This window comes from Drosophila hydei, unplaced genomic scaffold (assembly GCF_003285905.1).
Source record: "Drosophila hydei strain 15085-1641.00,03,60 unplaced genomic scaffold, DhydRS2 tig00000383-arrow-arrow-pilon, whole genome shotgun sequence".
Taxonomy (NCBI): domain Eukaryota; kingdom Metazoa; phylum Arthropoda; class Insecta; order Diptera; family Drosophilidae; genus Drosophila; species Drosophila hydei.
Genome location: NW_022045721.1, coordinates 20,963 through 125,116, shown reverse-complemented (window position 1 = coordinate 125,116; position 104,154 = coordinate 20,963). Strand labels below are relative to the sequence as shown.

The 104,154-nt window shown below is 35.3% G+C and overlaps 1 protein-coding gene across 6 annotated transcripts; it reads left to right on the top strand.

Annotated features, from left to right (window-relative positions):
* The first annotated feature begins 450 nt into the window (after positions 1-450).
* Positions 451-90,715, top strand: LOC111596455 (scoloptoxin SSD976). Of its 6 annotated transcripts, none has more exons than XM_023310683.1 (8): positions 5,716-5,752; positions 6,763-6,951; positions 26,293-26,392; positions 32,588-32,757; positions 62,049-62,259; positions 62,611-62,738; positions 88,292-88,460; positions 90,249-90,715. In XM_023310683.1, exons 3-8 carry the CDS (start codon positions 26,344-26,346, stop codon positions 90,515-90,517), a joined length of 996 nt encoding a protein of 331 aa, XP_023166451.1. In that variant the 5' UTR covers positions 5,716-5,752; positions 6,763-6,951; positions 26,293-26,343; the 3' UTR covers positions 90,518-90,715. The 6 variants fall into 6 exon arrangements, 5 of the variants coding, with proteins under 5 accessions (XP_023166454.1, XP_023166451.1, XP_023166452.1 ...); XM_023310684.1 differs by lacking the exon at positions 5,716-5,752 and adding an exon at positions 5,889-5,991 and having other exon boundaries at positions 88,292-88,472; positions 90,249-90,325; XM_023310682.2 differs by lacking the exon at positions 5,716-5,752 and adding an exon at positions 5,960-5,991.
* The last annotated feature ends 13,439 nt before the right edge of the window (positions 90,716-104,154 follow it).

Here is a 104,154-nt window from a genome sequence, read left to right as displayed (position 1 = left end):
GGATGTTTTTGTTTTGCATATGCAATGTTGGTCCGAACCTTGGTGTCGTAATGGTGTAATGGATTTTATTTGTTTTTTTTTTATACTCGATACAGTCTATTGAAAATATTGAAAAACGCCAATGGGACTGGGACTATGGTACCTCCTAACCATGACTAGAGCTGTCTGACTTGTTTACATATATGACATACATATATCAGAAATCCTTACACACTTAACTGCAGTTTTGAATGGTTTCATCCTAAAAAAGTTTCCGATGATGAGCTGTTACATTTACTTGCATAAAACCCGTATGCCCTGTTTTTTTTTTATATTTTAAGGTGTACAGGGTATACATGAATGAGGCATTGCGATCAGGTTTAGGCATCAATTTGAGTTAAGGCTGTCCACATTATATAAAAGTATATTTACGTTTACCCAAAGCTCAGTTGCTAGCTAGTTTTCGTAATGTTAACATTACCTAATAAGTTCATGGTTGTTCTTTTGCACGTTGCTCAGCAGCTAATAATCTACCGTGGAATGTTTCAAGCCGAGCAAATTGTCACACCGCCAGATTATTGTGCATCTTCCCTATGCAACATTTTTAACGGCAGCCACGTGTTGCAATTGCCAAATATTGCCTGTGAAAATAATGGCACATTTGGGGAAATCTGTGGCCCGCTCCCAAAACTGCTTTACATGAGCGCTCGACGTCGTCAGTTTTTATTAGACATGCACAATTTGGTACGCAACAGAATTGCCGGAGGAAACCTTTCTGGATATGAATCCGCTTCAAACATGCCAGTTCTAAGGTGGGATGCAGAGCTAGAGGCGATGGCTGTCTTACATGCCAAACGCTGTCAGTTAGTACATGACGATTGCCGGAATACGCCGAGGTTCAAGATTAGTGGACAAAATATTGGATATTTGTGGATTGGTCGTAAATTTAAGTCCCATTCTCGCCGGATAAAATCCTTTGTAATTAACTGGTTCCGGGAGCATAATGATGCCAATCAGAGTTTTATTGACAGCTATCACCGACACCCAAGTGGGTAAGCTAAAAATTCTTACATCCCACATTAAACTCATATATATATATATATAAACTTACTTATATTCAGAAAAAAGATTGGTCACTTCACTATGTTGGTGGGGGATCGAGTCCATCGTGTAGGTTGCGCAGCTGTAAAATTTTTGGATGCTACTGTAAACAAATTCCAGTTCCTTTTGACTTGTAACTATGATTATGACAATATATATAGCGAGTCCATTTATCAATCGGGACAAGCTGCTTCAAAATGCACCAATGGCACTAGCAAAATGTACCCGGCTTTGTGTGATTGGAAAATTGTCTGCGATAATACCAAAAGTGATGGGAACATTGAAGATGCCAACTTGATGTACAACAAGATACCTGGGCAGTAGTAGGGAAATTAGTTATATTGTATTTCATATTTTTGGGAGCTTAATAAAATATAAATAACAATAAGATGAGATTAGATTAGAGGATTATGTCCAAATCAACTTAGCCGTTTTGAAAACGTACATACCAAGAAATGTACACAAAGTTGAGAAGGTCTTAAAATGCGTATTTCCAGCTCCTAATGCTTAATGATTATAATTGTGGTCCAGGAATAGGTAAAGTATGTGAAAAGATGCTTATACTCTTGGTTTGTGCCATTCATAATTTTTAGCTTTTGGAAATTTGCGAGATAGACACACTCAGGACATAACAAAACAATGTCGTTATTGTAAAAAACATCATATTCATTCACGAAATTAAATTAGTATATTGATTTTGTGCAATGCCAGTGTTGCTGTCTGTCTATAGGTATTGAAGCATATATTGTCAAGAGTTTCCCGATACGCCTAAAAGTATAAGAGTATATTGGTTTTTTGCAATGCCCGTCTTACTGTCCGTCATCATTTCGCCACCATTGAAGATAGAGACTTAAAATATGAAATATATACTCGTGTGTCGGATAAAGTGTTAAAATAAGGAAATAGAAAATCGTATATGTCAAATCGGATAAAAATGTATCTTATACAGGTTTAGAGCTAGAACCCTAAAATTGGGCACTTTAGTTACTATTAGGATTCTCAACACATTAGCTTTACCTAAATATTGTATAAATTTGACTTGTAATTTGGAATATATACTCGTAATTACAACAATTACATTAAAACAGATATGGAGTATCTATCTACATAGACGCTTAAAAGTTCAATTATTGAGTTACTGTAAACCTTTTAATTGATGCACCAAAAAATTTAAACCTCTTTGAATGTGGGATACGGAAAATACCCTGTAGCTTCCATATATATTAGTATAGACTACTTTTAAGGATTGACCAACTATTATATGTCCACGTTTACTGGAGCGTGGCAAATCGGGAAAGACTATATCTTCTACTGTTTGAAACTTACAATGTAACGAGCAAGTGAGAGAGGAAAACACCTTAACATTTACCGAATTCAAAATCTTAGCTGTTTTATTTACTTAAAATATTTGTCTTATATACCTAACATCAGAATCCTAAAACTACTTCCAGCCACTGGAAGGATAATTTCTATCATGCACATATGATTACACAAGTGTCCCATTTTAGTTTCTGTGGGCCGTTGTCTAGGCTCATATTACATTCTTATTAGCCGCTGCGTTGGTCGCTACATCTAACGGATTTTACTTATCATAAGATGACGACTAAGTTACTGTGGACCTCGTATTCTGATATACAAGAAGCCATATCTTGCAAGGGTTTTTAATGAAAGCTTTACGTGAAAGCTTCAAATAGCCTTGACCGTGAATGAGTATTTTACACTTGGAACAAGTTTCGACCGCCAGTATGCGAATGATAGAGGGGATGCATCAGATCGAGATGTCGTTGGTTCGTTTGCTTGGCGATGACAAAGTCATAAATCATTAAAAACATGATTGAAAAGCAGTTATAAAATTATATCTCGTTCGGCTCAAGAGCTAGAGTTTCCAAATTTTGAATTTAGTTTTATGTATATTTTATACAATTGTGATGTTTGTTGGATACCGGCTTAAAATTTCCCCAAATTCTTTAAATTTAAGTTCAGTTGAAAAAAGAGCCAACCAATGAAGGAGCCTGCATTTTTATAGTCCGTTTAGTAAAATAGAAGTTATTAACCGAAACGTTTAGCTAATTTGCAAAAGCAAATGTCAATCAGCTCTAAGCGCACGCATTTTTCTTATACGTGTGGGTACATACCTTCAAATGCGTGTATTCTTTTCTATTCGAAGAATAGAAATTGCGATTAAATTGTGCTTGAATTACCACCTGCTACTTAAGTTGAGATTTGCAACTTATTGCGCAAGCAGTGCAGATGCGGTGTTGGTAGAGACGGTGCTCGTAGACTGCAAATGCACTCCGACAAGACCTATCTTATTTCTTCTTAATGTTGTCAATTGCTTCACAATAAAAACAAATTATATATATATATAGATATATATTTATTTTTCGCGATAGTGCGTGAGATGAGGAGATTTTAATTGAATAGTTGTGAATATATAACTATAGTAGCGTACAGTAACTTAATAGTAAAATGTTTGGGCTAAGGCTAAGGCTAAGGCTATTATATAACATATTTTCAAATTGCCACAACCCGAAATTATAAAATAAATTTTACATATCGATAGAGGGGGTATAAAGTAACTCAATTATCAAATTTGTAAGTTTCTAGCTCTAATGCTTGAGAAGCTTCTAATTCACCACGTCCCCTTGTGACGTAGATATATAAATCTAAAATTTCTACCACTAATATTACCAATAATATAACATCAAATATAACGGGAATATGTACAGAGCATTATATAGTCGAAATCCATTTGCAGCGCCTTGAGGATCTTTACAGTAACTCGGGTTCCATACTTAAGTATTTTAGCTCGATAACTGGAAGTTCTGTCCGAGTATTATATTATGGCAAATATCAAGTCCCTAGCATATAACAGCATATCCGATGAACTAGATTTACTACACATCCAGTACGAGAAGCCAGATATTCTTAACACTGAGAAGCGTACCTATTCAAGGGTATATATTAAAAATTTTATGTTTCTATATTCAATAGCGGTGAAATGGTTTGCGTTTATATTGACAGTAGAATGTACATTGGTTTAAACCAATATACTCTTAATAAAACATTATAAAAATACAAATATTTGAGCAAGTTTTTCTTCAGTAATTTATTTGTCAGCAACATAGCCCATACAAAAAATCGAAAAGGACCATATCATTGTGAGAGGGCCTGCGCGAATCTGTCAGGCAGGATAGTTGTCCCTTTAAGCCCTTTCTGTGCTTCTCTTTGCAGTCGTCAATCGAAACATGAGCCAAAATAAATACAATCCACATAAATGATGGCAATAGAGCCGATAAATATAATAAAAAAAAAAATAGATTAAGAACGATGATATCAACTTGGTTTATGAATTCAAATATTAAAATATGTTTATATTAATATTGTAATATTTTAAAATGTTTTCCTTTTTTACCCTTTTTGTACAAACTGAGGAATGCGTTGCCAAATACTATATATAATGATGCAACTCTGGCATAAGTACGATTGGATAACACTTATAGCCCATTTATTTGAAAAAACATTTTATTTTAGTATAGTTGTCTTATCTGCGTATTAAGCAGTCGACGTTGAAGCATGTCTGTAGAATTTTAATTCGATTCAACTTTCGTTATTGAACAATACATTTTCAGCAACTCTAGTTTTTAACAAGTAAGAAAGTTCTAGTCGGGGTGCCCGACTAGGAAATACCCTGATCCCAATCCTATTTGCGTTTATTAATATTTTCCGTATCGTTTGTATCGAGTATTCATTGTTTGCGCAACGCGCACCAACTCGACCAACACCGCCACTATAATAAGCAATAAAAAATATTTCATCTCCACCGGTCTCGACTAGCTGAATACGAGCGCCGCCTCTATCAACGCAGTCACCGCACTGCTTACTCGGGCAGTTCCAAATTTGAAGTTAAGTAGCAGCTAATAATACACCCATTTAAATGTATGTGTGCACACGCATATGAAAAATGCGTGCGAGTGGTGCTGCTGACATGTGCTTTTGCAAATTGGCCAAACGTTTTGTTTAATAACTTCTGTTCTACTTAATGTATTTGAATGAAATTTTCAGCATATGATCTACATATTCTATTGGCTTGGTAGAGATGTCAACGCCGTCACATAATGGCCCTATTTCCAACTAAACTTAAAATTTAAGAATTTGGGGAAATTTGAAGCCGGTATCCAAAATCCAACAAAAATCAAAATTGCATAAAATATACATAAAACTAAATACAATTTGGAGGCTCTAGCTCTTAATCTTGTTTTTATTCGATAATAATTAAATGTGAATAGTTATCGAATAACTTGACCTGCGCGCGCTATACACGGACCTACAAAAAACTTCAAGTCTTTAGCTCTCATAGATGCTGAGATCCACGCGTTCACACATACGGACAGTTGGACAGACGGACGTACAGACAGACGGCCAAGGCTCAATCGACTCGGCTTGTCGTCTTGATCAAGAATATATATACTTTATGAGGTCTGCCACGCCTCCTTCAGCCTGTTACATACATTTGCACAAAACCATTATACCCTGATTTCCCATTTTCAATGGGATCAGGGTATCAAAATGGCATCCACATACTTTTATCGGCGCCTGCGCGGTAACATCCCAGATGTTTGACCTGAGCAGGCAGTTGCCAAGCCGTGAAAACGGCACCGACCTGACAAAGGTGCATTTCTGTATATGACAATTTTCCATGGGCATGTAGAACACAAGGACAGTCAAGATATGTACGTATTTGCACACAAACACCTATCGTGTACTCTTGGCTACGATTTAGTTTCGCAAAGGATATCGAAAGCCGTGGGTTGTAGCACTCGTCGTGTCACACATATTGTTTTTTTTGTCGGTCTCTCTTCTCGGTGAGTGCTTTTCTGTGCATGAAAAGTGAACCGTGAACAGTGGACGGTAAACCACACATTCTTGTTAACATCCACAGTTGCCTTGTTCCATTTCTGTTATCATCGTTTTAAGTTTTACGTGAGAAGTGGCGCCTCAAATATGACGATTATGCTATTGGCATAGCTGCCCTATTGTCTGATGTTTTTTGCTTTTTGTTTGGAAGTGAACAATAAAATAAGTGAAATGTAAACAATGAGCATGAGCTACAAGCAAAAATTTAAGTGTTTAGCGTATTGTAAATTAAGCAGATGTTGCATTTCTGTAGTTGTCCCACTTATCATATTTATGTGTATGTGCGGTACGAGATACCTAAGTTTTCTTCGCAAATTCTGAATGTGACTGTAGTCTATTGCTGCTGATGATTGCTATTGCAAAAAAAAAAAAAAAAATTAACTTTCAATATATATATATATATATATATTGAAAGTTAACTTCACACATCGTTTTTCGTTTTTGCTTACAAAAAATATTCTATTACGCCCGAACCTTGCAAGAAAGTTTCCAGTCACGGCTCTTCCATTAAGAATTGGAATTTGTACTGCATATACGATGAGCACATATGTATGTACATCTATTTATATATATATATATATATATATATATATATATATATATATATATATATATATATATATATATATGTATATATATAAATATAAATATAATATATATAAATATATATATATATATATATATATATATACATATATATATATATATATACACACATATTTCCGCAATATTTTACGTAATCTTTATGACCTATGTGATGTGTAGATAACAATATACATTGAGATATAACATATAGCGGAAGTTACTAGAGACATTCTATTTGTTTAACAGCATGCGTTGCATATTAAAGTGATCCAAACACAGCAGTTAAAAGTAAAATGTAATATTCAAAAATAAATGAACACTAAAACGCCTGCAGCCCCGTGAATAATAGAAACATCAATATAATATCTGGTAAGTCCCGCAATGCAAATATATAACATTTTAGAAATATTTGGTTATTACTTATTTATGTTAATAAATCATATGATCTATTAAAGGTTCGACCTGTGCATATAATACCAGCCAAGCTACACATTTAAAAATTATTATAAAACAAAATACAATTATGTTATCTGAAAATATAAGATAGTTAGGTGAAATTATTTATATAAAGTTTTAAAGTATTTCACAAAATAAATGTACTTATATTTATAGGACAATTGATTATCCCACTCATTGAAAATAGCGTATTGCTTAAAATACGGACAAAATAAATTGTATAAAAGAAGTAAGAAAACTCTAGTCTGGTCTCAAATCAACACCTTCTTTACAACTTGCATTACAACTTTAACGACTCAGCCACTTCATGTTTGTGGCAAAAAAAAAACAAGAATAAGAGAATTATAGTCTGGGGTACAAGACTAGGTGTGATACCTTTACCAACACTGCCACTGCACCGTTTGTCCAAGGGACTGTAAATCGCAAGTAAAGTAGCAGCTGACAATTCAAACTGAATTAAATCACAATCGCAATACTTAACGGTGTGCTGTGGAGGCGGTGCTCGTTGCCCAAAAGCTCATGGTTCAATGCCAGGTGTTGGCGGTATCTTTTTTGCTTATTTTTTTATACCTTGATCCCATTGAAAATGGAATATCGGTATAATTGTTTTGTGCAAATGTATGTAACAGGCAGAAGGAGGCGTGGCAGACCCCATAGTATATATATTTGTGATCATGACGACAAGCAGAGTCGATTGCGCGCTGTACGTCTATCCGGCTGTTATGTTAAGTCTGAATATGTCGATCTCAGCATCTATTAGAGCTAGAGACTTGAAATTTTTGTAGGTCCGTGTTTATCATGCGCATATCAAGTTTGTTTCAAATATTCGATAAATTTCCCGTTTTATTGTTATCGAATAAAAACATGACCGAAATAGAGTTATTAAATTATTTCTCGTACGGCTTAAGAGCTAGAGCCTCCATATTTTGTATGTGGGCTTATGCTTATTTTCTACAATTTTGATTTTTTTTATGTTTTGGATACCGGCTCCAAATTTCCCCAAATTCTTATATTTAAAGTTTAGTTGGAAATAGGGCCATTATGTGAAGGTGTTTGCATCTCAACCAAGCCAATAGAATATGTATGTAGTCAATAGAATATGTATGCTGAAAATTTCATTAAAATCCATTAATTAATCCATTAAACACAACGTTTGGCCAATTTGCAAAAGCACATGTCAGCAGCGCCCTATACGTGTGTACACATACATTCAAAGGCGTGTATTATTTTCTATTCGAAGAATCGAAATTGCGATTGAATTGTGCTGAATTATTAGCTGCTACTTAACTTCAAATTTGCAACTCTCTCAATTTTCCTTATTGGAGACATCTGCATTGTGTGGAACGATCCAAATTGGTGAACAAACCGGTGTTTTGGATTTTGCGAATACTTCCCTGTCAATTCATTTATTTATTTGTTGATCTCTTTGATAAATGCTTGTTTAAATTTATATCGATGTTTATAAAATAAAATAAAATAAATAAATCCTTGTGCTTGGTTTAAATCGCATTTATTATAGTACTAATGAATATCACGTTTGCGGCACGGAATATCATTGAACTCATATAAGATCTTTTTAAGTTTGTCAGTTTCCATTTAATTTAAATGTTTTTATTTGTCAATTCAATATTGATGATGACAATTTTTGACTCCAGGTGTAAAATTAACATTTTGTTTTTTATAATAAGTTTTGAATAATATTATAAATCAAGTTACACATTTTTAGTTTTCGTATTTTTTTTATAATTTAACTCAATAAATATAATTAAACAGTTGACCATTAAAAAATTTCATTTATTTGAATTAAAGGTTATTAAGTTTTTCACATAAAGTATGCTTTTTTTCAGTGTGTAGAGTCTCTTGACAAACAGTATGAACTTCTAACTGTTGTCTAATTGAGTTTTGTATTCGACTAAAGTTATATTCATGATGTTTATTGATTAACTTGTATCAATAATATATTTAAGCCTTTTATTGTTCATTATGTGTTTGCGTTTTTAATTCCTTGATTAGAGGTGTTCGGATTTTCATCCGGTTATATGACTATTAATTTCATTTCGGTTGTTCCGAACACATTTGGTTAGAGTACTTATATACTGATCAGCAAGTGATTTGCAACGCCCAGAGATAAGTATTTGTTTTTTAAAAAAATTTATTAATTATTGTGATTTCACAGCAAAAACAGGCAGAAGAACGTGTGGAAGTCTTCATTAAATATATATATTCTGGATTGGGACGGTGCTATGAGTCGATTTAGATCTAACCGTCTGTGTGTCCGCCCGTCCATCTGTCCGTAAATATGAAAGATTTTAGAGCATATACGAGCTAGAGACGTGAAATTTTCTTTTTAGGTCTGCATACATAATTATTTTTAATTATAATTTTCCCAGTCTTTAAATTTAAGTTTGGTTGCATATACATATATAGATATGTGAAAGCGTGTGAATTTTCTTCTTTCCATTCGCGTAACTAACTTGAAATTTGAAATGTATTTTCTGTATAGTACTACTATACGTATCTCATTTCCCTCTCATCGATAGAATCGATCATTGTACATTGAAAATTTCATTTAGAAAGTCCATCGAGAATAAAAGCTATTCAACAATAAAGGTCCCATAGTAAAGCCTATAAGCGTTGTGTTGTTTGTAAGCCATGTATAAGAGAACCGTGGAATGAGAGTACTATCAGATCCACGCAGGGCTCAGGCTATTTCCTAGCTGACCACCCCCGACTAGAGATGTATTACTTGTTTCCATTAAACAAACTGCAGCGAGTTTTGACGATAGCAATAAACTTTAGACGATATAGACTTTTGTGGTTTGCCACGGCCACAGCTAAATTGTATGTTGTATTGTTGCAAATACAAATATAATTTTACATTAAAACATTTTATAGCCAGATACGATTTTCTACACCCCTAGTGGAGGTATACGTTATTTTTCAGAGGGTAAGTTACAGTAAGTAATATACCAAATTGTAGCTTTCAAAATGTGAAAGGTACAGTTTTGCCCGATTTGTCACGCCGCCAATGAGCGTAGAGATGTCTATTATATCTTTTTCACACGAATCTATTTTTTTTTATTTAAAGTCTCTACCACTTAAACTAATAGCGTTTCTGACACTCACCTCTGCGTTTTTCCGACTTTTCACGCCCCTAAAAGGCGTCTCGGAATAAAGTAATTTGACAAAATGTCTTCATATTTCATTGAAAGATTTTCAAATGAGAATATTAATATATATATATCTTTTTTTTTGCGTGTTGTAAAAGTCTTATATATATAAAAAATATTTTTTAAAAAAATTTATTATATTTATATTTCTATTTTTTTAAATTAGTATTCTGATTTAAATATAATTGCTTTACGCGTAAATTTAATTGTTAAAAATAGAAAGTACGGAATGAATCTGTGTGTCAGACTAAGTACCCTAAACCCCGTCCGATCTTTGTTTTTAAATATTTTCAATAGCTTATACTTAGCCATTTTTTCAAATCTCTAGCTATTATAGGTTCTGAGACCGATACGTTCATACATACGGAAAAACGGGCAGGGACTCAGGCTAATAATAAATCTAATAATCAATCTAATAATAAATTTAATTCAGCGAAAATTTTTGATCTTTGGACTTTACATTTTATTGTATCGCAAGTACATCCGTTAAAACAAGAATGGAAAATCTTCCTAAGAATATGATTACAGTGTCGTACCCATATATTCAGGAATAGCTTATGCTGGTCCTTATTATATGATATGCTCAAAGAATCGTGGACAAGAAACGTTTAAAGGATACGTAACTTTATTTGTCTGCATGGCAACAAAAAACTATACAATTAGAAGCAATAAGTTACAGGACTAGATGCCTTCTTAGGTGAATTGAGAAGATTTTTAGATTTTTTATATATTTTCGGAGACCGGAGCGTGCAAGTCAAGAGAATGTCAAAATTACTTCAACGTTTTCAAAATCAAAAAGTGTCATTTTATTGCCTGGCAAGTCCTAATTTTGGAGAAATTTTTGAAAGCATGAGTAAAATCGTGAACTATTAAAAAAAAGGGATAGAGGTGCAATTTAGGATTCGAAGAGATGACAACTGTATTATTATGTATTAAAGCGGCGTTGAACTTAAATTTTATGTTGACAACTACTACTGATACTGATACCGACTAGGAAGTGTTAACACATTTAAAAGGGAGAATTAGGAATTGGAAAGCTAGATAGATGAAAACTAATCCACATAAGAGGGAGATTTTTGGAAGCAATAGAAATCAAACAATTAAGAAAGCCCTAGTCAAGTCTCTATCTGCGTTTTTTTTCAATAACTTGTATCGAGTATTAAGAAGTGATTTGAACTAATAAAAAAATTTAATAACTTCTGTTTTATTTAATGGGGTTTATTGAAAATTTCAGTATATGATTAGTATATTCTATTGGCTTGGTAGAAATGAAAACTTCTTTACATAATAGCCCTATTTCCCACTGAACTTAAATTTAAAGAATTTGAAGAAATTTGGAGTAGGTATACAAAATACAACAAAAACTAAAATTGCATAAAATATACATACAACTAAATACAAAGCTTGAGGCTCAAGCTCTTAAGCCGTAAGAGATATATTTTATTTACTGCATTTTGCTCATGTTTTTATTCAATAACACTAAAACGGGAATCGCTATCGAAAAAATCAAAATATGCTCTACACGGACCTACAAAAAAATCATACGGACAGTCGGACGGACAGAAAGGGCTCAATCGACTCGGCTTGTCCTCCTAATCAAGAATATATATACTTTATGGGGTCTGCCACGCCTCCTTCTGCCTGTTACATACATTTGCACTTAACCATTATACCCTGATTTCCAATTTTCAATGAGATCAGGGTATAAAAAACAAAGAAAAAACGAGCGCCGCCTCTACTAACACAGTTACCATACTGCTTGTGTAAGAAGTTGCAAATTTTAACTTAAGTAGCAGCTGATAATGCAATCAAAATTCAATCGTAATTTCGATTCTCCGAAAATAAGAGAATACACGCATTTGCATGTGTGTGTGCAAATTCAGTAAGATGTTAGGATTGTATTAATAGTGATGCTTTATTTCCACGTGATCACGTCGGTCTTGGTTTGCCAAAGGTACCACCGGAAAAGAGAATGACAAATCCTTTCTTTTTGTGAAGTCGGCTGCAAGTAATTTTGTAACTTGCTTCAATTTGGCAGCACCTAGGTTTCATATGCAATTTGAGGTTGGCAACACTTAACTTTGTAATTTGCTTGAAGTTGCCAGCACCTATCTTAGTGAGTGTGCCGAATTTGACCAGCTGCAGTTAAGCATTATTAACTTGCACATGTATAGGAATAATGTGTACGCTTGGCGCTGCTTGCAACGTGCTTTTGCTAATTAGCCAAACGTTTTGCTTAATAATTTCTGTTTTATTTACTGGATATTAATTAAATGTTCAACATATGATGAACATAATTTATTGGAGTAATTGTCAGCTTAGTATAAATGCAAACTAGTTCATATATTGACCCTATATTCAACTGAACTTAAATTTAAAGAATTTGTAGAAATTTGGAGCAGGTATACAAAATATAACAAAAATAAAAATTGTAGAAAATATACATCAAGCTAAACACAAAATGAAAAGCTTTAGCTCTTAAGCCGTGCAAGATATAATATAATATCTGCATGTCGATCATGTTTTTATTCAATAACAATAACAATGGTAACAATTACAAAAGTTATTGATTATTTGAAACAAACCTGACATGCGCATGCTATAAGTTAAAATAATAGATCTCCAGTTTTATTTTTACATGTGATCAGGTTGATCCCAGATTTAAGACTACTTTATTCTTAAGTCGACTATACCCTAGCTAGCTAAAGTTTGAGTTGATGGCGGCAGCGTTGCTGATGACCCTCGCGACTTTATCTGCATTCGGCGACAGGTTGCTGAATTGCGGTAGTTTTGCGCTATTGCAGCGGTTCTTGGAATTGCAGACTGCGGAATTGAAGTATTTTTGTATTGTAGCGGTTCTTGAGCGCAGCGAGAATTGTATAAAAACTTTTTTGTTAACCCTTCCCTCTTTAAATCCGACCCGTACTTTTAAGTACGGGACGTCGTTGATCTCGCAAATGACCGTATTGGAGTGCCGATAGGCGATCCGTTTTCTTCCGGGATAACCTGCAGCGGATGGTCGATTTGGTGTTGTCGATCTGCGACCGTTGATGCCATTGTGAAGCCGAATGAGGTAAGTCCCTCTGATGAGTTCCGTAGTTCCGCGTTGCTAAAGTTGCAGTAAGCCCTAGTACCCTGAACTAGCTTTGGTAACAATTAGTACCGCTTAAATTAACAATTATTTTCTTAAGGCATACGGTAATATTAATAAAGGTTTACAATTGTTCAGGCATAGTATATTTAATAACGTTTTAATTATACCCGAAGCAATTCAATAGAAGCAATAGAGTGTTCTACATATAAATGCGTCATATGCCTAACATATGATAGTGTATACTAAATACGCATATAGTGACATTTGTCCCTACGCATAAACATAGGGCGAGCGCAAAGATAAACAAATGGAATATGATCAGCCACTTAAGTGTGGTCTGACCAGCACCGTGGGAGATGCCGCGTACGCACTTTGCCTAAGGTCTATGCCGCTTGCCTAATGCTTATGCGATATGCATATAAATATATACAAGCTATATATATGAAGAAGGAGAGCATAGTATGTCTCCCGCTTTGAGCTCTACTCAACCGCAGAACTCATTACATAATGTACTTAGACTAAGAGATGAAATACGCATGGCAGATTTGGTGTTTGTGACCACCACTCGCACCCTACCATCTCTGCATAGTATCCAATGCTGAGGGTTGTCTTCTCTCATGAGGACGATTTTTCTGACTTCCATATTTTCCCTCTCTTTTGTCCATTTTGTCTTCTAATGGAGGCTGGGCAGGTAATCCCTAATCACTTGACAAGTCTGTCCATAATCGAACATTGATTTTGGAGATCAGCTGCGTTGACGCAGCTATCAGCCGTGTGAACGTAAGGACTTCGCTGTTGTTTGGGTTGTTGCTGAAAGTGACCATTAGATGGAAAATGAGGACGACCTCTATCTCGACTAGAACAGTAGCCAGTTCGTCCTGTCGCAAGACGGCGCGATCTATTGCCTTGACCGACGGAAGTGCGGCGCCCGCGGTGGCTTAAAAACTAATTCCTAATTGCATCAATCACAAAATTAGTGGCATTCTGACACGGCCACATATACCATTAAAACTGGATAAGCACATTAGAAATGTATCTAAATAATTCAATATGCACAGCTTTCGAAGTAAAGCATAGAAATTCACACCGCTGATCTCAAATGGTCTATTTTCATGTTATCGGTCAGCAGGAAGAATGACCATTATGATAAAACTTTCGGTTTATAGCGAAAACAATGCACGCATTTTCGAACCACTTCACTACACGCATTTTGAACATTGACCATTGTTGACGAAGCAGTTCAATCAGGACGACAAGCGGAGTCGATTGAGTCCTGTTCGTCTGTATGAATCTAGTTATCGATATCCCGTTTTATTGTAGTCGATTAAAAACATGATCGAAATGCAGTTTCTAAATTTTTGCTGTTTTTATTTGCAATCTGTCTTATGTTAGACAATACACCAATTTGTTAACAATAATATTATATAAACGGATGGCTTGAGCTCCAATGAGATCAATCCATATACTTACCTACTTTATATATTTATCTATTTCTGTGGGGCAGGTCTAGGACATGAAATCTTTTATGTCGCCTGTTATTGATTGAGTCATCCAGTAGTCTTAGTTCTAGAGCATTGTCGAATGTGGCTTGCTGGTTGCGCAGCAAGTTGCTCAAAATTGGACCACCATTTTGTGAGAAGAAAGACAGATGTCTGAATAATTTTTAAAATTGTTAAAAGTCATGGGGAAAGCACATTGCGGAAGCTTTTTTTAGAGGCATGCAGGTCGCTCAGATGTTTTAATAAGGTATTAGTAGATGTTTTTCTCTCCATACCATAAGCTGAAAATAGCGTTGTCAGCGGTAGCAGCCCGAGGACGAAGTCGACGAAACGTAGAAAAACGAAAACGTAACTGTGGCTGAATGGTTGAACGCAACATGAGTAGATCATTCAGTGACAACTGAGATGACGACTTGCTAGATGTATCATGATTAAATGATTTGTCTGTCAGTTGGACTCACATGAGCCAAAAGCTAGTATTCCTTCAAAAAGGTAATATACATAGGTCCAGAGCCATAAAACGTCTCTTGGCTATATCTTATGGCAAGTCTAGGTAATTTTCACTCGAATTGAATGGCAAAGGCACTCTGAGCCGACCCAAGGTGTTGTGGACCTCTCGCATAGTTGTTGTTCTGGAGCATACAAATTCGAATTAGTGTACTTGGCTTTTCTTCCAATTCCAAAAATTTGTAAACGTACTAATCTATATACCTCTCGTTCTTCACAACATTTATTAAAGTTGTCGACAGTTTCATTCGTCTCCTCCGACCAGACACAATCCAACCTAAAGGCTGTTTATTGTAGTGTTGGACTGCAGCTAGCTCCCTTTATTGGGTCTTCTCTTAAAACAATGCTCTCATCAACAAGATATGGTCGCTTATATACCGAAATCTGACATGATTTCTGTGTCGTCCGTTCGCGATGCTATAGATGTTTGATGAATAGATGACTGACAGTTAGCAACAACTTATTTCCCTTTTTTTGTCATCTCAGTTTTAGCTGTTTGGCTAGTTTTTCAGTTATAAAGTTTATCTGAGAGCCGGAGTCTCAGAGGACCTTGGCTAACTGATATTATCCTGATTGATCCTTTATCTTCACAATAGCAGTTGACGAAAGAAGTTGATCTGAAGCAATACTAGCATGATTGATAGAGAACTGTGACGAAATGGGCCTAGGAGCTGCCGGTAATACTACTGAGGCTGTTTGAATAGATATAGATCTATGCAGCATGGGGTGATGGGGCTTAGATCAAGCACGACAATGAGTTGATTTGCAAGAAACTACTGAATGTATTCTTCGCAAAAATTAATAAGAGCAGATAGCATTTTGCGAATTTGGAATTCAAGGACTGATGTTGACTTGGCAGAGTTGCAGCCAGTGACGTTTTTTCCACTTCTTTCGGTGTTGTCGTGAATTAATTTACGCATCACATTACATTCAGAAGACGCGTCTTCAGCAGCGAAGTGTTAAGTGTTATGTGATACCGTCAGTTCAAAGCAGTTTCACGACTGTGTGGCAAGACTGTTACAATGGGAGTTTCGTGCAGTCGAGATTTTCTTACTATTTTGAGCGAGTGCCGGGGTCCTCCTTGGATATTACTAAATGAATCAGCATGGCATTAGAAATTTGTTTATGAGATCCTAGGGATAATAGGCACGCAAAGTAGCTAATATTGAATCAATTAGCGACCACAAAGATGATGCTGATGGTTCAGACATGTTGGGCAGTTCAAACAACTTGGAGATGCACACTTCAAGAGCATTCAAAGCCTTGAGGTAATTAGCATCTAATACCTAATTAGCTTTAACAATGGTTGAACTGCTCTATGTTTGATAGCGCTGGATCCTTGTCAACCAAGCTCTCAAAATAACCAATAGAATTTTTATATTCTGAGTAGTCGCCGTAATCTTGAAAACTTTATATATATCGATTTAATATTTCCAATTAACACTCAATTTCGAATTTTCAAAAATTTATTAATGCGGGCTATAGTTTGTCATGGTCTTCAATTCGCTCGGATGATGAGTCGTCCATAGATCGATCCTTTCACCATCAAATCAAATTTCAATCAGAACCCGAACTATAATCTTTGTATAATTCATGAGTGTCAACAGAATTTGCGCAACGGCAAGCCCAGGAATACTATAAAAAATCTAGGTAATGCGTGTGGGATCGCTAATGTCTATATATTATGTTTATACGCCTAGTGAGTGTTAAGCTGTTAAGGAACTAATGAAACAGACACCTGTTATCTATTTACCAAAGGCAACAACCAGACTGTTCCACAACAGTTTGAATAAGTGTGAGCGGCGAAGTGTAATGTACATGCGTGCTTGTACATTCACACTAGCTAGTCCGCGCAAAGTGAGAGTGCGAGTAACGATTATTGTTCAGCAACAACAACGTCCCAGCGCTCGTTTTTCGCAATTGAGAGCGCAAATGTCAAATACACCGACGAATATTACTAATGCACAAACACACTTATTTATATTGTCGAATGATAAAAAGTGCAAAGCGAGGGTGCAAATGACGGTGAGCGGTTAGCAGCAAGAATGTAACAGCGTTCAATCTTCGCAAGCGAGAGCGCATACGAGGAATATGCAGGCAAATATCACGACACTGTACGAGAAGCGCTGGGTACTGCTGCAAATGCGCACTGCATAGATTGCGCAAGCAATTATATCCTTCAATAAAACGACATACGTATGTATGTATTATTAAATATTGAAAAATATTTAAAAAATAAATGAATTGATTTTATATTAGTTTAAACATCACACTAACATCGGTATGAATCTACAGGGTGCCGGAATAGGGTTCTGTTCTACGCTTCTGAATTTGACGTTTTGTTGTCTATTATTCGCGTAATTCGTCCTATAGTCGTGGTTTTCTTACTTCAGGCACTAATGCAATGCTTGCGGCAAAACAGTTGTTTCTTTGGTGCCTAAAAGACGTGATAAATCGCCTCGTAGGCTTCTTACAAGCGTATCTAATGCTTTATCCCTATATGATTTTGTCATAACTACCTCAGTTGGTCTGTCGAGATTTAGACAACTGACCTTATTGCGAATCAAGGAAATCAAGGATATTTCGATAAAATTCTTCAACTGTCTGTTGTCCATTTTGTGTCATGGTGGTAAGGAGTAAGTATCGAGCAATTGCCTCCCAGTTAAGGGACATTTTATAAGAGTCTAATCCCTGGTCTGCATGGTGAGTTATTTTATTACGGATATTTTGTAGAATACTAAAGTATTTTGGTGATCCTTTGATACTAGATACTAGAGTATGGCTCTAAAATACTATTTACGCCCTTTTCCCAGGAGGTAAACTCCGCTGGATCTCCTGAAAATTCTCTCATTCCTTTTACAATGTGTGGCACGCGGTCTAAGTCAGTAGTGTTGCCTCTAGAGCCGGGATCTATGCTATAGGCAGCTGCCTCAGCAAAATCGCTAGCATTGCTGTTAACACTCATGTTGTTTAGTATTGTTGCCAATCTATCATTGATTATTTGGTCTATATAGTTTTATATGGAATTTGTTTCACCCCTTCTATTGTTTTGATGCATCGGCTGTCTACTTGCTGTTCGTTGCTGCTGTCTCTGGTCATTTTCGTCGTTATTGGCGTTGGTTGGCGCTAAAGTTGGTAATTCGCTTGTGTCAACTATATTAAGTACTGCGGGTCGTAATAGATTATTCGGGTTGGCCATGGTTAGTTAAGTTTTTGTTATTACAAGCAAATGTGTTTATGGTTAAATCGTAATATTGAAGAAATGCTTGATAAACAGAAATATCTAAAAAATGTTATAGTGTACAAATTGTAAAGCCAAAATATTTTATTTTATATGATATTGTGAAAATATTAATTGATCGTGTAATTTTGGTTTCAAAATGATAAGATTTATCTTTAGTTTGCTTTGCTTAAGTATTAAGTTATGCAAGGGGAAAATTTAAATCGAGGGTAAAAATTAGTCGGCGAATATTTGATGACTCTCGCGACATTGTCTGCATTCGGGGACAGGTTGCTGAATTACGGTAGTTTCGCGCTATTACAGCGGTTCTTGATCTCAGACAGAATTGCGCGCCAACTTTTTTATTAGGAATTGCAGACTGCGGAATTGAAGTATTTTACGGACTTACATTTTCATAATTTCAAGCTTCTAGTTCTAATAGATGCGTTCATTCATGCAGAGAAATGGACAGGACTCAATCGACTCGGCTTGTCGTCCTAATTAGGAATGTAAATTATATTAGGTTTGTTTTCTCAGTCCAGCGGCGTGAGCTTGTGGCCCGGATTGTGATCTTATGAAGATTATTGAGGCTTGATTGCGCCCCTTTCACTTACTGGCCTTGTCGCCCAGCAAGATAATATCAACATTAAAATGATAAGTTTAACGACAAGTTGCCGGAGGGCAAGTAGCTTTATTGTTAATCCAGAAGTGTTTCGAGACCAAACTTAAATCTAGAAGCCAAAGCGGCTAGAAGCTATTTCATTAAGGAGAACACAATAGCAGTCGGCATGCCGACTAAGCGTAAACGATAACGCTGCTTCTTTAACACAAGCAAGGTATCATGTTACCGACGCTGACCATTGCGGTCAGGTCGTTGACCAGCCACACTCAGTTGTGTCACCACTATGTGTGCAATCGCTGACCCATTCTAACAATAAAGGGTCAAACTGTAACGTGCGAGGGACACTCGTTAATTACTCCCCTTTTGAAACTCGCATTTTTCTATGTCGTTGGATTAGAAAGACGAGTGAACTGAACAAAAAGCTGAGTCCAAGTCCTATAGCGCAAGTGGGATGTTCAGACAATACGGCTTTTAAATCCTTGTGATCCAATACGGTAGGATTTATAATTTTAGACGTGGCAAGTGTAACTGTGAACATAAGATTCTGAATTTCATTCTATTCCTCGCTAATAGCGTTTCATAGAGATTTTGAATGTCTACAAATTCCTTTCATTTTGCGTTTAATATTTTATTTACGGAATCTGTAAGCAGGTCTACTTGCTCCTGCGTTTTCGTATTTCTTACTACCTACCTATTATTTGACTCTCCGTTTTGATTGCGACATCCTTATCATGTAAAAATCTGCGGCATCAGGCGTGCCAGAAAATCCAAGCTTCTGGCAATTCTATGATGTACCCTTAAAACTAACAATAGGGTTCTGGAGTGAGCATGTGAGATTGTTTCGTCTGGACTATTCTAACGGTGATCCGAGCATACGCTGTTGCCAGCAGGGCAATAAGCAAGCTGATAGCCTTGGGGGAAAAGATGATTTGAAATCAATTATAACTATTGAGGGCGATGGAGACAGAAAAACTACTATAGGTTTTCTTTATGGACCACCCTCCTTTTAATGAGAACAGACGTTCCCAGGTATGCTTGAATAACTTTTTCTGAACATAAAGGGGTACGCTTATCTCCTAGTCTTTTGTTTTTTTTTTAACAAAACCCTCTTCCACTACATCACACACCTGGCCTTGTAGGATTGTTTCCATCAAGCTGCTCTTGTTTAGCTTTTACCAGCCAGGTTTTGTACGCTTCGCTCAAGTTCTGCTGAAGAGGCATGTGCTACCTCAATCGGGGTTTTCCCGTATCCAAATGCAGGGAACGATTGCATTCCAAGGCTGCGTATAAGAGTAAATCGACGGTATTATCAATCTTAAGGCACCTGACTATTTCCAGTAGTGTACTGTGAAAACGCTCCACTTGACTATTAAAGGTACTGTGAAGTGGTGAGGCATGCACCACATCTATCTCTTATCTGTTTTTTAGCATTGGGATGATGGTTTCAGAGTTGAATGACGCTTCGTTGGCGCAGTATAAAGCTTTTGTTTTTGGAAAATAGTTGAGATTTGTATTAACGATTGGTATTGCACAGTTGAAAACACGTCGATGTGCAAAATTTCGCCGGAATACGACGGAATTGGGGTTTCACCAAGGATTTTGTTTTTGGATGTCTGTTGTATTTGGCCTGTACTAAACAGGTTTTGTAATTTGCAACTATCTCTTTGGCCAATTTGCTCATTATTCTATGTATCTATCTATCTATGTATGCCTTTGATTTGTCCGAAACTGCAAAGGTTAGACGTTAATGGTCTGTGTAAATGTGAATGCCATGAATTGCCAAAGGCCCAAACTAAGTTGATTACATCGTTGGCCTCTCTGTTTTTTAGTCTTCTGGAAATCATGGTAATGGGTCTGCCATCTTGTGGTAGAAAAATGTTTCTTAGCCTCTCGAAAGTATCTTTCTGCACTTCGTTGACGACATGTACTTGCTTATTTTCGCCTTTAAGTAAATTTGTCAAAGGTGTTGCAATTGTAGCAAAGTCTGTCCTTAGTTCGAACAGAGTTTTTAGCTCAGGGTATTCCTGAATGGCTTTTACCTTTTCAGGAACCAAGGTACTCTACCTTTACAACGAAACCAAGCTACTCTACTCTTAGAAAAATTGAGTTTTTTTCTTTGAGAGTATCATGTTGGCCTCGCATAGGCCCTTTAGAACCCAGTCTATGTGCCTGACGGGAGTTTCTACAATTTGGGATAATATTATGACGTCATCAACGTAAACATAACACGTTTTTCCAATTAGCTCGCGTAAAACGTCATCGATTGTTCTTTAGAAGATGCTTCACGCTTTCTTCAACCCGATTTTATGCTTAGTGTTGTGAAAAATTTGTCTTTACTAAGGTTTGCCAATATCATAGGTATGTTTGGCATTGGGTATTTATCGGCGACAGTCTCATTTGGCTTCTGAAATCTATTTCGTGAGTTTTCTTTTTGTTTCCATTCTCGTCATATGTCTTTCTGTCTACAACCTAGGTTGGATTATTGTACGGGGATTTTGAAGGCCTTTTTATACCATTCTGGAATAAGTCTTTGATTTGGCCTTTCACAAAACTTTGAATAGACTGCAGTATTAAAAGTTAATGCCTCGTTAAAAGTCGAAAACTGATGGTGACCCGTGTCGATAATAAACTTTAGTCTTCTCCAAGCCAACCAAGTCGTTCGATGGGGCTATCATACAGAGCTAAGGGCTATCATGCAGAGACTCACATTCATCGTCTGCACACTGTTCGTGAGCTAACTTATCATATTCACCCTCTTGGGTGAGCTCCTTTTGCAGAGTATTATTCACCCGCTGGCGTCTCTGACTTGTGACCCTTTCGGATGAATTCTGCCTTTTTTTGACTTGTTCGTTTTGGACCCGCTTGTTACTGAACTGCTTTTTATTGTAACCTGTCTGCTTCCTAAACTTTGACACTGAAGTGTCAACGTCGATGGGCTCTGGCGACGTGGCATGGGTTTGGTTCTTCTGTGCACTCAACCCTTTTATAAGGCTGGTGACAAATGCGTGCAAAGCATCTTCTAACTTCCTTGTTCAATGAGGCGGCTCTGTCTACGTCGTATGATGCTACGACCTTGTTGATGGCCATTGTAAGCTTTCTCTGGGGACTCTCATAGAACTTCATTAGCGAATTATTATTTTGCTTAACTGTCTCTAGATCCTGTCTTAGGATCCGTAGAGGTGTTCTATCCACGTATGTGTCGTCTAATCTAGTATCACAGCGTCAAAGTCCAACAGTATCTGATAAGACACCAAAAGCGACTTTGCGGCACTCCTAATTTGGTTTCTCAGTATAACTACTGCCGGATATAGGCATAGCTACCGTCGTACGGCCTGTAAAGAATTGGGGGAAAAGCCAAATTTGAAGACTCCAGCACTAAAGATGTACAAGACATAATTTAATAAGTGAATTTCCATGTTTCTTAATCGGTAAAAATGAAACGGCAATAGCTATCGATTATTTGAAACAAATTTGATAAGAGCGTAATTGAGGTGGATCTATAAAAAAATTTAGTCTCTAGAGATTGACTTATTCATTCATTCGATATCGACGCATTCATACATTCGGATAAACATTGCTCGTCGTCTTCACCAAGAATATATAGCTTTTATATTGTCTGTCACGCCTTCGCCTGTTACATACATTTGGACAAATCCATTATGCCTTGATTTCCCATTTTCAATATGTTAAAACAAACTTCCTGGTCGAATCCCCACACTGTAGCATTTCAAGTAGTTAACAATAGATACATCTGCATTTATTGCGCCACTGCACTTAAGTGCATACACGAGCTACAGTCGCGAGAAATATAATGTTAATGAATTAAAGCCCGACTCAACATTGTAATGGATAATATGAAAGTCGTACCTAAAGCTAAAAATATGAAGGTCATAGATATAGTCTCTATGCAAGGTATCAGAAACATTAACAAGTCATAAAAATCGTTTATTCTTGACCAGTAACCGCGCAGCAGCAACACAAAATCGTTTTGCAATGCTCAAAGTAGATATTGTGAATCGTCAGCAGCTCCAAATATTGACTGACCAGCCAATGGAACAGCCATAACCTCGACCGCCTCCCATTTGGTGCCTAAACATTACATGTGTGTCATTACTTCAGCATGCAAAGTCTTACGTTATTAAATCAAGACAAAACCATATTGGCGTATTAACTTAATTTAGTGATAATTATTGTGTATTCATAGAGAATTACAAAGCTGGGATTAAAGAAAACAAGCCATATAGAGCTGCTTCAAAGGGCTTCACTACAGCACTACTGCCAAAAAGCTCCCAAGTGTGTGAAATGGGCCGGGAAACATGCATCCAAAGGGGAAAGTACTAATCACTTACTTGTGTACATTACGAGTTCCACCACGCTGCCAACTACAAGGGCTACTTAATATACAAGCTACAGGCTCCAGTGCAAAAATGCTATTTAGCTCAAATACCTAATGCGGCATCGAGTAGCTTTGCCGAATTTGGACCCCAGACTTGTACCTGAGCCTACAAGTGGTGTTTCTTATGTGCAGGCCGTATGAGGTGGAAGATCCGTCATTATCCAAGTGCTGTTTCAACAACATCATCAATAGTTTGATGGAACTAATGGCACAGCATGCAAACATGTTTATTGGCCCCATGACCAGCTCTGGAACGCCAATGGCCTCAGTAACAAGACTATCTGTGTTCCTCTCATAAAACCATTGATATCATGTCAATATCAGAAAATTATGAGTGGTCCACTAAAATAAATATTCGGATACGAGCAAACAGTCTTGGTGTCTCATCAGTCTTGTTCACTCATCTTAGATAGAAGTTGCCTTAATTTATTTAGTTTGAATAACACCCTCATTGGTAGTCGCATAGCTTTTGAGGTAGTAACACTACGAATCAACGTGGAAAAGTTATATTTGAAGCGATTCATAACGGACAGAATAGCATATTGGAGATTGGAGTGCCTACTTGTTAGCCACTAAATAGATATAGGACCTCTGCAATATATTTTGTGGTCTAGCTATCGTCTGCCCACCGACAACTTATGATCACAGTTCTTGCGCAGCTTTTCCGCACTGGGAAACGACTACTGCCAGTACGATCAGATTTAGGAGTTTTTAGACGCGAGCTACACTACTCTTTATATCCAGAAATGGAACTAAACATTCCTGAAGATGTGGATTACGGTGTAAACAAACTGCAAGAAGAAATAGTTCACTCTGCGGTCCTGGCAGCTCCACCCTCTCTTTCTTCATACCATATTCCCCTCTCCTTGGAGACCCAAAATAATACACAAAAAAATAGGCAAGAAGGTTTAGATTCGATTACGCTAATGGTAAAGACAGCTACAACGAAGCCACGAGGTAACTTAATGCTGCGCTAGCTCAGGCTCAGAACCACAATGTACTATAACAGGCCAAATCACACATAATTAAAACATTTACATTATGGAGACTTACCAGCAAACTTAAGCAGTAGCTGATCTGCCGAGCCTTCATACGCAACACTTCACCGATGAAGACGAGTCATAAGATGAGGCCTTTGTCCACCATCTTCAAGATCAATTCACGCCGGCGATAATTGCCGATTCTTTAGAAATTGCAGCAACTGAAGATATTGTTGTCTCACCTCTTCCAGTGGATGTCCGGACAACAGGATTTACAAAACAGGTTCTGAAACAGATCAGCCGTCGAAAGGATTCAATAATAGATTATCTTACTGTGAGATACAACGCCATGCTTCTCATTCGGTACTTACAACTTTCTGGAAGCGCTTCGTGATAGGGATGATTCCTAAGAATGGGAAACCGGTGGGCAAAGTTGGGTCGTATAGACCAATTAGCCTTTAGCCAATACTCTCCAGAGCATTCGAAAGAATACTTCTTGGACTTCTTGGAAGAATAATTTAAGCTGCTGCTTCACTTTAGGTATGCTAGCTTCTAAGCAGTGAAGTGGAAATATTGGTTGATGCTTCAAGGTGGCGATTCAACCAGTTCGTTTGCGGTTATAGCTTTTTTTATACACTGATCTCATAGAAAATGGGAAATTAGGTTATAATGGTTCTGTTAAAGTATATAGTTTGATCAGGACGATAAGCCAAGTCGATTGAGCCCCGTCCGTCTGTTCGTCCGTCCGTTTGTTCGTCTGTCTATCTGCCTGTCCGTATAACTCAGCATCTATGAGCTAGAGACTTTGATTTTATTTTTTGAGCTTCCAAATTTGGTATTTTTACTAAGCTGAAAAGGGCTCTAAATGAATATGTAGATAATATGCTGAAATTGTAATTAAAATCCATTAAGTAAAACAGAAGTTATTAAACAAAAAGTTATACCAATTTGCAAAAGCACATGGTACACAAGCATTCAAGTGCGAGTATTGTTTTCTATTCGAAGAATCGAAATTGCGAATGAATAGTGTTTGAATTGTTAGCTGCTACTTTAGTTGAAATTTACAACTTCTTACACAAGTTGTGCGGTGACGGTGTTGGTAGAGGCAGCTCTCGTTGCCGAGAAGGTTCGATGCCAGGTGGAGCCGGGGCGTTATTTGATTTTTGTTTTTGTAATTATTAAGTGACGGTGTTAATAGCGTTGGTGCCCGTTGCTTAAGCAATATAGGTTCGTATCTTTTTAATGGTCCATATAAGATAAGGAAAATATTAAAAAGCGCATATAGGACTAAATATCTCCTAGTCGGGCAACCCGACTACAGATTTCTTAGCTGTTTGTATACCGGCTCCAAATTTTTTCGAATTTTTTTATACTAAAGTTGGGTTCCAAATATAGTCAATATGTGAAAAAGTTTGCTTTTACCAAGCTCACAAATATTCCAATGGAATGTGTAGATGATATGCTGAAAATTCTATTGAAATGCATTAATTAACTCAGAAGATATTAAGGAAAACGGCCAATTGTTAAACAAATGTCCATATTCAGCATTCATGCACGTGTATTCTTACCTATTTTATGACTAGCAACTACAAGTTATTGCCTTTCCATAGAATAAAAGAAACGTAGAATATTTGGAAGATGATTACAGAGATCATGGTATCCTCTAGTCGGGCACTCGGACTACAAACCTATTAATTGTTTTACCTCATATATATGTTTTACTATATTATATATGTTTTTTAATTAGCATTTTCTCTCTTTTCTAGACTTGTACCAACTGCTAAGCTCTGGTTACCACCAACGCACTCGTAACAAAAATGTCGCCAAATTGGCTCCTGTTTCTTGAGATCCTTATTTTATTGACAGGTACGCTTTTGTGATAATGGGAAAAAACTAAAACTCAATGTGGAAGCTGAAAATGTAATAATACATAATTTTAGGCGTATAGGCGTATAATTGGATACATCGAGAACAGGGATGAGGGAAAAACAGGTCAAACTGATTCAGTCTATGTAGTTCAAATGATATTTTGTTTCTGAAAATAAATTGTTAAATTGCTTAAAATCTGACTCAATTAATTCTGTCATACTCACATTTGCTTCAAATATTGCTTCTTAATTATAATAAATCTGTGAAAAGATAATCTGATTATTAACATATATATGATATACGAGTCTTGAATGGAGAATGAAAAACTTTTAATAGACCTTAATTTCTAAGCTTTTTGCCTAACTTGTGTCAAAAGAGTATTGTTGAAGATATGCCTCCATTTTCTGTACTAATGGCAACGCGAACAGCATTTCTTTCGTTCGATCCAAAAACAAAACAAAAGAATTTGTAGTGCCCGGATATAAATACGTTTAGCGCATTCGATTCACACCTTTTGTTCATTGCTGTCGTTAGTTTAGTTTCATAAGGCATCATTGTTTTGGTTGCATTTAATGCTAGTGTGAGTACAAATAACTGTGGTGGTGTTCAGTTGTGTAATGATCTTTATTCGTCTGAGCAAGAGTTCTTATATACGCTCATGCGTATTTCATCTCTTAGCCTAAGTACATTATGTAATGAGTGGAGCTCCAAGCGGGAGACATACTATGCTCTCCCGTTGTGTAGCTTCATATATATAGCTTGTATATACTTATATGCATATGTCATAAACATTAGGCAAGCGGCATAGACCTTAGGCAAAGTGCGTACGCGTCATCTCCCGCGCTGCTGGTCTGACCATAAGTGGCTGATCATATTACACTTGTTTATCTTTGCGCTCGCCCCCTTGTTTATGCGTAGGGACAAATGTCACTATATGCGTATTTAGTATACACTATCATATGTTAGGCATATGACGCATTTATATGTAGAGTACTCTACATTACTTTGGGTCTTATTAATATGTTATTAAAAATACTACAGTATGTTCATGCCTGAACAGCTAGTTTTGCTCAACTTGCTTGATATAGCTTCTCAGTTTAGAATGCTTGACATATTTTTTGTGCTCTTCAATTTATTTTTATTTTAAACTCTAAACCCATTGTAAATGGAAAATGAGGGTATAATGCTTTTTTTAAATATATACACTGCCGATCAACCAAATAGACTCACAATTTTTTTGGCAATTTGCAGTCATGGTACGCATATATTTTGCCTTTTTCCTCTAAAGTAAGCGCTTTACCACGACCCATCTTATTTTAAATTATAGTTAAATAAATTGACAATAACTTTTGAAAAGAATTTGCGACTTCCAATGTAACTAAAATAACCTCTTCTGAGTCTATTCCGATGATTGCAAAAAAAAACGCATTTTTGGATGAAAGTAAAGCAAAACAGAAATACAAAATAACTATATTTTTTGCATCCCCATATTGTCTCTAGCATATGTGTCTAGTTTCGCTCAATAAAATGTAATAACTGTTATAATGATAACTTAACGCAAAGAGGATAAAACAAAAAAATAAAAATGATAAAATGTTGAATCTATTTGGTTGATCGGCAGTGTATATATAACACACAGGAAGAGGCCGATTTAGCCATGTCTGTCTGTCCGTATGTGTCAGCCTGTTGATCTCAGCATCCAGAAATTGAACATTTTTTTTGTAATGTAGATGCATATTACGTTTGTTTTAAATAACCGATAACTGTTTCCACTTTTTTTTACTGATTAAAAGCTAGAGCCTCAAAATGTTGTATTTAGTTTTATTTATATTTGTACAATTTTATTATACCCTGATCCTATAGCATGTACATATCAAGTTTGTGTTTTTTTTTTCTTCAAATAATCGATACCTGTTATCGTTTTATTGTTATCGATTAAAAACATGATAAAAATTCAGTGTTTAAATTATATCTCGTAAGGATTAAAAGGTAGAGCATCCAACAGGTTTATGTATACTTTCCACAGTTTCGATTTTTGGTTATATTTTGGATACCTACTCCAAATATTCAGAAATTCTTTAAATTTAATCTTAGTTAAAAATAGGGGCAATATATAATGAAGTTTGCATTTTTACTAAGCTGGCAATTACTCAAATCGAATATGTAGATAATATGTTAAATATTTAATTAAAATTAATTAAGTATAAGAGCCGTTATTAAACAAAACGCTTGGCCAATTTGCAAGTGCACATGACAAGCAGCGAGCGTTCGCATTCAAGTGCGTGTATTCCTTTCTATTCTAAGAATCGAAATTGCGAATAAATAGTGTTTGAATTCTCAGCTGCTACTTTAGTTGTGATTTAAAACTCAGGCAGTGAAGGCACGTTTTTGTTTTATTTTTTTAATTATGATGTGGCAGTGTTGGTAGAGCTGATCACATTGAGTGACCAATGTTGGTTCGAATATTGGTGTCATATTGTCGGTATATATGTGTTTTTTGTTTTAATATTCTATGGAAACTATGCAGAGCTTTTGAAAATACGCAGATTGGATATCACCTAGTCGGGCACTAGACTAGAGCTTTCTTACTCGTTTAAATATGAAGTGGATGTATTGGTGGATAATAAAAGTTTCATACGAACTTATCCTAAAATCTAGAAGCCAATAAGAGTTTCGTACGATATTAAACTTAAATCTAGAAGCCAAAAAGGCTAGAAGCTATTTCATTAAAGAGAATACAACAACAGTCGACATGCCGCGAGGGATAACGCTGCTCTTACAACACAAGCAAATGTTACCAACGCTGACCGTTGCGATCATATATCCCATCTATGGTTTGTTTTTGCAAAGTACGCTAGGGAGGTTTTCTGACGAATTTTATGGAACCTGTATTAGATATACGATCAACGATTTTTCCTTATCCAAGGGTTAGGTCTAGTAATGTACATTCGCACACCGTTCTATTGAAGATAGCTTTAATTCCTTGAAATGCTACTGTTAGCCCGGTCCTAGAGATCATATCTATTATTTTCCGTCCTCTAAAGCTGTCGACGGCATTCCTCTGTCTACGGCTCATGCATTAAAATCGCCTACCATAATGAAGGGCTACTGTCAGTGAACGAGCATCTACTCGATGTCGACCAACTTTATTTGAAACATATTCATGCGACATCTACACGTACGACACACACATAGACGAAAAAGGCTACTTTTTTACTTTCCTATAGTATATATCCGTTTTCCTTCTGCTTATATTGTTCACTGATGAGCACTGAGCGATAGCAAATTCCGCAGCAAACTTTGTCAACAGTTTTGCCACTGTGTAGATTAGCTTATGGTAACTTATACTTAGATTAGTGTACTTAGGAAATCCTTGCATATGATCAACGGGAATGCTTCCTTTATCAGTATAAATGCAGTATTTGGGATGTTTTTGCAGTCTTTAATTTTGTGACCTACGCCCTCGCATTTAATGCCATTTCAATGTAGTCCTGTGTAATTGGGCTGTGGTCAACACCAATGCATCGGTAGCATCTAAAGATATTTTGAGACATTCTGAGCTTAGTTCTACAAAATCCTATTTTTTGCTGCCCGAGTTGACCCACTCTTCTATTAGTTGGCCTTCTCAGGTTACAAAATAACTAACTTGCTCAGTGCTAATCGGGGCTGTAACTTTAATGCGTAAGTCCACTAATGAATTTACGAGGAATTTACGCATTGCTACCTCAGACTCTACTCTGTGTATTACTTTCTGCATCTGATTCATTCCAGGGGCTCGTGCAGTACCCGCAAACATCTTCCAGTTCGTCAAGATCGGAAACAACACTAATAAAATACAAGTTCAAATCTTTCTGTTTCGTCACTGTTGCCGCTTCCTTATCGATGAGTTTTGAGATACAACCTTGCTTTGATGAAATTGAATGCGATGTCTGCGTGTATGGTGCAGCAATATCATCCGTGGTTGATTATGGTGTTTCGACCACATTAATTACTTTTGCCAAAGCCCAGGCTAGGGCCAGTGAAGCGTGAATCAATCTCTTCCGGTGGTGTTCTACGGTTTAATTAAATTCTCATTTTTGTATATAAAAATTCCATTCTAAAAGGGTCCCCACTCTAAGCCTCTATATTAGCTCGGATGTTCAATCGGTCATGGCGATCCTCAAAGCTGTCTATGCCTTTAAGTGAGGCCTTGTGAGGGTTGATTCTGGTCCTTATGGGAGCCAGCGCTTAGAGCCAGGATTAAGATTAAGGAGTTATCTTAGCTTCGAACAGGTATTATCAACTTTGAATCATTTATTAATTCCTAGTATGTAGACGATCAAATATAGCACTGTACCAAGTTCATCCCATTAATCTTCTGAAATCGCTGTACACTTTAGTTTCCAATAGGACATACAATTGTCTTGTCTTGCAAAATATATATATATATTTACATATATGTAAAGTAAATATATTCTTGATCATGCCGAGTGCATTTAGCTCAGTACGTCTGTCCATATGTCAGTGTATTGCACCCGCATATCAAGTTTGTTTCTACGAAATTCCCATTTAATTGTTATCGATTTAAAACATGATCGAATTGCAGTTATTAAATTATATTTGGTACGGCTTAAGAGGAAAGCCTCCAAATTTTGTATTTAGTTTTTTTTATATTTTATACAAAATGGATTTTTGTTATGTGCCGGTACAAATTTCCAATTTCCACATATTCCTTAAATTTTAGTTGAATTGAAAATACGGCCCACTGCACTGTTTTTTCAGGCAGTTGCAAATTCGAAGTTAAGTAGCAGCTAATAAATCAGCACAATTCAAGCACAATTTCGATTCATCGAATAGAAAGTAGTAAAGTTACTAAGTTTAACTTCTGTTTTACTTAATGGATTTTAATGAAATTCTTAGCATATGATCTACATATTCTATTGGCTTCGTAGAGATGTAAACGACCTCACATAATGGTTCTATTTCCAACTAAGCATTTGGAGAAATTTGGAGCCGGTATCCAAATTCCAACAAAAATCAAAATTGCATAAAATATACATAAAACTAAACACAATACAAATACAACACAATTTGGAGGCTCTACCTCTTAAGTCGTCCGAGATATAATTTATTAACTGCATTTCAATCATGTTTTTGTTCGATAACAATTAAATGCGAATAGTTATCGAATATTTGAAACAAACTTGACCTGCGCGTGCTGTACACGGACCTACAAAAAAATTTCAAGTCTCTAGCTCTTATAGATGCTGAGATCGACGCGTTCACACATACGGACAGACGGACGGACAGACAGACGGACAGGGTTCAATCGACTCGTCTTGTCGTCCTGATCAATAATATACATACATTTGCACAAGACCATTGTACCCTGATTTCCCATTTTTAATAGGATCAGGGTATAAACATATGGTGTTAAACAAAACGTGTGGCCAATTTGCAAAAGCAAATGCGTGTATTTTTTCCTATTCGAAGGATCGAAATTGCTATTGAACTGTGAATGCATTGCCAACTGACAGCTTTAGTTTAGATTTATATCTTCTTGCTCGAACAATGAAGTGGCGGTCGAGTCTGCGCTTGTTACCGATAAGTTCTGTGTTCAAAGCTTTTTAAAATATAAAGTGGCGGTATAGCTGGTGATTCGAGCGCTGGTGTCCTAATGTCAGTTTTCGTTCTTTTTTTTGTTGGATACAACAAGAAAATATTAAAAAAAAAATACAATTTACACAATTTTTAATGCTTTCATATATTTTACCCTTTCGAATATTTTAAAAAGTTAAAAGTCATTAAGCCAATAGCGTCAATAGCTTAAAACATAATATTCTTTTTGGTCACGCTTTGCGGGCAGAAGCCTGACTGTGACGACGGTTTGTTTTTTATGAAGCATGAAATAACTGTTGTGGTAGAAGTAATGTGCGAGCTTTTGATTCAAGTATTGTTATCCTCAATTAGATCTCGACTAAAGATATCTTACATGCTAAAGAACTAACCTTACCGCCCTATTAATATATTAGCAGCTGTCATTGGTATTGTGAAAAAAGCTCTGTACGAAACCAAACCCACGGTGCAGAACAAGCGCAGCATTCTGCACAGCGCATGCTTAATACCATGTTCCTGAAATAAATACAGAGCTTTAGTTTATTTTGAATTTTGAATACCTACTTCTCTTTCCATCCAATTCTGGTTTCGTTGCAGAAAGTTCGCAGAGCGCTTCAAAGAGGTTCTTTACAGATTTCCTTCAGGATCTGCCAACACCCGGCACAGGTGGACCTACCTTTGATACGACCATAACCAGTAACATTACCGGTCTTGTGGGCAAAACAGTAAAATTAACCTGCCGTGTAAAAAATCTGGGAAACCGTACGGTAAGTTTTAGCAGATATGTCGGTTTTAAAAAGCTTAAACAATTTTTCATATTCGAACATGATTCGTCGTGTTGTCAGTCCATCTGTCCGCCCGCCACTTTCGTATGGCAATTTTACTGAAAGATTGATCTGGTTTTACTGGCAATTATACAGCAGAAAAAACTTTAAATAGCCGCAGGGAAAGCAGGCCAATTCAGTTATTATCACTTAATTTCTGAAGAACACCAGATTATTTGATTTATCAATAATCGTAAATCTGAAAAAGCGTTGACACAAGCCCTTATAGTACGAGCCGATATAATCTTAGATACTATTTCTCGCTTTTTTAAAATCAATATTTAAGTCAAACATTATTTCTTTATGTGTTGGACGCTTCTAGTGCACGAGTGTTCAAGTAATGTATGTTTATGTTTTTTATACCCTGATCCCATTGAAAATGGGAAATACGGGTATAATGGTTTTGTGCAAATGAATGTAACAGACAGAAAGAGGCGTGGCAGACCCCATAAAGTATATTTATTCTTGATCAGGAGGACAAGCCGAGTCGATTGAACCCTGTTCGTCTGTCTATCTGTCCGTATATGTGAACGCGTGGATCTCAGCTTCTATAAGAGCTAGAGACTTGAAATTTTGTTTGTAGGTTCGTGTATAGCACGCGCAGGTCAAGTTTGTTTCAAACATTCGATAACTATTCGCATTTAATTGTTATAGAATAAAAATTGTATTGAAATGCAGTTGTCAAATTATATCTCGTACGCTTGAAGAGCCTCCAAATTTTGTATTTAGTTTTATGTATATTTTATGCAATTTTGAATTTTGTTGGATTTTGGATACCGGCTCCAAATTCCCCCAAATTCTTAAAATTTAAGTTCAGTTGAAAATAGGTCCATTATGTGAGGGCGTTTGCATCTCAACCAAGCCAATAGAATATGTAGATCATATGCTGAAAATTTCATTAATATCCATTAAGTAAAACAGAAGTTATTAAACAAAACGTTTGGCCAATTTGCAAAAGCACATGTCGGCAGCGCCATGCGCACGCATTTTTCCTATGCGTGTGCACACATACATTCAAATGCGTGTATTCTTTTCAATTCGAAGAATCGAAATTGCGATTGAATACTGCTTGAATTATTTAAGCTGCTACTCAACTTCAAATTTGGAACTATTATTTCAAATTTTGCAGTGACTGCGTTGGTGGAGGCGGCGCTCGTAAGCAGCTAGTTCCAAGGAGATTTATTTTTTAAAATTATGAAGTGGCGGTGTTGGTAGAGTTGGTGCGCGTTGCGTTAAAGTAGTGGCTTCGAATCCTGGTGTCGTACTGTCGATTTTTATTTTATTTTTTTGAATACTCGTTACAAACTAAGGAAAATATTAAAAAACGCAGATAGGACTGGGATCAGGGTATTTCCTAGTCGGGGACCCCGACTAGAGCTTTCTTGTTTTTTTTTTTAGTTTTTATAGATACACTATAGTGGATATAGCCATATATTTAACACCTATCATATTTCGGCTACTTCGAACATTTAAGACCAGTCATATACCTATACTGATACACTTATTCCCTAAATATGTGACAGACATGAAATCTTTTCAGACATATCAAAACATAATTCCATTTAGAATTAGTAATAAATGAAAAATTATCAATAAACATCATGAATACCATAAAATAGGCGATATAACTTTGTCTAAAAAAAACTACACCACTTTTTCGAAGAATTATGGTAAGCGTTAAAAAAATGCAATAAATACAGACTCGATTATTTAAATTAAGTGGAAACTGACAAACTTAAAAAGATCTTATATGAGTTCAATGATATTCAGTACCGCAAACGTGAAAATTCATCAACAATTATGTATTCCAAATCCATGCAAAAAACAGAGTTCCTAAATAAACATAGTCATTACGAATATGCGCGTATGCCAGAGATGTATGAAAAATCTTGTAATCTTGAAATATTCATAAAGTTTACCATTCATATACCATACCATTCATAAAGTTTACCTAGATGATATAATAGTATTGAAGAAACACATGTTGCAAATCTCACAATTATTATCAATACAGGTTAATTTATGCAAAAAAAAAAATAAATTCCTTGTCCACATTATCATAATAACGGAAGGTATTAAGCCTTAGTATTACAGATGCTAGCAACATATGTACCCTGATTTCCCATTTTCAATGGAATCAGGGTATAATAAAAGCACACTAAGTAAACACAAGCACCAAATTTAACATCCAAATCAATGAATATTTATAAAATAGGAAATTAAATTGGCGAAAAACGCTTAAATACATTTAAAAGTGAATTAAAGTAAAATCGATGTAACTTACAATATTTTGAAAAAAAAAAAAACAGGCTGAAGAAAATGTTGAATAAAAGTTAAGAAAGAAAATAAAAAAAATAATAAAAAGCTTAATCTACAAACACCATACCCTGATAATACCCTGTGAATACACTTGACTGTGGTGGCGTTCAGTTGTGTAATGATCTTTATTCGTCTGAGCTAGAGTTCTTATACCCGTACTCAAGCGTATTGCATTCCTTAAATCTAACTTATCTATGCTGAGTGTAGTTTGATCTATTCCTATTGTACTCCCTGCAAGTGGTTGAGTGCGTAGACGGCATGCTTAGAATTCTTGAATATGCTATATATGCTATATATGTTCATGCATGAACTAACCTTGAACCTAATTCTATCTGGGTTTTTTAATATATTACAAAGCTTGTCTCGAGCATTAAGAAAAATCTTAAATCTTAAATCTTAAAATTTTGAAATGGCTGGCAAAAGGTTAAGCTTTATGAGGTCCACCTGATTTATTACAATTACATGTGTTTTTTCCCAAGGAAAACAATTTATAATGTTATAATTCGCGCGGAAAACGAAGGCGAACAAGGAAGATTTTCAGTCGGGCAGACCGTTTCATTCTGTGGAAGATTGAAAAACAATCCGTAAATATCAACACGGAAATTTACTGCGAATCTTAAGGAAGAATGTGACATAGATGTGTCACATGAAACAGTACGCCAGGCTATCCTACGGCATAGGTAATCTTAATGAGTTTAGAGAAAGAAACCGCTGTTTTCATTGGTAAATGTAGAAAACCGCTTCAATTTTGCTGTGAACACGATTAGTCAGCCGGCACTATATTGGGAAACCTCACATTTTACGACGAAACAAAAGTGCTGTACTGCATCAATCCATTTAAAATCTTGGAAAGCAGAATTATCATTTGAGTGTAAAATTAAAAAAAATTTCGGTTATGGTTTGGGGGTTAATTTCTAGCCGAACAGTCGGGGAGCTGACTTATAGAACACAAAATTGTAAAGATGAATTTTTTTGTTTTTTTTTTCGTTTCATCTTACGTCATTACTCAATATTTATCGATAATCTGAATTCGATTGCCATACAAACGATCAATATTTGTAATTGTAACTACACTGTCATATACACTCGAAATTGGTCTGTTAGAACGATTGGCAAATTAACTGGTTTTCATTTAAGAAATTAAAGTCAAATTAAATTTGTTATGTTAACAGGTCAAGACCGATAATACCTTAAAACATCATTTGAGCGGCTAACATAAATCCGATTTTATTGAGAAAAGCTTAATATTATATTTATTGTTAACTATGTTAAATTTGTGAACGAATAATATGAATATTAACTGATATATGAACTTGGCTTTATTGTGACTTGTAATTTGTTTTTCGGTGGATTGATTATTATAAAATGGTACTCGTCCCCAATTACGTTTATTTTGCAGGGCTTCTAAGCTGCTTGCATTCTTTGTTGCAAAAGTGTGCAGCTTGGGCCAATACAAAAGTAGACAGCAGGTCTTACGGATGAAACCAAAACACCGCCAAGACCTTGGACCAACTGACCGGTACTTTGCATACATTGCTGTCAGTTTCATAAGACATTATTGCTTTGGTTGTAAGTAATACTTGTTGCCTGCTGATAATACTCCTAAAGCGGCGTACGTGGGTAATTCTAGTTCAAGCAAGTTATACCCCACGATACCGAACCGGTGGAATTTAGTCTATCAATTGCTTTCAAATTTAATACGGTATAGTGTTATTCTAGCATTGTGTTTGCTGATCACTTGAGTCAGGAATTGGCATGTGAACTTTCATATACATATATATTTATATTCGAAGTCGAAGTCCTATTATATTTCAGCAAGGGTACTGTTATGACTTCTCGCACGACATTTTCTTAATATTTCGTGACCATATTAATTTGTTCTTTTCCTTTACATTATTTGCTCAAGGGGATCACTCAATATATATATATATAAATTATCCTTTTGGTGTAGTTGCTGGGTATCTATAGATGATGCCCAGCGCTGTTGGGATAGATGTAGGTGTTCCGTAGGGTTATGATCCTTTAGGAAGATTATGGTGGAGAGATTACTGGTCTCTCTTATCACTGGCCTTGTGGTACAGTGATATAGAATAAATAAATCAAAGTCTTTTACAGCTTGTTGCTGGAGCTAAGTTTATTGAACGAGCTTTTCGCTTCGTTGTAAGAACAGAACTAACTCAAAGTAATTTGACAAAAAGAATCAAAGGCTACAAGAATCAAAAGCTACAAAGCATACTTATACAAGAATTCGGTCGGCAAGCCGACTCATCATAATTGATAACGCTGCTCTTGCGACACATGTAATGTAACAGGTTACCGCCGCTGACCGTTGCAATCCGAACGTTGAACCGAGCTTCTGCAAAGTCAGCACTTGCGCGTGCAGTTGTTTTGTCTAAACAACTGAGTGCGAGGAGCACTCGTTATCTACTCCCCCTCGGAACCATGACCGTCCTCGTTCATTTTATAGCTGTTGACGATCTCTTGTATCTTTTTTTAAGCTCGCTTTCTCCTCAGACTCTGGCAGAGGAGGATGGAACCGCCGAAGACGAGGCCAAGACCAGCTCCAGTGATGAACCAGGTTTTAAATGATCCGGCCAATGCTACTTCCCCTCGAAGTTTGTTGATGATATGAAGATTGTGGTTCTCATTCTCTGTAGGAGCGGCATGCTCAGAATTGGTTCATGGCTAATGATGTTGAACAATGGTGAAGCTGCTATGCCCGGGGTTCTTCTCAGAATCTTACGCCAATTTACGTACTTAGAACCATTTATGCAGGCTGTTCGTTCAAAGGTGACGAGGAAGGTGCCGTTGACTGCGATTTCGGGGCTGTCATCGGTGCTGATTCGCGCTGGGCTTTCATTTACCACCACGATGCCATCATCTATGACCGTGATAGGTTTCATGGCGCAGCTTGTTACTGCTATGAAGTCATTGTCACATTCAGCTACGGTGTCATCTTGCAGTTGAAGCACAGTTTGTTCGTGGGATACGGGATGAATGCTGACCTTTCTACATATGAACTTAATTCTGGGATACTTAATTAGAATATGGATAATATATTCAGACTGGAGGACCTTAATATTAGATGCTTCTATTAAACTCACTATGGGGACTTCTGTGGGATGTTCAATGAGCACAGACTTTAAATTGTCTTGGTCGAAAATTGTTGGATTTATAATGTTGGCTTTAGCAAGCGTGATTGTGAGCATTAAGTTTTGGATTTCTGTTATTAACATTCTATTTCTGGCTAGTAATGCCTCATATAAGTGTGAAGTGTCAACTAAGTCATTTTTCTTGGCTTTTATTATTTGATTAACAGTATCTGTAAACTGGTTTATTTGCTTTTGAGTTTCAGAGTATATTACTACCTGCCTATTGTTTGAGTCTATCAATTTTGACTCAGTAATTTTGGTTCTTTATAAATCTGTGGCATCAGGTGTACCAGCCACAACCTTGAGTACTGTGCCTAAAAAATCTAAGCTTCTGGCAATTCTATGATGAATTTCTAAAACGGACAAAAGACTTTTAATGTGATTAGTGTCAACATCTAACAATTTTCGCATGTGATTGAGTTTTTTCCCAGGAAACTCTCATGTTTGCATCTAACAAGCTTTTTAGAACCCAGTCTATATGCTTAACATGATCATTTTCGTTTTCAGAAAAAATAATGACATCATCTACGTAAATATAGCAAGTTTTAGCAATTTGTTCAGGCAAGACATCGTCAATTGCTCTTTGAAATATGCTACCCGCATTTTCAAACCGAATGGGAGTCGACAGAACTCGTACTTCCCACCGTTTACAGAGAAAGACGTCTTTTCACGGTCGTGTTCAGCCAAATATGGTATCCGGATTTCAGATCCAATGTTGTAAAATATTTGGCTCTGCCCGAATTTGCCAATATCATGGGGATGTTGGGCGTTGGGTACTTGTCGGCAATGGTTTTCTCATTTCGTTTCCTAAAATCGATTACCATGCGCTTATTTTTGTTACCCTGCTCATCGCAACCTTTTTTATCAACACTCCAAGTTGGGTTGTTGTAGGGCGACCTCGATGGCCTAATGATGTTGTTCTCTAGCAAGTTTTTGATTTCTTTTTTGACGAAATCAGCGACTCCCATTGGATGTGGGTATAGCTTTGAGTATATCGGCTTGTCGTCTTCTGTGCGGATTGTAGCTACTACAGACGTATTGAATGGCAATGCCTCGTTTGAGGTCGAAAATGCCATTGATCTATTAAGGATCATGCTTCTGAATTATTTTTTCTCTGCCTTTGGCATGATAATATCATTTACGTTAGTAAAATTAACATTATCACAATAATGATGCTGTAGTTTTTCGGACACAGAACCATAATTGATTGTACCATTATCAGTATTCAAGGTCGCTCCCACCTACGTTAGCAAGTCGAAACCAATTATACCATCAAATGGAGCTAGGGAATCCAATAAAAAGAACGAAGCTGTCTTACCAAAAATGTTTATTAAACACTTCTGGTGGATTTTGTTAGAACCATGTATGGAACTAACTGTAAAAGGGGAGCTGACCGGACTTACATTTCTTAGCTTCTTTACGGGCTTAATGTAGTTTTTGGCAGCTCCTGTGTCTATCAGGATTTTTAGTTCTCTCCTAGCCAGCTGTCGTTCAATGAACGGTAGCCGGGAGCGTTCCCTAAAAAATTTACCAAATCGTTGCCACTTATGGAGTCATCATCTTCATCAACCTCAACAACTGCGGCTGTGGCAGTGTTATTGTATTGTGTCTCTTGGCTAGTAGTGGCATGTTGTATAGTATTTTGCAATCGCTGGCGCCTTTGGCCAGTCATGCGTTCGGCACCTTGCCTTTTTCGGCCCTGCCCTCCTTCATTTTGAACGTTGGCACCTTGGCCATTTCCAAAAGAAGTGGCTTGTTTGAATTTTGACATAGTAGATCCTATGTCCATAGGCTCTTATGTTTGGCCTTGTTCCCCTTTAAAAGCCTGATTAATACTATTATGCTGCTTATTTTGTTTTTTAAAATGGGATTTTTGTCTTGGGCATTTTCGATTCCGGAATTCTTTCCCTGTTTTTCATGAGGTTTCATTTGGTTCCTACTATATTTAATTGCCTGGGTTCTATCTTCCATAGCTTTTGCGTATGTAGCTGCAAACATGCTACGCTCTATGCTGCCTCCCTAGCTATAGCCAAGGCAGACGGTAAGTCTTTGGGTTGGGCCGGAAACACAACCGACTTCAACGACTTCTTAAGTCCTGAAATAAATGCGTCCCTGACCTCTTTGTTAAACAATGTGGTTGTGTCAGGTTCATGAGTTATGATAATTTTGTTAACAACGAGTGTCAACTTTTGTTCAACCTCATCATAATATTGCATGAGGCTGGAATTGTGAACCACTGAATTCGTGTACTAATTTTATAATGTTAAGCTTTATTTCACATGGGATATTCTTTGGTAAGCTTCGACCTACGGCACTTCTATGCGCAAACTGTTCACTTGTCCTCTCAACTGGTTAAGTTGACTATCAAATCTTTCCTGTAGCCTTGCTTCCTGTTGAGCCAGGGCTTGGCCAACAGCGCCCGCTACTAGAGCTTGCAACTGACTAACGTCCATGTCTGTCGGGTTTTATTGCGTTGGGCGAAAATCTTCTGATTCTAAATTCCACCCGTCGCCACTATCGTATTCTTGCTTAATTTCCCTGTATGAGTACAAGTTACTCATTAGCTTTTAAAACAAAATGTATTCTTGACACTTCACATGAACGATTTGTATTCACGCCGATTATGCGCAATCGGCTAGAGGCATTAATTTTATTTAATTCGTGCAACTGTGGGAATTTCTGTCTCGTTGCAGACAAGGTGAAAATTGGTTTGAAAAATATTTAACACAAGTCACAATTACGCTTTAGTACTTCTATTTGAACAGTCTTTATTGAACATTCCACTTACATGTTTGTGCCCACAACTTCAGCTATTCAAATGTTCCCTGTGAGTTCTTAAATATAGTTGGGCGCCAATTATCCTTTTGGTGTAGCTGCTGGGTATCTATAGATGATATCCAGCGCTGTTGGGATAGATGTAGGTGTTCCGTAGGGTTATGATCCTTTAGAAGATTATGGTGGAGAGATTGCTGGTCTCTCTTATCACTGACCTTGTGGTACAGTGATATAGAATTAATAAATCAAAGTCTTTTACAGCTTGTTACTGGAGCTAAGTTTATTGATCGAGCTTTTCACTTCGTTGTAAGAACAGAACTAACTCAAAGTAATTTGACAAACGGAATCAAAGGCTACAAGAATCAAAAGCTACAAAGCATACTTATACAAGAATTCGGTCGGCAAGCCGACTCATCATAATTGATAACGCTGCTCTTGCGACACATGCAAAGTATCAGGTTACCGCCGCTGACCGTTGCGATCCGAACGTTGAACCGAGCTTCTGCAAAGTCAGCATTTGCGCGTGCAGTTGTTTTGTTTAAACAACTGAGTGCGAGGGGCACTCGTTAACTTATATATATATATATATATATAAATTTATGTATATATATATATATATATATATATATATATATATATATATATATATATATATATATATATATATATATAAATATACATATATATATACATATAAATGTATATATATCGAGAAGTTATTTACAACTCATTTCTAACGAAATTAATACCATCGATATTATCGATAACGTTTTGTAACTATCGTTACATGCCCTATTTGTACCATCATTACAAGATGTCAAGAAACTCTCTTGTGTAACCTCATCGAAGGCATACGTACATCATATTACGCTACATCAAAAATAAATCATTTTCGCCCAACGGGATTATATTTTTATTGTGCTCCCATAAGGAAATCATACCCAAAGAAAGACCATGTAAGTGACTATTCCGAAAAAAAATGGAAAATAATAAGTAAGAGAAAAAACATATTTAGAAAGATTGACAGCGTTAACTAATAGAGTGAGCGTTAACTAATAATTGGGAGTTGAGTCAAATTTTAACTTTAGTAATTTTAAATTGAGTTGAGCGGTTGGCGTGTCTTGGAGGCAAGCAGCCATACATGCGTATAAAGTTTTAGGCGATACGCAGGAATTAGGCCCATAACGAAGCTGTGACCATTTTAAAGAAATAAAATTTGCGGTGCAGCTCGAACATCGCACAGCACAGTGCTAAATTTCGATGCGATCATTGCTAGGCTGGATAGCTTTTATGCTGACAGTACATCTCTTCAGGTGCTCAGACAGCAATTAAGTATGGTTAGGCAAGGTGACTCAAGTCTAATGGAGTATTAAAGCCATTGTCTTATACCATGGCAACCGAAGAAAAGAACTGTGAAGGGGGAGGTGGCAGACAGAATACCCGCTTTCAGGATATACAGGGGAAAGACTAATTGACCACAAAACACTGAACACAACTCGAAAATTATTGAACAGGACTCCGTAAGGCAAATTCACGATTTTGATCCATGGATGTTGATCCATCGGTATATAGGTTAAGACAAAAAACTGGTTGAGAGAAACCTCGGAGTAATACTCAAAAAAAGGCGAAACACTTCAGAGCGTATGTTAAGTCAGAGACGTCAAAAGGTAAATAATGTAGTCAAACACCGCCGTAGTTAAGATGGACAAAGGTATGCAGACGTAGTTGAGAACGCAGTTGTATGCATTAATAACGAAAATGATTCACAGGACGATGACCTGAATTTTTTCAGGAAGTGCTCCCGACTGCCATATATCGAGTGACAGTTGGCTGGGAGAATACTGAAAATCCTAATGAACACATGAGCGGCGAAAAATTATGTAAAGCCCATAAAGTGCCACTTTTCTTTCTGCTGAACACGCTCAGTTCATTTGATGCCATTGTAGGCTCCGACCTATTAACACAGGCAGAAGCGGTATTAGACTTGCGTAAGAGCACAATAAATTACCAAAACACTTAGGAACAACTTCATCATCACGACAATGACAATGTTAACTTTACAGCTGTCAATAATATAATATGTTGAACCCAATTCTTTTAAAAAGGATTTCAAAAGCACGATTCTTAATAAAATTAAAATATTCTCGACCTCTAACAATGCGTTACCCTTTAACACTTCTGTCGTTGGCACGATCTGAACGGAAATTAATGAATCGATATATTCCAAGCTTTACCCATACCCGTAGCAGATTTCCTAAATAACGAAATAAAATACCTTTTAAAAGACGGCATCAAGTATTCCCATGATCCTAGCGAACCTAGGAAATGGCAAATCTTTTACAACTTTGGATTTAAATTCCGGGTACCACCAAATTTACTTAGCGGAACAGGACCGCGAAAAACAGTCTTTTGGTTATCGTGGCAAGTACGAATTCAGTCGATTACCATTCGGTCTGAAGAATGTGGGAAGTATCTTTTAAAAGGCCATTGACGACGTCGTTAGAGAACAAATTGGCAACATTTTACGCCTATATAGACGACCAAAGTCGAAGTCGGAGAACCAATATAGTCAAGTCGAAATTCACCAAAGGTGTAGCATTGCCGAGGACGGCAACAATTTTAAAAGCGCCACAGTTAACAAGAAGTTATTTACAACTCGTTATTAACGAAATTAATACTATCGGCATTATCGACAACGTTGTGTAACTATCGTTACAATCTTCATTTGTACCATCATTACAAGTAAGATGTCAAGAAACTCGCTCATTCTCCTGAAACCTCATCGAAGGCAGACGTACATCACACTACGCTACACCAATAATAAATAATTTATATATATAATAATTATATTTATGTCAAGATGACTCTTAATTAAATATTTTACAAACGAAAATTCTTATAATTATTTATATATTTGAGTCTAAAAATTTTCATTTAACCCTCTAAGACTATTTATTTTCTACATTAATTGAAGAAAATTGAAGGCACATTTTTTATAGTGATTTTTGGCTCCTAAACTCAAATATGTAATTAGAAAAAATATATCAGTTTTTGTTTACCTGTAAAGTGAGAAAAACTGATTAAGAGCCTCTAGGCACTTATGGGACTTTGAGTATACAAAAATCATTTTTAAAAATCTAACTTATATTTTATTGTTTTGTATGATATTGATAAAAACTATTTTTGTTGACTGGGCAGCTCAAATGCAGTTTTCATTTTGAGCAAAAATATTGAGTTTGCGAAGTTTTACAGTGTTTACACCATTTTTTTCCATTATTTCGATCCAACCATTCAGGTATATGATTAAGTTGGTCAAACCATACGTCTGATATTGGATGCTTAGATTTTTGACCAAGTTTGAGTTCCAACTGTGAAGTTCGCTGAGAGATTGGCGACTGCATTGTGCGGTCTTTTTTAAAGGATGGTGACAATACTGTTCGTCCTGGAGAAGATCGACTTATGTTAGCATTAATTGGACGACCCCGAAAGTTTTGGCTGTGAAATGAAATCAGACCTGCTGCAATTGATTCGCGAAAATCTGGGAGTTCGAATAATTTGCTATTGCTTCCATTCTCTCTTTCTATACGTCTTTATAAAATATATGAATTTGTATCTGCCATATCGATTAGGTGGTAAAAAATTCGAGTTGCGGCAACACGAGTTTTAGTACCATGTTCGTCCCATCCGTCCCATTAAACTATCCATTAGATCTACGCCGCCCATATGAGAGTTGTATTCTCGAATAATTTGTGGACAATCAACTTTGATCTGTCGCTTCGATTTCCTGTCATACCGAGGAGACTTGTTGTCTTTCCACAGCACATTACTAATTTCGATCCCATATGAGGTGCCACTGAACTCTGTTGAATAACCTCTTGGCTTTTTGTTAATGGTTCTATCGTTAGCAGCATGCAATTGGGGATACGATTAAACAATGTGGTGCTGGAAACTTGGTTCGGTTTTTGTTAAACGTCCAACAATGTTGGCCGCAGCACCAATTGGGGTAACCAGGAAGGATCACGTTGTCACCTGCACCGCTGTAGATCTTAAAGCGGTATGCATAACCAAAAGAATCATATAAGATTAATAACTTGATCCCCCATTTGTGTGGCTTTTTGGGTATATACTGGCTCAGACTCCTGAATTACAGTTTGTACATTTTCTTTTTTATAAAACGATAAAGTATTTGCTTCGTCTAATGCAGTGTTCATAGCTTCTACCACATTAGAGTCTCCGCCCTCGTCGTCACTTGATGGGCATGAGACTTCCACATCCGATGGGACTGACTCAAACAGTTCCAGCAACAGTTCATCAGACAATTCGGATAATTTATAACGAATACGCGCTGCCATTTCTTTCACTATTTTAATTTCTAGTAAAAAAATCACACAATAAGCAAAAAGCAACGTAAAAATTGCAAGCAGCTGTGAAATAGATGCTAGCTAGCATCAAAAGTTGGCGTTAAGCCCCAAAAGTGTCTCAAGGCACTTATCACTATTTCGGTGCAAAAACACACATCTTTTATGTAATTGCTGTTCTGTAACTTTATTTTAGTAGTAAATAAACAAAACTTTCACAAAAAAAAAAAAAATCACGGAATAAATTAGTTTCATATACTTACTTTTATAAGCAAAACAATAAGTACGAAAACAAAAATAACCGTTGAAAGCTTTTGAAGCTTTCGTACGTAATTTGGTGTTCATTACAAACTCCCAAAAAATATTTTAGCAATATAAAAGCTTTAAGTTTATTCGCTATAGTTAATAATGTAATAAGTGTCTTCAGGCACTCTTAAGCGTTAGAGGGTCAAAATAATTTTTTTTACATGCTGCACATAGCTTCTTACTTTCTTGAAAATGGGAATTCAGGTCATAGCGGGGTTATTGAAATTTATGTAACAGGCAGAAAGAGACATGGCCGACATCATAAAGCAGTCAGTGTATATGACGAGCAAAATTGTAAGACATGTTCAAGGTTCTCACTTCAACAGTCTGTATTATCTTTTCTACTTCATGCATGATTATGATCATAGTCTTGTTATTTTGTTAGTGAGAGAATGGGATCAAAGAAGAGGTACTTTTGAAACACAACCAATTGTATTTTAGTGTTATTCATCTTGCTGTCTTCTTGGTTGGTGATATTGATGGCGGGTATGTGAGAAAATGATATAGAAGGACTAGCTGCAGTCGAGAGCCGACAACTAATTTTTTTAAATTATTGAATTAATTATAAGAAAAAAGCTTACACAATTTTTTTTCTTAGTGATTTTCTAGCATATGGAGAAAATTTGTAAATTATTATACCCTGATCCCATTGAAAATGGGAAATCAGGGTATAATGGTTTTGTGCAAATGTATGTAACAGGCAGAAGGAGGCGTGGTAGACCCCATAAAGTATATATATTCTTGATCAGGACGACAAGCCGAGTCGATTGAGACCTGTCAGTCTGTCTGTCCGTCCGTCTGTCCGTATGTGTGAACGCGTGGATCTCAGCATCTATAAGCTAGAGACTTGAATTTTTTGTAGGTCCGTGTATAGCAGGCGCAGGTCAAGTTTGTTTCAAATATTCGATAACTATTTAATTGTTATCGAATAAAAACATTATTGAAATGCAGTAAATAAATATGTCTCGAACGTCTTAAGAGCTAGAGCCTTCTAATTATGTATTTAGTTTTATGTATATTTTATGCAATTTTGATTTTTGTTGGATTTTGGATCACGACTCCAAATATCCCCAAATTCTTAAAATTTAAGTTCAGTTGGAAATAGGGCCATTATGTGAAGGCGTTTGCATTACAACCAAGCCAATAGGATATGTATATCATATGCTGAAAATTTCATTAAAATCCATTAAGTAAAACAGAAGTTATTAAACAAAACGTTTGGCCAATTTGCAAAAGCACATGTCGGCAGCGCCACGCACTCGCATTTTTCCTATGCGTGTGCACACATACATTCAAATGCGTGTATTCTTTTCTATTCCAAGAATCGAAATTGCGAATGAATACTGCTTGAATTATCAGCTGCTATTCAACTTCAAATTTGCAACTCTTCTTGCAAGAGGTGCAGTGGCTGCGTTGGTAGAGGCGACGCTACTATGCAGCTAGGTCTAGGGTTCGAGACCGGTGAAGATGGAATATTTTTTACTGTTTTATTTATTTATTTTTTTTTTAATTATGAAGTGGCGGTGTTGGTAGAGTTGGTGCACGTTGCGCAAACAATCCGGGTTCGAATCCTGGTCTCGTAATGTCGTTTTATTTGTTTTATTTTTTTTTTAATACTCAATACAAACTACGGAAAATATTAAAAAACGCAAATAGGACTGGGATCAGGGTATCTCCTAGTCGGGCACCCCGACTAGAGCTTTCTTACTTGTTGAACTATACCTAAGTATTTTGAGTTTTGTGAACAAGCGATTTTACAAATCGGTTAAATACTGTACAGCTGTTTTTTGGGTACTATCGACATTCACAATTTATCCCCAGATCGAAAGCTCAAAACTCTATTTTTATGCGCATATATAATTTTTATGAGTCGCTAGTCTACAAAAATAAAGCTTTTATTAATATCAGCTCCAAAGGTTTGGATGATATGGAATTTCTATTTACCACTTCCAGTAGGCTTGTAGGTTGGGAATGTATGTTCTCGACCAGAAGTGACGCCCTTCATGTTAAGCTGATAAGGATTATTTATGCTAAAGGCGAGTATGTGTGCGCGTCAAGGTTAAAGTCAAGTATCCTGTCTGTAAACAGTGTGCATAGCTTGAGTCTTGTAAAATGTCCCAAGGTGTTAGTGACTTGCCACTTTTTTCGTTGTATTTCTCACCATTGAAATTTGAATTAAACTTTTTTTTCCTTTAAAATTTGTATTATTATTACTTAATATTCATTAAGTTCATATAATATCACTATCGTGATGGCGATATCATTGCTCTGTATAGATTTAGGATTTGTAATTTATGTTTATATTTTTATTTTATGACTCAAGTTATATCAATGTATGCTTAACTAAATGAATAGAATAAAAAAAACTAATAACGTTTATAGCCTGCTAGATATAGAATTTCTTGATTTGCCACGCCCCTCGTTGGAATCTTAATTTAATCTTAATCTTATCTTTTAATTCTAACATTTAATCAGACGAAAGACAAATTCCAAACCTCTAGCTTGAATAACGGCGAAATGGTCTGCGTTCATACAGATAGATAAACAGACAGCAAACCCGATATTCCCGATAACAAATATATGTTTAATTTGCTTCAATTCGTGAATAAAAATAAACAAATTAGGAATTATGACTAGGCAAATATATTTCGTTTTTAGTTAGTTCGTTTTAGATAGTTCAACAGAATAACCCACTTACCACATTTTAAGGCTATAGTACTAAAATTGTACACGATAAAGTTTCCATGTTTAGACCTCCTCATATTCGGGGAGTCGCAGGCTTATAGACACTATTGTTGAAAATGTCGTCGAGGTAAAGGAACAAATGGAAGCTTAGAGGGGCGACGCCTTTTGATTAAATATATTATCAACTAGGTTACTCACGTTGTGTAATAGGAAAATAAGACACAATCGTTTTTCCCATTTCTATAATTTGGTGTTCATTACAAACTCCCAAAAAATATTTTAGCAATATAAAAGCTTTAAGTTTATTCGCTATAGTTAATAATGTAATAAGTGTCTTCAGGCACTCTTAAGCGTTAGAGGGTCAAAATAATTTTTTTTACATGCTGCACATAGCTTCTTACTTTCTTGAAAATGGGAATTCAGGTCATAGCGGGGTTATTGAAATTTATGTAACAGGCAGAAAGAGACATGGCCGACATCATAAAGCAGTCAGTGTATATGACGAGCAAAATTGTAAGACATGTTCAAGGTTCTCACTTCAACAGTCTGTATTATCTTTTCTACTTCATGCATGATTATGATCATAGTCTTGTTATTTTGTTAGTGAGAGAATGGGATCAAAGAAGAGGTACTTTTGAAACACAACCAATTGTATTTTAGTGTTATTCATCTTGCTGTCTTCTTGGTTGGTGATATTGATGGCGGGTATGTGAGAAAATGATATAGAAGGACTAGCTGCAGTCGAGAGCCGACAACTAATTTTTTTAAATTATTGAATTAATTATAAGAAAAAAGCTTACACAATTTTTTTTCTTAGTGATTTTCTAGCATATGGAGAAAATTTGTAAATTATTATACCCTGATCCCATTGAAAATGGGAAATCAGGGTATAATGGTTTTGTGCAAATGTATGTAACAGGCAGAAGGAGGCGTGGTAGACCCCATAAAGTATATATATTCTTGATCAGGACGACAAGCCGAGTCGATTGAGACCTGTCAGTCTGTCTGTCCGTCCGTCTGTCCGTATGTGTGAACGCGTGGATCTCAGCATCTATAAGCTAGAGACTTGAATTTTTTGTAGGTCCGTGTATAGCAGGCGCAGGTCAAGTTTGTTTCAAATATTCGATAACTATTTAATTGTTATCGAATAAAAACATTATTGAAATGCAGTCAATAAATATGTCTCGAACGTCTTAAGAGCTAGAGCCTTCTAATTATGTATTTAGTTTTATGTATATTTTATGCAATTTTGATTTTTGTTGGATTTTGGATCACGACTCCAAATATCCCCAAATTCTTAAAATTTAAGTTCAGTTGGAAATAGGGCCATTATGTGAAGGCGTTTGCATTACAACCAAGCCAATAGGATATGTATATCATATGCTGAAAATTTCATTAAAATCCATTAAGTAAAACAGAAGTTATTAAACAAAACGTTTGGCCAATTTGCAAAAGCACATGTCGGCAGCGCCACGCACTCGCATTTTTCCTATGCGTGTGCACACATACATTCAAATGCGTGTATTCTTTTCTATTCCAAGAATCGAAATTGCGAATGAATACTGCTTGAATTATCAGCTGCTATTCAACTTCAAATTTGCAACTCTTCTTGCAAGAGGTGCAGTGGCTGCGTTGGTAGAGGCGACGCTAGTATGCAGCTAGGTCTAGGGTTCGAGACCGGTGAAGATGGAATATTTTTTACTGTTTTATTTATTTATTTTTTTTTTAATTATGAAGTGGCGGTGTTGGTAGAGTTGGTGCACGTTGCGCAAACAATCCGGGTTCGAATCCTGGTCTCGTAATGTCGTTTTATTTGTTTTATTTTTTTTTTAATACTCAATACAAACTACGGAAAATATTAAAAAACGCAAATAGGACTGGGATCAGGGTATCTCCTAGTCGGGCACCCCGACTAGAGCTTTCTTACTTGTTGAACTATACCTAAGTATTTTGAGTTTTGTGAACAAGCGATTTTACAAATCGGTTAAATACTGTACAGCTGTTTTTTGGGTACTATCGACATTCACAATTTATCCCCAGATCGAAAGCTCAAAACTCTATTTTTATGCGCATATATAATTTTTATGAGTCGCTAGTCTACAAAAATAAAGCTTTTATTAATATCAGCTCCAAAGGTTTGGATGATATGGAATTTCTATTTACCACTTCCAGTAGGCTTGTAGGTTGGGAATGTATGTTCTCGACCAGAAGTGACGCCCTTCATGTTAAGCTGATAAGGATTATTTATGCTAAAGGCGAGTATGTGTGCGCGTCAAGGTTAAAGTCAAGTATCCTGTCTGTAAACAGTGTGCATAGCTTGAGTCTTGTAAAATGTCCCAAGGTGTTAGTGACTTGCCACTTTTTTCGTTGTATTTCTCACCATTGAAATTTGAATTAAACTTTTTTTTCCTTTAAAATTTGTATTATTATTACTTAATATTCATTAAGTTCATATAATATCACTATCGTGACGGCGATATCATTGCTCTGTATAGATTTAGGATTTGTAATTTATGTTTATATTTTTATTTTATGACTCAAGTTATATCAATGTATGCTTAACTAAATGAATAGAATAAAAAAAACTAATAACGTTTATAGCCTGCTAGATATAGAATTTCTTGATTTGCCACGCCCCTCGTTGGAATCTTAATTTAATCTTAATCTTATTTTTTAATTCTAACATTTAATCAGACGAAAGGCAAATTCCAAACCTCTAGCTTGAATAACGGCGAAATGGTCTGCGTTCATACAGATAGATAAACAGACAGCAAACCCGATATTCCCGATAACAAATATATGTTTAATTTGCTTCAATTCGTGAATAAAAATAAACAAATTAGGAATTATGACTAGGCAAATATATTTCGTTTTTAGTTAGTTCGTTTTAGATAGTTCAACAGAATAACCCACTTACCACATTTTAAGGCTATAGTACTAAAATTGTACACGATAAAGTTTCCATGTTTAGACCTCCTCATATTCGGGGAGTCGCAGGCTTATAGACACTATTGTTGAAAATGTCGTCGAGGTAAAGGAACAAATGGAAGCTTAGAGGGGCGACGCCTTTTGATTAAATATATTATCAACTAGGTTACTCACGTTGTGTAATAGGAAAATAAGACACAATCGTTTTTCCCATTTCTATAATTTGGTGTTCATTACAAACTCCCAAAAAATATTTTAGCAATATAAAAGCTTTAAGTTTATTCGCTATAGTTAATAATGTAATAAGTGTCTTCAGGCACTCTTAAGCGTTAGAGGGTCAAAATAATTTTTTTTACATGCTGCACATAGCTTCTTACTTTCTTGAAAATGGGAATTCAGGTCATAGCGGGGTTATTGAAATTTATGTAACAGGCAGAAAGCAGTCAGTGTATATGACGAGCAAATTGTTGAAAATGTCGTCGAGGTAAAGGAACAAATGGAAGCTTAGAGGGGCGACGCCTTTTGATTAAATATATTATCAACTAGGTTACTCACGTTGTGTAATAGGAAAATAAGACACAATCGTTTTTCCCATTTCTATAATTTGGTGTTCATTACAAACTCCCAAAAAATATTTTAGCAATATAAAAGCTTTAAGTTTATTCGCTATAGTTAATAATGTAATAAGTGTCTTCAGGCACTCTTAAGCGTTAGAGGGTCAAAATAATTTTTTTTACATGCTGCACATAGCTTCTTACTTTCTTGAAAATGGGAATTCAGGTCATAGCGGGGTTATTGAAATTTATGTAACAGGCAGAAAGAGACATGGCCGACATCATAAAGCAGTCAGTGTATATGACGAGCAAAATTGTAAGACATGTTCAAGGTTCTCACTTCAACAGTCTGTATTATCTTTTCTACTTCATGCATGATTATGATCATAGTCTTGTTATTTTGTTAGTGAGAGAATGGGATCAAAGAAGAGGTACTTTTGAAACACAACCAATTGTATTTTAGTGTTATTCATCTTGCTGTCTTCTTGGTTGGTGATATTGATGGCGGGTATGTGAGAAAATGATATAGAAGGACTAGCTGCAGTCGAGAGCCGACAACTAATTTTTTTAAATTATTGAATTAATTATAAGAAAAAAGCTTACACAATTTTTTTTCTTAGTGATTTTCTAGCATATGGAGAAAATTTGTAAATTATTATACCCTGATCCCATTGAAAATGGGAAATCAGGGTATAATGGTTTTGTGCAAATGTATGTAACAGGCAGAAGGAGGCGTGGTAGACCCCATAAAGTATATATATTCTTGATCAGGACGACAAGCCGAGTCGATTGAGACCTGTCAGTCTGTCTGTCCGTCCGTCTGTCCGTATGTGTGAACGCGTGGATCTCAGCATCTATAAGCTAGAGACTTGAATTTTTTGTAGGTCCGTGTATAGCAGGCGCAGGTCAAGTTTGTTTCAAATATTCGATAACTATTTAATTGTTATCGAATAAAAACATTATTGAAATGCAGTCAATAAATATGTCTCGAACGTCTTAAGAGCTAGAGCCTTCTAATTATGTATTTAGTTTTATGTATATTTTATGCAATTTTGATTTTTGTTGGATTTTGGATCACGACTCCAAATATCCCCAAATTCTTAAAATTTAAGTTCAGTTGGAAATAGGGCCATTATGTGAAGGCGTTTGCATTACAACCAAGCCAATAGGATATGTATATCATATGCTGAAAATTTCATTAAAATCCATTAAGTAAAACAGAAGTTATTAAACAAAACGTTTGGCCAATTTGCAAAAGCACATGTCGGCAGCGCCACGCACTCGCATTTTTCCTATGCGTGTGCACACATACATTCAAATGCGTGTATTCTTTTCTATTCCAAGAATCGAAATTGCGAATGAATACTGCTTGAATTATCAGCTGCTATTCAACTTCAAATTTGCAACTCTTCTTGCAAGAGGTGCAGTGGCTGCGTTGGTAGAGGCGACGCTAGTATGCAGCTAGGTCTAGGGTTCGAGACCGGTGAAGATGGAATATTTTTTACTGTTTTATTTATTTATTTTTTTTTTAATTATGAAGTGGCGGTGTTGGTAGAGTTGGTGCACGTTGCGCAAACAATCCGGGTTCGAATCCTGGTCTCGTAATGTCGTTTTATTTGTTTTATTTTTTTTTTAATACTCAATACAAACTACGGAAAATATTAAAAAACGCAAATAGGACTGGGATCAGGGTATCTCCTAGTCGGGCACCCCGACTAGAGCTTTCTTACTTGTTGAACTATACCTAAGTATTTTGAGTTTTGTGAACAAGCGATTTTACAAATCGGTTAAATACTGTACAGCTGTTTTTTGGGTACTATCGACATTCACAATTTATCCCCAGATCGAAAGCTCAAAACTCTATTTTTATGCGCATATATAATTTTTATGAGTCGCTAGTCTACAAAAATAAAGCTTTTATTAATATCAGCTCCAAAGGTTTGGATGATATGGAATTTCTATTTACCACTTCCAGTAGGCTTGTAGGTTGGGAATGTATGTTCTCGACCAGAAGTGACGCCCTTCATGTTAAGCTGATAAGGATTATTTATGCTAAAGGCGAGTATGTGTGCGCGTCAAGGTTAAAGTCAAGTATCCTGTCTGTAAACAGTGTGCATAGCTTGAGTCTTGTAAAATGTCCCAAGGTGTTAGTGACTTGCCACTTTTTTCGTTGTATTTCTCACCATTGAAATTTGAATTAAACTTTTTTTCCTTTAAAATTTGTATTATTATTACTTAATATTCATTAAGTTCATATAATATCACTATCGTGATGGCGATATCATTGCTCTGTATAGATTTAGGATTTGTAATTTATGTTTATATTTTTATTTTATGACTCAAGTTATATCAATGTATGCTTAACTAAATGAATAGAATAAAAAAAACTAATAACGTTTATAGCCTGCTAGATATAGAATTTCTTGATTTGCCACGCCCCTCGTTGGAATCTTAATTTAATCTTAATCTTATCTTTTAATTCTAACATTTAATCAGACGAAAGGCAAATTCCAAACCTCTAGCTTGAATAACGGCGAAATGGTCTGCGTTCATACAGATAGATAAACAGACAGCAAACCCGATATTCCCGATAACAAATATATGTTTAATTTGCTTCAATTCGTGAATAAAAATAAACAAATTAGGAATTATGACTAGGCAAATATATTTCGTTTTTAGTTAGTTCGTTTTAGATAGTTCAACAGAATAACCCACTTACCACATTTTAAGGCTATAGTACTAAAATTGTACACGATAAAGTTTCCATGTTTAGACCTCCTCATATTCGGGGAGTCGCAGGCTTATAGACACTATTGTTGAAAATGTCGTCGAGGTAAAGGAACAAATGGAAGCTTAGAGGGGCGACGCCTTTTGATTAAATATATTATCAACTAGGTTACTCACGTTGTGTAATAGGAAAATAAGACACAATCGTTTTTCCCATTTCTATAATTTGGTGTTCATTACAAACTCCCAAAAAATATTTTAGCAATATAAAAGCTTTAAGTTTATTCGCTATAGTTAATAATGTAATAAGTGTCTTCAGGCACTCTTAAGCGTTAGAGGGTCAAAATAATTTTTTTTACATGCTGCACATAGCTTCTTACTTTCTTGAAAATGGGAATTCAGGTCATAGCGGGGTTATTGAAATTTATGTAACAGGCAGAAAGAGACATGGCCGACATCATAAAGCAGTCAGTGTATATGACGAGCAAATTGTTGAAAATGTCGTCGAGGTAAAGGAACAAATGGAAGCTTAGAGGGGCGACGCCTTTTGATTAAATATATTATCAACTAGGTTACTCACGTTGTGTAATAGGAAAATAAGACACAATCGTTTTTCCCATTTCTATAATTTGGTGTTCATTACAAACTCCCAAAAAATATTTTAGCAATATAAAAGCTTTAAGTTTATTCGCTATAGTTAATAATGTAATAAGTGTCTTCAGGCACTCTTAAGCGTTAGAGGGTCAAAATAATTTTTTTTACATGCTGCACATAGCTTCTTACTTTCTTGAAAATGGGAATTCAGGTCATAGCGGGGTTATTGAAATTTATGTAACAGGCAGAAAGAGACATGGCCGACATCATAAAGCAGTCAGTGTATATGACGAGCAAAATTGTAAGACATGTTCAAGGTTCTCACTTCAACAGTCTGTATTATCTTTTCTACTTCATGCATGATTATGATCATAGTCTTGTTATTTTGTTAGTGAGAGAATGGGATCAAAGAAGAGGTACTTTTGAAACACAACCAATTGTATTTTAGTGTTATTCATCTTGCTGTCTTCTTGGTTGGTGATATTGATGGCGGGTATGTGAGAAAATGATATAGAAGGACTAGCTGCAGTCGAGAGCCGACAACTAATTTTTTTAAATTATTGAATTAATTATAAGAAAAAAGCTTACACAATTTTTTTTCTTAGTGATTTTCTAGCATATGGAGAAAATTTGTAAATTATTATACCCTGATCCCATTGAAAATGGGAAATCAGGGTATAATGGTTTTGTGCAAATGTATGTAACAGGCAGAAGGAGGCGTGGTAGACCCCATAAAGTATATATATTCTTGATCAGGACGACAAGCCGAGTCGATTGAGACCTGTCAGTCTGTCTGTCCGTCCGTCTGTCCGTATGTGTGAACGCGTGGATCTCAGCATCTATAAGCTAGAGACTTGAATTTTTTGTAGGTCCGTGTATAGCAGGCGCAGGTCAAGTTTGTTTCAAATATTCGATAACTATTTAATTGTTATCGAATAAAAACATTATTGAAATGCAGTCAATAAATATGTCTCGAACGTCTTAAGAGCTAGAGCCTTCTAATTATGTATTTAGTTTTATGTATATTTTATGCAATTTTGATTTTTGTTGGATTTTGGATCACGACTCCAAATATCCCCAAATTCTTAAAATTTAAGTTCAGTTGGAAATAGGGCCATTATGTGAAGGCGTTTGCATTACAACCAAGCCAATAGGATATGTATATCATATGCTGAAAATTTCATTAAAATCCATTAAGTAAAACAGAAGTTATTAAACAAAACGTTTGGCCAATTTGCAAAAGCACATGTCGGCAGCGCCACGCACTCGCATTTTTCCTATGCGTGTGCACACATACATTCAAATGCGTGTATTCTTTTCTATTCCAAGAATCGAAATTGCGAATGAATACTGCTTGAATTATCAGCTGCTATTCAACTTCAAATTTGCAACTCTTCTTGCAAGAGGTGCAGTGGCTGCGTTGGTAGAGGCGACGCTAGTATGCAGCTAGGTCTAGGGTTCGAGACCGGTGAAGATGGAATATTTTTTACTGTTTTATTTATTTATTTTTTTTTTAATTATGAGGTGGCGGTGTTGGTAGAGTTGGTGCACGTTGCGCAAACAATCCGGGTTCGAATCCTGGTCTCGTAATGTCGTTTTATTTGTTTTATTTTTTTTTTAATACTCAATACAAACTACGGAAAATATTAAAAAACGCAAATAGGACTGGGATCAGGGTATCTCCTAGTCGGGCACCCCGACTAGAGCTTTCTTACTTGTTGAACTATACCTAAGTATTTTGAGTTTTGTGAACAAGCGATTTTACAAATCGGTTAAATACTGTACAGCTGTTTTTTGGGTACTATCGACATTCACAATTTATCCCCAGATCGAAAGCTCAAAACTCTATTTTTATGCGCATATATAATTTTTATGAGTCGCTAGTCTACAAAAATAAAGCTTTTATTAATATCAGCTCCAAAGGTTTGGATGATATGGAATTTCTATTTACCACTTCCAGTAGGCTTGTAGGTTGGGAATGTATGTTCTCGACCAGAAGTGACGCCCTTCATGTTAAGCTGATAAGGATTATTTATGCTAAAGGCGAGTATGTGTGCGCGTCAAGGTTAAAGTCAAGTATCCTGTCTGTAAACAGTGTGCATAGCTTGAGTCTTGTAAAATGTCCCAAGGTGTTAGTGACTTGCCACTTTTTTCGTTGTATTTCTCACCATTGAAATTTGAATTAAACTTTTTTTTCCTTTAAAATTTGTATTATTATTACTTAATATTCATTAAGTTCATATAATATCACTATCGTGATGGCGATATCATTGCTCTGTATAGATTTAGGATTTGTAATTTATGTTTATATTTTTATTTTATGACTCAAGTTATATCAATGTATGCTTAACTAAATGAATAGAATAAAAAAAACTAATAACGTTTATAGCCTGCTAGATATAGAATTTCTTGATTTGCCACGCCCCTCGTTGGAATCTTAATTTAATCTTAATCTTATCTTTTAATTCTAACATTTAATCAGACGAAAGGCAAATTCCAAACCTCTAGCTTGAATAACGGCGAAATGGTCTGCGTTCATACAGATAGATAAACAGACAGCAAACCCGATATTCCCGATAACAAATATATGTTTAATTTGCTTCAATTCGTGAATAAAAATAAACAAATTAGGAATTATGACTAGGCAAATATATTTCGTTTTTAGTTAGTTCGTTTTAGATAGTTCAACAGAATAACCCACTTACCACATTTTAAGGCTATAGTACTAAAATTGTACACGATAAAGTTTCCATGTTTAGACCTCCTCATATTCGGGGAGTCGCAGGCTTATAGACACTATTGTTGAAAATGTCGTCGAGGTAAAGGAACAAATGGAAGCTTAGAGGGGCGACGCCTTTTGATTAAATATATTATCAACTAGGTTACTCACGTTGTGTAATAGGAAAATAAGACACAATCGTTTTTCCCATTTCTATAATTTGGTGTTCATTACAAACTCCCAAAAAATATTTTAGCAATATAAAAGCTTTAAGTTTATTCGCTATAGTTAATAATGTAATAAGTGTCTTCAGGCACTCTTAAGCGTTAGAGGGTCAAAATAATTTTTTTTACATGCTGCACATAGCTTCTTACTTTCTTGAAAATGGGAATTCAGGTCATAGCGGGGTTATTGAAATTTATGTAACAGGCAGAAAGAGACATGGCCGACATCATAAAGCAGTCAGTGTATATGACGAGCAAAATTGTAAGACATGTTCAAGGTTCTCACTTCAACAGTCTGTATTATCTTTTCTACTTCATGCATGATTATGATCATAGTCTTGTTATTTTGTTAGTGAGAGAATGGGATCAAAGAAGAGGTACTTTTGAAACACAACCAATTGTATTTTAGTGTTATTCATCTTGCTGTCTTCTTGGTTGGTGATATTGATGGCGGGTATGTGAGAAAATGATATAGAAGGACTAGCTGCAGTCGAGAGCCGACAACTAATTTTTTTAAATTATTGAATTAATTATAAGAAAAAAGCTTACACAATTTTTTTTCTTAGTGATTTTCTAGCATATGGAGAAAATTTGTAAATTATTATACCCTGATCCCATTGAAAATGGGAAATCAGGGTATAATGGTTTTGTGCAAATGTATGTAACAGGCAGAAGGAGGCGTGGTAGACCCCATAAAGTATATATATTCTTGATCAGGACGACAAGCCGAGTCGATTGAGACCTGTCAGTCTGTCTGTCCGTCCGTCTGTCCGTATGTGTGAACGCGTGGATCTCAGCATCTATAAGCTAGAGACTTGAATTTTTTGTAGGTCCGTGTATAGCAGGCGCAGGTCAAGTTTGTTTCAAATATTCGATAACTATTTAATTGTTATCGAATAAAAACATTATTGAAATGCAGTCAATAAATATGTCTCGAACGTCTTAAGAGCTAGAGCCTTCTAATTATGTATTTAGTTTTATGTATATTTTATGCAATTTTGATTTTTGTTGGATTTTGGATCACGACTCCAAATATCCCCAAATTCTTAAAATTTAAGTTCAGTTGGAAATAGGGCCATTATGTGAAGGCGTTTGCATTACAACCAAGCCAATAGGATATGTATATCATATGCTGAAAATTTCATTAAAATCCATTAAGTAAAACAGAAGTTATTAAACAAAACGTTTGGCCAATTTGCAAAAGCACATGTCGGCAGCGCCACGCACTCGCATTTTTCCTATGCGTGTGCACACATACATTCAAATGCGTGTATTCTTTTCTATTCCAAGAATCGAAATTGCGAATGAATACTGCTTGAATTATCAGCTGCTATTCAACTTCAAATTTGCAACTCTTCTTGCAAGAGGTGCAGTGGCTGCGTTGGTAGAGGCGACGCTAGTATGCAGCTAGGTCTAGGGTTCGAGACCGGTGAAGATGGAATATTTTTTACTGTTTTATTTATTTATTTTTTTTTTAATTATGAAGTGGCGGTGTTGGTAGAGTTGGTGCACGTTGCGCAAACAATCCGGGTTCGAATCCTGGTCTCGTAATGTCGTTTTATTTGTTTTATTTTTTTTTTAATACTCAATACAAACTACGGAAAATATTAAAAAACGCAAATAGGACTGGGATCAGGGTATCTCCTAGTCGGGCACCCCGACTAGAGCTTTCTTACTTGTTGAACTATACCTAAGTATTTTGAGTTTTGTGAACAAGCGATTTTACAAATCGGTTAAATACTGTACAGCTGTTTTTTGGGTACTATCGACATTCACAATTTATCCCCAGATCGAAAGCTCAAAACTCTATTTTTATGCGCATATATAATTTTTATGAGTCGCTAGTCTACAAAAATAAAGCTTTTATTAATATCAGCTCCAAAGGTTTGGATGATATGGAATTTCTATTTACCACTTCCAGTAGGCTTGTAGGTTGGGAATGTATGTTCTCGACCAGAAGTGACGCCCTTCATGTTAAGCTGATAAGGATTATTTATGCTAAAGGCGAGTATGTGTGCGCGTCAAGGTTAAAGTCAAGTATCCTGTCTGTAAACAGTGTGCATAGCTTGAGTCTTGTAAAATGTCCCAAGGTGTTAGTGACTTGCCACTTTTTTCGTTGTATTTCTCACCATTGAAATTTGAATTAAACTTTTTTTTCCTTTAAAATTTGTATTATTATTACTTAATATTCATTAAGTTCATATAATATCACTATCGTGATGGCGATATCATTGCTCTGTATAGATTTAGGATTTGTAATTTATGTTTATATTTTTATTTTATGACTCAAGTTATATCAATGTATGCTTAACTAAATGAATAGAATAAAAAAAACTAATAACGTTTATAGCCTGCTAGATATAGAATTTCTTGATTTGCCACGCCCCTCGTTGGAATCTTAATTTAATCTTAATCTTATCTTTTAATTCTAACATTTAATCAGACGAAAGGCAAATTCCAAACCTCTAGCTTGAATAACGGCGAAATGGTCTGCGTTCATACAGATAGATAAACAGACAGCAAACCCGATATTCCCGATAACAAATATATGTTTAATTTGCTTCAATTCGTGAATAAAAATAAACAAATTAGGAATTATGACTAGGCAAATATATTTCGTTTTTAGTTAGTTCGTTTTAGATAGTTCAACAGAATAACCCACTTACCACATTTTAAGGCTATAGTACTAAAATTGTACACGATAAAGTTTCCATGTTTAGACCTCCTCATATTCGGGGAGTCGCAGGCTTATAGACACTATTGTTGAAAATGTCGTCGAGGTAAAGGAACAAATGGAAGCTTAGAGGGGCGACGCCTTTTGATTAAATATATTATCAACTAGGTTACTCACGTTGTGTAATAGGAAAATAAGACACAATCGTTTTTCCCATTTCTATATCATCGGTTGCTTTAAAGTTTGAGGATGCTCAAATTCTATGGTTGCGCAGATAAATATATTTTTATACCTTTATACCTATTAAATGGGTTCAAGATATAACAGTTTTGATATATACAGGTAGAAATATGTCCAAAAAGTATATATTCTTGATAACGATCTGTCCATCTGTCCGTAAGTGTGAGCGCGTCGTGAACTTTTTTGTAGGTCCATGTATAGCACGCACATATCGAGTATGTTTCAAATAATAGGTAATTGCATCGTTTGTTTGTCGTTTGTTATCGATTAAAAACGTGATCATGATACAGTTATTAAATTATATCTATATATATTAAACTATAACTCTCTTAAGAGTTTTGTCTTAAAAATCTGCATTTAGCTTATTATATCTTTGATTTTTATTGTATTTGGGTCAAAATTTCCCCAAGTTCATTAAATTTAGTTTCATTTGTTAATACTAATAAGCTGACAAAAATTTCAATAGATGTTTTAGATAATATGTTAAAAATTTCAATGAAGTCCACCAAATGACACAGAAGTTATTGAACAAAACATTTAGCCAATTTTTCGAATCTCGTGGCAATAAGCTCCAATCGCCATTATTTTTCCAATACATGGCATACATATTTTCAAAGGCGTGTATTTTTTCTATTCGAGGAATCGTAACTGCGATTCAATTGTGTTTGAATTGTCAGCTGCTACTTTACTTGAGATTTGGAACATCTTGCATAAGCAATGCAGAAGGAAAGTCATCACCGACCTTGTATAATACATGCACAGAGAAGTGTGTGGAATTACATGGAAACTAGGTAGAAAAATTAAAATTGTGCTTAAGCAAAAAGATTTTGTGTATCGTCTAAGTCGGAATATTTTCAAATAGTTCCTAAAAAAGCATTCAGCGAGTTAATGAGTTAGATGTCTTAGGTGTTTCACATACATTGCTCATAATAAGTAGATAATTAAACGATTAATAGTAATTTGTTGCACTGTTTTTCAGGTTTCCTGGGTCAGACACCGAGATATACATCTACTAACCGTGGGCCGTTATACGTACACATCAGATCAGCGCTTCGAAGCGATGCATTCGCCACATGCTGAAGACTGGACACTTCGTATTCGTTATGCTCAGCGTAAGGATTCAGGCATATACGAGTGTCAGATCTCTACAACACCACCAATTGGTCACTCGGTATATTTAAATATAGTGGGTGAGTGCACAAATTATGAATCTGTTTCAGTACAAGTTAAGGTTTTCAAAAAACCAAAAATTACAGTTAGAAATTCAAGATTTCGTGACTAAGTTCCTGTTGACCTTAATTGATTTACCAAAAATTATGTATATAAACTTCATGAGGGTGTGGCAAATCGGAAAATCGGAACTGGCATCGTCTAGAACACTGCAAAATACTTACTTATTATGAATTTTTGTAATTATTTATCCAATGGGAAAAAGCCAAACCTTGAACGATCTCTATGCAGTCGGTAGCATCCGATTGTAATGTTCTTAATTATTTCTACATTCTTAACTTTTATATTAACTTGAATATTTTTCAATGCAGAGCCTGTTACCGAAGTTGTCGGCGGCCCTGAGCTACACATTAATAAGGGTTCTACTATTAATTTAACTTGCATTGTTAAATTTGCACCCGAGCCACCCCCCACCGTCATCTGGTCGCACAACCGTCAGGTGAGTGTCGTTCTTCAATCATCAACGTATACCATCCACTTTACGAAATTTTAATTTTTTACTATAATTCATTTTTTTTTAATTTAATTTTTTTGTTATCCATAAAAATCAATAGTTTGCTTATTTTTCTTTGATCTTAATTAAAACACAAGATGCAATAAAAAGATTTTGTGTACTAGAGACTTGTGTTGTGGCCTATATATACATACATCTAGATCGTAATTACCATGCTCTGAAAACTTGATAATTTATAGTTAAGGGAAATTCTTTCCATCTAGTCGGTCTACTTTATTTGATGGTTGGTTTTCCTTATTGCTTTTCTGTAACCAGATTTTCTGAAAAAAAAGAGGGGATTATTTGCTTAGAGGCTTTAAGGTCGTCGTTGAACTCTACCTCATATGAATAGACCTAAGACTCGTCTCCTGTTACGGTATCATAGATGTAAGTTTTGTACTCACTGCTCTCATTTTGCCTTCTAATTTACTTCCTTTTTTTATCATTTCGAAATATGATTGTAGGTAATGGAAAATAATTAGTTCCCAAGATGAAGTTATTAATTCTACTTCAATTAGGCGCACTGATTCTCCCCTCCCTCTGCTAGTTTGTTTCGTGTTTCTTTGGTGTATGTCTTCATTTTTTAGTTCACTTAACGGGCATATTTTGTTGATAGGTCGTGTAAGTGACCCATCTTGTGATTTAATTTGTATGACTCTAACTTTATTATCTTTGAATTTGTGAACTTCTTTTATTATTCATAATGGCCATCTATAAGAGTGACAAATTCCATCTTTTTGTAGCATTTTTTCTAAGCCAAGAAACCGAACTATTGCTTGCGGCTTTAATTAATTTTCTTCGTTGGAGGGAATCGTTACAATATATAATCTTATTGAATATTTCCTTGGTGTACTAAAGAAATTGTTCTTTGTCGTTCCTTGTTTCTTCGGTGTTTAACTCCCAGCAACGATTTAAATATTCTATCATGCAATACGTCACTTGCGGTTTTAACAGACATAATCTATTGTTTTGTTGTACCTGCGTTTCACAGTGACTTAGAATTTACACTTATACATGCACACCTATGTTTGTAAACTTAAAAAAAATGTCGACTAAAATAAATTCTATGCAACAGAATGTTTGTAAAACAAGTAAGAAAGCTCAAGTCGGGGTGCTCGACTAGGAGATACCCTAATCCCAGTCCTATCTGCGTTTTTTAATATTTTCCGTAGTTTGTAACGAGTATTCAAAAAAATAAAATAAAAATCGACAGTACGACACCAGGATTCGAACACACTATTTTTACGCAACGCGCACCAACTCTACCAACACCGGCGCTTCATAATTTAAAAAAATAAACCTCCACTGGTCTCGAACCCTGGAACTAGCTGCTTACGAACGCCGCCTCTACCAACGTAGCCACTGCAAAACTTGAAATAATAGTTGCAAATTTGAAGTTGAGTAGCAGCTTAAATAATTCAAGCAGTATTCAATGGCAATTTCAATTTTTCGAATAGAAAAGAATACACGCATTTAAATGTATGTGTGCACACGCAATAGGAAAAATGCGTGCGCTTGGCGCTGCCGACATGTGCTTTTGCAAATTGGCCAAACGTTTTGTTTAATAACTTCTGTTTTACTTAATGGATTTTAATGAAATTTTCAGCATATGATATACATATTCTATTGGCTTGGTAGAGATGTCAACGCCGTCACATAATGGCCCTATTTCCAACTAAACTTAAAATTTAAGAATTTAGGGAAATTTGTAGCCGGTATCCAAAATCCAACAAAAATCAAAATTGCATAAAATATACATAAAACTAAATACATAATTAGAAGGCTCAAGCTCTTAAGACGTTCGAGACATAATATATTTACTGCATTTCAATAATGTTTTTATTCGATAACAATTTAATGAGAATAGTTATCGAATATTTGAAACAAACTTGACCTGCGCCTACAAAATTCAAGTCTCTAGCTCTTATAGATGTTGAGATCCACGCGTTCACACATACGGATCGACGGACAGACAGACGGACAGGGCTCAATCGACTCGGCTTGTCGCAATGATCAAGAATATATATACTTTATGGGGTCTACCACGCCTCCTTCTGCCTGTTACATATATTTGCATAAGACCATAATACCCTGATTTCGCATTTTCAATAAACAAGTAAGAAATCTCTATCCAAGGTGCCCGACTAGGTGATACTGGACAGGGAAACTAACCGCCTGCTGGGCATTAACGTCTGGACAATCAGGACAACTATGATGAGCACAGAAGCTGGGACCGCAAGCCGCGTAGCTCACTGCACTCCAAAATATCGAAGAAGTAACAGCAAATGCCCAGCACCAAGATACGCAACGGGTACAATGCGTTGCCAAGAGCTCGAATAGCCGGAGCGGATCGGGTGCCAGCAAGCTGCTAGATCTGGTTGGCGGTACCATCGGTATCGGAATTGGTGCCGGCATTGGTGTAGGTGCCTGCGCCGTGTAGCATAGCAATTTAAGCAGCTCCTCAGAGCTCAGCCACAAATCACCGATAAATGTTGCCGGAACCGGGCATGACAGCGACCACAGATGTGGTCGCCTCTGCTGTGGTGACTGCTGGCGTACTGCTGTCGCATGGTAGCCCATGGTGGCTCGTAGCGCTCAACTCCAGGTCTTTTCAAGCTCAATTAGGGCATCCATAGCGGGGGTATTGTTGGTGCTGCCAGCGGTGTGGCCAATACTGTTATGAATAATGGACACAATCCCACCCATTGGTGCTAACAACAATAACAATAACAGCAATATTGCTATTGGCTGAGAGAAAAAGAGTAAGAGCAAAGCAGGTAAATGCTTTTTGTTTATCCTTCGTTCACTTGTTACAATTTTAGTGCCCTTATATAAAATGCTCTTACGTAAACTTACACAGCATTTGTGATGCGATTCACAAAAAAAGTTTTCCCTGATAAAGATTTTTCTTATATGCCCAATTGTAGCGTGTCAAGTAATGAAAACGCTATTAGTTACAGTACTGGAGACTTGAAATTTGATAATTTGATTGATTAAAACAAGTAAAAAAAACACTATTCGAGGGGCTCTACTAAGCTCTTATCTCAGTCCCATATGCGTTTTTTAATAGTTAGGATCGAGTGTTAAAAAAAATAAATGAAAACGACACCAAGATTCGAACCTACATTGCGCATCATATCTACCAACACCGACACTTCATATTATTAAAAAGAAAACATAAAAAATATCCCTTCGTCACCTATCTCAAACCCAGAGATTGTCAGCAAGTTGCAAGTCTCAACTTAAGTAGAAGCTGATAAATCTAGAAAAATTCAATCGCAATTTCGATTCTTTGAATTGCAAAGAATTTATTTAAATGGATGTATGCACATGCATAGGAAAAATGCGTACGCTTGGCGCTGCTTGCTACGTGCTTTTGCAAATTGGCCAAATGTTTTGCTTAATAACTTTTTTTGTCGCTGTGAATACAAATAACTGTGGTGGTGTTCAGTTGTGTAATAATCTTTATTCGTCTGAGCAAGAGTTCTTATACCCTGGCTCATGCGTATTTCATCTCTTAACCTAAGTACATTATGTAATGAGTGGAGCTCCAAGCGGGAGACATACTATGCTCTCCCGTTGTGTAGCTTCATATATATAGCTTGTATATACTTATATGCATATGGCATAAACATTAGCCAAGCGGCATAGACCTTAGGCAAAGTGCGTACGCGGCACGCTGCTGGTCAGACCACACTTAAGTGGCTGATCATAATCCCATTGTTTATCTTAGCGCTCGCTCTATGTTTATGCGTAGGGACAAATGTCACTATATGCGTATTTAGTATACACTATCATATGTTAGGCATATGACGCATTTATATGTAGAATACTCAACATTGCTTCGGGTATTATTGATATGTTATTAAATATAATACAGTATGTTCATGCCTGAACAGTCGTTTAGCGAATTTAAATTAAATTTTCAACATATTATTAACCAATTCAAAATGCGAAATATAAAGAATTTGGGGAAATTTGTCAGAATATGACAAAATTGTAAAAATATTAATACAAAATACAACATTTTGAGACTATATCATAAGCCGTACGGAATTAGTAACTGCATTATATTCATGTTTTCTTATCGATAATTATAAACCGGAACACGTATCGATTATTTGAAACAAATTTGATATGTAACTTTTACACATGCGCGTTCACACATACGGACAGACAGACGGACGGGCCATTATGTGTAGGTGGCATCTCAACCAAGCCAATAGAATATGTAGATCATATGCTGAAAATTTCATTAAAATCCATTAATTAAAACACACGTTATTCAATAAAATGTTTGGCCAATGCGGGTATTATTAGCTGCTACTTAACTTCAAATTTGCAACTGCCCGATAAAGCAGTGCGGTGGCTGCTTTGATAGAGGCGGCGCTCGTATGCAGCTCGGTCCGGGGTTCGAGGCCATCCCCACATTCTTTATTGTTTAATTTTTTTTTTTATTATGAAGTGGCGGTGTTGGTAGAGTTGGTGCACTTTGCGCAAATAATCCGGGTTCGAAACCGGATCTCGCAATGTCGATTTTTATTTGTTTTCTTTTTTTTTGAATACTCGATACAAACTACGGAAAATATTAAAAAACTCAGAGGACTGGGATCAGGGTATCTCCTAGTCGGGCACCCCGACTAAAGCTTTCTTACTTGTATAATTATGAAGTGGCGGTGTTGGTAGAGTTGATGCTCGTTGCGTAAAAATTGTGGGTTCAAATCTTGGTGTGGTAATGTCAGTTTTTATTTGTATTTTTATACCCTGATCCCATTAAAAATGGGAAATCAGGTTATAATGGTTTTGTGCAAATGTATGTAACAGGCAGAAGGAGGTATGTCAGACCCCATAAAGTATATATATTCTTGATCAGGACAACAAGCCGAGTCGATTGAGCCCTGCCCGTCTGTCTGTCTGGCCGTCTGTCCGCCGTATGTGGGAACGCGTGAAATTTTTTTTGTAGGTCCGTGTATAGCAGGCGCAGGTCAAGTTTATTTCAAATATTCGATAATTATTCGCATTTAATTGTTTATCGAATAAAACATTATTGAAATGCAGTAAATAAATTATATCTTTGCTTTTGCAAATTGTCCAAACGTTATGTTGAATAACTTCTGTTTTACTTAATGGATTTTTATGAAATTTTTAGTACACATATTCTATTGGCTACATACATATTCTGTTGAGATGCAAACACCTTAATAGCCCTAGTTCCAACTGAACTTAAGTTTTAAGAATTTGGGAAAATTTGGAGCCGGTATCCAAAATCCAACAAAAATCAAAATTGCATAAAATATATATAAAACTAATTTCAAAATTAGGAGGCTCTAGCTCTTAAGACGTTGGAGATTTAATTTATTTACTGCATTTCAATAATGTTTTTATTCGATAACAATTAAATGCGAATATTTATCGAATATTTGAAACAAACTTGACCTGCGCGTGCTATACACGAACGTACAAAAAATTTCAAGTCTCTAGCTCTTATAATTGCTGAGATCCACGCGTTCACACATACGGACAGACGGACAGACAGACGGACAGGACTCAATCGACTCGGCTTGTCGTCCTGATCAAGAATATATATACTTTATGGGGTCTGACATACCTCCTTCTGCCTGTTACATACATTTGCACAAAACCATTATACCCTGATTTCCCATTTTTAATGGGATCAGGGTATAACAACATATTTACTGAAGTTTTGATACTTGCAGGGCTTGCAGGGCTTTGTTAAAATGAATATAACAGGCAGAATGATAAAGTCTATATATTCTTAATAATTATTATTATCTGAGCTGATCTCCGTCCGTTCACATGCATGAGCACTTCCATCTTTTTTTATTTCTATTAAATTTTTGATATTGGCGCCAAATTTATGTATATAATATGCTGAACATTTCAGTGAAATTCGTTTAGTAATACAGATGTTATTAAGCATAACGTTTAGAAAATTGGCAAAAAGAAGTCAAAGATTTGTTTTCATAACTGGTATTGAAAACTTGTCATCTGTTGTGGTTTTGGTAAAGGTTGCGAGAGTTAATGTCTAATCTGAATTTTCCTTATTGGAGACATCTGCATTGTGTGGAACGATGCAAATTGGTGAACAAACCGGTGATTTGGATTTGCGAATACTTCCCTGTCAATTCATTTATTTATTTGTTGATCTCTTTGATAAATGCTTGTTTAAATTTATACGGATGTTTATAAAATAAAATAAAATAAATAAATCCTTGTGCTTGGTGTAAATCGCATTTATTATAGTACTAATGAATATCACGTTTGCGGCACGGAATATCATTGAACTCATATAAGATCTTTTTTAGTTTGTCAGTTTCCATTTAATTTAAATGTTTTTATTTGTCAATTCAATATTGATGATGACAATTTTTGACTCCAGGTGTAAAATTAACATTTTGTTTTTTATAATAAGTTTTGAATAATATTAGAAATCAAGTTACACATTTTTAGTTTTCGTATTTTTTTTATAATTTAACTCAATAAATATAATTAAACAGTTGACCATTAAAAAATTTCATTTATTTGAATTAAAGGTTATTAAGTTTTTCACATAAAGTATGCTTTTTTTCAGTGTGTAGAGTCTCTTGACAAACAGTATGAACTTCTAACTGTTGTATAATTGAGTTTTGTATTCGACTAAAGTTATATTCATGATGTTTATTGATTAACTTGTATCAATAATATATTTAAGCCTTTTATTGTACATTATGTGTTTGGGTTTTTAATTCCTTGATTAGAGGTGTTCGGATTTTCATCCGGTTATATGACTATTAATTTCATTTCGGTTGTTCCGAACACATTTGGTTAGAGTACTTATATACTGATCAGCAAGTGATTTGCAACGCCCAGATATAAGTATTTGGGGTTCGTAATGATTTACGTTGACTACACAAATTTTTCAATAAGCCAATGGATCTATTGTTTTTAAAAAAATGTATTAATTATTGTGATTTCACAGCAAAAACAGGCAGAAGAACGTGTGGAACGTGTGTCTTCATTAAATATATATATTCTGAATTGGGACGATGCTCTGAGTCGATTTAGATCTAACCGTCTGTGTGTCCGCCCGTCCATCTGTCCGTAAATATGAAAGATTTTAGAGCATATACGAGCTAGAGACGTGAAATTTTCTTTTTAGGTCTGCATACATAATTATACCCATTTAATCGATTAAAATATTAGTTTCATGAGTATTTTATACAATTTTGATTTTAGTTTTATTTTGTATGCCGGTTTCAATTTTCCCAGTCTTTAAATTTAAGTTTGGTTGCATATACATATATAGATATGTGAAAGCGTGTGAATTTTCTTCTTTCCATTCGCGTAACTAACTTGAAATTTGAAATGTATTTTCTGTATAGTACTACTATACGTATCTCATTTCCCTCTCATCGATAGAATCGATCATTGTATATTGAAAATTTCATTTAGAAAGTCCATCGAGAATAAAAGCTATTCAACAATAAAGGTCCCATAGTAAAGCCTATAAGCGTTGTGTTGTTTGTAAGCCATGTATAAGAGAACCGTGGAATGAGAGTACTATCAGATCCACGCAGGGCTCAGGCTATTTCCTAGCTGACCACCCCCGACTAGAGATGTATTACTTGTTTCCATTAAACAAACTGCAGCGAGTTTTGACGATAGCAATAAACTTTAGACGATATAGACTTTTGTGGTTTGCCACGGCCACGGCTAAATTGTATGTTGTATTGTTGTAAATACAAGTATAATTTTACATTAAAACATTATATAGCCAGATACGATTTTCTACACCCCTAGTGGAGGTATACGTTATTTTTCAGAGGGTAAGTTACAGTAAGTAATATACCAAATTGTAGCTTTCAAAATGTGAAAGGTACAGTTTTGCCCGATTTTTGTCACGCCGCCAATGAGATATCTATTATATCTTTTCCACACGAATATATTGTTTTTATTTAAAGTCTCTACCACTTAAACTAATAGCGTTTCTGACACTCACCTCTGCGTTTTTCCGACTTTTCACGCAACTAAATGGCGTCTCGGAATAGAGCAATTTAATAGCGGTGCAGTGGCTGTGTTGGTATAGGCGGCGCTTTGTAGGCAGTTAATCCCTTGGTTCGAAACTCGCGTCGATGAGACGTTTTTTATTGTTGTATTTATTTTTTTAATAAGTGGCTGTGTTGGTAGAGTTGATGCGCGTTGCGTAAAAATTGTGGGTTCGAATCTTGTTGTGTAATGTTGATTTTTAATTGTTTGTTTTTTGATAAATACTCGATACATACTACGGAAAATATTAATAAACGCAAATAGGACTGGGATCAGGGTATCTCCTAGTCAGGCACCCCAACTAGAGCTTTCTTACTCGTTTTATTATTAACTTATACATGTATTAATATTTAAATCCTCATCACATGCACATCAACTCTACCAATACATCCACTTCATATCTAAACGTGAAAGAAAGCTCTAGTCTAGTACCCGACTAGGAGGTATACTGTTCCCAGTCCAATCTGCGTATTTTTAAAAGTTCTGCATAGTTTCCATCGAATATAAAAACAAAATCATAAATACCGACATTACGACACCAAGATTCGGACCCAGATTGTCTACGCAACACGCATCAGCTCTATCAACACCGCCACTTCATCATAAAAAATAAAAACAAGTAAGAAATCTCTAGTATGGATTCTCCACTAGTAGATACCCTGATCCCAGTCCTATCTGCGTTTATTAATATTTTTCGTAGTTTGTATCGAGTATTCAGAAAAAAAAAAAAATCAAATAACAAACGACATTACGCGAACAGGATTCGAACACGGATTGTTTGCGCAACTTGCACCAACTCTACCAACGCCACCACTTCATAATTAAACAAAACCATTATACCCTGATTTTTCATTTTCAATGAGATCAGGGTATACAAACTAAAAACAATAAAAAAGTGTCTTATCGCCGAGAGCTTGAACCCGGGACCAATCGCTAATGGACTCCGTCTCTACCATCGCAGCCACTGCACTGCTTCTGGGAGGAGTTGCAAATTTGAAGTTAAGTAGCAGCTAATAATTCAGCACAATTCAATCGCAATTTCGATTCTTCGATTAAAAAGAATGCACGCATTTGGATGTATGCGTGCACACGCATAGGAAAAATGCGTGCGTGTGGCGCTGGTGACACGTGCTTTTGCAAACTGGCCAAAAATTTGTTTAATAACTTCTGTTCTACATAATAGATTCTAATGAATTTTTCAGCATATGACCCACATATTCTATTGGCTTGGTTGAGATGCAAATGGCTTTACATAATAGGACTATTTATAACTAAACTTAAATTTTAAGAATTGAGGGAAATTTTGAGCCGGTATCCAAAATCCAACATAAAATATATATTAAAATTATATTTATTAACTGCATTTCAATCATGTTTTTATTCGATAACAATTAAATGCGAATAGTTATCGAATAAATTTCAAGTCTCTAGCTCTTATAGAGGCTGAGATCGACGCGTTCACACATACGGACATACGAACAGACGGACAGGGCTCAAACGACTCGGCTTGTCGTCCTGATTAAGAATATATATACTTTATGGGGTCTGCCACGTCTCCTTCTGCCTGTTACATACATTTGCACAATACCATTATACCCTGATTTCCCATTTTCAATGGGATCAAAATGTAAATAGTCTATGGTAAATTCAGTGGTGTTAACTGCACAGAATAATAGGTATGATTGAGTATTAGCTGATATACGATACACCGCGCTTTATTGAAATTCCAAACTAATCCGCTGTGGCCGTGACTTTGGTCGCGGGCTTCATAAAAGTGCTCGGTCGACACACGTCCAAAGTCAGTGGTTATTTATTTATATAATAATAATAGCAAATTAATAGATTTATAAGTCCATAGCACATATTGTTGGTCTGGTTCATATTGAGAAAGCTCAGATTCAGATAACTGTCGTGTCATAGCCGCTTATGTTCAGACGAGCGGATGCCGCCACTGCCGAAAATTGATTCCAATCACTGCTTCGGTTTTGGCATTGAGCGCAATTAATGGTGTCGTGCAAATGAAATATAATAATAATGAGGTTCATTCAATTGACCCTGATCGCGACACAGTCGCCATAGCTGATGGTGACGCAAAGATCATTCACGATAATGATGATGTCGTCATCCAAGGTGACATGGTCGAGATAGGTTGGTAGCGTCACACACACTGTTCATGCACAAGATAACAATATTGCAAAGAAGGGTTTCAGTGTGGATACAGAATTTGCCGACAGAATCTGGATAGGTGAAAATGGCGATGATGCTGTGACGTTCCTTGCTGCTCCAAATATCGAGATGCATGAGAGGCGATGAGTTTATTTCAAATTTGTAAATTAAATTTTAAACGCTGTGTGCCAGTGCTAATGTTAAAATTATCAAAAGAAGAGAGTGTTTTAATTCAGCTAGGGAGCTTTTTATTGATTTTAGCAGCTAATAAGCCCAATTAAAGCATCCCTAGCTTTCATTAGTTTCAATAAGCTTGACGTTAAGGCGGATCCTAACAGGGTTACTTCCCTTTTAATATTACTTGTATACCCTATGTGCAAACAGATACATGAATAAATTACATAACCACGACAATGCTCTAACACTAAGACTACTGGATAACTCAAGCAACCACAGGCGACTCAAAAGATTTCATGTCGTACGAAAATAGATAAATATGTAAAGTATGTAAATATATGGATTGATCTCATAGGAACCCGAGCTACGTAGTATTTTTGTTAACAAATTTGTTTATTGTCTAGTATAGGATAGATTGCAAATAAAAGCAGCAATTAAAATCAAAAAAAAATTCCCTGATCCTATTGAAAATGACAAATCGGGGTATAATGGTTTTGTGCAAATGGATGTAACAGGCAGAAGGAGGCGCGTATATTCTTGATCAGGACGACAAGCCGAGTCAATTGAGCCCTGTCCGTCTGTCCGTATGTGTGGAGACTTGAAATTTTGTAGGTCCGTGTATAGCACGCGCATATCAAGTTTGTTTCATATATTCGATAACTATTCCTATTTAATTGTTATCGAATAAAAACATTATCGAAATGCAGTTAATAAATTATATCTCGTACGTCTTAAGAGCTAGAGCCTCCAAATTTAGTCTCAGGTTTATTTTGTGAAATTTTGATTTTTGTTGGATTTTGGATACCGGCTCCAAATTCCCTCAAATTCTTAAAATTTAAGTTCAGTTGGAAATAGGGCCATTATATGAGGGCGTTTGCATCTCAACCAAGCCAATGGAATATGTAGATCATATGTGCACGCATTTTTCCAATACGTGTGCACACACACATTCAAATGCGTGTATTCTTTTCTATTCGAAGAATCGAAATTGCGATTGAATACTGCTTAAAAAAATTTGCAACTATTATTTCAAGTTTTGCTGTGGCTGCGTTGGTAGAGGCGGCGCTCGTAAGCAGCTAGTTTATTGTTTTATTTATTTATTTTTTTTTTTAATTATGAAGTGGCGGTGTTGGTAGAGTTGGTGCACGTTGCGGAAAACAATCCGGGTTCGAATCCTGGTCTCGTAAAGTACTTTTTTTATTGGTTTCTTTTTTTTTTTTTTGAATACCCGATACAAAGTACGGAAAATATTAATAAACGCAAATAGGACTGGGATCAGGGTATCTCCTAGTCGGACACCCCGACTAGAGCTTTCTTACTTGTTTACTATCGTGTCATCTATTTTTTTAATACTTGTGATATTATTAAATATAAATTTACAATTGTCGGTAAGAGTGCAACTTTTACTTAATTTAAGTTCATTTAAAAGTGTGTTTGGTTTATATTCCAGTGTGTTATCGGAAATTTCTATAATTAATAAGTTTTCTTGGTCAATTTGGATATAATCAGTGTTAGGCATTGGAATAAGTAACTTAACATCTACACTTATATAATTTTTTGGAATTTTTATTGCTATTATTATGCAATTATTTTTGTATTTTAAAATGCACATACGAATTAATTTTAATTTATAAAAATCAATATAAAATTTATTTATTTCTTCTTCTGATAAAATTTCTGGTAAAATTATATTACTCTTTGCAGAGGCTATATTTTCCTGAATATATTTTACTTTGTACTCAATATTTTTTAATTTCTGCATTTGGTCATTGTATAAGATTTTCATTAAGATTTTTCTATTTTGGTTATTTATGCTTGTCAGTGTTTCGTTAATAATTATTCGGACGTGTCTAATTGTTTCTGCTAAGCTATGTATTGTATCGTTGAAAAGTGAATTTATTATTTTTTGTTGATTCATATTGTTTATGATGCTATGGTTATTTTGGTCGATTATATCAAGGTGTTCTACGATATCAGTCCTGCCTTCGTCGTCCATTAGTCCAAATAGCTATATTTATAAGCCCTCTTTTATTTCTGCTTAAAGGTGTAATAGGTTTAATCTTTGCCTTTATTTATCTAATTTCTACTAATAGTTGCTCTTTGCCTGTAATATTGGCTGTTCTTATGTTTGTTTCTATCTGATGTAAGATATGAAGTGGGTCAATGTTTATAATGTGTAGTATGATTATTGTTTCATTTACTATTTCGGTTTGCTGACTCTGTATGGTTGCATAACCTGCATTTACTAATATCGGTTCCATTTATAATCTTGTCTGTACTGTATTGAACCTGGTTATAATAATGGCAAACATGATTAACATCTGGGGAATAAAAGATGAAAGAGAAAAAAATATTTGTCAAATCTGCTATCAATATGTGTTTCTTTCGTTAGAATTGTTAATTTCCTGTTTTAACGGTCTTTTAATGTTACTGGGATGAATGTTTTTTTAATTTTGCGTATCCTCATGTCTGACCCTTTTATAATTTTTAATTGGTTTATATTTATTTTTTTACGTTCCTCAATAGTCATTTTTAATTTATTTGCATCTTCTGTGTTTTTAGCATAATTTGGTGTACATTTTATTGTTGAATGATAACGATTATTGTAAGCTATTATTGCTATTTGAATTTTAGATTCAATGAATAGTTCATTATTATCTATTCCTATTATTGTTTCAATTAATGTAGAATGTAATCTTTCAATATCAGCGTTTCCTGTATGGAAGTTGGGCTTTGTATAATGTATTTCAATATTTTCATTGTTTGAAAACTGTATTATATGTTCTGATCTAAACTCATTATCCATTATTATTTTCTGTGATTTGTTAAATTGTGCAAAATGTTCTATCATAATTTGCATCTTTCTTCGCCAATTTCTATCCGTAATATTATAAGCAACTGCAAATTTTGTAAGTTTATCTATGATTGTAACATAAGATTTGTTTTTTATGTGAAATTTATCTAATTGTATTATTTGGTTTTAGTATCTGGTGTTTCTGTAAATTGAAAGTTTGGTTTTATCGGTTTTCTATCATACTTAATTTCTATGCACTTTCTACAATTTGCTATTATTAACTGAATATGGTCCCTAAATTTTGGAAAATAGATTTTGTCTTTTAGTGAGTTGAATGCTTCACTTATACCACTGTGTAATGAATCTTTTGAATGGTTATTTGTAATTTTATTACAATTTCGTTTTCTGTGTCTGCTGGATTTACTTCAATTATTTTTCTTCCATGGTGTATATTAATTCTATATGTTGCTGAATAGGTAATTATTATCTGAGTTTTATATTTATTAACAATATCATTTTTTATATAAAAATAAGTTAATTCCGTTTTATCTGCTGAATGCTGTGTATTTGTTAAATCAAAATTTGATTCTTCATTTTCTGCATTGATTAACTGTGCTGTTTGTTGTCTGCTCAAAAAATCTGCTACTTTATTGTCTTTGCCTTTTAAATATATAATATCATAATCAAATTCCTGTAGTCTTAATATCCATCTTTGATATCTAGCTGTCATTTCTTTTCCTTTGAATTTTGAATTTAAGTATTTTATAGGAGCGTGATCTGTTATAATTCGAAATTTATTTCCAATCAAATAGTGTTTAAAATAATTTACGGCTTGTATAATAGACAAAAATTCTTTATGAATTGTACTATAATTTTTTTCATGTTTATTAAGTGTTCTTGAAACATAAGCAATTGGTTGTCCTTGTTCAGATAAAACTGCACCTATGGCAAAATCACTGGCATCTGTAGTAATTGTAAATGGTTTGTCAAATTCTGGATATTTTAATATTGAATGTGAACTTATGAGCGCTTTAAGATTTTCAAATGCATAAATTGTGGATCATTTGCATTAATTGATACACCTTTTTGTAAATATCTTATCATTGGGTAAGCTATTTTGGAATAGTCTTTGATAAATTTTCTATAAAATCCTGTCATTCCTAAAAAGCCTTTTAATGGAATTTCTTTTATTGCTTCCATTTTTCTTGGATTTGGTTTAAACCCTTCTTTTGTGAGAATATGTCCCAAGTATTCGGTATGTTTATTCATAAACGAGCATTTATCTGGTTGTATTTTCAAATTATGATTTGTAAGTACTTTGAAAATTTTTTCTAGAGCCATCTTGTGTTCTTCGAGTATTGTTGAAAATATAAGAATATCATCGAGATATACTATACAAATTTTGTTATATAATCCCTCAATATATCATTCATTAACCGTTGGAATGTAACAGGAGCATTTTTTAATCCGAGCGGCATTCTAACATATTCGTATATTGCCATTGGTGTTATGAAAGCTGTTTTTTCAATATCTTCTTCTGCCATTAATTTTTGATGATAGCCTTTCGCTAAATCAAGAGTAGTAAAATATTGAGCTTTACCAAGTTTATCTAATACAGCGTCCATAATAGATATTGGATACTTATCTGGAACGGTTACTTGGTTTAGTCGTCTATAATCTACACAGATACGATATTTTTGAATTCCTGAATTATCAATTTTTTCTTAATAACACATATAGGAGCGCTATATTTGCTTTTACTTTTTCGATTTCGATTTCGATTATTTGCTTCCTTACTTCTTCATATTTTGGAGAAACCCTATAGAGTTTTGAATTTATGGGATGATCTGTTATGGCTTTAATATTGTGAACTATAGTATTAGTATTAGTTAACTGATCTCCTTCTTTAAAATATAACTTCATACTTTTTCGTAAGATTTTTTACTATCTGCGCTTCTTCAGCATTGAGCTCTTCTAGCTTAAAGTCATCAATTTCACCTACTTCCATTACACAAACATCTTCTGATAATTTGGAAAGGAACGGAATTTCGACTCCATTGCAAAGCTTAATCATTTTGTTTTTAAAATCTATATTTTCCAAGTTTGCTTGCATAAAATCCATGCCCAATAGAAAATCATATGATCTTTCTAGGGACATAACTATCCATCTTATTCTTGCGCAATCTGCATATTTAAATTCACTTGGTACTTCTGTTTTAACTAAATAGCTGCCATTTCTTATATCCCCATTAATAGTGTAAATGGTTTTTGAAAATTTCTCAATTATTTTATACTTTGATTTATGTATATTTTTGGTATTTTATATACTTATAGTAGATCCAGTATCTACTAAAATTAGAAAAGTATCCCCCTCAATAGTTCCTTTAATGAACACTTTTCTTTTGTCCGCGAATAGTTGGTAAAAAACTCTTCCTGTTTATTTTCGTAATTTGGATTATTATTTATCTTTTCATCATTTAAATTGTTTACACTTATTGCTTCTGATTGTGGTTGCTGATAACTTTTTATCGAATATTCTGACTTGGTTGTCTATTAAAATTTTGATTTTGTGTTACGTTTTGGCTTTGTTGTTGTCTGTTCAAATTTTGGTTTTGTCTTACGTTCTGACTTTGTTGTTGTCTGTTTTGTCTTTGGTTATCATTATTTGTTTGATTATTTTCGTTTGAAATTCTGTTGTCTGTGTCTTGTCTTGAGTTTTGGTTATTTTGTTCGTTAAATTGTCTTTTATTGTAATTTGATGAATAATTATTGTCTTTTTATACCCGGATCCCATTGAAAATGGGAAATCAGGGTATAATGGTTTTGTGCAAATGTATGTAACAGGCAGAAGGAGGCGTGGCAGGCCCCATAAAGTATATATATTCTTGATCAGGACGACAAGCTGAGTCGATTGAGCCCTGTCCGTCTGTCTGTCCGTCCGTCTGTCCGTATGTGTGAACGCGTGGATCTCAGCATCTATAAGAGCTAGAGACTTTTGTAGGTCCGTGTATAGCACGCGCAGGTCAAGTTTGTTTGAAATATTCGATAACTATTCTCATTAAATTGTTATCGAATAAAAACATTATTGAAATGCAGTAAATATATTATGTCTCGAATGTCTTAAGAGCTTGAGCCTTCTAATTATGTATTTAGTTTTATGTATATTTTATGAAATTTTGATTTTTGTTGGATTTTGGATACCGGCTACAAATTTCCCCAAATTCTTAAATTTTAAGTTTAGTTGGAAATAGGGCCATTATGTGACGGCGTTGACATCTCTACCAAGCCAATAGAATATGTATATCATATGCTGAAAATTTCATTAAAATCCATTAAGTAAAACAGAAGTTATTAAACAAAACGTTTGGCCAATTTGCAAAAGCACATGTCAGCAGCGCCGCGCGCATGCAGTTTTCCTATGCGTGTGCACACATACATTCAAATGCGTGTATTTTTTTCTATTCCAAGAATTGAAATTGCGATTGAATTGTGCTGAATTATTACCTGCTACTTATGTTCAAATTTGCAACTGCTCGAATAATCAGTGCAGTGGCACCGTTGGTAGAGGCGGCGCTCGTAAGCAGCTAGGTCCGATGTTCGACACCGGTGGAGATGCAACATTTTTTATTTTGTTTTTTTGTTTTTTTTTAATTATGAAGTGGCGGTGTTGGTAGAGTTGGTGCACGTTGCGCAAATAATCCGGGTTCGAAACCTGGTTTTGCAATGTCGATTTTTATTTGAATACTCGATACAAACTACGGAAAATATTAAAAAACTCAGAGGACTGGGATCAGGGTATCTCCTAGTCGGGCACCCCGACTAAAGCTTTCTTACTTGTATAATTATTAAGTGGCGGTGTTGGTAGAGTTGATGCTCGTTGCGTAAAAATTGTGGGTTCAAATCTTGGTGTGGTAATGTCAGTTTTTATTTGTATTTTTATACCCTGATCCCATTAAAAATGGGAAATCAGGTTATAATGGTTTTGTGCAAATGTATGTAACAGGCAGAAGGAGGTATGTCAGACCCCATAAAGTATATATATTCTTGATCAGGACAACAAGCCGAGTCGATTGAGCCCTGCCCGTCTGTCTGTCTGGCCGTCTGTCCGCCGTATGTGGGAACGCGTGAAATTTTTTTTGTAGGTCCGTGTATAGCAGGCGCAGGTCAAGTTTATTTCAAATATTCGATAACTATTTAATTGTTATCGAATAAAAACATTATTGAAATGCAGTAAATAAATTATGTCTCGAACGTCTTAAGAGCTTGAGCCTTCTAATTATGTATTTAGTTTTATGTATATTTTATGAAATTTTGATTTTTGTTGGATTTTGGATACCGGCTACAAATTTCCCCAAATTCTTAAATTTTAAGTTTAGTTGGAAATAGGGCCATTATGTGACGGCGTTGACATCTCTACCAATCCAATAGAATATGTATATCATATGCTGAAAATTTCATTAAATTCCATTAAGTAAAACAGAAGTTATTAAACAAAACGTTTGGCCAATTTGCAAAAGCACATGTCAGCAGCGCCGCGCGCATGCAGTTTTCCTATGCGTGTGCACACATACATTCAAATGCGTGTATTTTTTTCTATTCCAAGAATTGAAATTGCGATTGAATTGTGCTGAATTATTACCTGCTACTTATGTTCAAATTTGCAACTGCTCGTATAATCAGTGCAGTGGGAGCGTTGGTAGAGGCGGCGCTCGTAAGCAGCTAGGTCCGATGTTCGACACCGGTGGAGATGCAACATTTTTTATTTTGTTTTTTTGTTTTTTTTTTAATTATGAAGTGGCGGTGTTGGTAGAGTTGGTGCACGTTGCGCAAATAATCCGGGTTCGAAACCTGGTTTTGCAATGTCGATTTTTATTTGTTTTCGTTTTTTTTTGAATACTCGATACAAACTACGGAAAATATTTAAAATCTCAGAGGACTGGGATCAGGGTATCTCCTAGTCGGGCACCCCGACTAAAGCTTTCTTACTTGTTTAATTATGAAGTGGCGGTGTTGGTAGAGTTGATGCGCGTTGCGTAAAAATTGTGCGTTCGAATCTTCATGTGGTAGTGTCAGTTTTTATTTTTTTTAATACTCGATACAAACTACGGAAAATATTTAAATACGCAGATAGGAATAGGCAAGAATACGCAGGGTATCTCCTAGTCGGGCACCCCGACAAGAGTTTTCTTACTTGTTTCTTTTGATTTTATTGGCAAATTATTTTAAAGCAAGCACTCTACTTACATGTGCTTTAAGTGTGTGTTTGTTGCCGCTACCGTCGAGTTGTTCCGTTTCGTTTTATTTGCAGTTGTAATTACTGTTCTTGCTTTCGTTTTTGGATTCGTTGTTCAGTTTTATTTCCCGCTGTAGCTTTTGCTGTTGCTTTGATTTTTAGATTCGTTGATGTGTTGTTATTGTAAACGATGTTGGTCTAACGCTCGTTTAGATACAATATTTTTGTTGAAATTAATTCTAATTAATTCTAATTAATTTAAAATTTTTTTTAATTGGATTCTAAACACACTTTTGGGCGCCAGTTAATATATTATATTCAACTGTTTTAGTTTACTGTTCGAGGAAGATTAAAACTAATGTACAAAACGTTCTTAGAAGAGGGCTAGCCCTGACCTATATTCGCTGATTCGGCAATCGGATTCGCTCTATCGGATCATATTCCGAGTGCATGCGCGTGGAGTCTTGGCAGCCACGCTTCGGTTACGAAGAAATAGGACTAGAATCAGGGTATCTCCTAGTCGGGCACCCCGACTAGAGCTTTCTTACTTGTTTTTTTTTATATATATATAAATATATGTATATTCTGAATGATCAATTTTTAATGTATAAAATCACAATCACTCATTCTATCTGTATAGTTAGTTATTGGTATTTCATGGTGTTCAAACACGAATATACAACATATTCAAGAATTCTAATTACATGCTTGGAATCTAAAATTAGACATACCAACGCTGAGTCTTGCACACTCAGCACTTGATAAGCTAGATTTAAGAGATACGCATGAGTCAGGTTATAAGAACTCTAACTCAAACGAATAAAGATCATTACAGAACTGAACACCACCACAGTCAATTGCATTCACATTGGTCCTTCGAGTACAATCTACAAGGCTACGTTTTATGATAAATGTAAAATTGAAGTGAAAATTGTTTAAATAATTTTCTTTGACTTACCAATTCATGCTGTGAGTACAGGTACAGCACGATCAACCAGGCGATCACAACAAAAACACCTCCAACGGGTTAAGCCAAAGACTAAATCAGAAACAAGTTTTCACACGAAACAACACAAACAAATTGCTGCCGGCAAAAACTCTTGAGTTGCTCAAAAAGCAATCAGAGATCTATGACAAGATCCGGCAAAGCATCACAAACAAGGATGCGTTACCAGTCATTGAAAAAGTGGCAGAAGAGTTAACTACCAATCATCTAACGCTGATCAAAATCGGCGTCGTCGACCATCAATATTTTAAGCAGAAAATATATGATGGCGTACTGGAAAACATCAGGAACTATGATGAGTCTCTGATGAAATTCGAAGATGCTGACCACGCCATAGACACCGACCAAACAGCATCCATCCAACCAAAGACATCCAAGGCAGCAAATAATATTTTCCCAAAGAAGCTCGAGCCCAATGGATGTGATGGTAGACCTTGACGCAGAAGAGCTCTAAAAGTAACGCAGCACATGCAAGAAGTGTATGCCAATCTAGAGCTCAGCAGTTAGGAAGAAATCATTGACAAGTTTATTTTCCTGTGGAACAAAGTCCAGTCAGCGCTTTCGGATTTAGAGGGAAAATTTTCTTTTGATATCGATGAGCTGGAATGCAATGTCAGCATACTCACAAGAAAACTAAGCAGAAAGTAGGTGATTTGCAAAATATAAAAGAAGACGTTTCAGAGCTACCGAAAGTGGATCTTCCTCACTTTAATGGAAGTCCCAAAGAGTGGCCAACGTTCTTCGAACTATTCTCCTTGGTGATTTAAAATAGGAAAGATATCAGCGACACACGGAAGGTGAACTACCTCATGCCTCAAAGACGAAGCCAAAATGGTCGTAAGCTATTTATTAATTGGCTCATCTACTAACTACAATTCAGCGTGGGAAATAATATATAATATATATATAATATATATAATATATATAATTAACGCCGTTAACTAGCTAATGGGCATGGAACTGCTGAATAACAATGATGAAGGCAGTATCTGCAAGTTCTTGGGCACAGCGACAGAATATATTTTCATTATCAATGAAAAAGGTCAATTTGGTAATGAAGCCGACGGTCTATTCGCTCAAATTCTTTTGCGTTGATTCTCTACGGAAGTCCTATAACTTTACGAGTTATGTTAAGAAGGCTAGAGAAATTCAGTCCATGGATAATGTGCTGGAGTTTATTGTACAACTATATAACAAAATAGACTCAGTGCAAAAGACCACCGCCCATACCTCAATGGAAGCAAAGACAACAAGCTACAAAATATTCCGTTTTTGCCAATTGACTAGACATGAGATAACCAGGTGTCAGAGATTTACAGCTGAGCCTGTTAAAAGGAGCTTGTATCTAATAGCTCGCTTTGCTACAAATGTCTAGGCAGCCATAGAATTGAAGATTTCAAAAAGAATTGGACTTGCAATCTATGCACCGAAGCACACAACAATTTGCTTCACGAGGATGCAACTCAAAAAGAGACCTTCAGCAGCAACTGTCTAAAAGGCAAGATATGTTGATTAAAAATAATGTTTGCTTAACAATCAAACCCAGGTTTAAAAGCAATTTCGTCACCACAACGTAGGCACTTGTTATGTCAAAACTTCAGAGAGCTCCTCCGAGCTAGAAAATTGACATGGATGTCAAAAAGGATAGGATGAGCTGCGATCTAGCAGACCCACATTTGAACGAGCCAAATATAATTGATGTTGTTGAGAAAATAAAAGAAAATCAACGAAACCCTGGGACAAAAGACTGAACATGGTTGGATTGTCTCCGGCAATATAGTTAGATTGTCAAGCAACAAGATAATCAGCGCATCAGCAACAATGTGCCTGGACGACCTCGAGCGGTTCTGGGAGCTGGAAAGTAACCACAGCTAAGCTATTCCAAAAAACAATCACAAAAGATGAAGAAGGCCGACTAGTAGTCCCTATACCATTCCGGAAAGGATTCAAGTTAAGAAACTCTCGAAAACAGGCTATGGCAAGACTGCTACAAATGGAAAACAAACCCAGAAAGAATCGGCCAATGTTCAAGGAATGGAGTGCCTTCATGGAACTGTACCTGAAGCTAGGTCACATTGGAATTGGTAGACACTATTGGCCAAGGCAAATACTATATGCCACGTCAAGCAGTGATCAAACCAAGCAGCCTTACTATTAAATTGAGAGTAGTGTTTAACGCCTCAGCCAAAACTTCCCATGGTTTGAGTGTAAATGATGTGATGTTAGTCGGGCCCAAAATAGAAAAGGACATTTTCGATATTTTAGTAATTTGGCGACAATGGAAATACGTGATGACAGCTGACATCGAGAAAATGTATCGACAAATTAAAGTCGCCAAAGATGATCAGGAATATCAGTACATACTCTGGAGAGACAAAATTGCCAATCAAAGAATTTAATCTGACTACAATAACGTATGGGACATCAGCTGCGCCATTTTGAGCTGTCTGCTGTCTGCAAGAATTGGCAAGCCAACACTGCCAAAGTAACAAGCGACTAATGATAACAATCAATAACGATTTCTATATGGATGATCTCATCATTGGTGGCGACTCGTTTTGCGATTGTACCAGCACACAAACGGAACTCAGGGATATCATGGAAAAGCTTGGCATGCATTAAGTAAAATAGGTATCAAATAATGATAGGATTATTGCTAGGATTCGGGACAGCGACTCAATGGAAAAAATCCAAATACTTAAGGATGCTTCAATAAAAACACTTGGTCTGCAATGGGACCCCAAATAGGATGTCCTCACATAAATTGGTAGATACCACTTATATACCAATGCTTATGCAGCAGTGGTATATACCAAATTTGGGTCCAAAATTAGTCTGCTGGCTGTAAAAAGCAAAATGATTCCAATACAAAACTAGATTTATTAAGCAAACTATTAGCTAAAGTACAAGCAATACTAGGAAATCATGCCAAAACACAAGCATGGAGTGATTCAGAAATTACGCTAGCTTGGGTAAAAACAAGCGGAGCAAACATAAACTCGTTAAAACTAGAGTAGACGAAATAAACAAACTCCTTCATGTCGAATGGAAATACGTGAAATCTGCAGACAACCTTGCAGCTGTCGCCTCAAGAGGAATTTCCCCGAAGCAATTGGGAGACTTCGAGATATGGTGGAAAGGACCAGAGTGGTTGACAAAACAGCCAGATCAGTGGCCACAATATGAATAGCCAGAATCAATTATTCTAAACTCAAAAGAAAATTATCTGATCCCATTCCTAACAAAATTCTCTTCAAGAAGGAACACTGGATATACCTTAGTGTCAACGAATTTAAGAAGGCCAAAACAGTCGTTGTAAAATTACAATAGCTTGAATTTGGACATGAAATTGGGCTACTCAACGCTGGAAAACCTCTGGACGCCAAGAGTAAATTGCAGGCACTCAACCCCTTTCTGTATCATCAGATAAGTATTTAGAAGTCCTACGCCGATTCTTTGCCAAACACGCCAGAAGTGAACTTTTGTATTCAGATAACGGTACAAATTTCAATGGTGCTACTAGAATTTAGATAAGGATCTTGTCGCTGCTATAAAAGAAAAAAACAGCCTTGCACCAGTACTGAAAGAGGGCATCAAGTTACACTTCCTCCGGCAGCCGGCAAGCCCCCACATGGGAGTATTATGGGAAGCGGGAGTTAAACCGGTGAAACACCATCTAAAGCGAGCCATCGGCGATAACAGCTTTACATTAGAGGTATTCACAACATTGCTCAGCCAAATTGAAGCAGTGCTAAACCCACGCCCACTTGTCAAATAGTGACACGGATGGAGACGATATTTTTAAATCTGGTCATTTTATTATGGGAAGACAACTTATTGGAGCACCAGAACACTTTGAGGAGCATCGAAAAATGGGGATGTTGGACAGATTGAGATACATGCAACGTATCAGATGAGATTTCTGGAAGAAATTTAAGGAGGAATACTTGGCATCACTGCAACAACGAACCAAATGACAGTAGGAAAGGGCAAATCTCATGGAAAACCAACTCGTTCTATTGAAACAAGAAAAGTCGCATTCCGTTAAATGGACCATGGGAATGATAACGAATACTACAAAGGTAGAAGATAATATAGTTCGTGTTCTAACAATAAAAACAAATATGGGAGAGGTCAAGATATCAATAAAGAAGATCTAATTGCTACTAACTCAGGATAAAGGTGAGAAAGCCACCAAAAATAACGGATGAAATCACGATCGTCCAAATCTCCGACAGAACAAGTGATGATTTTCAGCCTGCAGGTAGCAAGTACCACTATAGTAATTCGTACAGGTAAAAGTAAGCTAAAAATACATAACATGGAACAACACACAGCGATGCTAGTGGACAATCTTGGAAATTAGAAGTCGTCTCATCAAGCTGGCAGCTATTATTCTATTACAATATGCAAGCATAATTCGAAGTCTTAAAACAAGCAGATGAACTCATAAGTAAAACCGATACAATTTGCGAAAAATTGGGCGAATTCGCAGAAAAGCCGAAAATTAAAACCACAAAGGAGAAAAATAAAATCATCACACGAACAGCGGATAGATAAAAACGGTTTATAATGTCCTTCGACATTGGCACTGCAGGTAACCTAAAGGAAAAACATGTAGACAATTGTCAAAAACGTAAAGCGCCTAAATGATTATGTCGGCAACCAAACATTAATAATAAATGTCAAACCTAGAGCCAGCTACCACAGAAGAGGTAAATAAAAACTTTGAGAAAGTCACAATGGAAATAAACAAGATGCCAAACACAATGAAAGAGAACTTCGTCATGTACAAGGAGTCCGTAAAATTCTTCATGTTGATCACCCAAGTGCAAAACTTAATTGATGAAACCGAAGACCTTCCGTCAGCAGTAATTGGCTTTGTGACGAATATGAACCAAGGAAGAGTGCATCCATCCCTGGTTGAACCAAATAAAATGCTGACCGAACTTAACTAGATCGAAAAGAAGCTAAAACGAAGACAGCTTCTTCCCGGGTAAGGCACAAGCGATATTCGAGGACAACAACAACAAATCATAGGCGCAAGGTTGGCAATATACATCAATGACCATGCCAGTCTCTTCGAAGCAGTACTTATACCACTTGTGCTCGAGGAAAGAAAGGTGATTCCGAGAATCAAAACGAAATTTCTCATCTTCAACACTGAGATCAACCTTGTCGCCATGAAGACGAGGACACGTACTTATGCGAGGAAAATTGGGCGTTGAAAGATGCGGATGACGAGAGCTGTGAAATATCGCCATTAAAACCAATTAAACGGAAAAAACCGGTGACTCTTCAAAGTATTTGAAAATAAGTTCAGCGCACATCATATGCGGAACTACGAAGAGATGACCTTATTACCAAACAAAGGCATAATTGAACTGTAAGTTGGATGTTCAGCCAGGATAGGTAAAAGTCAACATCATAACGGCGTTGGAGATATCGTCAACAATTACTGCAAAGTACTCTGCAGTGTTCTTCAGAGTTTTTGACCACAACAATACAATATTTGGTTCTGACGCCACTTCCCCACATTGTGGTAAACAACTCAGTGGACATAAAGACATAAAAGATTTGTATCATCAAAAATTAACCATTGAGGATCTGGTCTTACACACTGTAAATGGACACATTCCGTTAGGACTAATAATAATTACAATAGTTCCAATGGTCCTGTATATGATAAAAAGAAGAAACCTGAGGCAGCAATTGCTAGCTGTCTCATTGAATGTTCAAGCATGAACATAAGACATATTCATGAATTCTAAGCATGCCGTCTACGCACTCAACGACTAGCACGGAGTGTAATAAGAATAGATCAAATTAAATGCTTAGAATCTAAAATTAGACCTACCAACGCTGAGCCTTACACACTCAGCACTTGATAAGCTAGATTTCAGAGATACGCATGAGTCAGGGTATAAGAACTCTAGCTCAAACGAATAAAGATCATTACAGAACTGAACACTACCAGTGTTTTGTTCAGGAAATATATATATATAAATATTTTACTACTATTGTAATAGAGGTTTTTGATTTTCTTAGATCTAATGATAATTTATAATTTATTTCAGATTATAAATTTCGATTCACCCCGCGGCGGTATATCCCTTGTAACTGAAAAGGGTATTCTGACAACTAGTCGACTTCTAGTGCAGAAGGCCATCCAGCAGGACTCTGGCCTTTATACATGTACACCATCAAATGCCAATCCGACGTCGGTGCGGGTGCATATCGTCGATGGTGAGTAGCCCGGTATGCAATCATTTTCGTTTCAATCATTCTTCTTTTGTGGGAATTAAGAAATGACCAATTATTTGTTGAGAAGTCTATGTGGCACATCCCTACTTAAAATTAAGGAAAAAAGCTCTAATCAAAGGTGCCCGACTACAAGATACCCTGAGTCCAGATGGGACACTTAAAATAATTACTATAGCTTGTATCTGGCATTAAGAAAGAACAAAAACTGACACTATAAGAACCTCCCCTTCATAAAAAAACAAATCAAAGTCCGACGCCGCCTGGCATTGAACGCAGAGCTTCTCGACCAACCCCGCCACTTCTCTATGTGTGCATATGTGTAGGAAAAATGCATACGCTTGGCGCTGCTTGCCGCGAGCGGTTGCAAATTATCCAAGCGTTTTGCTTAATAACTTTTGTAGTACTTATCGGATTTCAATGAATTTGTCAACCTATGACCTACATATTTTATGGCAGTGCTTATCAGCTTAGTTTAAATGCAAAGTGTTTCACTTATAGGCTATATATGCAACTGAAAATAAATTGAAAGAATTCGGGGAAAATCAAATTATATAAAATATACAATAAACTAAATACAAAATTGGTAGGCTCTAGCTCTTGAACCGTACCAGATATAATTTAATACCTGTATTTTGATCATGTCAACAACATAACGAGAGCTGTTATCGATTAGGGCTAAATCAACTCAGCTGGTACTTTCTATCAAGAATATATATACTCTGTGGGGTCTGCTACGCCTCCTTCTGCCTGTTACATCCATTTTAATGAGACCCTGATTTCTCATTTTTAATGGGTGTAAGACGAATATTCAGGGAATATATAAGCAAGCACGCTACAATGGAATGCTACCGACTGTTGAATACTCAAGATCTAAGCCAGTTTCAAAACTTTGGAAGATACATTTTTTTTTATTTGACAGGCCCTCAAGGGGCATATATATCATTTGTGGTAAATCAGTAGAAGAGTTCAACTGTATCTTGTTCGGAAAATCTTGAATTTCTATTTTGTAAAACTGTAGAATATTCAGCATTTTCCAGCTTACCACATAGCCAGTTGGCGTGTTAGGAGTAATCAATATTAACGTGACTGTAAGATCTGAGGCTTAGACCCCAAAAATGTTTAAATTACACTGTATTTTCTTTAAGCCACGCCACGATTGAGGTGATAAATAGTTACTTAATAATGGTATTTTTAAGTTTCTAACAACCTTAGAAAATAATTGTTCAAAACACTATGTATTCAGATCCGATTTCCCACGTCCCTATTTTTTCGTTAATCTATGGATAATTTTTAACTGTTATTCATACGACAAATTTGGTTTCGAGCTCTTAAACTGCAATAGTTTGATCAGATTTGCCTCACCTCAAATTGACGTAATACTATATCTTTTTGATTATTAAATTATCAACGCAAGTAGATGTTTAAAATTTGAAGTCTCTAGCAGTTTAACTAGCATCGTTGTTGATATAACAATTTAGTATATTCCGATTTGTTCCGCCCCTAGTGGGCTTATATATCCAATATATATTCCAGTTTCTCCCACACGCTATTTGTTCTTCGTCTCAAATCTATCTAAAATGGTTAAACCACAATCACTTTTTTATACAACTGAAATGTACATGAGCCAACATTACAGTTTTCCACTATAGGTCAGACTGAGCAAGTATTCAAACGGAAATACTTGTTATTTAATTTCTTTAACTGTTAATACGTATGATATTTACTCACTGTTTCTTACATATGCTCATTATTATTCTTTATTATTTATAGGCGAGCATCCTGCGGCTATGCATCATGGAAAATCTGCGCCCTTACAGCCGCCGGAATTTCTTTTACTAGTACTACTTTCTTTCGGATTATTGTTCTTTTTGAAGTCGAACACCCTGTCCATCCATCAAGCTACCACCTACTACAATACAACTGCAATAACCAAAGTAATTCAACAAAGCTCAATCGTCCTAGTAAACTGCCGAAATCAGCAGCGTCAACGAGCACTCCGAAATCAATTCGATAGTGACCATATGCCACCAACTACATAGCTACCTGGAACAGGATGTGGGTGTAGCTATACAAGCACATTTTAATTTTTTTGGAAGGATTCTGAATTTGTCTTGTGCTTGACGGTGGTATCGCTGAAGACTACATTGGCCAACAAAGAAATGTTTATCTGTATTCCAAAGATAGTGTCTAATAATAGGTATTGATTGTGGTAGTTGGTGTCAAAGACCACGTTTGAAAACGGATCTTGTTAAGTGAAGTAAATGTACTTACAAAACTATCATTTATATATATATATATATAACATATATATAAATGTATGTTTATTCACAAACATTAAAATATTTGTAAATAATGCTACCAGTGTAATTTTTCGTCTTTGGCATTATTTATGTCATAATTTTATTTAGAAAACTATATATATGTATATATATATATATATATATATATATATATATATATATATATATATATATTTGTAAATAATGCTTCTAGTGTAATTTGCACTCTTTGTCATTACTTATAGTAATTAACAATTGTAAAATGTATTAGTTAATGTTTGGGTTATTATATTTATATTTATTTTATTTTATTTATATTTTAATTCTTTGCGTCAGCAGAAAAACTTGACAAGCAAGAAACTTGCAGACTTCCACTGAAACATTCCCTAGATATTGATAGGTTTAAATAATTACAAGCCCTAATGGGAAAGTTTTATTCTCGTTGGATAATCTAGACACAGTTCAACAATATAGCAAAGTATACACAAATTATCATGAATAAATGGTCATGATATGCAGTTTAAGATATATATATATATATATATAAAGTTCCGTACATACATAAATATAGTTAAATACGTATACACAAATACAAAAGAATATATATAAATATAGTAAGTCTTTTTACAACAACATTTTAAAGTAATGCAATATGTTTTCGATTTAGCTTTTTACAACATAGCCAAAATGATCTACTAAACATATTCTTGAACAAAAACTCAAACAAAAATATCACTGATAAAGATTCTTAGTGTGATATGAATTTTGTTCAGTGTTTCCTTTATTTTCTGCAGTATTTAAAAACGTGAATCGGATTTTTCTTTGGGCAGACAAAAAAGTTGATCGTTTACAGAGTTTCAAAAAAAGAGCAGAAAGGAATTTAAAATATTTTTTAAAACACATGTCATATAAGTACTTTCATAAAAAATTTGTTTTTCTTACCAGTTGTTTCTACATAGATCATTTTTGTTTCGTAGCTCTATTTTTGGCAACTTCTTGTTTTTAAGTATTTGGATAAGTTGAAAACTTTGCTCTTCAATAAGGTGGCTAATGAGATATTTGCTACTTAAATTATATAAAAAGATATCACATACTTAACATTTTTCTATATTTATATACAATGAACAAAATGAATATGGGAATTCTGGTTAAAGTCGTTAATGTCTATGTAACAATTAGAAAGGTACGTCATAAAGGAAATATATTCTTGATCAAGACGACAAGCTAAGTCGATATATCAGTGTCCGATTGTTCGTCCGTTCATATGCATGAAAGCGTCGATTTTAAATCATATAAGAGGTAGAGACATGAAATGTACACCTTTTGTAGGTTCCATTGTAGCTAGCAAAGATCAAGCTTTTTGCGAAATATTTGCTTTCTACTGCCGTTAAAATGTAATCGATTCAAAACGTTATAAGAATTCAGCTATCTCTCATGCGGTATGGTCCCGAGTATATACAACATACTTATTTTTTATATTTTTATAGCCGGCTTGATATTTAACAAAATTCTTAAAATTAGACTTCAGTTGCGAATATAGCTAAGATGTGAAAGAGTTCGTTTGTTTGACTAAATTGCCACATATTGCAAACAGAACGTATTAAATAAATCGAATGGTTATATAATTTCGTGCATTCTTTTCTATTCAAATAATCACAAGTGTGATAAATGATCTTTGAATTGTCCGCTGCTACTTTAGTTTTGCATTCACCATTTCGTGAATATTCAAGGACATTTTTTTATGTCACATCGCAAGCTTTAAAGTGCCGCCTATGGTAGAGAGTTTGATTCCAAGCGATAACGAGATATTATTCATAGCATACCTTTCTGATCGATGGAGTGAATAAAGTGTAATGATCTGGATCTGAATCTCCATGAGACCGCGCATAGCCTTTACCATTCCCACCAGAAAAATTTAAACAGTATGCACACATTTTTATTCAGGGTTTGTTACAGATTTTTTTAAGGATTCCCCGACATGCTTATTTTATGGGCCAGTAAATTAATTAATAAATTAAACTTATTTCGATCGAAGGAGATGTTTGCACTCTCTTATCCAGTGACACTATATATCTTTTTTTCTTACTCTTCTCGTCTGAGATAGAGATTATAAATCAAAAATATCACGGTTATTAAGATTTTGGCTTCAATATATACATATAATATTATCGTGTCTTGTGGCCTTTATTTAATGTTTGTTGCTCTCCGTCGGTCTGCCAATATACACGCAGAAAATGTTGAAACTTGGAGTTTAGAACATACACTGGAGAGTGTCGAAATGGAAATTACTATATCTTCCAAAGCAGAAACATTATTATTTAAAGATATCGGTTAGATAGTAACTTGAATTTGTACTCTCGTACACCCAAAGTACATACGGCAGTCAAAATCGTGGTGGATTGGATAGCATTATAATATCCATATTCATATAAACTATAACAATCTCGAAGTCTAGCAGTTGGATCAGTATCGACATAATTCACATATACCTATAGAGAGAATCTTGATTGTAACAAATGGACCATTCTTAAGCAAAAATGGATAACGCTTACTTACGAATATTCTTTTTTAAAAAAATTCTTCTTAAAAAAAAATTATTAATTTCCCTAAGTTACTGTTTAGATCCTTCACAGATCGACGACAATGTTATATATTCACATCCATTAAGGGCGTAGCACATCGATTCTTTCTATATAATGCATTGTACAAATTCTGTTTATGAACACTATTGGGGTTTAATACTATATATAGAATATACACTCGTGAATGAACCCGCATAAAAAATAAGATTACCATATGAAAATTTAGATATAGATTAATGAGTATCTAATGATCACCTACATGAATGAAAAAAAAAACAAAATGTCATCACAATATTGAGACGTGGCATATCGAAAATACCCTGTTTTTTACAGTTTTGGATCGTAAGTTCCAAAATTTGACAGTGACGTTTTGTAGGTTCTATATATACAGTGAATCAGTATCAGGAGTAGGTGGTACCCAATTGTAAAATTTTTACTTGTTATTATTTTTATTTTTATATGTTATTGTATGTTATTTTTTGTTTTAATAGAGAGACGTACAAGCTTTAATTTAATTTAAATAGATTAAAATATTAAAATTGTCTCGCGGAAGTATTTGTAAATTTCAATAAGTGTGCGATTCAATGCTACATTTTCTTCATCAATATTAGAAAATTAGGTGTGTTTATTAGATAAAAAGTAAGCAGGTAAGAAAGCTCTAGTCGGAGTGCCCGACTAGGAGATTCATTGATCCCCGTCCTATCTGCGTTTTTAAATATTTTCAATAGTTTGTATCGAGTCTAAAAAAAAAGAACACATGAGAACTGACATTGCGACACCGAACAATAAAACGTCCCTTTGCCGCGGCGCCTCTAACAACACCGACACTGCATTGCTTATGTAAGAAGTTGCAAATTTGAAATTAAGTTGCAGTTGATAATTCAAGCACAATTCAATATCGATTGTTCGAATAGCAAAGAATACACGCATATGAATGTGTGTGAAGATTGACATGTGCTTTTGCAAATTGGACAAATGTTTTGTTTAGTAACTTCTGTTTTACTTAATAGATTTTGATGAAATTTTTACTGACTTGGTAGAAATGAAAGCTCCTTCACTTATTGGCACTTTTTATACCCTGATCCAATTGAAAATGGGAAATTAGGGTATAATGGTTTTGTGCAAATGTATGTAATAGGCAGAAGTAGGCTTGGGAGACCCCATAAAGGATATATATTCTTGATCAGGACGACAAGCCGAGTCGATTGAGCCCTTTCCGCCTGTCTGTATGTGTGAACGCGTGGATCTCAGCGTCTATAAGAGCTAAAGACTTGAATTTTTTTTCGATAACTATTCGCATTTAATTGTTATCAAATAAAAACATTTTTGAAATGCAGTAAATAAATTATATCTCGAACGTCTTAAAAGCTGGAGCCTCCAAATTGTATTTAGTTTTATGTATATTTTATGCAATTTTGATTTCTGTTGGATTTTAGATACCGGCTCCAAATTTCCCCAAATTCTTAAAATTTAAGTTCAGTTCAGCACAACCAAGCCAATAGGATATGTTGATAATATGCTGAAAATTTCATTAAAATCCATTAAATAAAACAGAAGTTATTAAACAAAACGTTTGGCGTGTGCACACATACATTTAAATGCGTGTATTCTTTTCTATTCCAAGAATCGAAATTGCGAATGCTAATACTGCTTGAATTATCAGCTGCTACTCAACTTCAAATTTGCAACTCTTCTTGCAAGAGGTGCAGTGGCAGCGTTGGTAGAGGCGACGCTAGTATGCAGCTAGGTCCAGGGCTTGAGACCGGTGAAGATGAAATATTTTTTATTGTTATATTTATTTTTATTTTTAATTATGAAGTGGCGGTGTTGGTAGAGTTGGTGCACGTTGCGCCAAAAATCCGGGCTCAAATCCTTGTCTCGTAATGTCGTTTTATTTGTTTTCTTTTTTTTTAATACTCGATACAAACTACGGAAAATATTAATAAACGCAAATAGGACTGGGATCAGGGTATCTCCTAGTCGGGCTACCCGACTAGAGCTGTCTTACTTGATCGGCGCGTTCACACATACGGACAGGCAGATAGACAGGGCTCAATTGACTCGCCCTGTCATCCTGATCAAGAATATATATACTTTATGCGGTCTGCCAGGCCTCATTTTGTCTCTTACATACATTTGCACAAAATTGTATCCTGATTTCTCATTTTGAATGGGATCATATCTAACCGCACTGCGCTTTAGCTCTGCCAACATCGCCGCTTGACTCTCTGCAGCAAATCTAAACCAAAGTCGCAAGTGGCAATTCAATCGCAATTTCGATACTTGGATTAGAATAGACTTCATGCAATTTAATATGTGCTCACGAATTGGAGAAATGTGTAAGCTTGCTACTACTTCCGACGAGATTTTTCCAGTTATTCAAAAGTTTTGTTTAAAAACTTCCGTGTTACTTTTTTTTAAGAAATGCATTCTAATAGAATATTTGCCATTTTACTAAATTGCAAACTCTCACATATTTTCTATATATGCAACTGAACTTTAATTTAATAACTTTGGGAAATTAAATCAGAATTGTATAGAATATAAACGAAGCTGCATGTAATATTTGTATACTATAGAACCAATTTTAATAACCGTTTTTAATCGAAAACTAATTAAGTAGTTATCGATTATTTGAAATCAATTTGATCTGATCGTTTATAGGTTATAAAATCAACATTTACATAAACAGACCGACGAAGTTAAATCGACTTGATTCATCGTCTTGATCAAGAATATACTTTATGAGGTCTGCTTATTACATACATTTCAACAAAACCAGTATACTCTCATTTCCCATTTTCAATGAACTTATGGTATACAAAATTTTCTAAGGAAATCGCACTTTGTTTTAAAAATTTATTTAAAATGTTAGCATAATTATGAATGTGCGAAATAGAAGTTGATGTTTAAAACACCAAAGATATAAAAAAATCTTTTTTTATTGTTTGAAAAAAGAAACTAAAAATGGTATATGTTAGAATCATCTGTGAGAGGGCACACAAATCCAAGGCTCAAGTTTACAGCTGATTATTTAACCTCTTAACTAAATGAAAACAGTTTATTGGTTTTTATATTTATAATTCTTATATTTTATGCTAACTGTAAGTCTGTAGAAGATACAGATTTTTCGAATGGTATACAAGTGCAAATTTTTTCAAATTCCAGTTTGAACCGAAATTAATAATTATTAACCGTTTACGTTGTACACTATAAGAAGTCAGAAGACTCTAAAAAAAGTTGCAGCTAACAATTCAAGCACAATTGCGATTCTTGGAATAGTAAAGAATAAATGCATTTAACGTATGTGTGCAGATATTTAGGAAAATGCGTGCGCTTGTGGTTCTGCAAACTTGCCAAACTTAACGGATTTTAAGGAAATTTTCACCATGTTCTACATATTTTATTGGATTAGAAGAAATATATATGCGTTCACCTATTGACCTTATTTTAAACTGAACTCAAATTTAAAGAATTTGGGAAAGTTTGGAGTCGGTATCCAAAATATAACAAAAATTAAAGTTTTATAAAATATACATAAAATGGGAATAGTTATCGAAAATTTAAAACAAACTTGATATGCGCGTGCTATACACGTCTCTACAAAACACAGTGCTCAATCGACTCGGCTTGTCGTCCTGATCAAGAATATATATACTTTATGTGGTCTACAAAGGCTCCTTTTGGCTGTTACATACATTTGCACACAATACGCTAATTTCATATTTTCAATCGGATCAAGGTATACAAATATATTCCCCTATATTCCCAAGGCCTGTAAGCATAATTTTAAGACAGATCAAGTTAAGCAACATTAGCATATAAACCTGATTTCCAACGAAATGTCCAATTTTAGTTCAAATTCAGGCCACTAGCATAGCTGCAAAACAAAAGTTAACAGCTGGGTATTTGTATACACTTTATGAGAATTAACATATCAAATTATGTGACGCTTTATGTACAGTGAATCCAAAAGGATTGGCCCACTTAAACTGCTCAAATTCTAAGATTTATAAATTTTGATCTATTCAAATACTTACACAAAATATACCAACTTGATTGTCCCCGCTCTATAGCTGTGAAAATTACCTTTTTTACGATATGCGACGCTACCAATGATAATAGCTTAGCAATGATAATAGCTTTTTTGACTTAGATGCAAAAGTCTTTTGTTCAAATTAACGATTTTTATATGAATTAGTGTATTGTATTGTATTTATAAGGTATTGAGTTAAATGATAAAAAAGGTAACAACTTCAAATGAGTAGCAAAATAAACAATAAAAACTAAAATTTGTTCTTGGACTAAAATTTAAAACAAACCATCCTAATTCTATTACTTGATTCGATAATCCATAGCATTTAACTCTAATATATAATTAAATGGACTAACTTTATTAGGTATTCGAAATATGTTGCTATTCCTCTAGGACAGCAGTATTCAGTTGTGTGCGGTTCTTTGGATCCCGTTTTCCCACTCTTTTCTTTAAGTAGATCAACACATGTTCAATAGAGCTCGGAAACCTAGACAGGTATATCGATAGCCTTTCCAAAATTATAGAGGTCCCGAGTCTGTACATAAATCTCTTCATATACTTGGGATCATTATTTTAAAATAATTTAAAATTTAGCTTATTGTTATTAATAAAGCCAATTTTACACTTTTCTTTAAATTCACCTTCAAAATTATTGATGTTCATGGTGTCCTCTATAAATGCCAGTTCGCTGACTGCTAAAGTTCCTACTTTCCGATGCAGTTAATACCTTGCGGCATAATCTGGATCATTGATACAGTACAGCATTACTTTGGTTCTTCGCAAAATTTGACGTTTTCCCAATATTCTGCCGACTGACTAATCACGATTACAGAAAAATTGAGGCGTTTTCATGTGACACATCCAAGTTCTTCCTTAAGGTCTGCAGTAAATTCCCGTACTTAATTTTGCGGATTTATTTCAATCATCCGCATAATTAAACGATTGTAAAGACTTTCTGCTCGACTGTAAATCTTCTTTTACCCTGTTCTTAAAGTCTGCCTTCGTTTTCCGCCCGATTTTCAACATTGTAAATTATTTTCCTTGATATTGAAATCAATTCAACTTATTCTGTAATAGATTTGCTCAACTTGTGATTATTAAAATCAATTGGGTCACATCAAAGGTAAATCTTTTGCCAGGCAAAAATTTACGTAATTAAGTTTTAAATTCGTACTCAACAAAATTTCATAACCAAATTAAAAGAAATACAAAAAATAAGATTTATTAAGAATCACAATAAGCATAGATAATGGTAAAGCATCGTGTTTGAAGAATTAGAGAAAAACATAATTGGAAAACGAAATATGTAAACAGTATCTTGACAGCTTGAAAACTGAGTGATCATCGTTTTAGTTTCTTATTTTGTTATTAAATTTATTTTTTTTTGTTTTTTTTTTTTGTTTTTGTGATACTTACATAAATTGTTAATTGATATTGATTTAATTATTTCTTAATAGTAGCATTTAAAGAAGTATACAATAATGTATTTGTCAAATAATATAAGATAAATACGACCTTAAGTAGACATACTTTTCTTTTGGTGTAACGGGGAGGCCAACAGTAACGCAGTAATTGAATTTTTATGTTTCTAGCGCTAAAGCTCTAAAAGAATGAACATTTTGCGGTTTGAAGCGCTCCCTATAGATATGGCCGCAAAATCTACATAAAGAAGCCACTAAGCTGACTCGTTTAATTTATGTTGGTCATTATTGATACACATGCTTGTAATCAGCACTTAAGTATGGAATGTTTCCTACAATGAATATTGAACAAGAAAATTGGATGAATTTTCCTTAAAGATTCGTTTTTAAAGATATATGTGAAAATGCAGGTGTAGCCTGTAGTGTCCAGAAATCTATTCATTGGTGAAAAAAAGTGGAAATATAATATATTGCGCTATTTAATTCGTATTATATATTTCAAGGAAGTAAGAATGATCTAATCTGTTGTGCCCAACAAGAAGATTATCTGAACCCCGACTGATCTGCGTTTTTAAATATACTCCATAGCTTGTAGCTATGTGGACATAAGTTGAACTAATCCGCATTACCTCAATCAATGTCATCGCTCGAACAAGTAAATTTACAGTAAAATAGCAGCTGACAATTTAAGTTGCGATTCTTAAAATACTAAAGAGTCGACGCTTTTGAATTTATGTAAATACTTAAACTGCTTGCCACGAGCTTTTGCCTATTGGCCAAACGTTCTGTTTAACAACTTCAGTATTGTTCAATGAATTCAATAAAATTGTAAGCATATGACTTACATATTCTTTCGGAATGTTTGTCAGCTTAGTAAAAATGCAAACCCTTTAATATATTATTATTTGAAAGTAAGCTTTAATTCAATAATTGTATACAATTTAAAATCGGTATCCAAAATATAACAATAGAAAAAGTGTATAATATGAAACTACATGCAGAACGAGGTGACTCTACCGATAAAGACGTACGATATATAATTTAGTAATTGAATTTCTATAACGTTTTTAGCCAATAACATTCAAATATGAATATTCTCCATTTTCAATTGGTTCAGGGTATAAAAATAAAAATATGGTGTATGTGAGTATTGACTCCAAGTTCAGGCTATTACCTTGTCGGCCGTTTCCGACTAAACTAATATTATTAATTGTTAAATACTTTTTCGAATTCTCTTACATATTTAATCTATATATACTATAGCACACAGCGATGCTTAAAGCACTATACAGAAAATTATGGAAATACATTAATCTTAATATATATATCTATAATATATATATATATATATATATATATATATATATATATATATTATATTATGTATTTCTATATGAATATCTATAAGTATTTTAACTAAAGAATATATTTTACAAATTTATCGTAAAAGTAAAGACCAAAACAGTTGTATCTTGCAAAAACATTCTTAGCACCGCAAGAATTGAGAGTATATGACATATATGTGTATATTATTATTTTTTTTTAAATAATAGGTAATATAAGGACATCCGATTACACCAAATATAATACGTTTACCAGTGTCACGAAAGAAATTTTAATAAAATTTGCATATACTATTTAGTGTGTTTCATTTATAAAGAACTGTTTTATTCACTTATAAAAAATCTGAAAGGTATAGTCAGTCATTGGAAGAGTTATATTTGTTATGCATATGCAGAATGCATATTCTCTTTTTTACGACTATAAATTCGTACATAAAGCTCATATTACATATGTATGCACGCTACTGCCTGGGCAGGTGTATTTACTACTTATTGTTACGTATGTTTATCAATAATCCTAAAACACAAAGTTACGACATTTTGAACATTTTTGAATAAGTCTAAGAATTTTATCGAGGTATTTTCGATATGCACTGCATCAAAATGGGCGTAAAATGTTGTTAACGGCATTGATAGAGGCATTCAATAGAAAGTTAATAATCGAAGTCATAAGTTTTAAGCTTTTGATGGGTGTAAATATATTTTTTATCTTTGGTTGAGCACGTAAGTATCCCAAGTTTTAAGTCTCTTGCACTCCTAGTATGCAAAATTGAACATGATTTTTACAAAACACTACATAGTCAATTTTGATTTACCACGCTGTGGAAGTGGACGGAAAGTTTTCGTTAATGTGTGGAGGACAAAAAATGCCAAATTTGCCTAGCTCTAAAGTTGTAGAGTATACAGTTTTACCCGAAAGGTCAAACCCCCAATAGGCGTAAAAATATATGCTGAAATTTAAGATTCTAGCTCTCAAGCTGTGAAAGACATAGATTAATTTGATATGCCACTCCACGGAGTGGATCGACTAACTAAATTCTTTTGATATTGGGTTGTCAACGCGAGTATATATTTAATTCTTTAGCTTAAAGTGTATGAGAATGTTTCAATAGTACCTGTTAGGAGTTGTGATTTTATGATGGGGTTGAAAAAAGCTCACACTTCTCACCAAGAACTCTTTTATGTCATATGATGCGGCTATCACCAATCAAGTGACTCCATACGGTTTAGTCTGATGGGGGTCAGCAAAATTTTAAAAAGTCAAATACATCTGAGAGGCATTCAGATGACCAAGATAGGAAAAAATATGATAAAAACGCAGAGGCAGCAGCTTCAGATATCTATAGCAATACTGAGATAGACACCGATGATGTTCATTTTTTGGGGGCAGGTCCCTGCTTCCGTACATACAAAATGAAGTAGCAGGGATACCAATGAAATTTCTCGTCCATACAGGGGCATCAAATAACTACATTAGGCCTAACAAGCAGCTTACAGATGTAGTCCCTGTCGACAAGCCTTTTACCTTTAATTCCATACATGGCTCAGATAGTGTAACCAAAAAATTCTTATTGACCATTTTCGGTCACACGACTCCATTTTTTTTATTAGACATCCTATCGTCCTTTGATGGGATAATTGGTCTCGATCTGCTAACGCAGGTTAAAGCGATACCGTGTCTAAAAGCTGAGCAAATTATGTTTCGAACGGGATTTGAACCTTCGTCATTAGTGTACCAATGCAAATTCAGTAAGATAGATGCGCCAGACGCGTGAACATCAGACCAACTTTTCGGGTTGAAAAGCGCTGGAAATATCTTCCAACGAGCTGTCGATGATGTCGATGACGATAAGATTGGAAGGTCGTGCTACGTTTATGTCGATGACCTGATTGTTTTCTCAAAGAATGAAGAAGATCATGTAAGACATAAGTCGTCATACTTCTTTATCCTGACTTCAAGAAGCCGTTCGATCTAACGGCGGACGAATTCTCATACGGTATCGGCGGGGTCCTTGCACAAAATGACCGGCCAATAACCATGATTCCTAGGACCCTCAAAGATAGAGAAGTCAACTACGCCACAAATGAGAGAGAGTTGCTCGGAATAGTACGGGTACTAGAAAAACTTCGTCACATTCAGAACGACCTAGTTACAGCCTTTCCAGCAACGAAGTTCGTGCACTGTAAAAGCTTGGAGGCCGACATATTCGATAGGAATGAAATGCTAGAAATAATTACTACAGAGCACAACCGTGCTCGCAGGGCACCACAAGAAAATGCGAAACAGATAATGGAAGATTATTATTTTCCAAAGATGGTCAGAGTAGCAAAAAAAGTAGCATTGAATTGAAAGGTTTGCGCAACGACCAAATATGATAGGCGCCCAAAAAAGCAAGAGCTTGGTAAAACCCCTATCCCCTCTTATACTGGAGAAATGCTTCACGTCGACATTTTCTCAACAAATAAAAAACTTTTCTTAACCTGCATTGACAAATTTCCAAAATTTGTAGTGGTTCAGTGGTAGTAGATGTTAAAATTGCACTAATTCTGTTGATAAACATCTTTCCCCATACTAAATCGATATATTGTGACAACGAACCGTCACTACGATCAGAGACGATAAAAACAATGTTATGAAACTTCTTTGACACGTCAATAAGCTTTGGACTCCTCAGCACATCGAATGGGCAAGTGGAACGTTTCCACAGCACGTTAGCAGACATAGCAAGGAGCCTAGGGATGAAAAGCGGTAGTCCGCACACAGTATAACTAATTCCCAGGGCCGCAACAAAATATAACAACTCCATACAAAGCGTCACCAACAAACGACCCATTGATATTGTTGATATTGCCGCTGAGCTAAGACTGGAAATAAGAAATAGAGTTCCAAATACCCAAATAGTTCAACGAAACAGAATCAATAAGAATAGACAAAATTGAGTTTTCGATGTAGGCGATACAGTCATGGTAAAAAGCAAACGCCTGGCTAATAAATTGATACCTTTGAGGAAGAGAAGATTGAAGCAGATTTGTGAACAACTGTTCTCATTAGAGGGAGAGAGGACCTACAGTATTTAAAAAAAAACGCCCGACGATGTTGAAGTAACGAAAACTCAAACGTCGCAGAGCGAATACAACATTCAGAAACAGATAAATGCGCGAACAATCTTAATATCTTACTTAATTTATACATCAAAGTTGTATAAATATACATTCAAAATTATGCGGAAGTACCACAGACGTACAAGATATAATTTAAAAACTGAATTTCGATATTGTTTTTAATTGATAATTAACGGGTGTAGTTATTGAATACTCGAAACAAACTTGGACTGCGTGTGTCTACAAAGTTTTACAAGTCATCACTTTGTGGAGGAATGTACTTAGGATTGTTGCTCGTCATAATTGTGTCCTCTTCAATGCAGCCTTGCTGATTCATTGTGGTACAGCTGTATTCCCGACATGAGATGAAGCGCCAGCTGCTTACATCCAGCAATATTTAAAATGACAAGTAAGTGGCCAAATGAAACCAGATAGCTTGAGTGTCAAATAGGCATCTGTGTCAGTGAAGCGCCATTTGAAAGGTACAATTTCATTTTCATATTGTTTTTCCTTATTGCATAATTATCTAAATTACGAACACTTTCACTAAAACTCACATTCATAAATTTTTAAAATCATCACTGAACTTTCCAGTCTATTTAGCAATCCATTAACTTAGGTTCAGAAAATAGGCAAGTTTCCGCTGTACTCTTTGTAAGCACGTGTGCTTTCGACGAATGGCAGACGACATGTAGCTAGTTTTATTTTTTAACGCGGCGTTTATCCCGTTAGTGGTCATACACATTAGTGGTCATACACACCGGGTGAATACAAAGCGTCCACCAACGCCATTCGAATTCGAATTCATGGGTAGAGGCAAGGCCTGTCTTTATCTCTGCTGACAACAGTTAAGGCTTTCAGCTGTGATCCAAGTAAATTGCTTAGTTTTTACACCAAACAGCCATCATAAATT

Excerpts from the sequence above, each read along its gene's own strand:
- LOC111596455 (XM_023310683.1), top strand. The coding sequence starts at position 26,344 with ATGTCGCCAAATTGGCTCCTGTTTCTTGAGATCCTTATTTTATTGACA. Across the intron at positions 32,758-62,048 it reads AAAATCTGGGAAACCGTACG|GTTTCCTGGGTCAGACACCG; the intron begins GTAAGTTTTAGC and ends ACTGTTTTTCAG. Across the intron at positions 88,461-90,248 it reads GCGGGTGCATATCGTCGATG|GCGAGCATCCTGCGGCTATG; the intron begins GTGAGTAGCCCG and ends TATTATTTATAG.